The sequence below is a fragment of the Sorghum bicolor genome, chromosome 9 (assembly GCF_000003195.3).
Source record: "Sorghum bicolor cultivar BTx623 chromosome 9, Sorghum_bicolor_NCBIv3, whole genome shotgun sequence".
Classification (NCBI taxonomy): Eukaryota; Viridiplantae; Streptophyta; class Magnoliopsida; order Poales; family Poaceae; genus Sorghum; species Sorghum bicolor.
In genome coordinates this window covers 54822725-54944173 of record NC_012878.2, presented here as the reverse complement: position 1 = coordinate 54944173, position 121449 = coordinate 54822725, and the positions used below count along the sequence as shown (strand labels likewise).

Below are 121449 nucleotides of genomic sequence, written 5' to 3'. Positions count from 1 at the left end.
ACCTACATGCTACATGACATTAATAACAATGGTTGGTTCATGTCAACATATGTTGAGGAATTACAAAAAATGGAATTCTCAAAGAAGGGTCAATGCACATGAGATAAATAATTGTGTGAAGACAACATCACACTAAGCATGATTCATTTCAAATAATGGCATACCTATTTGGAAGCATAGATCACCATATAAGGCCATTTGGACCACAAGAGAAGACAAGTGTTGATAGAAGAAAGATGCTACAACTTTCTAGAAGACACGTGCATAAGATCTAGGACTATGGTTCGAGTTAACCTTGATATCTGAACCAAATTAAATCATTGATTTGGGTAAATAGATAGAAATAACACAATTGTAATTGTGCTTGGGGATGTTGTACATTTTACACCACATACTACACAAACTTACACAAAATACGATTAGTCCTATTCTTCATCATTCCAACAAAGATTTTTGCAAGTGTGTAATATGTTATGGAAATGAATAGAAAATAATTTGTAGTATTGTTGGGTGTGTAGATCCACAAACCATAGTAACTAGCCAAGTTCCATGTTCCTTTGCAGTAATTTAGATAACCAAAACAAATTTGTTCAGTGGTTGATTTTGGATGTGTTAAACTAATGAATTGTCTTTTCAAATCAATGGATGGACATGAGGATGGCAATAAAATAAATTATATGGGGATCATTACATATTTGGTGCAAGGATAGAGTTAGGAACAACCAATAAGAATGATGGACCTTGTGTGATGAGTTTCATAAAGTCACCATGAAACATTAATCGTTAGTGAATTAGAAGCTTCTTTTGAGCAGTTGCTTAAGAAGTATGATTTGATGGAGCATTATTCCTTAGTCAAGGCATATGATGAGATAAATGGGTGGTCCAATGATTAGAACCGAGCAAGTGTTGTGGTGATATGACAAGCACCAAATTGTTTGAAAGTGTAAACAACATGCTAAACAATATCTATATGCTCTATACACTAGATGAGAGGAAAAACTAGCTAAGTAGAGTGGCATCATCAGGATGCACTACTGAAAGATAAAAGGAATACGGTATCAAATCTTTCTTTGAATCTTGTAATATTTCCACTCCAACTATTGGTTTTTAGTTTATTTTTGTTTGTAAACAAACAAGATGGGTCCATGGTTTTGCAGTTATCTCAATTTCATCATGGAACGAGGGTTACTTTTACCTCACCAAACATGAAAATGTAGTTTGTTTCTTTTGATATGTGACCTAGAATGAAAATTAAGTTCACGATTAGTTGCAATGTATTTCCTAGTTGTAAACAAACAATATGTGATTATTTTTGTTCATGCTTACATCATACATAAACTTTCTACAGTCATTCTTTTTCTTTTGGTCAGTCATTAGTTCTAGTTGTATTTAAATTAGTAGGAAGCATTGCAAATCTATATTGCCATCGCACCTAGGATATTTCATATCTATATTTCTATTCCTGTAGCATAGTTCATTGTTATTGGTTACTTTTATTCCTTCCTGCTTAGAATTATTTGTGTGGCCTAGCAAAACTATATATTTGACCTAGAATGTTCTATTTCTTTGTCCCATTGCCCAAAGATTTGACTCTCAATGGAATTAAATTGTGTTCATTAATACAGTTGTTCTTTTTTACGATTATCATCTAGTTCACTAGCTTATACTAATGTCATCAATTTTTAGCCATGTCATCATTATTGAATATTTGGGATCCTTAATGATCTCAAATGAAAAAAGTAAACTAGAATGTGTTAGATCTCATCATCTCATTAATTGATACAAACTGGTATAAAGTGTGTCGCCATCCAAAATTGTTCAAAAGGTTTTAAAAAATAACTTTCAAAATTTGATGACTTAAAATTAATATTTTCATCTCTAAATAATCTCAAATAAAAGGGTAGTCAACTAGAAAGTTGTAGAACACATTGAGGCAACAAATTTGGTATAAGTGTCTCTCCATCTAAGTTTGTTTCAAAAAGGTAAAAAAATTCAAAATATGGGATGTTAAAAAAATTTGGCCCTCTAAACAATCTCAAACAAACAAAACTATCAAGTACAAATCTATAGATGATGTTGAGAGCTACAAATTTGTTATATATTGTCTACATCTGAGATCATTTGAAAAAAAATAAATTTCAAAATCTGAGATCTTAGAATGAATGTTTGGGCTGCTAAACTGTGCACCCATTTTTTCAAAGAAGACCAAGTAGTTGCCAGATATGTGTCTAAAGTGTCCATAATACACATATATCGACAAAAACAAGGAAAATAGAGAACAAAGTTTATTATATAACAATAATCATATTATAGTAAGGTTCAAGCCTTTAGCACAACATAATGAAAATGATTCTTAATCTTCTCTTCCAGCTTCCATCTTCCACAAGGATGATTAATTGGGAGACCTAGCACACAACTCGCACTTGTGAAACAACTCCTCATAAAACTTATAAGATCCACCATCTAGTACCAATGTGATATTTTGTTGAATTTAAACAAGTGTGAGCACAAGTGTACTCAACAAGTAGAAACACAAGTTTAAGCAACGCACAAAAGCTATACTTGATTAAACTGAGGCAAACATTCTAGTTAATCATATTCTATTTATGAAACCCAAGCAACTAGGGTTACCATATGAACATAAGTAACTAGCATCAACAGAAAAAGGATGAGGGTGGTAGATAGAGAGGATGGGTGTTTATGAGCTTCCTAGATGATGATTATGCATGTGATGCTCATGATAACTCAAATACAATGACGGATCATGGCAACCTATTTGCCATTTTTCTTAGGCAAACCTACCTGGTGTTTCCAGCGATAGCCAATGCTAACAAACATATAGTTTGAATTTGGCAACCTATTTGCCATTTGCTTATAAATGATTTATGTAGAAGAATGAAATTTTTATAAACACTCAATTAGGAATCAAATATGAGTACATAATGCATGCACACAAAAGATTGTTAGGTAACCATAAGTCCATAACATATTTTAAATTAATATTGTTTTAATAACTTAAATACAAAGGAATAAAATAGCATATTTGATAATAAGTGGTATAAAATATATTATTTTTAAGAAAAACTAAAAAAATGTCATATGACTTATTTAAGTGCTTTGTTCTACATGAGTAGGAATAAAGGCGGAGTATCCATCTAGATCCACATTTATTTCGATGCGGATTTGAATTTAAATAATGAAATGATGACAAGTGAAATGGAATATATCTATTTAATATCCCTATTAATAAATATGAGTGCAGATACAGATATCCATATTCACATTTTTAGCGGATACAAACTTGTATAATCCAGATATTTACATTTCCAACCCTAGAACCTATCACTAACTTACCACCCCTAAAACCTACTGTACCAATGACTTACCTAAGGTTTCCTCCAAAAGTCTCCCTAGCATATATTTTGTCTTTTTTGTTTTAGTTTCTCTATTGTGTATTTGTTCTCTAAACCTAAAAACGTGCCTCGCCACAAACTATTCTGCACCTTATGAAATGAATGGTTATTCGTGAATGAATGATTTTTTCTCTAACTCTAAATAGAAAGACTTGTCAAAAACTGCCTACCATTTTTCTTGGACCAACCATGTAAAATGGAAGATAAAATAAAATTACCAACTACCCCCTTTGTCTAGAAAAGAATACAATTCTAACACAACACTTAGCTAAAATAAATATCATTAGATTTGTCATGGAATATATTTATATATAAATATATGGTGTCATAAAAATATTTTTACTTATATATTTAGTCAAATTTTAGACATTTTAACAAAAATACACCTAGAATAATTGTATTCTTTTTGAGACAAAGGTTCTAACTTATTAGAAACAAAACTCAAAAGGTAAACCTACTATACTACAGGGACCATTTTAGAATGTGAAACAGGAAACGATGCAACCCAATCTTTAACCATCAATCCTATGAAATCTGACTTTGGCTTCTCAATGTCATTGTTACATTAAATATAAAAGATAGCCCGTGCAGCCGATCTTTGGTTTCTTGTCCGCCATTTTGATACACCCTTTTTGGATTCTTCTGCCGCGAGGCACATCTTTGCCGTTGGGCGACTTCAATTTCCTCGGCCACATCCTCCAGTTGTCTCGCTATTACTCCAGTGGAATCCATTTCCTCGGACGCCGAATCCGCCTCTCCCCAGTCCCCACCCCTCCAAAACCACTGGCGCCCTGCGCAGGCAGCAGCCCACTGCGCCGCGCCCCTCTCCGGCCTGCGGTCTCCGCTTATAAAACCGCCCACGCACGCTCCCCCTCCCCGGCTCCCCCTCTCCAACAACGTGGGCCGCGCGCGGCCGGGTTCGTATAGGGATAGCATAGCAAGCAAACTCGGCAAGAAGCAGCATGGTCCCGATGAGTGGAAGTGGATCCACCTCCGGCACCGGAGGCGGAGGGGCGGCGAAGACGCATCGGATGGTGACGAGCTGCAACGGCTGCCGCGCCCTGCGCAAGGGCTGCAGCGACGGCTGCACCATCCGCCCCTGCCTGCAGTGGATCAAGAGCCCCGAGGCGCAGGGCAACGCCACCCACTTCCTCGCCAAGTTCTACGGCAGGGCGGGGCTGCTCAACCTGATCGCCGCCGCGCCAGCCGGCGCCGACTGCCAGGCGGTCTTCCGCTCCCTGCTCTACGAGGCGTGCGGCCGCATCGTCAACCCGGTGTACGGCGCCGTCGGCCTGCTCTGGTCGGGCCAGTGGCCCAAGTGCGAAGACGCCGTCGAGGCCGCGTTCAAGGGGGAACTCGGCGTGCCGGTCCACGTCGTGCACGTCGACGCCCCGCCGCCGCCGCTCGGCGCCAGGCTAGGCCCGTCGTCGGCTTCCTACGACATCCGCCACTTCGCCAAGGACTCCGACGCCGCCGTCGCCGCCGACCTCCTCCGCTTCGCTCGCGCCGCCGGCCGCACGGGGTTCAAGCGCGGTAAGGGTTCGCCTTCCTACGGTTCCAAGGCGAAGCTCCTCAAGGGCAATGGCGAGGCCACCAAGAACGTGCGCGCGTCGCCCAGCGGTAGCCCTCCTTTGGGGCAACAACAAGAGGTGGCCAAGGAACTGGAACCGATGCCGATGGTCATGGAGATGGAGCTTGAGCACGACGGCCGCCGCGATGAGGAGTTCGTGGGCAAGGGCAAGGCCAAGGCCAAGGCCACCAAGAACGTGCGCGCGTCGCCCAGGCCCAGCCCTCCTTTGGGGCAAGGGCAACAACAAGAGGCGGAGGCGGAGGCGGAAGAACTGGAACCGGTGCCGATGGTCATGGATCTTCTTGAGCACGACGGCGGCCGCGATGAGGAGCTTCCCGGCAGCAACGACCACCACCTGAAGGGAAAGGGATCGAAGGAGAACACCGACGTGGAGGCGGCGGCCTTCCACGTGATCCAAGGCGAGGCCGAGCCGCCACTCGGCAACCAGGTGCTGGTAGCGGATCAGGAAGAAGAGGTGGTCGTGCCGGGGCTGGAGCTCGCGCTCGGTTTCGAGCCGGTGCCGGTCGTCAGGCAGCAGCCGTCCGGCGACCAGACCGGGTCCAGCGGCCTCGGGCTGTAGCTGCCGCCGGCCTGAGCTCGCCTGATCTCACTCAACTATAGTTATAATAAATAAATACATAAATAAATAAAAGAGAATAAACAGTTTGGGACCCCATCGCTCCCAGCGGTGTCATGAGAGACAAACAGCAGTCAACAGCAACATAGTTGAGTGATTTACAAATTTAGTATTTCCTAGGTTTCGCATCGTTTTTTTCCCCATGTTTTCTTCCTTGTAATAAAAGACCGGTGGACAGGACACTACAGTTGCGTCCTGTGTACCCAGGTGATGATGTACTGGCGGCTTGTTGGCCAGGATATATGAATATGATAAACATTTCCCTTCATAGCATAAGCGAATCGAATTCGTGCAAGTTAATTTTTTTTTTTTAGCAGATCGACTCCGTTTTCCATTACAAAGTCTAAGAGTTCTCGATTGGTGTTACAACGATCAAACAACTTCAATTTTGCGACAGACGGAGTCCAGCATCGAAAGTTAACAAAGACTCGAGAGTGGGTTTAATTTCTTACGACCCCAGTGACCAGGGGCGAAGCCAGGCATCAAAGCCATTGGGGCCAACTTTACTAATCCACACACAAAATCTACTTGCAAACAATGAATCTGTATAGAAATTACTAAAATTTATAGGGCTTGGATGACCCCGGTACGTAAGTGCGCATAGCTTCGCCCCTGCCCGTGCTAGTGATGGATTGCCATTTAGGATTCCAGGTGTGTCTGGCAGTCGGCCTAGTGTTCCCGTGGGGATTGCGGTTCAGAAGAGACGACAAGGAGCGCGTGAGGACTGACGACACGGCACCAATGTGTCATGAGAGTCTGGGTGAAGAAGAGATTCTTGTGGGCCTGTTGGCGGATGGCAATTTTGATGGGCCTGAGGAAGGCTTGGTGGTGGAATCGGAGGAGGCTGGAGGATGTGGTTTTTGATAAACAAATGACAAGAAAATAAGAAAAATGAAGCACGACTAACATGAAAGGCCTTGTTCAGTTCCCAAAATTTTTCAAAATTTTTCAAGATTTTTCATCACATCGAATCTTTGGACGCATACATGAAGCATTAAATATAGATGAAAACAAAATCTAATTGCATAGTTTGCATGTAATTTACGAGACAAATCTTTTAAGCCTAGTTAGTCCATGATTGGATAAAATTTGTCAAATACAAACAAAATGCTACAGTAGCCAAAACCAAAATTTTTCCTGAACTGAACAAGTCATAGTCATATGCTCCTTCCATAAAGTGTTTTGAATAAGTTTTGAATCAAATATTGAGAATATAAATCATGAATAACTTTTAGGTTGTTGATTTTGGAAATATAAAAACTATATGAATAGATTTGACAAACTCTCGAGTATTCCTATGCAACTATTTTGGAATACTATATGAATACAAATCTGTTCATATAGTTTTTATGCCACTATTTTGGAATACAAACTCTCGAGTACAAACTCTCGAGTATTCCTATGCAACTAATGAGTTTATAGGAAAAACATACTTTGTCTCTATTTCTTGCCTTGGCATAATTTGAAAATAAAATGGGGATAATTATTACAAGAAAACTAAACAAGAGATGTTAGAAACTCGAGTTTGAAGATGGCACTTTAGAACTTCAAGAGGTTATGATGCTTAACCAACAAAATTAGGATACCTTAACAAAAAAGAATTGCACAAATCGACTAGAATATATAGTTTTAAATTAACTATTGAATTGGTCCAAGTAGGAGATGATCGCAGTTCAAGAAGTAAATGGCATACAAATAATAACCTAGTTTTTCAACTTTTTGGCATTGATGACAATGTGCATATGTCAATAAACGATGCAACAATGGGCACATAAGGATGGAAGAAAAGGTTTAAGTTGAATATAACTATTTACATTAACATTCATCCTACTACACAACCATATATAACATTTCCTTAATTGAACCTTAAAGTGTGTCCACACTTTTGATATCCACATTCACGTCACATAATGTAAATCATTATAAGTGTGTAAAATACAACTAAATTCCTTATTCTTTAAGAAGGAGACAAAATGATGGTGCCCAACATGCAAAATGTAGACAACATGAGAATGGGTGCAATAATCGAGACTTGAGAGGACAATGAGAAAGTACTATGATTCAAATGTAGGCAATCTAATTTTAGGTTACTTTTTAACCACTCTTGATTTAGCATTCTATTTTAGAGGTAATTCAAAATTCTAAAAACTTACTTGTCCCTGGTGGGTTTTGGTATTGACAAAAGAAACATTAATAAGAACAATGATGGTTATCAAACAATGAGGTATGTTGTTTTTAGAGGTTGATAATTTTGTTTGGCTATTAATGTTACAAGATGAAACAAGCATAACATTAAATGGACTAGTTGCATCACTAAATTTGCAAAATGTATTTTTGGCATGCATGATTTTGAAAAATGAACTAAATGCAAGAACAAAGGTTCTAACCACGAGGCTAGAGTGCAATAATGATGATGGTTAGCTTATTTCAATACATGTCACACAACCAAGAATTATAAGAGCTATAGATGGTGATAAAGATAATGGACTTCTCATATGAAGATAGGTGGATGCTCGTGAGAATTGATCTAGTACTTATGTGAGAATAATATCACACTAAGCAAGATTCATGCATACCTTTCAATAGAAGGCCATTATGCACTACGTGAGACATATGATTGTAGAAGAAAGACACAATTTTTTTAAGAAGACACCTAAAGACGCAAGACTTCAGTTCAGGCTGGTCTTGATAGCATGGACCAAAAATAAATCCCTAATTTGGACAAGTGAAAAGAACTAACAAAATTGTAGTTGTTTTTGGCAATCTCATGACAATTGACACCACATATTACATGAACTTATATAAAATGCCATTTGGTCTCTTCGTCAATGATTTTTTGCAAGTGTGCTAATGCATGATGAAAAGGTTAAGAAATATGAGTGGTTGCTCAGAGGTTTCTTGATACTAATGGGTTGTGTTGCGACCGTAAATAGTAGTAACAAACTAGTTTCCATGGTCTTCTACAACATTTTAGATCACTGAAAAAGTTTTCTTCAAAGGTTGATTGTTGGATGTATAAAACTAATGATTTGTCTTTTCATATCACTTTGCATGGTTTTGGAGATAGAAATAAAAGAAGTGATGCATAGGCCACTATATCTTTTGTGCAAATGGCACATGTTTTATAATGCAAGGATAGAGTTGGGACCAATCTATATGGAGGATAGATCTTGTTAGATGAGTTCCACATGGTGACCAGCAAAATGTTAATCATTAATGGATTTGAAGCTACTTGGGGGAAGTTGCTTAATAAGTATTATTTGGTGGAGCATCATTTCTTGGTCAATGCATATGACGAGAGAAAAAATTGGGCCAAGCATTACGACACAGGAAAATCCTAAGGTGGCATAAGAAGCACCCAAAGGTTCAAAAGTGCAAACAACATGCTAAAATATGTTGTTCCAAGGAATTCATCAATGAACATATTTGTTGGAAATCTAAACTTCTGATGATATATGCTCGATATACTAAAGAAGAGACACAAAAGTAGAGTGGCGTCATCAAGATGTATTACTAGAAGGAAGCTTGGTTTCAGACAATACAAATTAATTTCTACTATGTCTACCTTTAAATCTAATAGTATTTCCATTCTAGATGTTTTGTTTCTTAGTTTATTTTATTTACAAACAGAACAAGATGGATCCATATTTCTGTATTTTCTTAATTTCCTCATGGAGTGAGGGTTGTTTGTTTACCTCACAAGCATCATAGTTTAGTATATTTCTTTTGATATTGACCTAGAATGACAATTTTATTTAAAGATGGGTAGAAATTTTCATTTCCTTAGCATTATTACTAGAATAAATTTTTAAATCCATGCTACTTAGTTTAGTATGTAGGCCACTTCTTATTCAATTATTGTTTAATTTGGAATAATGACATAGACTATTTTAACAATTTTTCACTTTAATTTTACTAAATTCTTAGTTCATTTTCTATTTCAACTTACATGGTAGTTTTAAAGCACATAAAATGAAGGGATCAACGATGACTATGATAACATTTATGTTCAACGCTTACATCCTAGACAATCTTTTTTCTAGTATTTCCATATATTTTTGTCGAGCATTTGTTTTCCTAGTTGCATTGAAATCAGTAGGAAAAGTTACAAATTTATAGTGGCCTCATACCTAAGTTATTTTATATCCATATTTTTTGTGCTTGTATCATGGTTTTCATTATTGTTGGTTTTGGAAGCATTACATCATATCAATAATCTTAAAGCATTTTTTGTAGTTTTGTCATTCCTAGTTAGTGTAGCTTCTAATTACTTTTCAATTAGCAAGAAGTATTTGCGTGCCTAGCAACTATATATTTGACCAAGATTGTTCTATTATTTGACCAATTGCCCAAAGATTTAGCTCTATTTTGGGGTAAAGTGTGCTTGTTAATGCAAGTTGTCTTTTTTTATCATTATCATCTAGTGACTAGCTCCTACAAATCCTACTAAATTCATATCATGTTGTGGATTAACATTCACATAAGGGTTATGTTTATATTATTAATATGATGAATTATGCACACTTCTTACTTAGCTACAATTTCTGGAGAGACCAACATTTGTTGCCGAATAAGTCTTAGTGTGGGGGCAAATGTCCTTAGATATGGTGACACAATTGCTAAGAAACATGCTTCCAAGCTTAAGGAACCTATAGGTGTTGAATTTCTTGCATTGTGTCTGGATGTATTGAAGCAAGGATAATGGAATTATCCAGGAACATCATCCAAAGAGTTGTTCATCAACACCCATTGTACCCAGTGTCTCATATCATGAAAACATCACAAACTTCCTTAATATGGTTCCTATGGGTTTCCTCGGATGAAGCTCATGATTGCATCTTTACTCATGACGATAATGATAATATTATCAAGGTGTTTGGGGTATTTTATTGGAAGAGATATACTATTTTGGGAATGATAGTTCATGGGGCAATATGAGATCCTTTCAAAATAATGGTTTTTCTTCGTACTATTAATACTTTAGTCATGCAACTATTGGGTTAAGCTGGATGAATGGTTTGTCTTCCTACTCTTAAAACTTTGTAGTTGAGTTAGTCAAAACCAGGTCAACCAAAATTCATGGAAGCACAAGTGATAAAAATACACAAAATGACTTTACCCCCCCTTTGTGATCCACATAGTATTCTAAAGATGTGAGTGAGGTCTAGGAACTTTTTTATCCGAAACAAGTGATATAAATACATAAAATGAAGATTATGTGTGGAACTACCAAATCTGGGTCACCTAGCTTCCTCAAGTTTGCACAACACAAAATGAAACTCCTCTTCAACTAGAACTTTACACTTGATATTATAGAGGGTTTACAAGACTTGCTTGGAGTAGGTTCACAAAGCACCTACACGCAATTTGACATGACCCAAGCAGATCAAGGCAAAACACAAAGCAATGCAAATAATTCACACGACAACATAAGGACACTCACAATAAATAATAAAAATCAGTTCAAGCCGATTTCGTCAGCGGAAGTGAGAACCGAGTGGCGACTGGCGAGAGCGACACGAAAACGACGGGTGACGGCTGGAGCCTGGAGCTCCGGTGCCCCCGCACCCGTAGCTTCTTTAACCGGTGACCGTCAGACAGCACACGGAAACAGGCGGGCGACGCACGCCAGTGTTGCCAATGGACTCGCGCTGCCCCCACCTACTCCTGCTCCTCCTGGCGGCGCTCCTCCCCCCGCCGTCGTCGGGGGCGGCGGCGGCGGCGGCGGGGGTCATCCGGCTGCCGACGGGAGGGAGAGCGGGGGCCGTGGCCTGCGCGCCGCCGGACCCCGCCCTGTACGACCGTCCCGTCATCGGCATCGTCTCGCACCCGGGGGACGGCGCGGGCGGCAGGATCAGCAACACCACCGCGACCTCCTACATCGGCGCCTCCTACGTCAAGTTCGTCGAGGCCGCCGGCGCGCGCGTCATCCCGCTCGTCTACAACGAGCCCGAGGAGCGCCTCCTCGAGGTGCGTGCTTCACACGCTCGCCTCCGCCGGTTTCTACCCTTTCCCCTCTTCTCCCCTGTCGCGTCCTGGATAGGCAACGCAACACGTCGTGAATCGAGTTAGTAGCTTCGGTGTGCACTCACTGTCCACTATAGTATTTTGCTACAGCGTACAGGTTTCATGCTTCCATTTGCATATACGATTTCGCGAATTGGGATATGGGCAGATGAAAACGGACCACTGGTCAATTCTGCCATATGCAGCTCTTGCCCACCATAGCGCTGGTCAATTCTCATTGTTCACTATAGTATTTTGCTAGAGCAGTCTTTGAGAGTTCAGTTACATTCCCAAATAAATTCTCGGGAAGGGAATTCGAAATGGGGGATAATCAGAATCTCTCTCTCTCTCTCTCTTCGTTGATGCCCCTGAGCTCTGAATGTATGGTGGTAGTGAAGTCCTGATTATTTAGGAAATTTCCCAAGTGTCAAAATTGCTTGATGAACATGTCCGGGAGACTTTCACTAATAGGGTCACCAATCACAAATCGAGATAGTTGTTGGAGTAAATTGTTTCAAGCCTAAGCAACCTACCCAGGAGTATTTCTATATTTGAGATCTGAATGGGGTCCCCAGGTCCCCAAGCTACTGATGATTCTTCATTCATTTTCAATCACGACTTCTCACAGCACTGGCTACTGGCTTACAAACAACTGCTTGTGGAGGCGCCCTGCGTTTAACATATTACCTTGTTGACTCTTCCCTGCAGAAACTGAGTTTGTTGAATGGAGTGCTGTTCACTGGTGGATCAGAGAAGCAAGGTGTATATTTTGAGACGATAAAAAAAGTGTTTCAGGTACAATGTTATTATGAACATTGTTCGAAATTGATATAATGATGTTGATGATTGCCAGCCTGAACAATATTGAACCAAATTATCATGATTTACTCTAACAGTTCCTCTTTTTTTTTTTCATTTTTAGTATGTTTTGGACAAGAATGACGCAGGTGAACCATTTCCTTTGTTTGCCCAATGTCTTGGCTTTGAGCTAATAAGCATGATTGTCAGCAAGGTAATTTTACTTCTTAGAAATTTACCATATGACCAACTTATTTACTAAAATATAAAAATAATATGATAGCTTATTAATTATTGTGAACTATGAAATCGATATGATGGAAGAGTAATGCTTAGTTTGAAGTTAAAATATCATTTACTTGCCTGTTGTTAGGTACTGGAGCAAAGTGCTACAGCCTTCTATTCCATGAAGCGACCATGATTTATTCCTGTTTGCTTTACCAAAATTGGGCACTAATTGTTCTCTTGCCATTGTGCTAGGACAATAATATCTTGGAGACGTTTGACGCCCAGAATCAAGCATCCACTCTTCAGTTTCCCAGCTATGCTTTGGAGGGCTCAGTGTTTCAAAGGTGGCTGCTTCATGCTAAGCAAGTCTTTATTTTTGCTAGTGCTTGATGGGGACATTTAGAATTTAGATAAGTTATCTTGTGTGACATGAGGCAAGTAAATGTTATAGAATGGTTCCCATGGAATAACATCTTTTTATTACTGTGTTACCAATTGTGCAATCGGCAAATGGGTTAAGCTGGCATATTTATGCATTCAGATAGCTTCATAAATGGCTACCAAAACATAATTTTATCTATAATTGGTCCCTAAAAGGCAGGGGACTACATGACCAAATACACTCCAACAGAGCGCAGTTAATTTAAAAGAATGACTGGACATAAATTTCTTATGAGATGATGTGGCTAGTACTATTAAAAGTTATTGTTTTACTTGTGGTTTCATGAATTCCACTTGTAACTACTGACTGGCAATTGCTCACAGGTTTGACCCTGCCCTCATAAAAAAAGTCAGCACCAGCTGTCTTGTCATGCAAAATCATAGAGTAAGTGCTACCATTGGTTCTGATTACTTCTTCGTCCTTTTTTTATTTATTTCAACACAACACCTACTTTAATGCACTGGGCTCAATCCTATTATGGCTGTTGGCTGGTGATTCTGATAACATCTTTATACAGAACAACCAAACTTAGTACAAGATTCAAGTCCCCTAACAAGTCTGATTTGTTATTTGTTTGAAGTATGGTATATCACCAAGGCGATATCGAGAGAATGATGCACTATCAAGTTTCTTCAAAATCTTGACTACATCACCTGATGAAAACGGCAAGGTATGTCACAATTGTGCTCCTACATACTAATCTATCCGGAAGGTGTTATGTGATTAGTATAAATGGAACAACTTCGATGAAATTTGCAAATTTCCAAAGTTGCTGATCTAGGTTAATGCCCATTAATTCTTCCATTGCACAAATTAACATTCTTTTGTCTGTCAAATCAGGTCTATGTCTCAACTGTACAAGCCTATAATTATCCAATCACTTCCACGCAATGGCATCCTGAGGTATTTTAGTTGTTGTTTTGGGAGTTCCATGCTAATATATTATTATTGGCTCTGCCTTTTTTTTTTCTTGTGCACTGCATTTTTTCTAAAATTAATATTCACAAAATATCAAATTGTGGCCACTCACCAGATACCAATGGCTTTATACAAATATAAAATTGTCCTCACTTAATGCAGAAAGCCATTTTTGAGTGGAGGAAACCAATGATTCCACACAGCGAAGATGCAGTACAGGTTACTCAACATTTTGCCAATCATTTTATCAGGTTTGTTGTTGTAGGATGTAACATCTATTATACATTTCAAGTTGGCAATACTTCATCTGGATATTTCAGGATGTACCCACCAGGCCACCACCTTTATCGTTCTTTTGTGGAAATGTACCAGAAATTGATCAAACACTACATACATTTTCTTTGGCTGTTAATCACTCTGTTGTTCTCTTATCTTTGAAACTTCCGTTTCTAAATAAATAAACCCAAGTTTTAGTAGTGTTCCTTCTCAGGAATTCTGGTCGTAGTGCTTTGATGTCTTGGTTTAAGCATATGCAAGAAAGGACCTTGCTTTAATGAAACTTGCAAGAGCGATGAAAGAAAAATCATCCTTACCTTACCCTTCGCTGTGTCGTGAAACAGCCAAGCACGCAAGTCTCCAAACAGGCCTCCTGCCGACAAAGTGCTGGATAACTTAATTTACAACTACAGCCCGACATTTAGTGGAAAAAAATCGTGAGTCTCTGTATCTTTATTCTTTACCTCCAAACCGATGTACAATCCATTCATCTAGACTAACGCATGTATTCTTGGTAGGAAATCATTTGAGGAGGTCTACATCTTTGCCTGAGACTGAAGTGGACGTCTGGGTGTCTTCAGGAATCAGCACTGCATTGCTATTTGTATCGAGGTCCATTGTATTGTGATTGTGTATTACGCGTGGTACCTGGAAGTGTACAGATTTCGTTGACTGCCTGTATTGCAGTAACCTTTCCGGGTAGCTCTGTAATTAATATGTATGTATATATAAGCAGGAATAATAATGTAATGAACTGTAAAATACTTGTATGGAGATTTTCTGAATCTAAAAGTGTCTTCGAATCAGGTGAAGGTTGAATGTTCTTGGATCAGATTCATGAAATCCATCGAAACTGAGTTGAATATTAGCAGCAGTAGCGGGGCATAGGATTGGTTCATGCTCGCTTGAGCTTATCATCCGAATCTGTCAATCATTCAGCAGTGTTTTTCTCTTACAACAAATCAGTGAACGGTACTTTCTGCTATGGCTTATCAGTTAAACGAACAAGATGGCCCCTGTGTTGGATCGTACCTATTGATGGTAATCTGATTGTTTGCACTACGGCAGCGTTCACTTTACCCGGGTTTGTATCCACCACGGTCTGGTCTTAATTCTTTAGGAATCGCACCCCATTACCTTGTATATCTCAGGATAGTTTTAGACGCCAACCATATGTCTCCGTTTGGCACAAGTCCTCTGCCTGCCTCAGGAGTTACTATTTGGAGTTGTTTTGTGCCAAACAGAATAAATGAAATGGCTTCACCTGAAAAGTTCCTTAAAACTTATTCTTAGAGAGGGTGAGTGGGAGATGGAGCTAAAAATAGTAGTTTCTCACTTCTGTATGGGATTCTACAATGAAAACATATTTTAATGAGCTTCACATATAGAGTTATTTTGTCAAACGGTTCAAAAATGACTTCGGCTCTACTAATAGAGCTACTCGTGGAACTGAAGTAAAAAAAAACTTCACTAGTAAAGAAGAGATGTGTCAAACAAAGAGATAATGCGGGCAAAGAATTACTCACCCGCAAGAATACCCAAAATACAAAACTTTTATCTGCACCCACATTCCCACAAAACCTATCAATTAAGATTTCATACCCTCACTAGGTTTCACCGTGCCATTTATGATAGACAGTATAGCACATCATTAACATCATGCCAATGATAAGCAACGGAATTGCCACAATAAATGACATAGAATAAATAGACAAATAATTATCTAAGCAATTTCAGTACTTCTCAACCTCTCGTGGTACATGTAGATCTAAAATTCTCAAGTCTCATGTACCGAACGGTTTATAACAAAACACATTGCATGACATTTAACAATTTGTAGGATCTAAGAAACAGAGTAAGGGGAGTAAATATACGATGACCATTAAAAACAAAGACATTAGGGCAGATTTAATTAGTATTTAATTAGTACACAGAAAAGCACTAATATCCTACTTCCTAGCTAGTGGGGTTTGCAACCTAGGGTCACAAACAAGCAATCTAAGTCTAATAAAGTAAACAGCACCAAATAAAGCTTGAAATGGACTTGAGCACAAGAGATGCCACAAATGGTGACACAAGACTTTTTCAATGCTATTGATGACTGCCGGTGACCCCTATAGACCACGTTTGAAGTGAGCTCAAAGTTTTATCGCTCCTCTGTCAAGCTTCCAACCCTGCAAGGTTCTCTTATTACCTTAAGCACTTGATCTTTGAGCTGGATAGAACCAAGAAGGTACTCAACATGTCGATCCAAGAGTGCTTTTCTAACATGTGTCTTCAGTTTGCTGCTACAGAACAGGGTGAGTAGTGGTTAGGTTGAGTAGCTTCAAGCTACGTACTGATGTGTTGGAGTAAATAAAGAAATGACTTAGATCTTATCTGGATGTTGTCGAATTTACCTCAATCTATATGTGTTGAGATATATTAGAGTAGAATTTAGTTCAAGTTATCCTTTAATCCACGGCAACCCATATGAATTAATGCGAATCTAACTTTATGGTCTAAAAAGATCTAGATCACATGCATACATGATGCATGTGCACGTGACTTTAGGTCTTAGCATTGTCCTTAGCATTGTCCTCATGTGTGCGTCTTAGCATTGTCCTCATGTGTGCACTCTCATGAGGGAGCTGACAGCCTGAGATTTGTTATTAGGCCTTGTTTAGTTCACCTAAAAAGCAAAAAGTTTTCAAGATTCCTCGTCACATCGAATCTTGCGGCACATGCATGAAACATTAAATATAGATGAAAGCAAAAACTAATTACACAGTTTAGCTGGAAATCACGAGACGAATATTTTGATCCTAGTTAGTCTATAATTAAATAATATTTGTCACAAACAAACGAAAGTGCTACAGTATCCAAGTCCGAAATAACTAAACAAGGCTTTACTCCGTATCATTCTTTTTGCGCGGTACATGCGTGTCCTCACGTGTATACTAGTGTAGGGCAACGCCGATCGCTATTGCTTCCCCTTCTCGGTTCTCGCGCGTCGATAAAGCATCCTGCTCCCCTGCGACTGCGAGGTGCGAGCAATGCACGGCACGGCACGGACCGGACCGGCGTTTCACGCGGCGGTACGGTGGCGCCGCCGCACGCGAGTCGAAGGTGTGACTTGCCAGCGCTAGAAGAAGCCGATCCAAGCAGGCAAAAGCAGCGCGCGCGGCGAGCGCTCATCACGGGTCACGCTAGCACAGCTGTGGCAGGTGTGCGCTTTCTTTTTCATTTTTTTTTAACACCAATCAGTAGCACTGACAGCTAACCATGTCCATGTGCTCCAATAAAATACGGATGGGATTACCTGAGCAGATAAAGAACACGAGTTACGCACACACATTAATTCCTACGTACTGATCACACACGTTCGGTTCCCTTGGAGAAAAAAAAACTGCAGCACCGGATCCAGCAAGTGAGCACATGGCTGTGGGGTGGTGGGATTTCAGGCCAGGGATCCACTCACGCGCGCGGAATGATGGCCGGCCGATAGTTAGACGGTGATATGATAGTCGTATACGGTTGATTGTGTTTGTCAAGGGCAGCGACGACGTTTTTTTTTTAAAAAAAGATTTGCTATACCTCATGCGCCTGAAATGGCGACGAATTTCCACCGTTCGATGAACATCCGATATATCTCAGACAGTCACTATTCTTCTTCCTCCTCGAACGGTTCACTTCTTCCAACGCTCAGGCTGTAGCACTCACCCCCACCACCAGGGGCGAAGCTATGTTGAAGGCTGTGGGTGTCCAGGCAGCTATCAAAATTTGAAAAATCACTATTAGAAACAAATTTTCATCATGGTTATAGATTAAATTTTCACGACTACAAGAGAAAGACATCCCCTCTAATTTGCTCTAGCTTCGCCCCTGATCACCACCCTCGCTGTGGCGTAGTAGAATCTCGTCAGAGCTACCGCGAGACCTTACTATACTCACGATACCTCCCCTCTTCCCTCCCCCTTCTTGCCACCACTTTTTTTCTCCAAATCCGGCAAATGGCCGCGACTCCCCTGGTCGGGCCTAGTCTGACCGTCTCCATTGCCGCTAGGGCCTTGAACCGCCTTGCCACCGTCCCTGTCACGTGGCCTGCGCTACCTCTCGGGGCTCCCTCCTTTTCTGAGGGGGAGAGAGAGAGAGGAGAACCTCGCTAGAATCCTAACTCGTAAATCCAAGAGGAGGAGGGCCTACCTCGCCGCCACCACGTGGGGAGAGAGGGAGACGCGTGCTTGTGCACGTAGGGAAGGAGCCGGAACCCGTTGCCGGTGGGAAGGGGCGAGCGTGTGGGGAGATAGGGAGATGCATGCGCACGCATCGCGGGTTGGAATGTAGGAAATGTGAAAAATAAAACATTAAATAATGTGCATGAAAAAGAAAATAGGAATGGGCAGATGATGCAAAATTGCATACTACTTCACATAAAATTTGGAAATGAATAAATTTTTATTAGGAGAAACAAACAAAAAATTAGAAAATCGGCATGTTTGTTGGGTCGAATGTTGTGTTTACGTGGATCCACGATCGCTCCTAATCTTGGGCTGATTTGTCTTTTTCATTTCTCTTTGTACAAAAAAAGTTTGTATCCCTAAATTTTGCATGACCTTTTACATCGTCTATATTTTGATTTTTCTTTTTCTTTCTTTCTTTTTTATTTATTTTTCTGAAGTGGGAGAAGCATCCGAGTGGGGTTGGAGCATAGATGTTGTTCACGCCGATGCCCCGGAGCCCCCGTCGCCTTTTTAACCGTCCGCCACCTCGCGTCCGTCACACTCACACACGTACACACGCACAACACAAGCGGGCGACGCACGGACACTGTTGCCAATGGACTCGCGCTGCCCCAACCTGCTGCTCCCCCTCCTCTTCCTTGCCGCCGCCCTCGCCCCACCGTCGTCGGAGGCAACAGCGGCACCGGCAGGGGTCATCAGGCTGCGGACGAGCGGGAAGCGGGGGCTGCAGCCTGCGCCGCGCCGCCGGCGCCGGCGGACCCCGCCGTGTACGACCGCCCTGTCATCGGCATCGTCTCGCACCCGGGTGACGGCGCGGGCGGCAGGATCAGCAACACCACCGCGACCTCCTACATCGCCGCCTCCTACGTCAAGTTCGTCGAGGCCGGCGGCGCGCGCGTCATCCCGATCATCTACAATGAGCCCGAGGAGCAGCTGCTCGAGGTGCGCGCTTCGCACATCGCCTCCTCCTCCTCTGGTTTCTAACTTTTCCTCTCTCTCTCCCCCCCAGTACGTCGATCGTGTTCTCGCAGAGAGCTACAGATAGTACTTCATGTTTTTGCATACTTGGGATACCTGCATATGGCTCTCCGGACCACTGCAGTAGTGCTTGTCAATTCTCATTAATTTTACTCATTTCCAGCCCAGTTAGGCCTTGTTTAGTTAAAAAAAAATACAAACTTTTTTAATTTCCAATCACATCGAATCTTACGACATATATATATATATAATATTAAATATAAATAAAAAATAACTAATTACATAGTTTACCTGTAATTTGTGAGATAAATCTTTTAACACTAATTAATTTATAATTAGACAATATTTATCAAATACAAACGAAAATTCTGCCGTGCCCATTTTGCAATATATTTTAGAACTAAACAAGACCTTAGTAAAAATACACTGTTTTTAACAAGCATATCAAAGCTCTTAGCCCACTGCAAAAATTACGAAAATTACAACTTCAAGGACGACTTCCGTGTTTTACTAATTGGACTGGAAATTTAACACAACTCGTATATAGAGTCGTTGGAATAAAAATCACTCTATTTTTTTCATATTTCAACAGTTTTTTTTATATTCTGTATGTACTTGAAGAGCCAGCTCCGCTCTGGATAAGAGAAACCAGAAATAAAGGATGATAATAATTGGACATCTAAAGAGCGAGTCTAAAGAAAAGATAGAGTGTTTTTTTTTTATTTAAATTTCTTTCCAAATGATGATTTAGAAAGTGAGTTTAAAACAAATTCTTGGAGTTGGAGATGTTGTAATTGAAGAAAAATTGCTAGAGACTTTTTTTTCGCACCAATCTCTATTCCTATTAATAAAAAAAATAGTGTCTTTTAAAGTTGCTCTTCGTATATTTTATTAGATCTGGATCGGATCGCCAGGACCAGATCCCAAGCGTTAGGTTATCCGGTCTTAAGAGCAACCACAATGTGTGCCATAATGTAGTCCATAGGATTAAAATATTTACTATCAGGTAACTGGAACACTGTGAGATCAGTTCATAGAGGAGTCCATAGCAAAAGGTACCCATAAGCTTATGGACTACCCATAAGGAATAAAAAATGTTACTTTTTCTCACTCCTCACTCTCTCTTTCTTGGCTTTGCACAGGATTGGAAAGAAAAATAATTTTTTATCTTATATAGGACCCACTTTATGGACTAGTTGTTGACTAAAATATTGTAGAGATAGCAATAGCTATTGTCTACTCACACAAAAGCTGCTCATATGGACTGCTTAGTCTATATACATTGTGGTTGCTCTAAAGGCGCTATAACTGAACAATTTTGCTGTCGTTTTCAACCACGTCTTGTCATTTCCCCATGGCACTCGCTGATTGAGTTACTTTTGTCAGAAAAAGTAATTTAAAATACAATTAAATCAAACTATACCAAATTTAAATAAGTATGCTCATATAATATTATCAACATTATGATCTTAAAAAGATGTATTATAAAAATAACTTTCTGTCTTAGTTTATAAAGTGAGATTTTACATAGCACAATCTCTCAAATTATACTTTAACTATTTATTTATTTTATTTCATATCATTTATAATTATAAACTTATAATTATTGGATAGTCCATATGATTACCATCTAACCGTATCGAGTTCATATAACAATAATTAAAGTTATTAGGTAAATTATTGGCCTAATATTGTAAAGTTTGACCTTGACATGCATAAATGCCTTATATAAACTAAACCGGTGGAAATATTCCCTGACGAATCTAACTATACTTATTTAGTATAGTAAATATTAATATCTATCTATACAAATTTTGTCAAACCTTAAATCGTTTGAATAAGTATTCTTTTACAATTCCATCTTTTCTGGGACTAAGGGATTAATCGATTAGTGTGGTTGCCTCTTCCATACGTTAAATTTTTTTCTAACACGTGTTACCTATTGTTTGCTCTTCCCTGCAGAAGTTGAGTTTGGTGAATGGCGTACTGTTCACTGGAGGATCAGCGAAGCAAGGCCTATATTTTGAGACAATTAAAAAAGTCTTTCAGGTACGGTGTGTGATTATGAACACCGTCGTATTCGCAACATCTGGGTCACAATTCGGTGCTATGTATTATTTTCTTCTAATGATGTTTTTAGTAGCATTAGAACATCTCACTCCAGTATGACAACCTCAGATTTATCTATGTTTTGAATGCTCCAGCTTGAATGATATTGAACAAAATAATCATGACTTACTCTAACCGTTCCTATTTTATTATTTTGTTCATTTTATAGTATGTTTTGGACAAGAATGACGCGGGCGAACAATTTCCTTTGTTTGCTCAATGTCTTGGCTTTGAGCTTGTAAGCATGATTGTCAGTAAGGTAACTTTAACTTTTCACAAAATTTACTATATTGCAAGTTTCATTACTAAAATATATTTCTTCTGCTCTAAATTGTAAGATATTTTAGCTTTGATCTAATTTAAATTTCTCTAGTTTTGACCAAGTTTATAGAAAGATGCATAAACATCTACAACATCAAAGAAGATGCACTACAAATATATCTTTATAGTGCATTGCAAATTCAGTCAAAATTAGACAAATTCAACTTGGTACAAAACTAAAACAACTTGCAATTTGAAATAAAGGGAGTAAAAGATAATTGGCCAACTTATTAACCATTGTAAAATCGATAAAATTGTACACAAGATGGAAGACTAGTTTTTAGTTTGAAGTAAGAATATCTTTCGCTTGCCTGTTGTTAGGTACTGGAGCAAAGTGCTGCAGCCTTTTATTCCATGAAAGCACCATGATTGATTCCTGTTTGCTTTGACAATGACAAGTAGGCACTAATTATCCTTTTGCTGTTGTGCTAGGACAATAATATCTTGGAGAAATTTGACGCCCTGAATCAAGCATCTACTCTTCAGTTTCCCAGTTATGATTTCGAGGGCTCAGTGTTTCAAAGGTGCCTGTTTCATGCTAACCAAGTCTTCTATTTGTTACTGCAATACTGCTTGACGGGAACATTTAGAATTTAGACAAGCTACCATATAGTGCGAGAGATGGGGCAGGTAAATGTTATATAGGTTGGTTCGTTCCACGGGGCAGCATCTTTTTATTACCGTGTTAACAAAACTGTAACTGTAGAATGTGCAAATGGGTTAAGCCAACGTATTTATGTATTCATATAGCTTCATAAATTACTCATACAAAACTTACTTTTATCTACAATGGATCACTACATGAATAAATGCACTACAATAGAGCTCGGTTAATTTGAAGAATAACAGAAATAAATTGCTTATGAGAAGATGTGGCAAGTACATATAGTGATTTCCACTTGTTCTAACTACTGACTGGCAATTTCTCACAGGTTTGACCCTGACCTCATCAAGAAAGTCAGCACCAGCTGTCTTGTCATGCAACAGCATAGAGTAAGTTTCATGGATTGGTGCTGCTTACCTTTGTTGTTTTTTTTTTAATTTCAGCACCGCACCTACTTTCTTATGGGCTGGGCTCAATGCCTCAAACCTTGCCGATACTTGTATGGCTGGTGGTTCTGATAGCATTACATGTCTGCTTGTTATTTGGGTGAAGTATGGTATATCACCAAGGCGACTGCAAGAGAAAGATGCACTGTCAAGTTTCTTCAAAATCTTGACTACATCACCTGATGAAAACGGCAAGGTATGTAACAATTGTGCGGTGCACTCACAATGCAGACTCAGTCTAAAGTTATTTATTACCTCGAACAATTTGGACTTAGAGTCTAAATAAGACTTGGAGTCTTATTTAGACTCTAAATCCACATTATCCGAGGTAATAAATAACTTTAGACTCTATGATAGAGTCTGCATTGTGAGTGCCCTAAGCAGAACAACTTTGATGAGTTTTTTCTAATGTTCCCCATGTAGCTTATCTGGATTAATGCTCGTCAATTCTTCCACTGCACAAATTAACATGCTTTTGTTTGTACGAAATCAGGTCTATGTCTCAACTGTACAAGCCCACAAGTACCCAATCACTTGCACACAATGGCACCCTGAGGTATTTTAGTTCTTATTGTATCTGCCTTTTTCTTCGGCACACTGCATTTTCTTGAATTAATAGTCACAGCATATCAAATTGTGGCCACTCACCAAATACTAATGGCTTTATATAACTATAAAAATGCCCTCGCTTAATGCAGAAAGCCATTTTTGAGTGGAGGAACCCAGTGATTCCACACAGCAAAGATGCAGTACAGGTTACCCAACATTTTGCCAATCATTTTATCAGGTTCGTTGTTGTAGGCTGTAACCTTTTATTTATACATTTGAAGTTGGCAATACTTCATCTGGTTATTTCTGGGTCTACCCACCATCTTTTATTCTTTTTTGTGTGTGTGGAAATATACCAGAAGTTGATCAAACACTACACACCTTTCGTTATGCTGCCTATCAGGCTTTCACTGTTGAATGCTGGTCTCTTACCTTTGAAACTTCTGTTTTTTAGATATAAATAAACTCAATTTTTAGTAGTGTTCCTTCTAAGGAATTCTAATCATAGTGATTACCTGTGTACAAAAGGGATTTTTTTAATTAAATCTGCATGCAAGAACGGTTAAAGAAAAATGGTGAGCATGCTTTATTAGCTCATCCTTGTCTCTGCGCGAAACAGCCAAGCACGCAAGTCTCCAAACAGACCTCCGGCCGACAAGGTGCTTGATTACCTGATTTACAACTACAGCCCGACCGGAAAAAAATTGTGAGTCTCTGCATCTCTACCTACTAGCGTATGTGCAATCCATTCATCAGTTAGACTAATGCTTGTATGTATTCTTGGTAGGAAATCGTTTGAGGAGGTCTACGTCTTCTCCTGAGGCTGACGAAGATGGACGCCTGAGTGCCAGCACTGCATAGTATTGTGATTGTGTATTCATCCTACCACCTGAAAGTGTACGGATTCCTTGCATTTCCTGTATTGCAGTACGTATGTTGGAAAAATAAGTGGGAAGAATAATGTACTGAACTGAAACTACCTTGTGCGGAGACTACTCTGAATTCCAGGGGAAGGTTGAATGAATGCTCCAGGACCTGATTCATGAAATCGATCGAAACTGAAAGTTGAATGTACGGGGATAAGCTCTCTATGGCCATTCCCAAATGCATGTGTTGCTACTTGCTATAGTTCGGCTGAGGCACTTCATGACCAAAACTGGGTTCGCCACTTTGCTGCACCATTGACGATGCAGGTCCTGCTGGAGTTCGACTGTCTCTGTGATCGTCTTTAGAACGTACACCTCTTGGACTCCCCGGACAACTAACGACGGATGGGACTTACTCGACCCGTCACCGGTTTATGGATGAGTGCTATTGGCGTAGTTGGTCTGGCTCTGAACCTACGTGTCTATGACTTCGTTTCCCAGGAAATCCGTGCAGCGGAAGATCCTGAATTTGAGACTTTCTATACCAAAAATATTCTTTTAAATGAGGGTATTCGTGCGTGGATGGTAGCTCAGGATCAGCCTCATGAAAATCTTATATTCCCTGAGGAGGTTCTACCACGTGGAAACGCTCTTTAATGGAACTTTCGTTTTAGCTGGTCGTGACCAAGAAACCACCGGCTTTGCTTGGTGGGCTGGGAATGGCAGACTTATCAATTTCATCTGCCTACGGGGCAATGTTCCTAGGGTCCTCTGTTCCGCTCGGGGCCAAGAACATCTGGAAAACATCAGCTCCACCGAAGGTTCGCTTCTTCTTCTGGCTAGTGATGCAGGGACGATGTTGGACAGCAGAGCGGAGGTTCCAGCATGGCCTTTAGGATTTGGCGTCCTGTCTTTTTTGCGACCAAGAGATTGAATCCATGGATCATACCCTGATTGGCTGCTGTTTCAGTCGTGAGGTCTGGAGCCATTGGCTAAGGAAGCTGCATCTGGAGGGTATTATTATCGTCCAACAGGAACCAACCATGCAGTGGTGGTTGAGCTACAGAAAGCTCGTTCCTAAGATTTTACGGCACGGTTTCGATTCCTTCTTCTTCTTAATAGGATGGCTGCTTTGGAAGGAACGAAACGTGCGGACCTTCAGCGGTATAGCGTCATCATCGGTTGTGTTGCAGAACTTGGTACAACATGAAATTGACGAGTGGTGCTTGGCGGGACACAAGCAACTCAGCTTCTTGTTGGCGCTAGCCTCTAGATGATGTTGCAGGGTCTCTACTTGTCGTCGCAAAGTGTTTCTATGTAAGCACAACCTTTGGTTTTTCAGTTTTTCAGTTTTCAGTTTCAGTAGCCTTGAGTTTGTAACTTTGTTCCTTTCTTCTTAATGAAAAACGTGCTTCAAACACGATCTCAAAAAAAACTCTGCCTACCTCACACGTGCTGGCATGTAGCGCACTCTGTCCTCTTCTGGCTCTGCCAAAAGTATAGATGGCCATGCAGCCTGTGGTCTGTTGGCTCGGCCTGGTGGCCAACGGGCCTGGGCTGGCACGACCCAAGGGAGCAGGCCGCACCTAGGCACGCGACACAGCCCATGCACGGCCCACTCCAATGGCCGGCACGAAGATGGCCCGGCCTGCTAACATTCTCATATTCTCATGGCCTGCTCCACGGCTTAGTCCAACCCCAAATACCCCACTAAAATCCTGATCCCTCTCTTCCCTAGCTCCCTCATAGCCTCATCGCGCAACGCCACAACCCCTTCCCCATGCCGCGCAGCGCCCCCATTCTCACGCCGCTGCACTCGCCACTCCCTTTCTCCCTCTCAGTTACTCCCTCTGCCTCTCACCCCTCACTCCCTCAAACACAATGGCGGCGCGACCCCTCCTAGCGCGAGGCCGGCGAGCGCACGGAGCACCTCCAAGGCGAGGCCAGCGAGCACGCGACGGAGCATCTCTAGGGCGAGCACGCGGCGGCTGCCGCCACCTCCTGCTCCTCCACTCACGCAGCGCCGCCGGCTCCACGCCTCCTCGCGGCCTCGCGTGTCACGACAGCACCTCAAGCCGCCCCGCACGCATGGTGCTTTCGAGCTGGCCCGGCAGCCCAGCAGGTCGTGCCTAGGCTATAGGTCAGACACGAAGCCCACCTCGGCAATGCCCGTGAGACACGGCGGCTCGTGATGGCCTGACCCCATCGGGCCGTGCCAGCCCGTTGGACATCTATAACCAAAAGACGACAGCTACCGCTTCACACTTCCTCACTACTTCATGCTAATGATTTGAATTGCACATATCTCGATGTAGTGTTGATGGTGAGGATAACAAATGTTGAACATGCATGCAAAAACTGCGTTCCGGCGTCTTGCGGTCTCGGGCGTCTGGCCCCTGACGCACAGGCAAGTCGGCACCGGGCGCACGAAGCAGCACGGCGGCCGTCGCGCGCACCGTTGCATTGTAGCAGCTGCACGGTGACGGTGATAACAAACGGACAGCGGAATTCCTCCAGTTTCCTCCCATGAACGTGCTACGCACCTAGAGTATTTTATCAAGAAGAGGAAGCGAGTACATATAGTATTTTATCAGGCGCGTGAAGAAGAGCCAATTTAAATCTCAAAGTGATGTTTTTTTAGTGTCATGGCCTCATGGGTACAGCGTGATGAGTGGAACTAAAAAAACATGCGCCAAAAGCACGGCGGATCGGATGAGATGGTGACGAGAGACGGACTGACGGAGTGTGATCGAAGTGAACACTCAAGACCCTGATCGAGGCTTATAAACGGCAATCTCTCTACACTCTCTCACCAGACAAGAGCCGAGCTGGCTGCTGGCAACGCCTCCCAGGTCCCGATGGAGTTGACCCCCCAGCTGCTCGCTTTCCTCCTCCTCGTCCTCCTTGCCGCCGCTGCCGTGCGCTCTTCGCCGACACCGGAGGCCACGGCGGGGCACGCCCAGCAGGCCTGCGCCGCTGCTGCCGTGCGCTCTTCGCCGACGCCGGAGGCCATCCAGCTGCCGAGCACGGCGGGGCACGCCCAGGCCTGCGCCGCCGCTGCCGCGCGCTCTTCGCCGACGCCGGAGGCCATCCAGCTGCCGAGAGCGGCATCAGGGCACGCACAGGCCTGCGCCGTGGCGCCGGCGGACCCCGCCGTGAACGACCGGCCGGTCATTGGCATCGTGACGCACCCGGGCGACGGCACTTACGAGAGGCGCACCCACGGCCCCGGCTCCTACATCGCCGCCTCCTATGTCAGGTTCGTCCAGTCCGCCGGCGCCCGCGTCATCCCGCTCCTCTACGACGAGCCCGAGGAGCGCCTCCTCGAGGTGCGTGCGTGCTTCGGAACCTGCCTGCCCATGTCTCTCATGGAACTGGCCAGGTGGTGGTGCTTTCGCGAGTGCTGCAACTGTTTTTTACTTTTTTTCATTCCTTTTTGCCCCCTTTCCTGCAGAAACTGGGTTTGGTGAACGGTGTGCTGTTTACTGGTGGATCACAGAAGAATGGTTCGTATTTTGAGACTATAAAAAGAGTTTTCCAGGTACATTATGAACATCACTTTTACTTATCTTACAGCTTTTAGTGTTCGTGTGATCACCGGAATGTAAGCCATATATGCTGTAAACTGACTTTGCTTCCTTCACAATGATCTTAGCTTCTAGTGTAATCCGTAGTTAATTGCATACGACACCACGTTTCACCTTCACAACTTCGAATTAGCTATTTTAAGCCTCCATAAGATTCTTCATGACTTCCTTCCTCAGTATGTTTTGGACAGGAATGATGCAGGAGATCCATTTCCTTTGCATGCCGAATGTCTAGGCTTTGAGCTTATAAGCATGATTGTCAGCAAGGTGATTTTACTACTTTAGTTTTTTAAACCAGAAAACAAATCTCTCAAAGTCGAATCTAATTGCTGAAATATCATAATTATTATTCCTTGTCAGTTATTCTGTTTACAAAGTCGGTTGCCTTATACTCCTCAGTGAACGAGAACAGTGTGTAATTGCATTCTTCTATTCCTTGAAGAGGCCAAGTTCTTGTTCAGTTTGGACAAACTGAACACTAAATATTCTTTTACCATGGTGCTTACTAGGACAACAACATTTTGGAGTCTTTCCACGCCTTGAATCAGACATCTACTCTGCAGTTCCCCAATTATTCCTTTCTCAAAGGGTCGGTGTTTCAAAGGTAGCTGCTGCAAAGCATTTTTTTTCAATTTGCTAGTGATTGTTGCGAATGTTTAGGAAGTTATTTTTTGTCGACTGATAGTACAAGATGTTGCAAGTGATTTTTTTTTCTTAACAGAAAAGGTGCAGTTTAACTAAACGTGTAGAATTGTGTGTGCTTATTGCAGTCATGATTTGTTCCTGGTATAGTATAATTGTGTGTGTTTATTGCCATGTTGGCAAAACTCAACGTGTAGAATATGCATCTGGTGTATATTTGCATTTAGCTAGTTGCAGGGATGAATAATACGACATAACTATACCTTGAATAGATCCCGGGATGCATGATGACACAATCGAACACACGCAAACAGAGTAGACCAGAGTGGATGAAATGCCATCACTCTTATATCCAAAGATTCACTATCCATGATCCTTATGTTCTACGTGTTCTTTTCATGAATTCCTAATATTTGTAGCCTAACTACTGAGATGATTGAAATTCACAGGTTCAACCCTGAACTCATCAAGAAACTGAGCACCGACTGCCTTGTCATGCAAAATCATGGAGTATGGCAAACCTTTGTTCTGCTTACCTTTTTTTTCTACACAACACCATACCAACTTTCATGCACTAATACTAGTTCTATTACGTGGATAGAAATTCTGAAAGGATACACAGAACAATGGATCATTGTTACAAATACAAGTTCCTTAACATAGTTTTTTTTTCCTTTTATGGTTGAAGTATGGTATATCACCAAAGAGATTGCAAGAAAATGTTGCATTATCAAGTTTCTTCAAGATTCTTACCACGTCACCTGATGAAAATGGCAAGGTACAAAAAGTCATGTTTATACTCTCAAGCACCGTAACACATCTCTCTTAGTCTTAATTGTCATTTTTCACATAATCCATGTAGGAGGTGTTCAGTGGTGTATGTAGTACAGTTTTGATGAACTTGAAAACTCTTTCTTGAGTGATTGATCTGGGTAAATGCCCATGAAATCTTCCACTGCACAATTTGATATTCTTGTTTGTCGAGACAGGTCTATGTCTCAACTGTACAAGCACAGAATTATCCAATCATCTGCACGCAGTGGCATCCTGAGGTATGCAAATTCTCGTGTAACTTTTATAGGGAGTTCCACAATCGGGTGGATGATGCATCAGACTGCCTCAGAAAAATGGTTTAAAATGATGGATTTATAGCTTATACATTTGCCCTTGCTTAATGTAGAAAGCCATTTTTGAGTGGGGGGAGCCAATGAATCCACACAGTGAAGATGCAGTACAAGTGACTCAACATTTTGCCAATTATTTTGTCAGGTCTGTGGTTCTCACCTTTTAGCCACTGCATTATCTGGCAATTTGTAGATCTGCTGATCATTTTATCTCTCTGATGGAAATCACACCACAAATTAGTACTGTAGCAAAGAACACATCCATTTTTCTGCTAATCACCCTATTATGGCTAACTCAACTCACTTTTCCCTTTCGCTCTGACTTAATCAGCCAAGCTCGCAAGTCCCTGAACAGGGCTCCCGCGGACAAGGTGCTGAACAACCTAATTGACAACTACAGCCCCAGATTTGGAACCTCGTGAGCATCTATTTTTCTGTACATTGCAACTGCTACCATTTGTATCCTCCTCCATATATTAGCTAAATTTGTGCATGGACTCTTTGTAGGAAATCTTTTGACGAGGTGTATAACTTCTCTTGAGATGGTATCAGATTCCTCAGCATCGCATTGCTATTGTTGTTGTATTGTTAGTGTATTGATCCTACATGGAACTGTGAAGATTTTCCTTTCTGTTATTTGTACATTTGGCTCTGCAGAGGCCTCTCTAATTATTACTAATAATTGGTACAAACTTGAATAAGTGTCGCCTTCAATTTCGAACCAACAGGCAAGAGGCAACTGTGTTGTCTGACAGAGTGTTAAGAGTTCTCATATCACAGTATCACACACCAGTTAGTGTCTGAAACTCATTCCTTCAACTGCTTCAGCTAAGTCGAATGGTCATATGCAGACTAATAAAGCTAGTATCTTTGTTCAAACGACTTTCTTGTTTTTCAGGAAACGTGTGGCATTATACAGAAAACAAAACATACATGTATAGAAAACACAAAAACGTACCCTGCACGTTCCTTGATTTTTAACAACCTGAAAGATTTCACACTTGCAATGGCAAACTTTTTTAGTGGTGATCTTCGTGTAGAGCTTCGCTGAATCTCTGCTGTAAACCTTGTGGTGAGCAGGCTATTTAGAGGTGCTGCTACGCTAATGTTCGAGCAGGGTTTTGTGCCATGTTGGGGTTTGTCTTCTTGCGATCTTCCCGAAGGCACCTCGTCAAGAAGGCATAAATAAGTCTGCACCCTTATTTTCCTTTCATTCGTTAATAAGCCTAGAAACACAAAACTTACTTAGAAAAATGGGACCAATGTTAGACGTCTTACGCATAATATATGAATATGAATATGAATAAATATGCCATTAGACAGCACATATAAAGCGAGTGCCGATGCCAACAAGCCCCTTGCCCGCCCTGGTGATTGATTACCAGTTTTAGCTTCAAAGGGATACTTTAGCTAGAGAGAAGGAAAGCCATTCTTAACAGGTCAACATATATACTCCCACAATATAGGATTTATGTTGTTTATGACAGCGACATAATCTCCAAAACACAATTTTGATTTCTTATTTTTATAAAAATATTCAGAAAAAAATGATATATGTATATTTTTATGAAAGTATTTTTCAAGACAAATCTATTCATATAATTTTCACATTTGCAAACTCAACAATTTAAAAGTTATTAATGATTTATATTTCCAATATTTGACCTAAATCTTGTACAAAACGATATCTAAATCCTACACTAAAATGTTAACAGAAGAGCGATAAAATTACGTACAGATCCCAACATGGTTCATCAAACATCAAATACTAAAATGTTGTCGAATGATCATCGACGTTGTCAAAACTCAAAAGGTCATGGACCACAACAGCCAGTTCAGCACTGGAGCATTATTGCAAAAACAAGATAAAACAGTGCACCGAATCGTACTGTTTGGCCAAAAAAATCCTATGACAAAGCTACAGAAAATAGTTTTAAATATCACTGACAGTAGCAACCGTAACACAAGGAATAAGATCCGTACTGATCATGTTTCCTGACAACAACAAAAAAGAAATAGCCAGGTAAATAAGGATGACATATATATTAGGCCATCAAATGATGAGATCAAGCAACATCCTTCACATTACCACACTTACAATTCAAAACGAACAAATCACATGTTTTTCCTGACTAGACAATCTAGCTGTTAACAAAGTCAGCAAACACTGAACAACATGTGGCCACGACGTGTGTCCTTCTGCAGGCTCTAACCAATGCATTTCACTAAATCTTCAAAAAAAATAAGTGCATTTCACTAGCCTGGCTCCCTTACATTTCATCAACCACGTGTCTATTACATTTCATATTCCAATGAAGATGTTAATGCAGAAAGAAGTGGAGCGATGAAATTCAAAAGAACGTAAGGAATCAGCTATGGACAGATCAATTTCCTTGGCACCAACTGATCATGATGCCTGAACCAAGTGCTGAATGAGGTCACTGAAGCTGCTCATGTGATATCTGCAGAATTAGGATTTTTGCTGGTAGGTTTTCATCACCAGCTCACCTGGAGAAACAGACTATCATCTATAATGAATCAATTAGCTTGCTGATGTGTCGTGCAGAGCATCTTTGGCCCTGCTGTCAATTTTCATTTGATGCTCCACAACTTCAGATCCATCAACAAGAAAAACTTTGCAAGTCAATCATCATAGCATGTATCTTCTAGAAGTTCAAGCCTAAGATCCTTCATCCCTTCTATTACCAAGCTGTGGTGGTTCATCGCTGATATCTATGGCAGAGACAGATGTAGCCAAGTCATCCTCCTCCAACTCTATTACAGGGTCAGGTTCCGAAGCATCTGCTAGCAAGCTCAGCATATTGACTACTTCAAATGTATCATCAAGGTAGAACCTGGCTTTGCTCGGTTTCTGCCCCACTGTACATGCAAATAGCGGTGTCTTTGGAGCAACATTGTTTCTCTTCATGACATCAGCGATATTTTCAAACATGTCCTCATCTGACCTGTCATCACCGATGCATAATACAAAATCCGCTTGCCGCCCTTTCTCCTTCATCAATGTGAGTATCTTCTCAGCTACAAGCCCTTTGCTAACTCCCTGCGGCAAAGGAAGATAATTAGAAATTAATAGCTGTGCATCAATTCATAAATCAGAATGAAAAACCAGGTGAAGGTAGAATCATTAGGAAGAACATGTATGCTTGTTTTTCTGTTGAAGGTGCAAAATCTGGTAATTCATCAGTAAAATAACAAGGACCCTTGTGGAAGGACTGGAAGCGATAAATATCAAACCTGAGGTTTCACTTCGACAATGAACTGACCACTCTTAACTGCGACTGGTTCATTTGCTAGTACACTTTCCAGGTGATCCAGCATCTCCTTCGCCTGGGAAGACCCAAAGCCTGGGTCAGCATCCTGATGATGCCATACCAAAGCAGTTTCTTTGGTCTCAATATAGGATCCATCAGTTGATTCTGTATAAAGATTCATCACTGGCTCTGCCATTTGCATCCATCCAAAGTCTGAGGTATGGCTGCTTGATTGCCACCCTTCATCTCTCGTCCACCTACAGTGAAACATACATTTCATCATCCACTTAATTTTAAACAATTAAGGAAAACAACCTAATGGAAATGCAGAATCTTAATATTCCAAGGTTAACATGAATAAAAGAACATAATATTTTCAGTTCTGACTCATTTAGACCCATTACTATTGCTGTGGGAAGGCAGCAAATAGTCAATCTAGTTAGCTGCTGAGCAATACACAAAACGTTCATGCTTGAAATTTCTTAAGAGAAAGACTAACACACTAAAAAATATATTATCTTAACAAGCGATAAGTTAGAAAAACATTAAAATCTAGTACTACTGCATCAAGTACATTCTAGCACCAAACAAGAAATAGAACAATGCACATGTAAAAATTGTACCTTAAGAAGTAACCGTGTTCTGCTGCGATTCCTAGCTTTGGGCACAATGCAAACAGTGATCCCAAGCTATCCCTACTTCTCCCACTGACAATGAAAACAGTGTTATTGTTATCCAAACATAGGGTATTGATGATTCTCAATATTTCTGAACTTGGTTTCTTATCGATTGAAGTCTGTGGTACCAATGTACCATCATAATCAAGTAATATGACCCTACTCTTTGCTCTCTCGTAAGACATGATGATTGTATCCAAATTAAGCTTTGTGAAATGTGGGTCTAGCGCCACCACCCTAAATCCAAACCCTAGTCCTATACCCCAGCAAGGCTTCCTGAAGTGATCCTTGCAGGCCCTCTCCAGATCCTGGACAAAGCTCTTCGACCAATATGCAACATCATGGGTGCTGACATAGCGGTAATGTTTTCCATGCCTCAGCTGCTTTTCTTGTTCCGACATTGAGATGGCCTCATTCAATGCCTCAGCAGTTGTTTCAACATTCCATGGGTTAACACGAATTGCACCACTCAATGAAGGCGAGCACCCAATGAACTCCGACACAACCAGCATGCTCTTCTTTGGTCCACTCACCTCTGGAGCAGACTCTGAGCCGGGTATCCCCTGCCGGCAGACAATGTACTCGTAAGGCGTCAAGTTCATTCCATCCCTCACAGCCGTCACTACCACACACTCGGCTATTGTGTAATATGCAAGCCTCTCCGCACTTGACACATTGCGGTCAATGAAGACGACAGGGCTATACCCAGTCTGGCCAAACTCCCTATTAATCCTGTCACAGCTCTCCCGGATCTCAGCCTGGATGGCCTCCATCTCCTTACCCTTCCCACGAGGAGGGTTGGCTATCTGCACCAACACAGCTCTCCCCTGCCACTTGGGATGCATCCTCAGCATATTCTCAAATGCAAGAAGCTTCAAATTGATCCCTTTAAAGATATCTGTATCATCTACCCCCAGCAACACAGCTTTCCCCTGGAATCGCTGCCGCAGCTCAGCAACCTTGTCCTCCTTCTCAGGTAATCGCAGCACCGATTGCAGTTGGCCCATATGGATTCCCATGGGCATGATCTTGATCCCAACAGTGCGGCCAAAGTACTCCAATCCAATGTATCCGCGCTTTGACTGGTACTCTAGACCAAGCATCCTACTGCAGCAAGAGAGGAAGTGCCTGGCATAATCAAAGGTGTGGAAGCCGATGAGATCACAATTGAGCAACGTCCGTAGAACCTCCTCCCGGACAGGGAGGGTGCGGTAGATCTCCGATGAGGGAAACGGGCTGTGGAGGAAGAAGCCGATCCGGAGGCGATTGAAGCGTCGGCGGAGGAAGGTGGGCAGCGCCATGAGATGGTAATCGTGGACCCAGACGTAGTCATCCTCAGGGTTGATGACCTCAACCACCTTCTCGTAGAAGTGCTTGTTCGCGAGCACATAGGCCTCCCAGGCGCTGCGGTCAAACCGGCCACCGTCCCCGGATGCGGCCGCCTCCGCCGTCGGTGGCAGCGGGGAGGCAAAGGGCAGCATGTAGTGGAACAGTGGCCAGAGGTAGCGCTTGCAGAAGTGATGGTAGAACCGCTCGTTGAGTTCGGGCGCCAGGAACACGGGGGCGCACCGGAAGCCGTCGATGAGCGACTGCGAGACCTCCTCCTGCTCCCCGGGCGGCACGTCGGCGCGGAGCGAGCCGACGAAGAAGACCTCCATCTCGTCGGGGACGCCGTCGCGGAGCCGGAGGAGGAGCGAGTCCTCGTCCCAGGAGAAGACCCAGCCGCGGCCACCGTCGGGGCGGCGGCGCGCGACGACGGGGAGCTGGTTGGCCACGACGATGAGGCGCTCCCCGACGGCGGACGAGGGCACGTCGGAGGCGACGCTGCTGGTGGCCGCCTGCTCGTCGTCGTCGTCGTCGAGGTCGGACAGCGTCCCGGGCACCGTCATGACCCGGGGCATCCGCTTCGCCCCGAACGACCCGAGCCGCCGCCTCCCGCCGCCCGACGGGCCAAGCGCCGCGAAGTTTCCTGCGGCGAGGTCGAGGAGGTTGGTGTACGACCTGGACATCATGGCTGAAGCTGCCGCTGCCGCAGCCGCGCTCGAGTCGAAACCCTACCCCGCTCCCGCTCGCTCGGCCCGCGAAATGGGAGGTTTAAAGCAGCAAGCAGCCAAACCCTAGGCCCGTGGTGGAGTGCGCGGCGGCTTGATCTGATCTGGCTCGGCGTTTCGATTTCGGAACCGGGGGGTGTTGGGGAGTTTGGGAGGGGGGAGGGAGAGCGGCGAGGAAGGAAGACGACCACGGTATATTCCACGGGCTGCTCGGAACCAGCTCACGGCGCTGCGCCGTGGACGGGGAGTAACCGACACGTGGGACCACGCTCCCGTCGTACGCTGCCGGTCCAGTGGGCCGCGTTTGGGGAGGTGCTGCCGCATCGGGAAAAGAGGATAAGGTAGTGCGTGCCCCCACCGGCGCCAGCTGGCGCCGCGCTGCCACCTGACGCCGCGGGACCTACCGGGAGGCAAGGGGGGACGGCCCGCCCGATCGGCCAGCGGGCCCCGCCGGCTTGTGTGGATTTTTAGAAATCCTCCTCGTTCTCCTTGCCCGGCGGGTTTACGAGCCGCCGCCGCCGTCGTCGTCTTTCTCCGTGATGCAAGGCACCACCACGCACCACTGCACCAGCAGCAACCAGCAAAGAGAGGCCGGGGGCCGGTGGCGCACCGGGCAGGCGTGAAGCACGTGTCGCGTAGCGGTGGGGGCCATGCGGCCGTGAGAGCGACGACACACGTGACCAATCGCGGCACTGCAACTACTGTGCATAATCATTTTGATTAGACATTGCTGGCAAGAAATCGTTTTCGAGCACACTGAAAAATCATTGGCGCTATTTGTTATGCCTGAAATTTGGCTGATGAACCGGCAGGTGTTTATTTGTTATGAGTGAAAACACTGTAACGTGGCTGATACTTCGTCCTGATAAGTGAAAGCGAATGGTAATTTCATTCACCGCGTACAGTTTGAAAATAAAAGGGAAAAATGCATCCACTGCCATTAGCCGTGATAGATAGGGCAAGCTGGCAGTGAGTAATCGCCATCGGGGGGTTTGGACTTGGAGCCCCGCGCCACTGACCGGTACAGCTGTGGCCACGTGGACCGTCCCCCTGCCTGTCTCCACGGACGCGTCGGCCAACGCCATGGCAGCCTCTCGTGCTGGCCAGGATCTGACTCAGCATCATCCCCTCCCATTTCTATCCACAAGAACACAAGCAAAAACACCTCCAAACAAACAAACAAACGAAAACACTCCTGCAGCTGCACAGCAACACAAACGGCAGAAAAGCAGAAAGCCAACAGCCACTCTAGTGTAGTGTAGGAGTAGGTTGTCATTTGAGGCTTTGTTTATTTCGCGAAAAAATTTGGTTTTTTTTGTGTATTGTAGTATTTTCGTTTATATTTAATAATTACTATTTAATTATGAACTAATTAGATTTAAAAAACTTGTCTCGTAAATTACAGATAAATTATCTAATTAGTTATTTTTTTATCTAGAGTTAGTGATCAATACATGCGTCCAAAATTTAATATGTGATGGAAAATATTGAAAATTTTTGGAACTAAACAAGGCATGGGATGATGAGCAAGCAAAGCGAGGTTAACAGGAGACAATTAGAGCAACTCCAACAGCTTTGCTATTCTTATTATAAAGGCTTTTTAGAACTTGTATAGCAGAAAAATAGACTCCAACAGATGTGCTATTTGGTTTTGTAAAATAGAAAGTTTGCTATTCTTTGATTTTCGTTGGCCATATATAGCCAACCACTGACACTAGCTATCTGATAGCAAGACTGTTGTGGACCTCTTCTTTTTTTAAGAAGTTTTCTATTTTACAAAATGGCTAAATATTAGAATTTGGCTACTAATTTTAGCCAAGCTCTTGGAGATGCTCTTAAGAGTGAGGTGCACGGGCCACCGACCAACCCTCATGGGGAGGCGCATGGCATATCCCGATTTTATTCGGATATATAATGAATAAATATATAATTTTCCATCAGTGTCCTGCCCTATCCTATCCAATAGCGCCACTTGACTGCGAATAGGGGCGACCGGGCGAGCGATGGCCATGGCCAACGGGTCAAGGTTTTCTGGTGGCTGGAATCTCCCCATTGATGTGCCATGGTTCCATGAGGTAGAGACGTAGAGTAGTCGACATGTGGGGCCCACTGCCAATTGGCAGCGGTTGTGTTATCCATGTGATTAGCTCCACTCATCAAGTGTTCTAGTGTCAAAGTGTTTGTTAGAAGCAACTGCTAATACTCAAGTGCAACTTTAGTAGGTTTATTATATAATTAAGATACTAGGATCAGAACTTTTTTTCTTTTGCTCTGCTGAATCCCTGGCCCTAGAGTCCCAAAGGTCTTGAAAGTTTTTTTTTTCTCTAAACATGCTTACCAAATGCTTCCTCTTGCTCCCTAGTTATTGTAATTTATACAAGGTTCTGGCCAAACTTATAGAACATTATTATTTCTTGGATGCATTGGCGGACTCACGGGGGGCTGGGGTGGTTGCGGCCCCCTCTTGGGCTCAAAATTTTTTTAACAGATTTTTTTTAGCAAAAGACTCTATGTATTCTATATTTTTCTATGTTTATTTTATGAATCTTTGTTTTTGAGCACTTTGAATCAAATTGAATTATCAATCTTAGCAATATCTATTAGTGTACTGGATTAAACGAGAAAATTTTTTTTAGCTATGTTATTTAGCCCTTCTCTTAGTCCGTTTCTGGTCCGCCACTGCCTGGATGGATGACAAAAGCTTGCACTCAACCTTTCCCCGGATGAATAGAAAATATTCGTACATGTGTGTGTATATGATCCAACTTGAAAAATGATTAACTCATCGAGAAACAAAAATTATATTGTTGTTTGAATGGAGGAAGTATATATTTATTGTTTTTGCATCAGAATTATGGAACTAGACAGAGGAGCTTGTTCATGTATGCAAGACAAAGATGTTTCAACATAACTTGCACTGTTCAGACCCCCCATTTGAAAATCATTACGCAGAACATGAGATATTTTATATGCGTGTTTTGGGCCAACTTGGTCGGGGAGCTTTGTCGTTGGACCCGACGCCGCTGTCCAAATCGGCTAAAAAGCACTGGATGGGTGCGTGCGAGAGCGAGTGCGTTTGGCTTTAGCTGGGCACTTGGGGTGCTGGTCGGGCGAGAGATAAAGAGTTGACAGTCACTCACAGTGCAGTGTGGATAAGAATGGCCAAATCTTTAAGGGTTCCATGCACTCTCAGAGTCTCACTCTCATTGTTGTCAAAAAAAAAAAAAGAGTCTCACTCTCACCACACTGAAGCAGATCTGGAAGGGACCACGGGATAATAATACGTACTAGTATCGCCCCTTTGTCGTTTGTCCCCTCTTGGCCTTTGCTCGTCTTCTTTGTAGGCTTTGATGATGCATGCCATGATACCGGCCGGGCAGCAGATTGGTTCCCATCCCTTTCAGATTTGAACAGTGAGCTGCATGATTCCTTCCAGGTTCAGACAGATTTTCCTATCAGATCGATGGCGAGCCGAAACGACATGTTCGTGTCTCCACGACATTGTCCTACTACATGGTGATTTCATGAAACGACCTTCGCTCTGTTCCTGGAACCTGTCAACGTCTACGAGGTAGGGTGTCTCGACCTGGTTAATCGTCTCTGAAATCTGCCTGCATCTCAAATTGCAGTAGAAGCAGACAGTACAGCACGACCGCAAGCACTGATGTTTGAGTTTCAGTTAGGAAAAAGTTCGCCAGGCTAGCTAGCTCGCGGTGAGATGTGTGTCAGATGATGAATGAAACAAGACAACCTTTGTGCGTCTCTACCAACCGCCTACTGTTACCGTCTTAGAATTCTGTCTGTCGGCCTAAAATATCATCCGGTGTGTGGGGAAAAGGATTACTAGTCGGCATGGTTTCCCCTCACTTTCAACTACCAGATGCGTATCACCTTCAGATCTCCAAATGATTCAGACATCGCCTGCCAACTGCCGTTTCTTCGTCAGAACTATAGATACAGGCTGCCTCTACCAGGGCAACAGCTTTAGGATTCAGACAACGAGGCCCTCTTTCCGACTTGCCGATCGATGGCGAAAATGGTCCGTGAAGTGAAGGAATGATTCAGAGGTCGCGCCGTTTCCTCTTTAGAACGAGACACATCTATGATCCACCAACACAGCTTAGAATTCAGACTAGGCTCTTCTTCTCGCACTCGCTGGTGGCGAAACAGCTCATGATGAAGGGAAAGGGCCTTCCCTTTGGGAACTCAACAACAAGCAGGCATCACAAGTTCAGAGCAAGGCACCCAAGTGACCAATTCTCAGCGCGGCATCGTGGACGGCATCGGGCCGGGCAGGACAGGACACGCTCCATCTCAGGAAGAGTGCCGCTCAGATTGTTAATTCAGAGCAGCATGGAGGGCAAGGCCAATGCCAGGTCCCTAGTGTCCTACTACTACGAGGCAAAAGCATCAAGCATGACAGTGAATTCACCTGTCGTACAGCCCAGACACCTTGCACAGGCACGCTTACCTGGAGCAGTGGCAAAAGTAAGGAAGAAAAAGACCTAACCTCGGTTCAAATCTGAAGCTGTTACTTTGCCAAGAAAAAAAAAACAGTCAACAATGCTTTACACAGCGCTAGTAATTGCTAATAGTACTGTACATCCCAATGCAAAAGTGATTACTGCAGAATTTTACAACTACAGTTTAGTTTCTTGGTAGCCGTCAGTCTCTGGCAACCGGTGATCCCGGCGTGCATTGGACGAAAGCCATTAGGTGGCGGGGACTTTGTTCAAACGACTGGAGGAGGAAGAGGAGGAGGCAGCGGTACTGACTGCTGAAGACAGGCAAGCACAAGCACAATTGGCACAAAAGCAAGCAAGCAAGCCATGCCATGGTACCAGGCTACGAGCACTCTACAGCCCCAGTCGCCGATCGAGTCGCCGGAGTCGGAGCCGGGTCCCGAGCTTTCAGCCATCAAACCACTTTATCCCCCCTGCTTTGTCTCCTTCCTTTGCCTCTCCTCTGTCCATGACTGCCCCTGCAGCACGGCCATGCTGACTATACGACAGGGGTGAACGCAGAGAGGACGGCAGAAAGTACAAGGACGCACGCAAAGGTGTGGTGGACTGTGGACTAAGACAGTAGTAGCCCTCAAAACAGGGTCCCTACTTTTCATTTGGGTGCTTTCCCTACTTTTAGGTGCCTAAAATTTTTGCTTCCACTCCAACAATACCACCTAAATGAAGGCTCCCAAATCCAAACTGGCATATAATGACATGTGGGACCCTACTCGTCATTGGGTCAAACATTTCACTACCGCATGACCAAAGGGGAGGCTCGACGCTCGCGATAACCATGGCTGGGGCTGCTCCCGCTCATCGAGGAGAGGCCACTTTCACCGGAAGGGATGGCGGCGAGGCCCAACGGTGGAGGTTGGAGGTGGAGGGAGGGAGCGCGATAGTAAAAATTAGCGCTGGAGGGAGATGGGTGAAGTTGCGTTTGTTCGGTGTGAGGAGGTAATTGCCACACCACAGAAATAGGGTCTGCAGGAAGATTTGGGTGCCCACGCCAAATTGGGGGCTCTAGTAGGGACCCTGCTGGAGTGCTGTTTTTTGTTTGGGCACATTTAGCTATAGGGGCTCAAGTAGGGCCCTGCTGTGCATCATCAGTGTGTGTCTGCCTGAATGTGGGGGCCGCCGGCGCCGGCTGACTCCGAGAAGGCGAGAACCCTGAAGCCGGCAGGCGCCAGGGCCTTTCGAAAACCCATGTATGCTTTGCCGTGCAGTGCAGGAACTTCAGATCACGCCTGTCTTCTCTCTTCGACGCTGCGTTCCATTCTCCGATGCTGCCTTGCCTTCTGATGTAGCCGTAGCATGCGCTGAGAGCGTTTGAAAGCTCGAACGAGCCCAAGTCCCAATACCGGCACGCCGGCACTGCACCTAACCGCCAAAATTCACGAGCTTTAAATCGCACACGCCTCCCTCCCCACTCCCCACTCCCTGTCCCCTGCAACAAGCTTCTTGCGCCAGCCATGAGATGGGGCATTCGGAAGCAGAATGCAGCGCCGTCTGCGCGGTGCGAGGAAGATGATGGAGGGGAGAGAGGGAGCAAGGGCAAGGGCAAGGGCAAGGGCAGGGGAACGTTCTCATTCTCCCCGCTCTCGTGGCTCGCCAAGCTCGCGGCCAAGGAGAAGCCCGGTGCGGGTGCGGGTGCGGCCACAAAGCGCGCGCCTGCGTCCACGCCCAACAACACCGCCGCGGCGGCTCCCGCGTTCCCGTCGTCGTGCCTCCCCAACGCCAAGCGCACCAGCCCGAGCCCTGCGGCGGCAACGGTCACGCCAGGCTGGTCTAGCTTCAGCCCGCCGCGTCGCTCCACGGATAATAAGGACGTCCTGCCGCGGCGGCTGTCGGTCGGCAACGACAATGCCGACTCCGTCGCCGTGCGGCGGCAGTCGTACCGGCACGGCGGCCGCCGCCACTGCTCCGTCGGCGGGGACCGTGAGCTCCCGCCGCTGGGCCGGCTGATCCCCTTCTCTCTCGCCGGCTCCCCCGCGCGCCCGCGAGCCGCCACGGCACCGTCGGACACGGACGCCGCCGGAGCGAGGCGGCACCGGCGGCGCCGCCGGAGCAGCCGGCGCCTCAGCGTGAGCGGCGGCAGCCGGCGGCCGTCCTTCTCCGGGAGAATGCCGCCCCCTCGGGTGCGCGTACGGTCGCCCCGGCGCGCCGCCGCCGCCGTGGCGGCGCCGGCGGAGCTGGAGGGTCTCGCGGTGGTGCGGCGGACGCGGGACCCGCAGCGCGCGTTCCGCGAGTCCATGGTGGAGATGATCGCGAGCGCGACCGGCGGGCCCGCAGCCGTGCCTCCAAGGCCGGAGGAGCTGGAGCGGCTGCTGGCGTGCTACCTGTCCCTGAACGCGGACGAGCACCACGACTGCATCGTCAAGGTGTTCCGCCAGGTCTGGTTCGAGTACATCAGCCTGCTGCCCCGCCCGGAATCCGGCGGGAGACCGAGACGACGGCCCCCGACGGCACGGCGCTGCTGATCACCGCCCGGACACGACGACACTGTCATCGCAACACAACGCGTCCCTTCACTGACTCCCACACCGGCCTGTCGGCATCGGAGTCAGAGTCCCACGCAGAGCTGGTTCGAACGTCCCTCGATTGCCATAATGCCATGCCATGGTTGTTGTGTAGTGTAGCCGGCTGTATTGTATGCGTGCGTGCGTGCGCCAAGTTGCGCCGGCGGCACGTGCGGCGCGCCATGAGCCTGAGGTGCTTTCTTGTCCGCGTGCGGCGGCGGCAGTGCATTGAGGCGTGGCGCCGACGGCGGTACAGTCCAAGCGCGATCTCAAATCGTCTGGTGTGTATGCTGCGTGGCAGTGGGAGTGGCAGCTGTAGATTCCAAATTCCCCAGTTTCTAGGCCTTGTTTAGTTCACCCCGAAAACCAAAAAGTTTTCAAGATTCTCCGTCACATCGAATCTTTCAACACATGCATGAAACATTAAATATAGACGAAAATAAAAACTAATTGCACAGTTTACCTGTAAATGGCGAGACGAATCTTTTGATCCTAGTTAGTCTATAATTGGATAATATTTACTACAAACAAACGAAATTGCTACAGTACCGAAATCCAAAAACTTTTCGAAACTAAACAAGGCTCTAGAATTCAAATATCTGAATCACAGACACAGTGCCGCGCTGTGTTTGTTTTGTTTTGTTTTGTTTTGTTGTTTGCTGTTTTGTTGTGCACGGGGAGCTGGTGGCTCGGGGGTTAGCACAGTCACGGATTTGCTTGGGGCGGCAACATCATCAGTTCGGTGAGATCAATCCAATCGACAACAAGTCAAGAAACGACAAGACGCCCCCAGCTCTGCGTGCCGTGTGCGTGAGAAAAAGAGAGAGAGAGAGAGAGAGAGAGAAGGCTTTGCTGTCTGTCTATGGGCCTTCATACAAGTCGTGGGCTCGAATTCGTTGATGGGCCAGCAGCGTCCAGCCATCAGCAAGGGAGCTGCATCACCAGCAGATGGCCCAACGCCATCAGCACGCGCGGCTGTCAGAAACGTTCGGGTGGGGAGTCCCTCTCCCGTCTACCACCACCAGAATCGTCGTCGCCCGTCGGTGCGCGGTGGCCGATGGACGAGCCAAAGGCGGGTGCAACGCCCAGATCACGAGGATAAGTTGATACCAAACGAACAAAATCCCGCTAGCATTTCCTGGTTGTGTTATCCACCTCACGAAAACCTCGTCCCGCTAGCCGATTCTTTTTTGGTTTTAATTAATTAGCTATATATATATATAATAAAATCATGTATTTCTTTTTTAAAATTAAATTGCTAGTTACTTAGACGGTGCACAGCAATTTATCTTTTCCGTGTATAGAGTACAGTCGGAGTCCGGCTAGACAGTTTGCCACATCCAAACCCTGTCGATACGGATCCAACCCTAGCATGTTGAAATGCGCTCATTGACAATAGGCACACGATCTTCAAAACTCGAGCTAGGCAGCCACAGCCTATCGCTGCTGTATCGATTTATAATACACCGATAGTACGATCGCTGAGAACACTTTTATTACAAAAACTATTTAAAAAATTCATCACAAAATATCTAATTTATTTGGTACTTTTACAAGCTTGGTGAACATAATAAAAGTATCAAGTATGATTTTTTTTGGTTACATTCATTTTAGAACTCGTACATAAACCAAAATTTGAGTCCTTAGTGCTATAGACCATTTTTTTTTACCAAATTTCTCTATACCATACTTGATTAGTTTTCTTTATCTCATGTTCACTTGTCTGAAAAGTCATGGCTGAAAATACTGTTCACTGATTTATTGTGAGAGAAAAAACACTTCTGGTAAAAAAAAAATATTTTATAAGACAAACAAAACAAAATCGTTGTACGCCTTTTCTCCCTTTAATGTAATTTCTTCGAGCTAGCAAACCAATTCACTGCCATCTTCCTATCCTATCACCTGTAGCTCAAGTTACTACATTCGTCATTGTTGGCCGCCCCTACACTAGTTGAGCTCATCTGTAGTGTTGCATAATGCCTTCTACTCCATGGCTAATAGAGTCCTCACGTACTCACCACTATACTTCCATTCTCACGTTCCCTACCGCTACCAAGTCGTCCATCCATACTGCTCTTTAAGCTCAAGGATGTGTGTGTGTGTGTGAGAGAGAGAGAGAGAGAGAGCCTTTGGAGATTGTTAGATTCCCAATCTAAATTTGATGTTCCCAAATCTAACCCTAGTTCTGTGTCTAACCTAAACATGTTCAAGCATCGAGTTGGTTCTGGGCCACACAACCGAGCTTGACTTGAAAATGGCATCGAGTTCATTTTCTTGGTTCATGCCACCCAATGGTCAGTTTAGGCTATTTCTTGGGGGTTTGGGTCAGATTTTGGATTCAAATGTCTAATCTAATTATTGTGGAAGGTCAGAAATCATGGCAACCTATTCGATGTACTAGTCAAGTCAGGTTTTTTATTGGGTCAAATTAGAGTAGCTCTAGAACTTGTTGAAAGGTTAGAACAGCTAGATTCATACATAAATTTTAAATGAAAGAAATAGAAAAAAAATATAAAAAATAACTAATTTAAATATGTGAACATAAATATAATTACTGGTTGTTTCTCCTTTCATAGCGATATATACTAATAGTATACAATCGTAAAAGAGAGAGTCATTCCCTTTTATTTCGAACCGGAGAAGTTGTGCAGCCTTATTAGGGCCTTGTTTAGTTTCAAAAATTTTGTAAAATTTTTCAGATTTCCCGTCACATCGAATCTTTAGACGTATGCATAGAGTATTAAATATAGATAAAAAAAAACTAATTGCACAGTTTGGTCGAAATTGACGAGACGAATCTTTTGAGCCTAGTTAGTCTATAATTGGACAATATTTGTCAAATACAAACGAAAGTGTTACTATTTCTATTTTGCAAAAAAATTTGGAAGTAAACAAGGCCTAGGTGCACAAGCAAAAGATCCATCTTCATAGCTTTCCTGTTTCTATATTTAAATCTGTGTAATCTCTGTTTGTAACAAAAGCTGCAATCAATTGGCACGCTGTCTAGCTGCCTACGGTGCAGGTGCTGAAGACTGATCGTACACTAAACTTTGTATCTCATTTGATCTCTGGTGATATGCCTAGAACCAATGTTTAATGGAAATCTTCTTTTCCGTGATAAAAAAAAAACTAGTTAAGAACCGAAAGTAAACACTCCAACCACTCTCCCGTCTTCAACCCTCTGGCAAATACTACTAGTACTGCTCCACTACTTGATTGCCGCCTCACTGGCACCCCGCTCCCAATTCCAGTGACACTGCACCACCCGGCTCCAGCGAGATCCAGACCCAAAACCCCAGCCAACCTCTGCCTGGGGAGGGGAAGAGAAGGGAAGGGAAGCAATGGCTGCCAACGGAGGCGGGTACCGGGCGGAGGACGACTACGACTACCTCTTCAAGGTGGTGCTCATCGGCGACTCCGGCGTCGGCAAGTCCAACCTCCTCTCCCGCTTCACCAAGAACGAGTTCAGCCTCGAGTCCAAGTCCACCATCGGCGTCGAGTTCGCCACCCGCAGTCTCCAGGTCGACGGCAAGGTCATCAAGGCCCAGATTTGGGACACCGCCGGCCAGGAGAGGTACCCTCCCTTTGATCTGCTCTGAACGTCTTCGCTTGGCGTCCGCGACGCATTGGAGTAGATTTGTTCTCTACTTTCTCGTGCGCCCCGCCAGTGGTGAGCAAAAAAATGTGATCTTGGGAGCCTCCTTTGCTTGATCTTGGGAGGCTCCCTTACTGTTTGGTTGCGGTTGCTTGTTTAGGGAGCTAAATTTCGTAACGCTATTTTGGCAAATGCCACGATTGGTGATCTGGTGCAATTTCCATCTATGCTGATGTTTACCGCGAGTAAAATCGCTGAGGAATCCCCAGCGTTGGCAAGATTTTGTGAAAGACGGGATCTTAGGGGTGGTCAATCACTTGTGTGGTTCAGATGTCTATTAGCTGTTTCTACTAGGTAGATAGGGTGGGCACATTTTGATCTTTGGTGGTTGAGATGTCGTTTCCTGTCATACACCTTGTTGGCAACTGGCCAACTGCACAGCAGCACGGGTAAATTTCTTTGTCCTTTGGTGTCTATCCATTCTATTTGTGGATCTGCTTCCTTCCCAGACCAAATAGGGGCTATATAGGTTGTCATATTTTGGAACTATGTTATCAAGAGATCTCACTGCAAACTTGATGCCAACTGCTCACTGTTGAAGAATCGGAAAGTTTAGACAACTAGATGAGTTTGATGCTACTAACGGAAATCAGCAATGCTAAACTTTTAGTTTTGTCCAACATTTACTTTGGCCAAGTCTGTAGAAAAATGTACCAACATCTAGGATACCAAATAAACGCACTATTAAGACATTTCATGGTGATTCTAGTGATTTTTTTATGCTCTAAATGTTGGTGCATTTTTCTACAAACTTGGTCAAAGTTAGATATGTTTGTTTTAGGATAAAACTACTTACGTTTTGATTTTTTAAGGTGGGAGAAGTTGAGGGTTAATGCTCCAGAATTGTATATTTGTCAGAATTATCTTGCCTCAACATCAGATTTTCAGACAGGGGATGCTGATAAACAAACTTTTTGCTTTGTGATATTTCATTTCTATAGAATAAGCAAACATGCAGTTACACAGTTCGTTATAAGCCAACCAGCTTCATGTATTTAGTTTGATGGTGATGGCTTTGGAAGGTACAAAGCTGTATCCCTTCTCCACATCATAATGTTAGTTGTACGGAATATAAATTAGAAGTAGCATAAGTGGCTATTTCGTTTTTACTTGTTTCATTAGTTTAGCATCTCATAAGCTGTTTGAGATGATTAAATATAGTATGTTACTCAGCTAGTTCAATCAGGAATTGTTTCTTCTTTTTTGTGTCAAAACTTTGTTTGGAGTTTGTCAAATCAGCTGACAACAGCCATGTAAGAGGTTGGTTAGCAATACTAAATTCAGGGTGTGTGTTTTCCAGAACCGGTAATGGAGCTATGGGAACACTATTTGAAACTACAATTGACTGTATTGCTGAATTAAGTGAAAGTGAATCTAGAACGGTCACTACTTATAACTAGTAGCTGCAAAACTCTGGAACTGTCCACATCTGTTTTTAGGTGGATTTGCAATTCAGGCTGGTTTACCTCTCTCCTGAGAGATTGACTTGTCTGATCTCATTTGCAGATCCATCACAAGAAGATAGAAAGGAATGATAAGTATCCACTCACGTTATCTTCTCTCATTGTTTTCTGCTGTTTTTTCAGGTACCGCGCTATTACAAGTGCCTATTACCGAGGAGCTGTAGGGGCATTACTTGTCTACGATGTCACCCGCCGTGCTACATTCGACAACGTGGGCCGTTGGCTAAGGGAGCTCAGAGACCACACTGATCAGAGCATCGTTGTGATGCTGATTGGCAACAAGTCCGATCTCCGCCACTTGGTGGCCGTCTCAACCGATGACGCGAAGGAGTATGCTGAGGCCGAGTCCATGTACTTCATGGAAACGTCTGCCCTCGACGCCACCAATGTGGACAACGCGTTCTCAGAGGTGCTGACCCAGATATACCAGATCGTGAGCAAGAAGACAGTGGAAGCCCTGGAGGAAGGCGCGGCTGGCCCAGGCAAAGGGGAGAAGATAAACGTGAAGGATGACGTGTCTGCGATGAAGAGAGTTGGGTGCTGCTCAAACTGAGGCGAGTAGCCGAATACAAACGGTTTGTTCATTTTTTTTCATGTAGGTATGGCACGGTCGGCTTTTGCGTGAAAACAAATCTGTTCGATTGTCTTTCTGGTGGTGGTACTGAGGGTTAGAGGTTCAGTCAAACCGTTGAGAGATGAGTCTATCAGTTTAAATTACTCCTATTTATTATTTATCAGCTCTGAATTTGTCTTCTGTCAAATTCATTCATTTGGTGTTCTTTTTTTTTTAAGAATTACACAGTACATTGCCTACTATACTGCGATATTTTTATTAACTGAAGAATTTGCCAACCAATCCTTTTGTCCGACAGAGGAATTTGTGTCTGCTTACTAACAGAAGAAGAACATGAATCCTCTCCATAAACTACATTGATGAAGTGAAGTTACAATACAGCTTATAGCTCAGCTCGTCTACAGCTTCATCTCTGGCTATAATACACCGACGATGCAGCAGCAGTGCGTGCCCATTCATCCGGACCAGACGGAGTCAGCGGCCTGGATCAGCTGCGCGCAGACGAGGAACAGCGATGCCGGCACGCCGAGCAGCAGCACCGCCAGCAAGCCGGCGCCGAGCCCCGGGCGCGTGTTCACGAGGAGCACCTCGAGAAGGGCGACCGCGCTGCGCACGCCGGCCACGTAGCTCCCGTGGTGCCGCCGCTCCAGCTCCGTCCACTCAGTCGGCAGCGGGATGCCGGCATCAACGTCAGCGTCAAAAATGCCATCGTCCTCCGCCCGCGCCTCGCGGATACGCCGCCGCAGCGTCGCCATGTCCTCGTCCACCAGCCGGCCGCCCTCAGAGGAGGACGAGCCGTTGTCGGCGCGCCGCCCGACGCCGAGGAGCACGGCCCTGTTCCCGCCGCCGGCGCGATGTGGCAGCCGAATGGGAGGTGGCACCAAGAAACTGCTCTTGGAGATCAAGCGAGTAGGGGCTAAGCCACCAGTAGCTCGGCTCGCTGCTGCCGGTGCAATCGCCATTACCTGCCGCCGCCGCCGCCGCCTACACTTCGCAGCTGCTACCCGCGACGTGCGAGAGTGTGTGCCAAATGCGCGCTGCCACCGTGCCACGTCCCCCGCCGTCGTCGTGCGCGGCGCGTGATATATATATACATATATATATGGCGATGATGCCCGGGGCCGGGGACAGCCGGACAGGAGGAAAAAGGGTGGTGTAACGTAGCGGGATTTGCGCGCGTGATTGGGCGAAGGGAAAACGTGGGGAGAATGGTTAGCTAGGCAGCACGGCAAAGGATCTGTCGACAGCCGAGCCGTGTGCGGGCCGCGTCCTTCACGTTCGTTTAGCCGGTTAGGCCTTGTTTACTTCACCCAAAAAACACAAAACTTTTCAAAATTCCCTATCACATCGAATCTTACTTTATATGTATAAAACATTTAAATATATATGAAAATAAAAACTACTTATACGGTTTGTTTATAAATCGCGAGACAAATCTTTTAAGACTAGTTACTCCATGATTGAACAATATATTTATCAAATAAAAACAAAAATACTACATTATCGTTTTTTTTAAAAAAAAATGGAACAAGGCCTTAGCCCGTCGGGCGTGTTCTCATGCGTGCTCTGCCCGCCCGGGCGGGCGGGACGTGCACAGGCCTGCGCCATTTTTTTCGATTTTATAAACGAAAAATCTTCACTTTTCCTCGCTTTCAACGTGCCTTTTTATCGGCGCTGCGCAAACGAACAGGCAAATGAGAACGAGTCGACATCGGCGAGGTGAAGTATTTCGACTTTTTGAGAACGTCTTGGGTTTTGGATTTTGATTGCCTATTTGCTACAAATGGCTTTCGAAGGATGGCTACTGAATTTGCAGACGCGTCTTGCATATAGTGATAGCTGGGTGCCACTTTCCAGAAGGGGAGGCATTAAGGGCATCTCCAGCAGTGCTACAGACTACCTAAATGTTTATTTGAGTAGCCACCCATTTTAATACTACATAGATTTTGCTTTCAACTCCAGCAGTACTACCTAAAACTAGCTACCCATTTTTGTCTTAGCAGAGGATGACTTCTAGGTCCCACAAACAGAGCATTAATGGGAGAGAGAGGCGTGTAGGTGGGAGAGAAGATTTGGGTAGTGTCTTTGACCCAACAGGAATGGGTATTGAGAGGGGGATTTAGGTAGCCAACAAATCTGTTGGGTGGAATAGGTAGTCTGCTGGAGTAGATTTTTAGCCCTCCACTACTCAGATTGGAGATAGGTAGTCCATTTAGGTAGCCTGCTGGAGATGCTCTAACAACAGAAAAGCTACACCTCATGACCGTTCACTCGATTTCTCTATCCTTGTCTTCGTCTCACTCTCTTCTTCTCCATCTTTAACAGGTTTAAGGTCTTGTTTAGTTCGCAAAAATTTTTGAATTTCGCTACTGTAGCACTTTCATTTTTATTTGACAATTATTGTTTAATCATAGACTAACTAGACTCAAAAGATTAATCTCGCAAATTACAAGTAAATTGTGCATTTAGTTATTTTTTATCTATATTTAATGCTTCATGCATATGCCGCAAGATTCGATGTGACGGGAAATCTTGAAAACTTTTGAAAACTAAACAAGGCCTTAGGAAAAACTTTTAGGAATAGGAAGACATGCAAACCATCCATCTTTGACGGTGGTGATGCCATCGGAGCGGGCAATTAAGGAGACAGTCGGTCAAATTGGGACAGGAGCCACCATGGCCTTGAAGGCAATGGGGGAGGGAAAGAAAAAAGTCGCCAGACATGGTAGCTAGCATCACGTCAGGAGGATGAAGATGCGAATAAAAAAAAACCAAAGTCAGGACTCTGTAGACATACTAAGACCCTGTTTAGATTGAGGATGAAAATTTTTTGGACGTCACATCGAATGTGTCGGAAGAATGTCAGGAAGGATTTTTAGAAACTAATAAAAAAACAAATTATATAGCTCGTCAGGAAATTGCAAGACAAATCTATTAAGTATAATTAATCTATCATTAGCACATGTGAGTTACTGTAGCACTTAAAGCTAATCATGGAGTAACTAGGCTTAAAAAATTCGTCTCGTGATTTTCAACCAAGCTGTGTAATTAGTTTATTTTTTTGTTCTATGCATGTGTCCAAAGATTCGATGGGATGGATGAAAAATTTTTGGATGAGTAACTAAACAGAGCCTAAAAAGGCATGACTGAAAATACTATTCACTAATTTATTATAAAAAAGCACTATTAAACTAATAAATTTAGCAGAGACAGACTTAGAGCGACAGACTTAGGTGAGGGGGAGACAGATTCTTTAACAATGAATAACATCTACTATTTCTAGCGAGAACGTGTGTAGTAACTCGCATTGAAGCAGAAAGCGAGGAAACGGCGATTGCCCAAACAAATTCATACTCGTCCCACACAAAACCATAAAGGATGAACTTTAGTTTACACTTCCTCTTATTTTGCCCAATTGTATTCACAAGATATGACGCTACTGATGAAACTGCACAAAGTCCACGGATTGACAGCATGGGACAGGCGCCCTTGGGTACATAGCAGGAGACTGGAAAGGTAACAAATGGAATACGGATCCGTAGATAACCATGGAGGCCCAGCAATGTCAAAGGTACTGTTTGGTTACTGCATAGCCGGTGATGATCACAACGCCCTCGTGATGCCTCATGCCTTAACAGCAACCAGATGATCTCTGGGCCCGGTTGCCACCCACCACGTCCACGGTATCTGGCACATACCTTCAAGAACAAATCGATAAGATCAAAAAAGGAGGCACGGAAAGAAATATACAAGTCAAAGAAACAAACGAATGGTGCTAGTCCTGAAACTATGCAAACATATCCCCCATGAAAAGGACCAGCACATGGTTGATGATTTAACATACTGTAGATAATACTGAAAAAGAGACCAACAGAAGTTATCTGTTTTCAAAATGTTACTACTCTAGTCTTATTGCAGCAAATGATGCTAGTCCTGGTACGATGCAAATACATCCGCAAAAAAGAGGATCAGCGAAAAAATGACTAACTTTGTTGATGACTAACTGGAGCAAAATACCAACAGAAGGACCCATTGGTATTTCAAACGTAATTACTCAGTGCTCCATTTTCTAGTACTTGGAATGATTAATGTCACATAAAACCAGTACTGTCAAATGTCATTCAAACATGCAGAGAAAAGAGAATCACAGTGTGCTTACAATTCTTCCTCTGGTTCATTCTTCAGAGCGTTCTTTACGATACACTGGAAGGCATCTTCCACGTTCGTTCCATCCTTAGCAGATGTCTCAAAGTAGGGGATGTTCCCTTTAGAAGCACACCATGCCTTTGCCTTTTTCTCCGATACCTAAAATGAAAGCAGTTTACGTTTCTAATCAGTACAATCTAGTTCAAGAGAAGAATTTATTCAGAGAGCAAATCGTGTAGTGGTATTTACCACTCGGCTGTTGCCACCATCTACATCAACTTTGTTACCCAACAGAACAAAAGGGAAATTATCAGGATCTGATGGGCTAGCCTGCAAAGGGAAACATCCAAAGTTAGACAAAAAAAAAGAGGATTGTTATGAGATTGAACTAATAATAAACCATCGGAAATATTTCACCTGAATTAGAAACTCTTCACGCCAGTTGTTCAGGTTATCAAATGATTTCATAGAATTAACATCATAGACCAGAACACAACAATCTGCTCCCCGGTAGAACGCAACGCCAAGACTCTGAAACCTTTCCTGACCAGCAGTGTCCCATATCTGCAAAGACATATTAAACATCATAAACCAGCGGATACAGGATGATTACAAAATCCATCTCTTCGCATGATATTAATCTGAATCTACATAGATTCCTTATGTACCCAATAGATTCGATGAAGATGGTGCTTATTAAGAAGCAGACAAAACATAAGAAATTACTTTAAATAGTTAGACAGTTATGATATGTAGATGGTTTGAAATGATTTGAACAGTCATTTGTTAATTATTTAGCAAAGAACTGAGATTATGGGAAAGTATAAAGAAGGGTTATTAATATAGCTGCCAAATGCCCCTACGCTAATCTGAACAACATCGTGCCAACATAAGCAGCGAAATCTGATTCACCAGTAAAAAAGAATGAAAAATAATGCAGACACCTAGAAGTTCTAAAGAGCATCTTCTTTTACTAGTAGTGTATTTCTCATGGGAATATTCAGGAGGCACATTTTCTAGCAGGAATACTTCACTACATTGATGCCAATACAGTAAATAAACGAATACATAAAATTGATGAAACTGACTTTTTGTCAACAGGAGCTAGTACTAGAGCTAGATATTTCAAGTGCAAGCAAACTGCCTAAACAAAACAGCATATTGTTTAGAATGAATCAGCCGCAACGTGCACGATGTTATGATGGCATAACAACTAAACAAGCAAGCATTCAAGTGTTGAACGGCAAACATCCTCTCCTATGCTTTTTATAAACATCAGAGCTGATCAGTTCGCAGACTGATTAATAAAGTACTAATCGGGGCTGAAGTTGACCTAAAGAAACCGAACTACTCGCACAGCATGGCCAGCGGAACCAAACCAATCTTACTTGCAGCGTGAAGAGCCTGTCCTCGAACTGCACCTCCTTGGTGAGGAAATCCGCGCCAATCGTAGCCTTGTACTGGTTACTGAACTTCTTGTTCACATATCTGAATTACACATCACAGCTCAAAGAAAACACAGCCCAAAACCAACCAACAAACCAACAAGAATAATAATAAAAAAAAATCAACGAAACGAAATCAAGTCAGCTTGTCAAGAATCGATCCGAATCGCAGGATACTGGTTCATCAAGGACGTCTTCCCAACCCTAGATCACAGGAAAACAGAGGTCAGCGAGAGACAAAAGGCAAAGAGCCCTCGCAGAGGGGAAGGGAGGGAGGGAGATCCGAAGCGCTCACCCGCTGTCGCCGAGGATGATGACCTTGAGCAGGGTGCGGCGGCGCGAGGCCATCGGGATCTAGGGCCCACCCGGGGCGGTGGCGATCTCCTCTCGCGTGCGGGGGGGACTGGAAGGGGGGCGAAGGGACAGAGGCCGGCCCGAGAGGTAGACCTGGCCAGAGAGTCGGGGAGGGGGAGTTGGGGTTGGGGTTGGGGAGCCGTCGCGATGCCGATGCGTTGCGTTTTGTGGTGGGCGCTGGAACGAACGACACAAGAGGAAAGGAAGGAAGGGAGACCCGGGGAACGGGACGGCATGTGTGGGCCACACCGTGGGCCACAGCGAGAGCAAGCGCATCATTTTTATTTACGATTGTTTATTTTTTATAAATATATATATATTTTGAACTTACTCCCTCCGATCCAAAAAGAGTGTCGTTTTAGGTTTTTGTGCCACAAGTTTGACTTGATTTGTAGAAAATATATGCAATATTTATATCTCTAAATAAATTTGTTAAAAAATTAGACTTAAAGATCTTTGTGATACTAATTATGTACTATAAATACTAATATTTTTTATTATATATTTAGTTAAAGTTATTTCTCGAGAAGCGAAAACGATATTTATTTTGAGACGGATGGAGTATATCAGTTTGATTGTACCTTTAAGTTTTTTTTGGGCTGTTGTCAGCCTGCAACAACAACGAAACAACAAAGCAGCCCAAAAGTGTATACAAATACAATGCTGCCTCCTCCGGTCCACAATTGTAGTCTCCAAAATATAGTTTTGATTATAGCTTATTATTGTTGTTTTATTAAAGTAGGCTTTATGACTAATAATCTATAATTCTATATATGATGTCTAGACTAAATCTTTAGAATTAAATTCATAGTCAAAATTCCAAGATTTCACCTTGGTCAAAATAACAGGAAATATAAAAATGTAGGAAGATTATAAAATTATAGATACTAGTTAGTCAACATGTATTCTTGCATATGGCTAATAATTTTACGAGATAAATCTTAGAAATTCATAAAAGGTTTAGTAGACATAGCTAATCAAAATTAGATATCTTTGTTCTCTCCAATTTGTACATATGGATTACCCGTAGAAATATTTTCTTACCATTTTCCGTCCATATTTAGATCTTGTTTAGTTCACCTCAAAAACCAAAAACTTTTTAATATTTTCCATCACATCAAAATCTTGCGGCACATTCATGGAGCATTAAATATAGTCGAAAACAAAAATTAATTATATAGTTTGTTTGTAAATCGTGAGATGAATCTTTTAAGCCTAGTTAGTCCATGATTGGATAATAATTGCCAAATAAAAACAAAAGTGCTACAGTATCAAAACCAAAAAATTTTGGGAACTAAACCAGGCCTTATAGTAATGAGATACTTTATATGTTTCTTTTATTCATATATCCATACGTTTTTGTTTTGTGTCGCACATTTAGTTGTAACCTTAACTTAAGTTATGTGTTTAATGTGGAAGTAGGTATCATCATCGGTTACAAGTTCTAAAATACATTTATACTAAAAGCAAACCCCCTTTGCGTACAATGCTGCAGGACTGGCGAATGAAATTTAGTGAATGGTGTGATATGCTAATATACATAAATAAATACATGTTAGTAGATCATATTATTCGTTGTCATGGATAGCTTGCATGAATACATATATGCCATAATTATATGTGCTATGAATAGATATGTGCCATAATCACATGCACTTGTGGACTGCGATATAGTCATATAGATGATGGCTTGAATGTGGAGATAGAATTCTAGTGCGGTCTGGGATCATAAGATATATAGATGTACAAAACATTATCCATTTGTTACTTTAATCAGAATTTTCTATGTTTACATTAACAAACACCGTGTACAAGCATATTTTTGAAGTGATTTGGGATAATTTTTATAGTGATACATGTAGTTTTTGAGATGCTGATTTATGTGTTATTTTTACTAATTTTAGAAATGTATGAATTAGATGCAAATCAAGATGTTTCTCTATTTCATTTTTGATACTATCAAAGTTGGGTAACTTAGAGGTTACTTTAGATTATTTCTTATCATGACATAGTTAGTTTAGATGGCGATAAGAGGTTATTTTTTATAACAACACATGTGAGTATTTTAGATATAGATTTAGGGTACTCTAGTTGAGAGTATCAGTGACGTAGAGGATAGTAGAGTTTAGATATAAACTTTTTTATGTTATTTTAGACTCTGTAGAAACATAGTTATTATATAATTTTATCGATATGGTGTCGATAAGGATAAAAATTTACTGAAGGTTTTGCAAAAATTTATGTTGCTCATCATTTACTCGAACACGTATTATGAGGATCATGTGGAGATTAGTGTATCTGGCCCATCAATCTTGTGACTTCAGGTCATCATTTGATTGTGTTGGGGATCTGGATAGAGATAGATAATTTGACCGGTCGGCCGGTGCGGTGTAGCAATGATAGCAATCGAAAGCTTAAACTAAGTGGACGCCAGTGGATGCTAACTATCCACCTGTCATTCAGCAATCTCTGGCGCAGCACAACGAAGCAAAAAGGCACATGGGACTACAAGAAAGTTCCATACAGCTAATCTCTATCACGAGACGAATCAAGCCGCTACATCTCACTCTACAATATCCTGTGTTCTCCAAAACTGACTGACTGGGAAAGTTTGCACTTTGATCAAAAAATTTGCTACCAATTTTATCTAGCAAACCCTTGGACCAAAATGATATGAGCAAAGCTAGAAAAGTTCTACTCCTACCACTAACCTGAATTCCTGATTGCTTGTATTGTGTACCCCAAAATAACGATATGCCCAAGAAAAAACTTTTATAAGACATAAAAAAAACGCTGCGTCACTCGGTTTGTCCCGACCGCGTGCGGCGGGCAATCCCCTCGGCGGCGCCGATCTCGCCGGACCTCTGTCCATCCCTGCCGGCCGCCGCGACTGAGGCAGTGGACACGGTGGTCTGCGTCCGGCTCGTGGCGCCGTGCGCGCTGGCCGCCGCCTCGCTCGTGGCGGTGGCGTCGTCGTCGCTGGAGCTGGACGACGACGGGTGCAGCCCGTACTCGCTCGTCGCCTCGCTGACGTAGCTTTTCTCGGTGAGGAAACCCCCGCCGGTGGAGGAGGTCCCCGGCACGAACGCCATCCGCCTCATCCGCCGCAGCTGCTCGGCCGCGCCGCCGTCCACGACCTCGCTCTGCCCCGGCGCCACGCCGGCGTTCAGGGCCTCCACCGACATCTGCCCCTCCAGGAACCGCACGATCTGCGCAGTCCACGAGACGAAAACAACACGTACACTGCTGTTAGCTTCTTGAAAAAAGAAAGGAAGAAAGAAAAATTAAAAAAATGCAGCGAATGGAATCATTCGCAGCTTGGGCGCGATCGGTCGGTCACCTGGCTCATCCGCGGGCGGGACCGGGCTGTGGTCCGCACGGCGGCGGCGGCGCAGGCGATGAGCCGGCGCATGTTGACGGCGTCGTAGTTGGTGCCCAGGCTCGGGTCGGTCAGCTCGTCAAGGTCGTCATCTTCCAGAGCTCTTGTCAGCCTAGGCCTTGACTGCACCAAAAACATTCACCGGAAGAATAATGGCAGAATTAGTCACCTCGCTCTGCATGAACATTCAGTCAAAATTCAGAACAATGAGTCAAAATTCAGAGTAAACCCACCCAAGAAACCAGAGTCTCGTCATTGTCTGGCTCGGGCGACAGGACAGGCGTCATCCCTGTTATCAGTTCCAGAAGCACTACTCCGAAGGAGTAGACGTCGGACCGGTCCGTTACTTTGCCGGTGGTGGCGTACTCCGGCGCCAAGTATCTGAAAAACGTGCTTATCACTGACAATCAGTCCTGCTGACAATGCTTTCTAGTTCCTACTAGATACAGTCATAAACTTCTTAATCACTTTTTAATTAGTAACTCTATATAAATGTTGTGGAGCAACCGGTTTACCCGAAGGTTCCCATGACGCGCGTGGAGACGTGAGTGTCATCTGCCGGCTGGATCTTGGCCAACCCAAAGTCTGAAACCTGCACAACAAATGCTCGTTTTTCAGACAAATGCATGCATGAGCATGACATCCAAGATTCACACACCGGCCAAGAACAAATCAGTGTGATATATGCTGAAATCACTTGCCTTGGGCTCGAAATTGTAATCCAGAAGTATATTTGCCGCCTTGATGTCACGGTGGATAATCTTAGGATCACCTGAAACCAACACCGGGTATTATCGTCCCATCAACACAACCAAACTAGTCTAAAAAAATTCAGACAAGCAGAGTGCTGGTCCTTACAGTCCTCGTGCAAGTAGGCCAATCCCTTGGCCGACCCAAGCGCGATCCTCCACCTCTGCTGCCAATCCAGAGGCGGCCGACCAATCCCTAGAACAATGCATACAATAAATCAGCGAATAATATTTTTAGCTATGATTTTTTAGACAAATAGGCGGCGACAGCGAGAGCGTAGCATGGACATGGACATGGACACGTACCGTGCAGGTGGAGCTCGAGCGTCTTGTTGGGCACGTACTCGTAGACGAGCAGGCGCTGGTCGCCGTGGATGCAGTATCCGACGAGGGAGACGAGATGGCGGTGGTGGACACGGCTGATGATCTCCACCTCGGCGCGGAACTCGCGGTCGCCCTGCCCGCTCCCGGGCCGCAGCCGCTTGATGGCCACCTCGCCGCCCCCCTCCAGTGTGCCGCGGTACACGTGCCCGAACCCGCCCTGCCCGAGCAGGTTCGCGTCCGAGAACCCGCCTGTCGCCGCGACCAGCTCCGCGTACGACACCGTGCCGCCCGTGACCGGCGGCGGAGGAGGAGGCGGCGGTGGGCGCAGGGGACCCGAGAGCGCGCCGCTGCCGCCGCCGCTGGTCTGCCACGACTGGTGCGCGAGCATCTGCTGCGAGTACGACTGCGGCGTGGATTGTAATGGCGCTGACGACGGCGGCTTCGATTGCTGCTGCGACGACGTCACCGGCAGCCGGGGCCCGTAGACATTGCCTGAAAGTTGAGAAAATCGTTGAGACCGTTGACGATTGCAGTGTGTCACGAAACACCAATACGTGGAATTTTGACCTCTTTTGGTCACTAGTCGTCACTGGGGTCATGATTTGTGACGACGACTTAAACACTTTAACAGTCTAGTCGAACCAGAAGCAGGAAAAATGCAACAAGAAAAGCAGTATATGCAAGTATCAAACACGTAAAGCGATCAATGACGCAGAGAACTCTAGATTGTATACACACTTGTATAGCCATTGCCGTTTCCGTCGCCGAATTCATCGACGAGCCACTTTTACGCGGCAAGCTGCCACGAGTCAAAAGCCACACTATGCAAAGCAGAGCACACGGTTTATCCACAAAACCGGCCAGCCGGACGTTCAGCTTCAACAAGACAACAACCAACTCCCCGGTCCATGGTGTACGTGTCGCCATCGTCATCAACACCGGCAAAGGTTGCTGCTGTGACGACGCCGGCGGCGCACGAGTGGCGAGTGCGCGCCGTGATGCGTCGTCCGAGCCGCGGGCCCCGCGTGCGGGCACGCGCGCGATTTCTTACGTTGCTTGACGCGCGAGCGCACTCACGCGTGTAGATGTCCACAAACTTAAACTTTGCTAGTAGCTACTACTGCGGTGGTGCGCTTGCACCGGCCAAGCCATGTATGGCGGTATGGGAGTGTTGGCATACGTACCGCCGGACGGAGCGCTGCGGCGGCGTTGGCGGCGCTTCTTGGAGCAGCAGTAGATGAGGCCGGCGATGAGGCCGAGCACGACCACCGTTGCGACGGCCACGGAGACGCCGATGACAGTTCCATTTGAAGCGGATGGCGGTGACGGCGGTGCCGGAGGTGTGAATGACGGCGAGGAGGAAGGGCCATCGCTTGGGGGCGACGGGATTACGCCAGGAGGAGGTGGGGACGACGAAATTACGCCAGGACGGGCGTGAGGAGATGGCGGAACAGGAGACGGCGAGAGCGGCGGCCGTCTGGGCGCCGCTGGAGGATCTGGTCGGAGTGGAGATGATGGCGTCGCTGGTGGTGGCTCCGGCGCCCTTCGTCGCGGGGACGGTGGTATGTTTGGGGCCGGGACACCTGGAGGAGATGGAGTCACTGGAGAAGGTGGTGACGGCCTTGGCGGCTCCGGTGATGCTGGGGGAGGTGGCGAAGGCAATGGTGGCACTGGTATTGATGGAGATGGCGTCAATGGAGAAGGCGGAGACGGCACTGGTGGCACTGGCGTCACGGGAGCAGGCGGGGATGGAACTGGCGGTGGCACTGGCGTCACGGGAGAAGGCGGCGACGGCAATGGTGGTGGCCCTGGCGTCAGGGGAGAAGGCGGGGACGGCAATGGTGGTGCTGGTGTTGACGGAGATGGACGAGTGGGTGCGGGTGGTACTGGCGGTGCGGGTGGTACTGGCGCCACGGTAGGAGGAGGGGACGGCGTTGCTGGTGCTGGCACCGCAGGGGATGGCGGCAGTGGCGTTAGTGGCGCAGGCGTCACTGGAGGCGACGGCGTGGGCGTTGGTGCAGGCGCCGGTGGCGATGGCGCCGGTTGCATTGGAGGCGCCGGAGTGGGCGTTGATGGTGAAGGCGGCATGATCGGAGGGGACGGCGTTGCCGTTGGTGGTGTCGCAGGGATCACTGGCGACGACGGAGGAGGGATCACTGGCGGCGACGGCGTTGGTGTTGATGGCGCAGGCAACGGTGGTGGCATCACCGGTGGAGATGGTGGCGGTGCTGACGGCGTGGGCGGCGCCACCGGTGCAGGCGGAGAAGGTATTGGTGGCTGCGGTATAGGAGGAGACGCCGGTGGTGCAGCTGGTGTCGCCGGTGGCTGCGGTATAGGAGGAGACGCCGCTGGTGGTGGTGCAACTGGTGTCTCCGGTGGCTGCGATACAGGAGGAGACGCCGCCGGTGGTGGTGCAGCTGGTGTCGCCGGTGGCTGCGGCGTAGGAGGAGGAGACGCCGCCGGCGGGGGAGCAGCAGGCGCCACTGGTGATTGCGGGGGAGGAGCCGGCGGAGCAGATGGTGTGGGTTGCGGGGGTGGAGTAGATGGCGCCGGCGGGTCAGCTGGTGGTGCCGGTGGATCAGGGGAAGACGGCGGCGGATCAGTTGGTGCCGCTGGCGCCAGCGGTGGGGGTGAAAGTGCCGGCGGAGCAGATGGAGTTGGAGTCGTCGGTGGCGGCTGCAGTAGTGGAGGCGAGGGAAGCGGCGGGGCGGGAGGCGAAGAAGCCGGAGGATCAGGCGGCGGAAGAAACACCGGTGCCGGTGGGATAGGAGCAGGAGGAGTCTCTGGAGGAGAAACAGCCGGCGGAGCAAGCGGGGTCAGCGGCGTTGGCGGCAGCGGAACAACTGGCGCTTGCAGCGGTGGTGGATCGGCCGGCACCGTGGGTGATGGAAGCGACGGGGCGGCTGCAGCGGACGTGGCTATCGACGACGGCTCTGGAGCGCTTGGTGGAGAAGGAGGCGACCCGGCTGTGGCTGCTGGTGGAGCAGTAGCAGATGGTGGAGGCGAGGAAGTATTTGACGGCGGGGCCGACATGGCGGCGCCTGCGCGACCACTGCGCCCCGTCACGCGTCGCCGTGGGAGGGGCGGGCGTGTAGCGAGGAGATCCCGTAGATTCCGTTGGCTTTTAAGCTTGGCGCCACTGTGGACCGACCTCCGGAAATCTTAACAACCTTTTAGTGTTTTGTTTGGATTGGATTGTGTGGTGAACTGGTGAAGTGAAAACAAATCCCAACAAATTTTTGCAAAGGCATTTTTGACGAACAAAGGAAAATTCGCAACAAACCGCCGCGGCACGGCCATGCGTGCTCGTCCACGCCTCCACGGGCCGACGAGAAGAACTAGTAATCTGGACCGTGTGACGGACGTCGAAACCTGAGAGAAAAATCCGTAGCCCGTGCGTGCGGTGCGATGCGGCTCTCCCAGGGCCAGGACTGGTCCAACTGCAGCCCGACTACTGGACCGATCTGGCTCGCGCGATGTGCCGGAGTCCGAGCCCGCTGACAGCCCAAACGTTGATGGCAGCCCGTTCCAGATTATGTTTTTTTGGTTGTTTATTACATCAGGCACTCACAATGCAAAACTTTATCACAGAGTCCAAGATAATTAATTACATATTATTTATGATATTTTGCTGATGTGTCAGCATATTTATTGACGAAAGAGATAAAAAAAACTCCAAGTCTTATTTAGGTCTTGTTTAGTTTCAACTAAAAACCAAAAACTTTTCAAGATTCTCCGTCACATCGAATCTTGCAACACATGTATGAAATATTAAATATAGACAAAAATAAAAATTAATTGTACAATTTATCTGTAAATTGCGAGATGAATCTTTTAAGCCTAGTTACTTCATGATTAGATAAAGTTTGTCAAATTAAAACGAAAGTGCTACAGTGCACCAAAAAAATTCGTGTAGGAACTAAACAAGGCCTTAGACTCTAGGTCCACATTGTTCGAAATAATAAATAACTTTAGACTCTATGATAGAGTCTATATTGTGAATGCCACGTAGGAGTAGTGTCATCTTGACCAGTTCTTGATAGCTCCGGCGATGAGCTTCCAAAAGAGAAAAGACAATTATAAGTTTCTCTCCACGCAGACTATTAGTAAAGTTTTTTTCTTCAGAAAAGAGCTTTATGAGATAAGTTGTTTTGAAAAAGTTGTTTCGCAAAACTGCTTTATCAATAGCTTTATGCATGGATGAAAGAAAGAAATGAGAGAGAGAGTTAAGATAAGCTATTTTTTCAGTTTTATTCTAACTTATATCTTTGTGGAAGGAGAGAAAAAATTGCTTCATTCATAAAGCTATTTTGGAAAAGAGTGTTTGACAATAAAAAAAACAGCTCATGTGCCAAAAAGACTCTAAATTCCGCTTGGCATGGCTAAGAGTGGTAAGGCCAGTCTCAATGCATAGTTTCATGGCATAATTACGAAGACTATAAACTAGGTAACCAAGCCACATGAGTGTCATGGGGATGAAATTCCTCTCTCATCTAATGAAATTCCTTCATTTAATGACCCTGCCAAGTCAGCAATTTTCCTTATGTGGCACCCTATTTAATGTGCATGACACTCTCATAAAACACACATTGAGACTAGCCTAAGTGCTTGGAGCTGAAGCTAATGAAACAAAAAAATGATTTTATTAGATAAAAACGATTCCTTTGCTAAAATGTAAAGAGGAGCCGGAAGTGGCCGGAGTTTCACCAAACGGGATCTTAATGTCTAACTACACGATGCTGAAACTTTAGTTGTGCGACAAATTTGGCAAATTTTGATCAATTTGTTTCACACTTAGACAAGAGTTACATGAAACTAACTCGTCAACTCAGCTCGTGTTATGATAGGCTGGTTGGGTTCCAATTATATACAGCTCGTTTGGCTGATAAGCTATAACAGTTGGCTGATTTATTGTGAGAGAAAAATACTATTGAATGGTTGGTAGATTCGGCTGATAAGCCCAAACGAACAAGGCACACTGATAAGCTCTCATAAAACTCAAACAAACAGGACCTTAATTTACATTTCTATACTAAATTTTATTATGTGGCCTGTCATTTAAGTTTATTTTAGCAAGTTTTTGGTCGATCCAATTGATACAAAACATATAGAACTAATATCACTATGTACAACATTATTATTGTATATAATATATGAAACTTCTTTCTCTGTAATTCATCTCCGTTTTCTTTGAAGCTGAAGTCCGGTGTGGATGTGTAGGAGCATATTGGAGTGGGTGTGCAACTTTGAATATTGTAGCTGGTGTAGTGGTGTGTCTACGTACTTGAGAGTTGAGACATTACATGTACGGTCCACATTTTAGGTGCAAGTGTACAGCGGGGTTGGCACTATCTTCAGCTAGCTTGCATAGCAATGATCCTTTTCATAGGAAGCACCGTCACATAATTGGGGTGGTCCTCTCTCACTAACTATGCATTTAAGCTCTAGTGATCATTGCTGCTAATGATGGGCGATCAACAACTTTCCAGAAAGGATACAGGATAAAGCTAGTAGATATTCTACACCTCCGTTTCTTTTTTATAATAAATAAAATAAGGTTTATCAGCCGGAGTAGCAACAATGAACACATAAACAGCTTGCTAATGTACTAGCATATTCAGTGTCGTGTCTACTGCCACTCTTACTACTCGGGTCTCCTCAAACCCCACCCCACTCAAAAGAAGACTTTACACTGTATATTGTCAAAACATGTACCCCCTCTGTTTAAAATACAAGGTATTTGTAAGTTGTGGCACCTTGCTGCAACCCACTAAAAAAAATCAAACCTTTTAAAGTACAACACACTTAAAAATATTGTCTTGTTTACATGCAAAACTATTTTCGAAAATGTTTTTAAAGCTTGCATTAAAATTCATCATATGCATTTTTTTAGAGTTTGTATGTTTTCCTAAATTTATTTGTGGCACCAAAACAAATCAAATCCTTCAAGACACTCTCCCCGAGGACCAACAACCATTTTTCGCATACTTTCTTGTTTTGGCTTATTTGCTATTTGGAGTTTGGTGGGTAGACCCCTTTCTTTTGAAACTACTTCCCTTTTGTCTTAGTAAACCTCTCTTCAAAATCTTGTTTTATCCATATCGTGAAATCCCTCCCCAAATCCTATTTCCTTCTTATTTCGAAACTTGTTTCTTATTTGGAATGTCTACTTCAAAATCACGATTTGCTCTTACTTTCAAAATCTTCCTTTCATTTGAAAGACCTTTTTTAAAGCCTATTTTTTTTATTCTTCGTATAACTTTCTTCTCGAATTCATCTTTGTAACTAGCCGGTTACCACCTATTACTCTGAGCATTCTCTTCTGAAACCTAAGTCCACCTAAACAGCCCAAAATCCTACCTAGCTAAACTCCTATTGTGTTAGGACTTATTGAGTACTCAACCCTATAGTATATTATGTTTTTAGAAAGGAAGTTGTAGCACCTTATACGGATACATGAGTTTGATGTCGTAAAGCCTATACAAGGGGGAAGACACAAGCGTTCATACAAGGATATAAAGATATAAAATGCACAATAGACTTGTCCTTATTCCAAAAATTTGTGTCCCTGTTCGCTTGAGCTTATCCGCCAAATGTGCTAGTCATTCAATAATTTTTTTCTCTCATAACAAATCAGCGAACCATACATTCAGCCATGACTTTTCAGACAAGTGTCCCCCATATGTTTGTTTTTAAGTCTCACTTTCTTTTTCGGTCCTCATATCTCTGTAAACTTCTCTCCTCTCGAGTCATCTCCTCTCTCTAGCTTCTCTCCCTAACTTCTCGTCCCAGTCGCTGACTGCTCTGCCTCTTTCAGTCCTCCTGAGCCGACGGCTATGCCCCTCCTCTCTACGTCGACAACCCCTCTCCCATGCTAGGAGCACGCCCGCTCCTACTCGATCGTACCGACGCCCGCTCCCCTATGTTGACAACTTGCATGTAGCAATGGTGCAAATGAGAGAAAACATTATGTGTTCGTACTATGCGAGCGCCAAGGAGACACTCACATGGTGAGCTATAAAAGTAGAATTAGATCTCATTTAGTAGAGCTCTAACCGGCTGTAGCTCCGTTTCTTACTACTGAGAAGCTATTTTTATGTCTTCTCTCAAAATTGAACTAGGAGCTGATAAATTCACTATTTCTAGGTTTGCCGGCACCAACTCTTTCGCGTATTATAATAATAAGAAGTAAGAGTGTAGTTATTAGTCATCCTAAACAGGATCTTGAGACAATTCGACTGCTTATAGAGAGAGACCATTTGCAATGTTGAGCATGCTCTTATGACAAAACTAGATGTCTAGATGGATTCATATTGTGATCAGAGAAAATACTATAATTTATTAGAGTAGCATTGGATCCTAAGTTTGGAACTCACAGTGATTAGCTGGTATAGTACGGTGGTATTGCATATGCACGGCCGCTGGTACTGTCTCGCAGCTCGATATAAAGTGAGTGAACGTGAACCACCTCGACCTCTCCATCCCACACTGGCACACACCTTCCTCAGCAGCCGCCTCTCTCTCGGTCTTTCTCCCCCCATCCTGTCAAGCGTGCCATGGCCCTGGACATGGACAGCGAGCCGTCCACGCCGACGACCCAGTCCTCCTACTTCTCGGGCTGCATGTCCTCCCCAGCGTGGCTGCCGCCGGGCGTGCGCCGGAGCCCCGCGCGCTTCCAGCTGCTCGCCCGCGGGGACGACGCCGCGGGCCGCGGCGGCGGCCGGCGCGCGTGGAGAGGGCTGCTCCGGCGGCTAGTGCGGGAGAGCAAGAGCATCGTCTGCAGCAACGCCTGCAGGGCGCCCGTCGCGGCCACCTTCAAGTACGACGCCGACAGCTACGCCAAGAACTTCGACGACGGCCGCTGGCACCACCGGCCCTGCAGCGCCACAGCCGCCGCTGGTTGCCCCTCGCCGTCGCCGCTGTCGAGCCGCGCCGTTGATCATCAGCCCACCGGACCGGAGAGAGCTAGCTAGCTTCTAGTTGTATTAGTAGATTCTTGCTTATCTTTTCCCGCACTTGTTGTCTGGTTAGTTGAGTTGTAGCTGTTCATCTTGAAACGGTGGTTGCAACGCCGGTGTCGAGGATGACGGATGGCTTCATCAGTCATCACCATGCCGTTGCTTCTTGGATGTACAGAGGATTGGAGATGTCTCAAACAGAGTTCGTTCTTGGAAGAACTCCTCCTTGTGAATCGTGCGTCCCACCCCCGCTCTCGATTTCACTTGTGTTCATGAATTCTTGTGAATCGTGATGAACTGATGATCCGATTTTTTTATTAAAATTAATCAGCCCACTGTCCTAGAAAGGAGCAGTGGAGCACTCATCACTGATTAGACAAGAATTAATTTGGTTGGGACTTGGGAAGGGAATGAGGTTATGGGAGTGGGGGTAGGAATTGTTTAACAGGAAAGTGAGCAAAAAAGCAACGCGGCGCAGATCAACCACCTGAGGAAAAATCAAGCAGTAACCAATAAATACAATATAGCCATGATATGGATGCATCATGAGTGAGATGATCGAAAAAGCAAAGCCTCACTGTCAGAGTGATGTCTCTAGTCAGCATCAAGCTCGATAACTAAACCGTGTGGAATTAATCCATGGATTTGCTTTGCATCTGATATGTCAGTAGCGTTAGTGCCATCATATCTGATTTCTTCAGGGCAAGCAATAGATATCCCTTGCTTTGCTTTGCTTTGCTTGCAAAGCGAATTAAAATTTAAAACAGCCGGTCCCGGCGTAGACGAGGGCGGCCTTTTGGATCTCTGGCGCCCTGTTCGGTCATATCCGTCTTGACCTGGCATTTCCGGCACGGCATTGCTTGTGGCAAGAGCAAGAGCCATTGGTTGGTTGGTCGGTTCGTCCTGAATTCTGGTTGTGATGCCGTGCCATCTGAAACCGAACTACATGCGGCTGCAGTACTGATGACACTAGCTTACCAACAGCATTACTAGCGTATAGTAAATGTGGAACAGCATACATCAAGGCCTAAATCCGTAGCAGCAGTAGTATCACTGTAGCACCCCATTCAGTTTACGTATTTTTGGGGGTGTCTCTAGTAGGTGTTCAGTGTAAATGTCTGGTCGTGAGCAGCAGTACTGAAGAATGTCAGGCCGACAGGCCGTGGCAACGCCAGCCAGGCCAGATGATTGGGACCGATCGAGCTTTGCTGGAGCTTGGTGCAGCGTTGATTTCGCTTTGAATGGATGTGTCCCAAGCAATGAAACAGTACCAACGACTCTATGCTTATTAGGATGTCCTCAATGAGAACGACCAAATCACCGGCTCCGTTGAAATTAAAAAAAAAAGAAAAAAAACCTGTCAGCCGCATGGTACGGAGGGAGTTGGGGTCGGACAACAGCAACGGTAGATTTTCCAGGAACCAAGTGAGCTAGGCGAGGAGAGAAGCGCTAGCGATTTTTTTTTTTTTTGGACGTTCTCTCTCATAAAGGTTAGGAAGCTAGGAAGTTGTTGTTCGGATGCCCTTAGGCTAAGGTCCTCATACCAGCACGACCTCGATCAACCGTGGCTTCGCGTGTCACTGTACTGTACCTGCTCGAGTTAATTGTAGTCAATTTAGTGATAGAATTGTTACACTAGACAACAATGACTCCGTGGCCCAATGGATAAGGCGCTGGTCTACGGAACCAGAGATTCTGGGTTCGATCCCCAGCGGAGTCGATTTTATTTTGTTTGTTTTCACCAGGCCAAGCTGATTTTTCTTTTCAATATTTTAACCGGAGTCAATTCATTTTGTTAACCCTGCAAACTGATTTATTTTTCACCATGCCAAATTTCTTTTCTATTTTCAGCGGACTCGACTCTTTTGTTTTTTTACCTATATTTAGATTTTTACAATGTCAAATAGATTTTTTTTATCTATATATCCAGTATTTTACCATGCCAAAACTTATTTTTTTACCATGGCAAGTAGTTTTTTTTTTATTTTTTTCACCGGATTCAACTCATTTGTTTTTTCACCTATATCTAGATTTTTACAATGACAGACAGAATTATCTTTTTTCTTTTACTTATATCCATTTTTTCACCATGCCAAACTGATTTAATTTTTTTATTTTTTCACCGGACTTCTTCTTCACAAATTTCTAGTTTTTTCCCCTAAACTGTTCTGTTTTTCACCTTGTTAAACTAGTTTTTTAATTTTATAAAAAACTAATATTTAGAAAAGAGAATGTCTATTTTTTTTCAATAATTAGTACTTTTAGTCACACAAGAGACCGTGACATGACTCGTAGATCATGTCACATGTTCACGTGACCAACTAGACATGCTAAAATGATTGTAGATACTTTTAAGCAAGCCACAAAGCATAAGCCACCATGGCACGTACGAGTCTAAGTCTCATAGATGGCTAGGGATGTTACATCAAATCTTATGGTGTAACAAGCATGCAGATGGAGAGCGAGCGAGAGGAGGTGTTGCAGTAGATGGAGAAGCTACACCATAGTGGGTGGCGCACGTGTGCAAGAGAGGTGTTTGCGGTAGATGGAAGCGACATGTAGGAGAGACGGTGAGGAGTGTTGGTGCCGAGGCAGATGGAGGAGGTGGCAGCGCAGAAGGAAGTAGGTAGGGTCCGAATCGGGCCGTGGGGATCTCCAACGGCGAGGAATAACATGGTGGCGCCTGTGAGGAAGGCCGGCAGTGGTCTTCCTGCGGGCGACTCATGACGGGCGAGGTCATGCGTGGGCGTGAAACATGCAAACATGAATTTATGGTCAGTTGTTGGTTCAATAGAAAGGGTTAGTGAGAGTAAATTTAAGTGAGAAGGGAAAATAAGAGACCAACAAATTTAGGAGCCCTAATAGATAGCATGTTGGAGCTGTTTTTTTCCTTCCACTACCAAAAAAAAACAAAGTATGGACCTTGATTGGTAGTGTTGTTGAGGATGCTCATGTTGTACGTCTATATTTCTTTCATGTTTTTTTTTCGTCGATCCAAAATAGAGGACTTGTATTTATGTTCTAAAATTTTTCATTTTTTTTGGTTAAATGCTAGAAAATAAGCATAATCCATTTTACTTGTATCTATCATCATCTCTTATAGTTTTGAAATTAAAATTCTTCTTGTAACACTATATTTGAGGCTACAGCCTAAAAAATGGACTCCAAAGATCCAGGGAAAAAACCCCCTAAATTCATGGTTCCCAAATTTTTTGATCCCTAGTCCCATCAGAGTCGCTTTCCTTTTTCTTTTCCCCTATATTATATCCGGTTTTTAGCCATGTCAAATTGACAGTGCCCGAGTCATGTCTAACTCACGGTGCCTGATCCCTGAACTCATCAGAGGTACTTTTAGTTTTTTTTTTGTCCTGGATTCTATTGACAAATCAAGAAATCGGATATTTAACACTTTTGGTTAAGCTCATCAAACAATATATGCATCCCTGACCATGGCAAGGCAACTAAGAGAAACATGAGACAAAATTAATTAGAGAAACTGCGAGCGCATTTTCCATGAAATTTGACAGCTACTCAGCTAGGGAGTATCCCTCGGAGTATGGCAACAAATGAACAACGAAAATGAAATCCTTGATTATATTGCTGAAAATGAAATCCTTGATTATATTGCACTGATGATTCACACCGCAGCAGGATACAAAGGACCTAGGATTGGATAAGAAAAACAACATACCATCAAAGTAACGTTCGATGAAGTTGCTATTGCTCTAGCTACTACACCGTGCACGAAGCTGACATTGGTCATTGCTCGTCGGTGAGCACCACCACCATTGAAAAGCCATCTCATATACTACTCAAATGGTAATTAAGTACAGTTAACGGGAACCCAACCGATATCAGAAGCATGGGAATTACTACTAGCATTCAGCTACACATCTCCCACAAAACTACCGTGTTCATTACTTTGGCAGGTCACTTGCGCGCTTCCGCCTTCCTCTCTTCTTTGGCTGCCAACAGGAACGAGTGTCAGCACTAATGTGGAAGAGCATAAGCAGATGACTTCATGTAAGGTCATTAATAATCATGAAGCAAAAGTTGTTCCAATTTATTTTGATTTAAATTGAATAAAACACGTATAGTAACCATGTATAGTAACACAGACAAGTCGTGGGCTCAATGGAAAAGCATGTCAGTGTAAAATTTGAACGGCAGCTGCAACTGCCAATGCAATCTACCAACAAGATTAAATGTTAACAGGTGAAGGTAGCAAGCAACATACCAGCCTTTTCCTCTTCTCGCTTCTTTGCAGCTTCTGCTCTTTGTTGACGAATTAAAGTAAGGCGCTCTACATTTGCAAAACAATAGGTAAAAATCATCAGTGTTTGCCTTGTGATAAGCGAACATTTTTTAAAATGTAAGGTAGCTCATATCTACATATTATAAGCTAGAAACTGTATAAAATCAAAAAAAAAAAACGAAAGGCACATGTGATGCATATAGAACTATCCCTACTGGGGGTACAGAAAGGATCATTAGGACTTCAGAGTGCAGCAAATAGTATAACATGGCAGTTGGCAGTAAATGCATCAATGATCATCTGCAACAAAATTATGTGGTGCATTTATGCGAATAACAGAAATACGACCGAAGTCACCTAACGTCGGATATCTAATCCAAGTAGCAGTGTATCACCTAAATCTTTCCTAGCCTGTTCTGTTTTTCCTTGCTCTTGACGCTTCATATAACGCTCATGAGATTGCTGTTTTTCAAGCTCCTCTCTGCAGTAAGAATACTTGTAAGAACAATGAGGTCATAAAAAATGAGGGACTTAAAGAACAGATGATCTTTTCTACCATGTATCTTTAGGAATACTGTATATTACAGGTTAGAGAGAATGATATGATGAGAGCAACTCCTGAAAGAATCTAAAAACATTGCGATTGTCTGATAATGTGGTGTACATGGTCCACCTTTGGTGTCAGTGCTATTGGCAAATAATTTATCACTTTCTAGTTCAATCATCATTAATTATTACTTTGTTTATAAAATGATCAGCAAACAGTTTCGACAACAATATCTTTCATGAAATGAACACTAGAAATATGATATTTACAAAATTATATATGAAAACAAAGCAAACATAGCATGCAGTAGAAGATGCACAATCGATTGACAGAAAGACAAGCGTATAAGCCCACCTTTCACGCCTGGAGATGTCAGTTGTCTTACCAATCTGTGATGTTGCAAAACTAGTCAGCTTATAGAAGTATTATGACACGAAAATGATGAAATGTTAGCAACAGAAAAATGTTATGAAAGAACTATCCTAACTGGCAAAATGTTTAACTTTTTATTTAAGGCCACTACTAGCAGGTTCAGTAAGTACATGGAGTGAAACGATTTTAGCATGTTTTGCTGTATAAATCCATGTGTGTAACCCTTATTCCAACTCACCATATTTGTACAGCATCATACATTTGCTTAATATATATAGTTCATGAGTAAATTTTCTTAGCAACAAACTTATGCATACATGTCTAACAACATCATCGTCCATGGGAAAACATTATATTATATTTGACTGCATAGGGAACAAGCACTAAGTATCCCACTTACATCAATGTCCTTGACCTTTATATTCTTCGATTTCACCAGGTTTGGATTCTCAATCTCGATCAGGCCTTCTGTACCTTTGTGTTTCTGAGGACGACAACAAAAGTAGTTTATCATATGATCAAACAACAATGAAGACTATGGAACTTGTATATTTCAAAATGATATAATATAATATCCTACTGGTTTCACAAAATCTTCAGATTCTTCTTCTTCTGGTTCCCCCCTTCTATTGTAGACATCCTTTTCGTCATGCTATATTTTGATTACAGAAACAAGTCAGCCACCAAAATAAGCATCAGATATCATATACATATGCGTTTTGATTAAATAAAAGGCAGACTAAGATCATTTCTTTTACTCAGTTATATGGACAGAATTAAACTACAGTAACAGAGCAGACCTTGGAACACAAGTTTCTTGTGCAAATTAAGCAAGCCATTTGTTAAATTACAAGTAGACTTTATTTTCAAGTTCAGATTCGGAGAGCAAAGAGAAGCAACACTTGTTAACTGAACATCAACAGAAAATAAATTGTGTTGAAAGAAAAGGGTGGAAACCTTGTTAAAGGTCCTTGGACGGTCTGCTGAAGTACCAGCCGCTGCATTCAATTCCACATGAATCATATGAGAGATTGTAAAAAAAATAAAAGGCTCGCTAGGCTGAAATGTCAAATTAAGCATAACAAACTGTTTAATATCTGTTCCACCAAGTTACTTTGTTTATTAATGAGGAGGAGCTAAGATTGGTGTGCTCAACAACAAACTGTTCAACAGTCCCACCTCAATATCAGAATCAATGAAGTGTTAAACATCTACTGGTTGAACCACACAGAAATATCTTCCAGAAGGAAGATGTACTTATCAGAAAACATTCCATGTAGACAGATTATGTAAAAATGGTTAATCAAGAGGAAATTCAGCCAAGAGTTGTTCATTAGTCATATAGTTAGCCACAGCCCCTGAGCATCTATCTACATCCACTCTGCACAATGGATCTGAATGGAACAGTGAACAACCAACAAATCGAGCAGTAAAACCTCGATCATGGTTGTCCTCAATTTCAAGTACACTGCTACCACAACCAATCAACTACTCCCCACAAAGTAAAAAAAGGTCATCCTATGATCGACGTAGTACAAGCATTCAAAACGCCGCAAGGGAACGCCAAGGCCTGATCAAGTAGAACAGAGTGCAAGGGAGAAAACAACTCCCGCCCCCAATCGCCCTCCCTACATAAACACAACATTCTGACGCTATAAGCAGCTTGTACCGCGACCAAACAAGCCAACAAGGGCCAACCAACTGACCAAGGCCGCTCTCCACTCCAACCCCGCCGCGCCGATGGCGACAATCGAGCCAGAAAAGGGGCTAGTAAACCCTACCCTAAGCCGTCCGTCGAAAGCGCCGCCGAACTAAATTGCAAACCGAAGGGGGGGAAGGCGAAGGTCGCATTGCGTAGCTTAGCGTACGTACCGATCTCCTCGGGGCTGGAGAAGGTGCGCTGCCCCGTGGGCTTGTGCTTGAACTTGCCTTTCGCCATGGACGCGGACTGCCGGCGGGCGCGCGACGGTGCCAAGCCCTTCCTTCGGCAGCTGCCTTGGGTTGTTCGTCGGTGTGTGGCCTAGAGCCTATTGGGTTCTCGCCGCGGGGGTTTTTGGTTCGCTTTTATTGCCTCTGCCTGGCGACTGGCGATGGCGAGGAGTTGGGAACCGAAACGACTCGGAAGCCACCACCTGGCCGACCGCCTTGGCCGCTACGGATCCCGCATTCACTCTGGCTTAGTCGAATCCGAGTTCGCGTTGTACTTGCGCGACACGTCTCTTTGACTGCTGAGAATTTAATTTGGGCCTTGTTTACTTCCTCAAAAATTTTGCAAAATTTTTCAAATTTTCCGTCACATCGAATCTTTAGACGTATGTATGGAGTATTAAATATAGATAAAAATAAAAACTAATTACACAGTTTGGTCGGAATTGACGAGACGAATCTTTTGAATCTAGTTAGTCCATAATTGAACAATATTTATCAAATACAAACGAAAGTGATACTATTCCTATTTTGCAAAATTTTTTGGAACTAAACAAGGCCTTGATATTTAAAAATAATTTAATTTTTTTCGTATGATTAGAAAAAAAGAATTTAATTTGACTTCCTTACACTGGTCTTTTAATGAATACGTACTTGGATCTACGAATTGATCAAGTTTATCGACATTCGACGGAGTTCATGGAGACATGTGCACCTGTTATTTTTCAAGTGATCAAGTTGCGGATTTCTCACAATTCATTAGGAACTTAATAACTCAGTGATTGGTTAGTGAAGAGTTTATCTTTTGGTGGAAGTTTTCTCCATCGGCGGGGGATTTAGAGCACGTTTGGCGCCTTACAAATCTCACATTGCCTTGCGTGGTTAGAGCATTCACAATGCACACTCTATCATAGCGTCTAAAGTTATTTATTATCTCGAACATTATAGACTTAGAGTCTAAATAAGACTTGGAGTGTTATTTTTTCTATCTTTTTCTTCAATAAATATATTGTCACATCGGCAAAATACCATAAATAATATATTAATATGTAATTAATTGTCTTGGATTCTGTCATAGAGTTTTGCATTGTGAGTGCCCGAAGAAAGCAATGATTTTAATTTTCTTCTTTGTTGTCTTGATTTCCGCACAAAGCAGTTTTTCTTTAATGAAGTGAGCTAGCCAAATTGGCTCTCCTCAATGGGTAAGGTTAGGCTCGCCTGGCTGAGCAAGGTCAATAATGTTAGTTCCACATTCAAACATACATTTACTTTCCAATTCTAAGGTTGTGTTTAGTTCCTCATAAATTTTGCAAATTTCTTCTGATTTTCCGTCACATCAAATTTTGTGACACATGCATAAAACATTAAATATACATAAAAAATTAACTAATTGCATGGTTTGCTTGTAATTTGCGAGGCGAATCTTTTGAGCCTAGTTAGTTTATGATTAGACAATATTTGTTAAATACAAATGAAAGTGCTACAGTGTTCATTTTGCAAAAAAAAGTTGAAACTAAACAAGGCCTAAGTGTATTTTCTATTTGTGATTATTGTATCCCTAGAGAAGGTTAATTGTATTTTTCTATTATTTGTGTATTCCTAGAAGGAATTGTCCCATTTATGGCGTATTGTATCCCTAATTTGATTTATCATGATGGATGCGCTATTTTGGGCCTATATGAATGAGTTTCAGATTCTTAAAATTTTGTCTCTAGTTTTTAAAATCTGGATTTTAAGGAAAAACTGGTGGTGTTTGGATCCCCCATTTTTTATGAATCTAGCTTCATTTATTGCTCACAGGGTAACAAGAAACTGGCAAAAGCTTGGTATCAATAGCTTCTTGTTTTTAAGACTAGCAAAATTGACACAAGAAACTAGACAAAAACTTGGATCACATCCAGTTTTCAAAAACCAGGTTCTTATAAAAAGTGGAGGGATCCAAACAGCCCTTAGTCATAAACTTGATAACGATTCTTTAAAGGTGAGGTGATCAGGTGAGTGGGACTATTCTTCAGAAAATGGAGTAGACAGATGCGAGTCAAAGCAAGAGTTTATTTGCTTCGAGTTACAATTTCCTGCTCTGGGTGCTGCTTTGACTGGGGACTTGGGAATGGTGTAGTGTAGACTAATAGACCCAATCCAGCTTCACAGATTTCTCACATATAAATAGACACATAAAAAAGAAACTGTGAAGAGTATAGCCATCTCAATTCAAAACAAAAAACGGCTCAAGAAACTTAGGACTCAAAAACCTAAGTACCTAACATACCCGAGCAGCAACTGGTACAGCACTCTATTTTACATTCAGATTGGCAGCTTGGACACCGGGCTATATTTTCCGAAGTTAATGCAACTATACTCTATATTTTAAAATCCAAATACACCAGCCAGCCAGGCCCCCTTGCAGAAACCAATCAATTAGAATTTGGAAATGTGAAGGCCCATAACTTGGTTGATGATGTTAGAGTTTTTGCTTGACAAGTGCCATACTATGTATGAGCGGCTACATTGTGCTGCATCTTCAAGTCCCGTCACTTGGGTTCCAAAAGAAGCTGCTTCCTTCGGCTTTGTATCCATGTGGAAGATGAGGTCCATAAACAACATTTTCAGAATGTGGAAGATGAGGTCCATAGACAACATTTTCAGACTGTGGAAGGTGAGGTCCATGGACGACGTTTTCAGAATGTGGAAGGTGAGGTCCATAAACAACGTTCCCATTCAGAAATGTCATTTGGTTCACCTGCGGCGTTGTTTGATAAGCATTTGGAGCATTAACTTGACTGGGGCTGTTAACATGTGCATGGATATTTGCATTGATATCATTCTGGTTAGCCTTTGGCTTGCTCCTAGCAGTCCGTTTGTTTTCCACAGGACTGTCTGCAGTCAGCCTGCCCATTTGCTGCTGGATTTCATTCAGTGGACTACTAGACAGTTTTGACTTGGCACTTTTTTTGGAGTCAGAGGACTTGTACTCAAGGCGGTACAAGGCGAGGGCATCAGAAGCATTGATCTCATACTCGAAAAGATGCCACTCATGGCTGCTTGATGGTTGTGGGTCCATGTAATAGGACCTCTTCAGACCTGCGAAATCTTTCATTACCTGCTTCCTTGATTCATGCCACCCACGACCACTGTAATCTGGCAATGACCTTTGCTTCCGGTTGCCACTCTCAAATGCTCTTCTTGGAGTGTCAAAGAACAGCCATTCTCTAAGAGATTCACCCTCCAGAAGAGAAAGATCAAAAAGTTCTGCAACAACAGCACAAAACAAAAGTTAGCAAAATAATTTGATACTATCAACATTAACCAGAAATGCTAGCACTAATATAACAATACTTACCAGGAGCATTCCATGGTGATTTAGAAGTAGCAGCGCCTCCACACACAGGAATACCAACATTCTTTCCTTGGACTTTTGCAATGAGAGCAGCGAACAGTGGCCCATCTTTCAAATCAATACCTTTTGGACGCATCACAGGTCTTGTCCCAAGAAGACCATCATCATTCAAAGCCAAACCAGCATGATAAGGGTTGCAGTAATCTCCAGAGTCCTCTGTCCCTCCAACTGGCCTACCACAGTCCCAAAGTGCACATTTTGGCCCCAAATACTGAGAGGGTGACGGCCATATTGTTGTAAGCAAGTCTGACATGTGAACAAAGACATCTCCAGCATTTTGCTCAGAGTTATTTGCATCAGCATATGAATGGGTAGGTGGCAGATCTAATGGCAAATCAAACTGTTGATGTTCCAACTGGCCAATCCCATGCAGGTTATTGAACTGATCTTCATTAGAACCAGAAATATTTATTTTGTAATCATCATCACAAAGAAAATCATCAATACTAAGTTCCTGGTCTATATAGTACATCTGCAAGCAAAGTAAGACAGGCTCATTAAAGCTATCAATAGAGATGGTAAAAGAAACATGATACACTACATGCACCCAAAAAAAATGGAATATGAAACGGCTTGTTGTCGGCTAACCCAACCCTTGCTGGTTATTGTCCTCTGTTTTGCGTCTAGGTTCGTATTCATGTTTCAATCCTACAAGTAACATAAAGTGCACATATGCTCCTTTGTCACAAGGTACAGTTTAGAGCCCATAACAATTGAATTGAATAAAAAATCGAAACTCTTGAGACATGAGGCCTTTGTGATTTTTCAAGAGTCTATCATTATTTTTGATTTACAACTAGCCTAACCACACAAAGATATACTGTTATGACTTGTACTCTTCAGAAGCTTAACAAATAGAAATAGTACTAGCACATTATTTCACATGCATCAACATAGTTGTCTATGCTAGCATGCTCAACTGTTTAGAGCCCATAACAATGGAATTGAACCAAAAACTTGAAACTCTTGAGGCCTTTGCGATTTTTCAAGAGTCTATCATTATTTTTGATTTACAACTAGCCTAAGCACACAAAGATATACTGTTATGACTTGTACTCTTCAGAAGCTTAACAAATAGTACTAGCACATTATTTCACATGCATCAACATAGTTGTCTATGCTAGCATGCTCAAGTACAGCACTCCAGTATCCGATACTGCGAGTTGAAACAAGTCATCACTCGTGAATGAAGTTAGTTTATGCTGCTGATCTATACTGTGGTCTACAATCTGCAACTAAACAACATAACAAGATGAAAGAAAATTAGTAGAGTTCTTATGCAAAATTGTATTTGGCAACATGATACTGTATCCAGTTGACATTTTTTTATCTTGATGATATCATCAACATAGTAATTAAAAAAGACCATCCTACACATATAGAAATCCACAATCACTCGAGAGTTACACACCATCCAACAAAATTAACATGCTTGGATTCTTAGAATGACTATAGCAGCACAATGTTAGTAATTCGTGGACAAAAATTTAAGTCTAACAGACAAGCTCCTCCACATCATCAATCTCGAAAAAAAAAAGAGAGAGTACAGTTTCCAGATGATAAATTTTAAATGTAAACACTACCTGATCATTGAACATTGCATTAGCAACAGCAGCCACTTCTCCACAGCCTGCCTCCACTCCCTGACCTAGAGAGTGCTGTGCAGGAGCAGTGCCCCCATCCATAGCTTCACACTGCTGATCAGTATTGGCCATCCTGCTGTCCTGCCCGTGGTCGTGGCTCTGATGAGGAGGCGGCGCCTGCTGCGCCGATTGGGGCACCAGGAGCTTACTGGTGGCGTCGTCCTCCTCCTCGGGCACCACCAGCTGCAGCAGTCGCAGCGTATCCGACGGTGGATCCGAAGCCTCCCGGTTGTTCCCCTGCGAGTTCTGCGCCGCACCACAACTACCCGTTAGCACCAATCTACCGCACACGAAAGGGGAACGGCGGTGGGACGGCCGGAGGGCTAGGGTTCGGGGGACTTGCCTGGAGAGAGGAAGCCGGGGATGGGACGCTGAGCTCGGCACGCCACTCACGGAGCATCTGGTGGACCTGCTCCTCGAGGACGGCGGCGTCGGCGGAGCGGCTCTCCTTGCGAGCGGACTGGAGGCCGCAGAACATCTCCTGTAGGTCGTCCACGCGGACCTTGGCTCGGTCGCGGAACTGCCGGTGCCGCGTCGACGAGCGGGAACTCTTGCTCCCCGACGCGGGGTGGGCGTCACCGCCGCCACCGGCGGCCGGATCTCCCGCCATCGCGCTGATCAAGGCGGCTCTGGTGGCGGGGGGCTGCGGTGCTGGGGACGGACGATTGACTCGATTCGCCCTTTGAGAGTTGGTTTGCGAAAAAAGAGGACGTTTTCTACTTTTCCCCTTCCTTTTCTTTCTCTTTGTGTAAATGTTATTAACAGATCATTTTATTATAACTACCTATGCTTACCTAAGTTTCTTTGAGGAAATTGCGGGGAAGAAACACCACCCTTTCACTTTGCTTATTATATTAATTTCTCTTCTGATTTGCCCCCAAATGCAAAATGATACGCTAGTTAAAGCTGAGAAATACCAATATCATTTTGGTAAGAATTTTGATAATTTTTACACATGTGATGAAAATTTCGGCAAGACAAAACAAGAGGGTCTTCCATCTATACCTAATATTTAAAGATGAAAATTTCAGTCTACCGGTCGTTTTATCCGTCTATCCGTCATGTACATATATACCGGTCGGTCGTTCTGTCAGCCACAAGAAGCCCGAGAGTCTATCAACAAAAAAAAGCCTGGTGCCGATCTTCTTCTGTTTTGTCTCGGCTTTGGACCCTTGGCTCTCCTTCCTGTCGACCAGATGGACCGAACTGTCCTGGTGCTCGGCTACATCCTACCTATATGGGCTGAGCCATTAATTGGACATTAGGCCGGCTGATCACGAACGAGGCCTCGTTGGCGGCTGCGTTCTCCATTGTTCATTACATATAGGTATGTATCATCTCATAATTCTCTGATTCTTCTAAAATAACTCCAAATTCTCTGATCATACATCTTTACATAATATTTAATCATAAAAATTTCAGTTTGTTCATTTTTTCTATCCGCCCATAAATAACAAATTAGGAAAAAAAACTACACAACACTTGACAAACCAAACCTTGTTGGCCTTGCAACTGCGCCATGCGTTTTTCTATAATGTATATTTTATTTATTTCTCTAGAGGCAACTCTTCCTTAGCAACCTCCTCCAGTAATAGTTCATTCACGGTGTTTACAACCTACGCAGCGCCATCGCCGGCGACATTAGGTACGGCGACCGTCGAAGCGCGAGAGCAAGAACTCCAAGCCTTTGCTCATTTCTGACGTGCTGCTGCCCTCGACTTGGTCCCTGTTTGTCCTTAACATCGCCTGGCCCGAGGAGGCGGGGAGAATCTAGCCAGGTCGAAGCAGCCCTCGACTTTGTCCCTGTTTGTCCTTAACATCGCCTGGCCCGAGGAGGCGGGGAGAATCTAGCCAGGTCGAGCTCCGGGAGCTCGTCGATGGAGGATGCGGTTGGTCCTTGCCCCCTCACGGCTCTGCCATGTGCTCTCTGCCACCACCTCCATATACGCGAAGAACGACGTGAATCGAGAATAAGAACAAAAGCTTTTCTCTTTTTAATCTACCTAGATATAAATACTAGAAAATCAAGAACATAAATTAAAACCTTTCTTTTCTTTTTTAATCCTCAACAAAAATTGTAAGGGTTTGCGTAGGGCCAACGGCGGGTGCGTCATGTTGGAGTGGTAGACAGGAGCCCTATGGTTAGAGTAGAACGTCGTGGGAGGTTGGTGAGACAGTGATTCTGTGTGAGGTGCCGACTGTGGGTGCTAGAAGACCAATGGAGAGGACGACAACTGAGGGGTGCATGAGGCAGTGGACGTAAGCGAGAGCAGGATTAAAGGTAGTGCCGGTAAGTAGGAAGAAAGATCATGCAATTTTTAACCATACGACCCTTCTCCCGTGGCAACGCACGGGCATATTTCCTAGTAAAGGATAATAGGTGAATTCTCCGGATTTTTTTAAAAATAAATCATTATATTACTATATGGTATTCAGTCTATTACGTATGTATACATATAAATTTAGCTTGTATGTATTTTATTGTATTGGATCTAGTAAAAAATTGCTAAGCTGATAGAAAAAACTAATATTTGATTACATTATAGAGGAATTAATTGGTGATAAAACAAATAATATATGTACATGACTTGTACGTTAATAGATTAAAGATTTAAAGTATTTCATATGATATAGATGACGTGATCATTTTTTGTAATTAATATGGGATGATATGGACTTAGTGGAGAATGATATGAACACCTTGCATGAAGAGATAGAATATTTAGTGGGTCACTTAGTGAGGAATGATATAGATACCTTAGAGCATCCCCAACCGTTTTGCAAATAAGCTTTGCATTCATGTATTTGCAAAAAAGTCTTAAAAACACTTATCCAACGGTTTGGCATTTAGACTTTGCAATTTTGTTAACTTGGCAAAAAGAGAGGAAGGATTGGCATATATGCCAAACCTGTTCACACTTGGCATTGGGAAATTAGCACGAAGTGATTAATGCCAAACCATTGGAGATTGCCTCTTTTCACATTTGCCATATTTTTTTGAAACTTGGCAAACTCTCTCATTTGCCAAACCAATTATGCAAAACGGTTGGGGATGCTCTTACATGAAGAGGAAATTTATTTGATGGAGTTTAGCTTTATGAAAGTTATAGATTGCATGGCGACACCATACACTCCAGTCGCGTCCAACCATAAGGTACACCTTTTGTTGCGTGGATCCTTATCCCATGGACGTTTTCACTTGGCTCATTTGTTGGTCGTGGTGGCAGCAGTGGACACACGTATGTTCATGACTTCATGAGGATGATGATGTGCTTCTATATAGACAATTTGTCAACTAACTTGACTTGCTTTGGTGGTCCGGTCGTGGATGAATTTGCGGCTACTTCTTGAAACATTGTATTTATCTCTAGTTAGAAGCTTCCATACCAATCCGGAGTCCCTTTGGCATTGACTTATGGAATCTCTTATTCATCGTCCTATTCTTCATATGGACCCTGCAGTTACTTGGTTGTGTCTCACAACATTGTTATCATGCGGTGAACTAATGGTGAATCTAGGAAAATATGATAGGAGGGGCTTCTTCTATATCTCCCATCTCTAGTCCTTCCTATATTAAACTTCAATGGATACTAATCTGTAAAAGGGACTAAGAGGGGGCTCCATGCTTCGATTAGTGGTAGCGGAGATTTGATCCCAGTCCGCCCTGGTGCTAGATCCTCCCATGGTGTGGCCCATCTAAGAAATGTTAAAGCACCATTTGGTAGCGCTTCTGAGGCAGCTCCAAGAGTCTTTTTAGAGGTCACTACCAACCGAACAAGACATTCAATCGTTACTCCTTGCCGTTTCTTCCCAATTTCGCTCTATAGAGCCAAATGAGATCGAGAAAGCTAAAAAAATTAGCTTCATATGGCTTCTCGACCTTGCACTTGGATCTTCTCCAAAATGGCCTTGCGAGCAAGGCGTTGGGGTGTTGGACGCGAGCGCGAAGCTGCAGAAGTACTAGAACACCACATGCGTGGCTGCCGAGGTTGCGAGTCATCAGAGCATTGGGCAAGGAGCTGAGGCGTGCAACCGTTGCAGCGTAGGGGCGCGCCCGCTAAGGCTTCAAGTTGCTGAGGCACAAGGGCTTCGCACCGGGTTTCAATGTGGCGAGGCTGAACAACACGGCAAGACCAAAAACACAGTAGCCTCGTGAGTGGTAAGAGATAATAAATTGAAGAGATGGAAAAGAAAGGGAGAAAAGAAAGGGTGATAATAATAAAAAAGGATATTATAGATATTTTTTATCTACTATGAGAATCAGATGTTTTTATCAACACTGCTATACCAGTAAAGGAGAGTTATACCAAAAGGACCCTTAATATGCAGAATTCGTGCACATTAATTCGATGATGTCTATTTGGAGGCACCGGTTTCTCGAGTCTGTCTGGATAGAAATTCCTATGTCTAACCTTAGCTACTCGTACGTCGTACCAGGTAGTGATAATATTGTTGTCGAGTATTTGTCGATGAAGGCATTGTGTGTAGTTTAATAAATTATTACTCACCAGGGTAAATATAATATAATATTAACACCTGAGAAAACCAGGAGAAAATCTTTTTCTTTTTAGTTTTTTTTTGTGAATATTACTTTTAGAGTAAAGTCTATAAACGGCCCTCAAACTTGTTTGATTATATTATCCCGGTCCTTAAACTCGCAAATCGATCGTTTAGGTTCTCAAAATTGTTCATTGGTGTCATCTCCGTCCATAAATTTGCAAATCAACCATTTAGGTACTTAAACTTGTTCAATTATGTTATTTCGGTCCCTGAACATGCAAACCACCTATTTAGATCTCCAAACTTATCTAGTTGTGTCATTGGTCCCTAAATGTTGTAAATGTTGTAAACTTGTAAATTCAATATATATTTATAGAACCGCCCAAAAATTATAAATCTAATTTTGCTAGACTCCTCTTAACATGTACTCTAAATTAGACGTTTCAACACTCCTGCATAGATAACATATAAAAACTTATGTGCCTATTTGGTTAAAAATAAAAAGTACATGGTGATTTCTTTTGCTCTAATTTAAAAGCACATGTTACCAGGAGTCTACAAAAATAGATTTACAATTTTTGAATAATTCTATAAATACATATTAAATTTACAAGTTTGCAATATTTAGGGACTAGATGACACAAATGTACAGGTTTAGGATCTAAACGGGTGATTTGTAAGTTTAGGGACCGGGATGATACAGCCGAACAAGTTTAAGGATCTAAACGAGCGTTTTGCAAGTTTAGGAAGTAGGATGATACAGATAAATAAGTTTGATGACCTAAATGGTTGATTTATGAGTATAGAGACCAGGATGACAAAATCGAATAAGTTTGAGAACCGTTGGTGGACTGTACTCTTACTTTAAATATTTTGAGTATACCATTTATAAATATTTGGATTCGGCAAAGAATGGCCATCTTTTTTTTCCAATAATGAAAAAGAATGGTTATCTTTTGTTTACATACTCACACATGCGCCTTTTTAGATGGAAAAGTATAGATGGGTTCGTGGTCCAAGTCCAACTCCGCGAGACTTGTGGGCTGCGACTGCGATCCCTCACAATATTGGGCTCAGGTCTCCGGACCCAATCGGCCAATCTTCCTTTTACCTAAACAGAAACTGAACCACTCAGGGACATCCACTGGGTTCCGCCCCTATACTGGGCCTCGTCAGTTTGTGTGGCTGTGATCGCTCCATCCCATGGCATTCTTGCACAGAAAACGCGCCCGGCGCCGTGGCTGCGCGGCCCAAGCAAAGAGGATCACCAGGACAAGATTGTCAAAGTATGCAATGCGCGCATGCTGCGTTGTCGGTCGATTTGAAAGCTGTTGTGTTGCACGTTCCAGTGATTCTGGACCTCAAACCGATCCATCAACGCACACGCACCGCAGATTCTTCTCCCGATCTCGTTTATCTGGTGTGTGATTGTGGAAGTATAATAAGAGGTCGTGGCGAGGTCGGCGTACTACTTTTTGGGGTTAGGGACCGTGGCGAGGTCGCGAGTGGCGAGCAATCATGTGGTGGCGCTGCGGCTCAGCAGCAGTCAGCATGAGGGACGCGGAGGTGCTGTGGGCTGTGGCTACCGGAGTCGCAGTACTCGACGCGGGCAGTGCGTGGTTGTTGCGTCATCGTGTGCACGGCGGCCGCGCGGTGTCCAGGCGATGGACAGGCAATGATGCTTTTTTTAAAATAAATAAATAAATATAAACTACTGTCCGCTATATATTTTAAAAAAAGACGGACAAGCACTGTGCATCTATACCAATATCTTTTCCTCCTAATATTTAAAGATGAAAATTTCAGTTTGCCGATGGTTTTATCCGTCCACCTATATATTGCTGCAGTCCGTATAGAATTCTTTATACAATTGCTAATATCTGGTAAATCTGCCAACATGTCCGTATAGAATTCTTTACAATCCAGTCAATCTGTTCTGTATGCGTCCGCCACTATTTTGTATAGGAATATGAAATTGTCCAAATCCAAATAGAACTACATATATTTATACAAACAGCCCTAGAGAGAAAAAGAAAAAAAATAGAACAATTTTCTCCAAATAAACGACCAGTGGTATCCAGTCCGTTCTGTATGCGTCTGCATGAAATTGTTCAAATCCAAATAGATCCGCATATCTTTCCTCTATTCCCTAATACTAAAGAGGCAAAATTTCAGCCAAAATAAGCACTTAAGCGTGAAAGAGAATCCCCCCACGAAATTAGCTAGGTGCTTTGCTCCCGCTATGATTCAAACTCTCACCTCGTCTTTGATTTTTTTAAGCATTACATAGTTTTTGGACTCCTCAAGTTAGAACATTGTGGCGTTTTTTGTGTTCTAAATGATCAAGCGAAAGCCTTTTCTACTTGTGCTTGTCATAACTGACATGGTCGTCCACCACCTCTCAAGTGTATCACTAGGTGCCTGGACATTCGGATGTAAACTAGAATTTGTTGTTCAGGTGGCAGTTTCGCTCCATATTTGCTTCGTGAACCCGCCTGATTCTACATGTAGTCTACATAGTGAACATGTCCCTAGATTTGGCCATTTCCGGGCTTCTAATCTTTCAGCGGCGCAGATTTGGTTCTGAATGGCAAGGCACTTGAGAATTTACATTTAGGTGGAGCCCACGAAGTTATTGCGGGTTGTGCTTACAAACTAGGCACGGTAAGCCGAAGAAGCGGAGCACTCTCCATTTTCCTCATTCCATTTAAGGGCATTTGACATGCCCGTTCTTAGTAAGACATGCCTAGTCTCTCGCATAGACATATGTGCTCAGCAAAATGTTGGGTAGAGAAACTTGGATGCCAAAGATCGATGTGTCTATCCAATTGTTAGCAAATAGGGTTTGATGTAGCGTTCTGTTTTTTCTCTCTTGGAGATGGAGAAGAGATGTGGTGCTATGTCACAAGGTCGTTGGCAAAAGGACGTCCTATTGTGAGCGTTGTTTAAACTAAAAAAAGGGCTTGTCTGTCACATTATAGGGGTTTTTCGTGTTTATTCCAAGATCTCTCAATATTTGTTGACCGACCTCACCACAACCGTTGCATCCTAAGGGCCTTTGCAAATTTTCTAAGATGAAGGATGCCTAAGCCTCCGGAGGATTTGGGTCCAACTAATTGAGGCCAGTTTACCTTGCAGCATGTACTTTTCTCCAGTTAGTGCCTTAGTTCCTATCTAATGAAATTAGTATCCCCTCCTCGACACTCACACTGAAACGGACATACGGGGCGTCAGGGACTCTCAGGGCCACGGCCCACGGGGCAGACGTCCGCAGTTGCACTCTGCAGCAGGGCGTCTCCAGAGTCCAGACTCCAGATCCAGAAGAAGAAGAAGAAGAAGCAGCTCATCAGGGCACGGTTGGGCCGGTCCGGTTCTGCTGTTGCTGTCTCGTGGTGCACGCTTCTGTGATCACGCTGAAATCGACCGGCCAGGCGGACCAACAGGTGGTCACCTCGGCCACTCTCCGTCTCCGAGCGCAGCGCAGAGTGCAGGACGCATACGCCCGTTCGTCCGCAGTTCCTTTTCTCGCGGTGCACGCCTCTGCGTTCACCGGCACCCTGAAACCAACCAGAACACTCCCTTTACAGTGGAAAGGGACAAGTCTGCTATATAACTTCTCTGTTTCCAACCGTAAAGATCGGACGCACAAGACTTGGAGTTTATTTGCTCGAATTTTTTACTTTCAAAATCTTGCTTTTTATAGACGGGCATAAAAAAAGCTAGTTCTCTCTTGAAAAGCCGGAGAATTATCGTTGTGGTCTTGTGGATTATGTTTTGAGTGATTAATAGACTGCATAATACATGTAATATCTCTCGATCTCACGAAAGTCCATAAATAAAAAAAAGCACCTTTGTCTCCTAATAATATACACGCAATTTGAGAACTAATAGAATATCTATAACCTATACCATATGCATATCATGTTGACCGGCACATTTAACATTTTAGCTTGTAGCATATGAGTATCATGTTGAACTATGATATGAAGATGATACTTTTTTCTCAGCATGATTGTGTGAGTTATTAACTTACTGCCTCCGTCACAAAATAAATGTTGTTTTAGGTTTCCGTGTCATAAATTTAATTAGATTTATAAAAAATACATGCAACATTTATATCTCTAAATAAATTTATTAAAAAACTAGATTAAAATATCTATATGATGATACTACTTATGTACCATAAGTATTAATATTTTTAGTATATATTTAGTCAAAGTTATATCTCAGAAAGCGAGAACGATAGCTATTTTTGGACGGAGGAAGTATACTTTAATTCATGTGTAAGGTGTGTTGTGTTATTTGTTTGAGCATGAAGATATGAACTATGAACTTATGATGTATTGTGGCTTGTGAGCTATTCCCTACGTTCACAAAAGAATGCAACAGGTTATGTGCCGGTAAAAGTTGTTTACGTTTAACTAAATTTCTAGTGAATATTATTTACATTTATGGCTCTAAAATAATTTATTATAAAACACATTTTGTAATTAATCTAATGATATTTATTTGATATCATAAACATTGATAATTTGATAGTTTTTATTATAATTGATCAAACTTAAGATATGAAACCATGATACTATGTTAGAATTACATTCTTTCCTAAACAGAGGGAGTACTGTACTCTATATTGTCTTAGTAACTCTATGTACAATAGGTGAGATTGATAGATTTATGTGCTGTCTAATAACTTGTTAAACAATCATTTATTTATTTTTTCTTGAATATACATCATAAGTAGTACCTGATACCTTACAGAGACACGGAGTACTCGTTGGACCCAGGATTGGGAAAAAACCCGTACCCGCGGGCATGTCTATGTTTGGGTAAAAGTTAAAGTCGTGACCATGTACTCCCTCTATCTTTAAAAGAGTCATTCTCACTTTCCTAAAAAATAACAACTTTAAACTTTAATTAAATATATTTAACAAAATATTAATATTTATGGTACATAATTAGTACTATTAGGTAGATCATTAAATATATATTTATAATAAATATATCTAAAGATATAAATATTATACGTATTTTCTATAACTAAATCTAATTAAAGTTGAAAAAGTTGGACTAGTACGATTCATATAGCAACTCTATTTTTTGGATGGAGAGAGTAAATGCTTTACTCAGTATTTCCTTTGTCTTTGAAAATTTCAGTTCCTATAGTTGTCTTAAGTCATATTTTCTAAATTTGACCAACTTTATATAAAAGAGCGTTAATATCTATAACATAAATAAATATTTATAGAAAAAAAGATCAATATCTAGAATATAAAATAAGTATATTGTGAAAATATTTTTTATGATAAATCTAATGATACTAATTTGATACTATAAATCTTGGCGTGTTTCTGAAAATTTGATCAAAATTAAAAAAAAAATTGATTTAAAATAGCTCTAGAAATTAAAACTTTCGGAGACACGACGGAGGGAGTACTACTTTACTCGGCTCGCTGTCATCCCTGCTTCAACTCTGCATTCATGCAACATGCATGCTTGAATATTGTAGCGTCACATTAACTCGGGCCATCACACATGCATGCACCCCGGTTTAGCGCAATGTAAAATGCCGCTTTAGCTTCGTCAACCGGCTTAAATGCTTGACAGAAAAACACGTCGGTAGTCAAAGTTGTGCCTAACAAACTGGGGTTCACATCATCACATGAAAAACACGTTCATGCCTTTAGAAGCGGCTTGGAGGGATTAGGATAGTCCCAATACTAAAAATTACATATAGTTTCTATGCCTATTAATTTATATAGACATTATATATAGAAATCATGGTCTTAAGAAATAGTTTCTACGAAATAATTTGTTATCCAATCAAATACATTCTCTCTCTATTCTCTACCAATCACAATCCTTTATGTCTTGGATCTCGTGTAGATTAAGTTTCTAACTTAGACCCAGTTTCTATGATTTTCTCTTTCTCTTCAATAACTACATTACCACATCAGCAAAATGTTTAGGTGACAATACAATTATTATTCATAGAAATTATGGTGGTTTCTTTATTCGAAGTGCATGAAATTATTAGCAGTTTCTATAGCATAGGACATCGTATCAAAAAACCGTCCTTTCCAGTGCAAGACTTTCTACAGTACATGACATAAGTAGTGATAGAAACCATATTCGCTCTCCTAATGGGCTACGAGTGGTTTCTTGTCCATTGATAACCATGAAGACCAAGTTTCTTAGTTAGGCCTGGTTTGTTGGATTTTTCCTCTCTCTTCATTAAATTGCTTGTCACATCAATAAATTGCTTATGTGACAATGCAATTAATATCTATAGAAACTACTATAGTTTCTGTATTTACGGGTGCCCTTAGATACAACTTCAGTTATATCTTGGCCAGTTTTAGTGGGGTTTTATGAGAGTTTTATATATATTAAATATGCTGACGTGTCACTATATTGATGAAGAGAGAGATGATAAGAGTTTTATGGGAGTAAAGATAGTTTTGTGGGGATGAAACTCTTCTGTACTGTTTCCAAAAATACAAGTGTTTTGAAAGCTAGGCCACTGGCCTTAGAAACGGCCTGGAGGGATTAGATACAACTTCAATTATATCTTAGGCCAATTTTAATGGGGCTTCATGAGAGTTTCATGCACATTAAATATGCTGACATGACACTATATTGATGAAGAGAGAGATGATGAGAGTTTTATGAGAGTAGAGATATAGTTTTGTGGGGATGAAACTCTTTTGCACTGCCTCCAAAATACAAGTGTTTTGAAAAATGGATCATGAAACCTCTATTAAGACCGGCCTTAGGGCACCTCCAATACCGCTAGCTCTAAACTAGTTTTATATGTACGGTGGAGGAGAGCGAGGCTAAAAATAATCTTGAGCTAGCGTGAAGAGAAGGGCTATTTTTTTTGCTCCCCAATACATGAGAGATACAATATAGAGAACACTTTACATGCGAGCCATACAATATGAGATTTCATCTAAACACCTCACTCATACTGTTGAAGGTGTGTCCTTGTTAGAGTGGTCTTTTATATATTTGTTAGTAGTGAGACCTAGTTCAATGCTCTTTTCTTGTCTTGGTTTGTGTTGTGTTTTGGCTGCCAAGTGTTGAACAATTAACTCAAGGCAATGTCTCATCTAATTCTAAAATGATGACAAATAAACATGGGATACAAAGTAAGACAACAGAAAAACTCTAAAATAGGATGGAGAGTTTTGTAGAGTAATACTCCCTCCATCCTAAATTATAAGTCATTCTAAGAATCTTGGAAAGTCAAACTATCCTAAGTTTGACCAAATTTATATGATAAAATAATTATTATTATGATACCAACTAAATATCATTAGATTATTCCTTAATTATTTTTTTATAGTATACTTACTTTATGTTACAAATTTTAGTATTTCTCTTTATAATTTTGGTCAAACTTGAAAATCCAAGATTCTTAGAATGATTTATAATTTAGAATGAAGGGAGTAATTGGTATGAAGTGACGAAGTCGACCACAACCAAATATAAATATAAAGGGTTAAATGCACGGTAGGCTCTTCAACTTGTGTGGGGGTGCCACTTAGGTCCACACTCTCTCAAATTGCATTTTTGGCACCTGAGCCACTTAGGTCTACTAAAATGCATTTCCGACACCCTAATGTTGTTTAAGTGTGCCACTTAGGCAAGCGAAGTTACATAATTTTTGATAAGCTATGGGACCAGATTAATTTATGTATGCTCGAACTAGTTGATGTTGATGATGATGGACCCATACTAGGCACTAGTTCATGGGCTGGTTTCCTTGTATAGTAGTACTAGCTAGTTTACCTTTTTCAAGTTGTAGCTAGTTTAGCTTATAATAATCCGTACATTACAATCCAATAGAATTCCGAAGTACTATAAACGGGAGCCTATAAATGGAGACGTTTTGCCTCATGACGAGAGCCAAACAGAAGCCCTGTGCGCCATGGCGCTTAGCAAGAAGCAACACACAAGCACTGATCAGCAGGCCGTGCTGGATGCTCAGCTCCTGCTCTGGCACCACACCATCGGCTATGTCAAGTCCATGGCACTCAAGGCCGCCCTAGACCTCCGCATCCCCGACGCCGTCCACCAGCATGGCGGCTCAGCCACCCTCCCACAGATAGTCACCAAGGTCACCCTCCACCCATCCAAGATACCATGCCTGCGACGCCTCATGCGTGTGCTCACTCTCACCGGCGTCTTCAGCGTCGTCCACGACGGCGCCGGCGACGAGCCTGTTTACGGGCTCACGCCGGCGTCTCGTCTTCTGGTCAGCTCGGGGCGCCTGAACGTGACTCCATTCCTGACCTTGATGCTCGGTACTGTCTTTGTGTCTTCCTTCTTCGACCTCGGCGAGTGGTTCGGGCACGAGTTGCCGGACCCGTCCCCCTTCAAGTTAGCGCATGGACGGCATATATGGGACCTTGCCGACCACGACGCAAGCTTCGGCAAGCTCTTCGACGACGGGATGGTCGCGGACAGCAGTTTCATCATGGACGTCGTGGTCAAGGAGTGCAGCGACGTCTTTCAGGGGATTAGCTCCCTTGTCGACGTCGCCGGCGGGCTCGGCGGCGCTACCCAGACCATCGCGAAGGCGTTCCCGCATGTGGAGTGCAGCGTGCTGGATCTCCCACACGTTGTCGCCAATGCTCCCACTGACACCAATGTGAAATACATTGCCGGTGACATGTTTGAGAGCATTCCGTCAGCAAACGCGGTCTTCCTCAAGGTATGTACGCCCATATAATCGTGCTCTCGTTGATCAGTATCGTGATGATGTTGTGATTGGTCACTTAGATTTGTTTGGTTCTAGTGGATTCTGCATGACTGGGGTGATGCCGAATGTGTCAAGATATTGAAGAACTGCAAGAAAGCCATAGCATCTCAAGGAGGAAAGGTGGTAATATTGGATATGGTGGTTGGAGCAGGGTCGTCCGACGAGAAGCATGTGGAGACGCAAATCTTGTTTGATCTCTTTATGATGTTTATCAATGGTGCCGAGCGAGATGAGCTAGAGTGGAAGAAGATTATTTTTGAAGCTGGATTTAGCTCTTACAAGATCATACCTGTTCTAGGTGTTCGATCGATTATCGAGGTCTATCCATAGAAATCTACTATGTAAGCGTGTGAAGAAGTGTTTTGCCGTGTGTCTTAAAGTTCTTAGAATACAGTCCTCAACAACGTGTAATAAAATGATTTGATCACCGCCGGAAGGAAGGTGTGCGATGGTGTATTTGTCTAAACATACTAGTATAAACTACTACACAAATAATTTTGCAAGACGGTATATTTTCATTAATGGAGACGATCACAAAATTTAACCGTCTTAGTTAATGTCTACGATTAATGGAGGTGGACATTTTTTATTTACCGAGGCAGACACTTTTGCCCACCCCAAAAAATAGATTTATAGAGGCGGTCAGCTAAAGACAACCGTCTCTAAAAATAATCTATTTTTGGAGGTGGTTGTCTTAACATACCCGCCTCCATAAATTATTTTTTGGAGGCAGTCACACTATAAGGTCTCACCTCCAAAAATAGTGGCCCATGCAACCCATATCTTGGCCCAATAACTCGCTCCTCGTATATATACAACCAGTTTGGGTTTTGACTTCACTCATCAGTCTCTCTACCTCTTCCCCTCTCAGATGCGGTAGCCTGCCTCTCAGTCTCCCTCGGCAGATGCGTCATCCCTCCCTCCACACACTCTCTCCTGGCGGCGCATCTGAGGAAGCAAGCGAGAGCCGCTCACCTAGGTGAGGGTCGTGCACCTCTGCCCAGGCCATGGTAGTCGTGCTCCCCCAACAGAGGGTCCAATGGCAGGAGCCGATCACCCAGGCGAGGTCCACATGCGCCAAAGGTGGAGCTCGCGTGCTCCCGGGGGCCGCGGCCAAATGGCACTTGGCAATGGCGGATCCGGGGCGGGGGCCTGCGTGAGATCCGGCAATGATAGTGGCAGCAAGATCCAGCAGCGATTGTGGCAGCGGTGGATCCAGCGCATGGTGCTGGTGGCGTGGTTCTCCTCTAGCGCGGGCGGCGTGGATCTCCTTCTCCGCCATTGCTCGGTCTTCTCCTTCGGCGCCACGCGCAGGGCCCGATCTTCTCCGATGGCGGCCCGAATCCTGTGAGCAGAGCGGCGGCAGCCACATGTGGATGGGTTTGGCGGGCCTGTGGATGGGAACGGTTGGCCTATCCACGTGATTTTCTTTCTTTTTTTGTTTTTTTTCATATCGATTAACCGTGACCTTCATGGTTTGTGCATTAACCATGATCTTTCATTGGAGACGGTTACATATGCCCGTCTCCAATAATCAAAAGTGATTGTCTTCATTAAATTTTGTGTACTAGTGAGACATTTTTTAGGAGATACCGGTATACGGTTGTACAGGCGCCCCGAGCTGACCAGAAGACGAGACGCCGGCGTGAGCCCGTAAACAGGCTCGTCGCCGGCGCCGTCGTGGACGACGCTGAAGACGCCGGTCAGAGTGAGCACGCGCATGAGGCGGCGCAGGCATGGTATCTTGGACGGGTGGAGCGTGGCCTTGGTGGCTATCTGTGGGAGGGTGGCTGAGCCGCCATGCTGGTGGATGGCGTCGGGGATGCGGAGGTCTAGCGCGGCCTTGAGCGCCATGGATTTGATGTAGCCGAAGGTGTGGTGCCAGAGCTGGAGCTGAGCATCAAGCATAGTCTGCTGGTCAGTGCTCGCGTCTTGCGCCTTGACGGGCGCCATGGCGCAGAGCTAGAGCTAGTAGTGTTGATCTGCTCCAATTGTTATAGCATCTTGGGTGCAAAACGCGTCCATATAGAGTTATAGACTCGTCGTGTTTATGGTGATTGAGCGCTCTGATAATCTTTGAGATGTTGACACTATATATGATTTGCCTACTTGTTGGATTCTACTCCAGTCATCACATGGAAATGCTCCGGCGTGCACGAATTTCACGCGAGCACCCAACTCCAGATCAGCGATAGTACACTCCTTTGTTCGAATGATTGCCATCACAACTCACAAGGTGGCCGAATCGTATCTTGTCATCTCGCCGTGACATGTCATGTTAATGGAGAACTAATAATCGTGAAACAGAGACCTTTGCGCATTATGTAAGGGACACATGTTGAACATGTGGGCGCACCATATACGATGGAAAATGCATTAGCTAGGGACATCACACGTCCAGTGGAGTGAAAGCGACAGCTGGCCGAATGAGCACAGAGCAAGGATAACAGGAGAGGAATCTTTACACGTATTGGGTGTTTGGCTGGGGTTCTCCCGTTTTCGTACTGGACTTTGGCTGATATATCATACATATGGGTAAGGAATAATATTTTACCATATCATAACATTGTTTTTCTTGTAATATAATAGGAGTTGTTTGGCTCCCTGGAACTGAATCTCATTCCAATAATCATATTCTAGCAATTTGAATTTTTTTTAAGAACGCGCTACACACGTATTTCATTAGAGGAGACAAAAGTTTTTTTACAATCCAATCAGACAAACACCGGCCAATTGCCAGCATTCGTCGAGCAGAAAGGGCGAGCCAAAAAAAAAGTCACGACCTCTTAGCGGCGTCCTACTAAGGTTGATTACAAAGCGATACAATTAGCGTCCGACCCTTGCAATTAGATCGACTCTCACTAGTATTGATTCTTCATCACCGTTGGGTCGGCAGACCCCATCGTCAACTTATTAGTGATAATCAGCAATAGAGGTTATTATGATCGAGTGTTTGCAACTAGCGGTGATAAGTTCATTTCACCGCCGGCTTGAGTAAGCACATTACGGTGACAAATTGATATCACAGTTGGACACATATCCACCCGCCGGTGAAAATCACTTTAAGAAAAGAAAATAGCCGTCAACACCAGAGATGCCGCACTAGCACCATGGGCTCACTGCCAAGCGAGGGCCGCCTCCACACTGAGATGCATCGGTCATCCTGTGCTCTGTCCACTCGCGCTCCCTGCGCCAAGGCGTCGCCAAATGGATGTGCCCATGCTGGGGCGCCGCCTGCGCCGAATGGGTTGTCGCCGCCTGGTAGGAGAGAGAGAACATGGTGCTTTTGTTGAAAGGGAGAAAGGAAGGAAGGGAAAGGTTACCAAGGTGAGGAACGAAGATGGATGAGTGGAGGTCACCGGCATCGAGGATGACACGAGAACTTTTTCTTATGGTAACAGGCGGCGGTGCTCCTTCTACTGGGCTTTTATTAAACACAAAAAAACGGTTCTTACAGAGTATGATCATGAAACAAAAAAAAGGAATCAATGCAGAATTACACATAAGCTTCTAGCCATTGAGCAAACCTCGGTTTTAAGCTACTTTTTGCTCTAAGGATAACTTGAACAAATTCTCGTCTGAAAGTAGACTTGCAGGAAGCATTTGAGGGCTGAACATACTTGAAGATTGCATCATTTCTTTTTGTCCAGATAGACCATGACATGGTTACTATAATCTCCATGAAGAAGAGGACCTACAGCTATTGTCGGAAAGAATGCAGAGTACCAAACGGATCTGAAGGATTCTGAATCACCAACCCAAGAGTGGCCCAACAATCTTTTGAGAAAGGACAATCTAGAATTCATTCGCTCGTCTGAGTAAGTGCATAGTAGAGTACCAATGTCTTTTTTTCTCGAACGTGCGTTGCACGGAATTCATTAAGCTAGAAGAGAGTTTTAAGGGAACAAAATACAAAAGAGCATTGGTAATCAAGAGGTTACCAATGCCAACCTAACGACACAGCAAAATACCACACCGAGGCTCAGAGAAAAACAAAAGAAAGCACTACTGTCTGTCAGGTGGAACGCAAAGCTGCAAGAAGCACCGCTAAGCTACGGTAACCAGCAACAGACCACTCTTTAGCTTCTTCAAAGATCTTGCTAGCTAGCACTGTTGGCGAAGTAGGCGCTCCACCAAACGTTCCGACCTGCTTGGCGATAAACTTCCTACTGCGTAGCCACCAGCCTAGCACCCCTTCCTCCGCCACCACGATGGAGTCCACCCACTGTAAATGGAGAAGCAGCATCTGCCAGACCCCAGACCTCCCTGCTATAAACACAGATAATGTAGTCAAAACCGGCGTTCTGCCGTCCAGCAGCGGTCGTGTAGTACTAGCCATAGCCAGAAGAAGTGACGCACTTTAGGCGGTGCAGCCGTCTTCCAAATCTCATGGGCGCCAAGTGGTCTGGAGGAGCACAAAAACATTGCCCCATAAGTTGAAGCCGAGAGCCAGTAGTTGCCATCTCCTGAGAACCGCTAGGGAATGATGTCCGGCATTCCTAGATTTAGTTGTAGCAGTCTCAACATCCTCTAGATGCGGAAGAATTCTGCGATTACCTGTACTGTGAGAGCTCCATTCACTACTGGAATCACACGTTTTGCCTAGTGTCTAAGGCACTCGGCAAACGGCAAAAAACACTCGGGAAACCGTTTCGCGAGTGCCACACTCGGCAAAGCGGAGACGAAAAAAAAGATAACGGCAAACTGCTTTGCCGAGTGTCTTTTTTCGTGCACTTGGCAAAGCCTTTGCCGAGTGCCCGTTTGACACTCGGCAAACAAAAGTAGCCATCACGCCAAACCTGACGGAAGATCACGGTTTGCCGAGTGTCTACAGCCAAATACTCGGCAAAGACATTTTAAAAAAAAATAGTTTGCCGAGTGTCTTTCTTGGGACACTTGGGTTTTGTTTAGTTCCCAAAAAATTTTGCAAAATTTTTTAGATTTCCCGTCACATCAAATCTTTAGACGCATCATGGAGTATTAAATATAGACGAAAATAAAAACTAATTGCACAGTTTAGTCGAAATTGACGAGACGAATCTTTTGAGCCTAGTTAGTTCATGATTAGACAATATTTGTCAAATATAAACGAAAGTGCTACTATTCCTATTTTGCAAAAAATTTTGGAACTAAACAAGGCCTAGGCAAAGTACCAAGTTTTCCTAGTGTCTTGGATAGGACACTCGGCAAAGCTATCATGTTTACCTAGTGTCCTGTACACTTGGCAAAGCCACCATCAGGTTTGCCTAGTGTCCTGGCCTGGACAATCAGCAAACCATTTTTTCTAGGTGTCCAGTGCAGTCCATTGCCGAGTGTTATGGCCAAAAAAGTTTCACTATATAAAAAAGTTTTAAAGTGAAACTCCAACTGAACACTAAATTTAACATCGAATCTTACCGGATCCTACTCAACTATATGAAACTTTTTTTTGAGATGTTTCGATTTGTAAGCAATGTACATGACAACTTTCGTGAAATCTTTTCAATTTTTTATCACAACCTCCACATATGATATCATGACATTTTGAGAAATCTCGTGATTTTTAGAGTTTGTTTGGTTTCTATAGAATTTAAAAACGACTAGGCCACAACATTGTTCTCATGCTTCATGAGCAAGATGTTTGAAATTTGATGTAACTTCCTATATTTGAACTTTACTCGATTTGAAAAAACATGAATATCATTTTTCCATTCATTTTTTAAAATTACTTGAACCACCTACAGTTTAAATTTGAGTTATCCCCAAAAATTCAATTAAATGAGCTAAATTAACTAAATATAGCAAATAGATTGAGAATGATATAAAACTTTCACATAAAGTTAAGGTTACCTAATGATGTTAGGAGAAAAGGTTTGGAGGCTAGACACAAACAAAAAAAACAAAAAATATTTGCCGAGTATCCAAGCAAAACACTAGGCAAAATGGTAACTTTGCCTAGTACCAGGATAAAACACTGCCTAGTGTCAGTAAGAAACACTAGGAAAAATATAACTTTACCGAGTGTCTAACGAGACACTCGGCAAACCCTAACGGCGGTTGGGCCGTGCATGCTGGAACGGAACATTTGCCGAGTGTCTAGTTTTGCCTAGTGCTGAACACTAGGCAAAGAGCTAGTTTGCCGAGTGTCATAATTTGCCTAGTGTCTGGCACTAGGCAAACCGTCGAATTATCGTGTGTTTGTTTTTGCCGAGGGGTGACACTCGGCAAACTACTCCGTGACTCCATTCCTGACCTTGATGCTCGGTACTGTCTTTGTGTCTTCCTTCTTCGACCTCGGCGAGTGGTTCGGGCACGAGTTGCCGGACCCGTCCCCCTTCAAGTTAGCGCATGGACGGCATATATGGGACCTTGCCGACCACGACGCAAGCTTCGGCAAGCTCTTCGACGACGGGATGGTCGCGGACAGCAGTTTCATCATGGACGTCGTGATCAAGGAGTGCAGCGACGTCTTTCAGGGGATTAGCTCCCTTGTCGATGTCGCCGGCGGGCTCGGCGGTGCTACCCAGACCATCGCGAAGGCGTTCCCGCATGTGGAGTGCAGCGTGTTAGATCTCCCACACGTTGTCACCAATGCTCCCACTGACACCAATGTGAAGTACATTGCTGGTGACATGTTTGAGAGCATTCCGTCAGCAAACGCTGTTTTCCTCAAGGTACGCTCATATAGACTATATATACTACTATGGCCTTGTTTAGTTCACTCCGAAAACCAAAAACTTTTCAAGATTCTCCGTCACATCAAATCTTGCGGCATATGCATGGAGCATTAAATATAGACAAAAACAAAAACTAACTGTACAATTTATCTGTAAATCACGAGATGAATCTTTTGAACCTAGTTAGTCCATGATTAGATAATATTTATCAAATAAAAACGAAAATGTTACAGTACCGAAATTCAAAATATTTTCGAAACTAAACAAAGCCATGTATATTCTGATTCGTCATTTAGCTTCCTTTATTTGGTTCCAGTGGATTCTGCATGACTGGGGTGATGACGAATGTGTTAAGATATTGAAGAACTGCAAGAAAGCCATAGCATCTCAAGGAGGAAAGGTGGTAATATTGGATATGGTGGTTGGAGCAGGGTCGTCTGACGAGAAATATGTGGAGATGCAAATCTTGTTTGATCTCTTTATGATGTTTATCAATGGTGCCGAGCGAGATGAGCTAGAGTGGAAGAAGATTATTTTTGAAGCTGGATTTAGCTCTTACAAGATCATACCTGTTCTAGGTGTTCGATCGATTATCGAGATCTACCCATAGAAATCTACTATGTAACTGAAGTGTATTGTATGCATGAATAATCTGCGTGTGAAGAAGTGTTTTGCCACTTAGAATGATGCAGTCCTCAACAACGTGTAATAAAATGATTTGATCACCGCTGGAAGGAAGGTGTGCGATGGTGTATTTATATAAACATACTAGTATACACTACTACACAAATGATTTTATAAGACGGTGTATTCTCATTAATCGAGAAGGTCATAAAAACCAACTGCCTTAGTTAATATCTATAATTAATGGAGGTGGACATTTTTTTATTTACCGAGGCAGACACTTTTGCCCACCTTGGAAAATAGATTTACGGAGGCGGTCGATTAAAAACAACCGTCTCTAAAAATAATCTATTTTTAGAGGCGGTTGTATTTAACATACTCGCCTCCATAAATTATTTTTTGGAGGCGGACACACTATAAGGCCTCACCTCTAAAAATAGTGGCCCAGACAACTCATATCTCGGTCCAATAACTCGCTCCTCGTATATATATGGCCGGTTAGGGTTTTAACTTCACTCATCAAGTCTCTCTACCTCTTCCCCCTCTCAGATGCGGTAGCCTGCCTCCCTCGGCAGATGCGCCGTCCCTCCCTCCACGCTCTCTTGGCGGCACATTTGAGGAAGCAAGCGAGGGCTGCTCACCCAGGCGAGGGCCACGTGCGCCGAAGGTGGAGGTCGCGTGCTCTCGAGGGTCGTGGCCATGGCACCTGGCAATGGCGGATCGGGGGCAGGGGCCTGCAAGAGGTCCGGTAACGATGGTGGCAGCGAGATCTAGCAACGATGGTGGCAGCGGTGGATCCAGCGCAGGGTGCTGGCGGCGTGGTTCTCCTCTAGCGCGGGCGGCGTGGATCTCCTCCTTCTCCGGCGCCACGCGCGGAGCCCGATCTTCTCCGACGGCAGCCTGAATCCTGTGAGCATAGTGGGGACAGCCACCTGTGGATGGACTCGGTGGGCCTAACCACGTGATTTTCTTTCTTTTTTGTTTTTTCATATCGATTAACCGTGACTTTTATGGTCTATGCATTAACCGTGATATTTTATTAGAGGCGGTTACATATGCCCGTCTCCAATAACCAAAAGTGACCACCTCCATTAAATTTTGTATACTATTGAGACCTTTTTGTTTAGGAGATACCGGTATACGGTTGTATATGGCTGCAGTTTTTTTTTTACTCTTCACGTTTCATATACAGCAGTTAAAGCAAATAGATGCAAGGGCACATCAAGTTGACAAGCATTCTATACAGCAGTATCAATCTTTGTTGAATCATCAACGTGGCTTAACCAGCCATTCAAAGTTGGAAACACTTGGGGCCTGATTGAATGGTCGCGGAATCAGGTCGAATTGGAAACCATTTCATGGGCTGGCCTGTTTGTTTATCACGTGAACTGGAAAGCAAGATTCTAGGGTCTTGGCCTTTCGTGCATTCGATAAACGGAAGCCTGGCCTGCAATAAATTCACGGGCTGAAACCAGAAAGCTACCTCTTCCGTCCCACGACTCGCCCGGACGGCTCCTCCATACCCAAGCACTGCCTCGGCAGACATGCTCTACTCTCTCGCCTCTCCTCTACACCATGGCGACTAGGGTTCGCACGTGCCCGCTCCTCCAGAGCGAGGTGTGCTCCCTGGGCACGCATGGGTGCGACACATCAATGGGGCTCTCACAGTATAGGTAATCGCGGAATTCTTCCGCATCTAGAGGATGTTGAGACTGCTACAACTAAATCTAGGAACGCCGGACATCATTCGCTCAGGAGATGGCAACTACTAGCTCTGCGGCTTCAGCTTATGGGGCAATGTTTTTGTGCTCCTCCAGACCACTTGGCGCCTGTGAGATTTGGAAGACGGCTGCACCGCCCAAAATGCGTCACTTCTTCTGGCTAGTACTACACGACCGCTGCTGGAGCTGGACAGCAGAACCACGATTTCAACATCATCTTCAGGCCTCCTGTACGGCTGTACCTGCATTATATGCGATCAGTTACCAGAAACTATTAACCACATCATCATTGGATGTGTTTATAGCATGGAGGTCTAGCAGATCCTGCTTCTGCGTTTACAGTGGGCGGACTCCATCGTGGTGGCGGAGGAAGGGGTGCTAGGCTGGTGGCTACGCAGCAGGAAGTTGATTGCCAAGCAGGTCCAGAATGTAAGAGGGATGAATTGGTAGAGAATCACCGCACTTTCCATTACAGAGTACAGGGGGTTAATATACATGAATCCACTACTAGCCGATCAGATCCTACATTCTAGGCATGGAGGGATAAGAATTGAGCTAGTCTACAGCTGTTACAATAGGGAAGATAACCCTGACCATTCAGTCCTAACTGTATCCTAAGTTCCTAACTGTATCGCTAACACCCCCTCAGTCTTGGCATTGGATTGTCGAATGCAGAGGCTGGCTCGGAACTCTTGGAACAGCGCTGTCGGCAGCCCTTTGGTCATGATGTCTGCAATTTGACGCTGAGTGGGTATGTGCAGCACTCTGAACTGACCAAGAGCAACCCTTTCTCTGACAAAATGGATGTCAATTTCAACATGCTTCGTTCTTAGATGATGCACTGGATTCTCAGAGAGATAGACTGCTGAGATGTTATCACAGTATATCACCGTCGCCTTTGTGATGGGGACATGAAGTTCTTGAAGCAGGTTGCGAATCCAACAGCACTCAGCAGCAGCATTGGCAACACCGCGGTACTCCGCTTCAGCGCTGGATCGCGAAACCGTTGCCTGTCGCTTGGATGACCACGAGACAAGGGAGTCGCCGAGGAAGACACAATATCCTGACATTGATCGCCTTGTGTCTTGGCATTCTGCCCGGTCTGCATCGGAGTAGGCCTTCAACTCAGTGTCAGATGACGCCGAGATTTGCAGGTCATCGGTGATAGTGCCGCGAAGGTATCGAAGGATGCGCTTGACGAGGTTCCAGTGAGATGCCCGCGGTTGCTGCATGTACAAGCAGGCCTGATTGACAGCGTAGGCAATGTCTGACCGCGTCAACGTGAGGTACTGCAGGGCGCCAGTGATGTTGCGGTAGAACGTGGCGTCCATCGCTGAGTCGTCGTCGTGGGCCGACAGCTTCTGCTTGACATCAACAGGTGTAGCAGCAGGTTTGCAGTTGCTCATGCCGGCTCGTTCCAGGACGTCCTCCGTGTACTGGGACTGGGTGAGGAAGAGCCCGCGATCATCACGGCGCACCTGGACGCCGAGGAAGAACCGAAGGGCACCAAGGTCCTTGATGGCGAACTCCTTGCAGAGTTTGCGGACAATGTGTTGTAGCATTAATGTAGAAGACGCCGACGTAGACGAGGAGATACGCCATCTCCTGACCGGTGTTGAAGATGAACAGCGAGGAGTCGGATCCAGTGGCTTTGAAGCCGAGGGATCGTAGATGACTGCCTAGGCGTTGAAACTAGGCACGCGGCGCCTGCTTGAGGACGTAGAGCGACTTCACGAGCTGGCAAACGTGATTGGGCCGATCCGGATCGACGAACCCAGCCGGTTGATGACAGTAGACGCGTTCCGCTAGGTCGCCATGGAGAAAGGCGTTTTTGACATCCAACTGATGAACGAGCCAGTGGCACGACGCGGCAAGGTGAAGGACGGTGCGGATCGACGCCGACTTGACGACCGGGGAGAACGTTTGATGGAAGTCCACCCCCGGTCGCTGGGAGAAGTCGCGTAGGACCCACCGTGCTTTGCGCCGTTCGAGAGATCCGTCGGGGTGCAACTTGTTCTTGAACAATCACTTGTCGGAGATGATGTTGGCATGTTGCGGTCGCGGAACGAGCGTCCACGTGCCGTTCGCGTGTAGAGCATCATATTCGGCCTGCATGGCCGCACGCCAGTCGAAGTCGGAGTTAGTTCAAAGAAGGCACGCCACTGCCTGAAGTTGCCTTCATCAGCGGAGAGGACTACGGGGACGTGGTTGTGGATGTTGAGCAGCACGAGGGTGGATGCTGGGGGAGGATCAGGGTCGGCAAAGAGATTGGAGCCGGCGGATCCATGATGGGCTGGCCATTGAGAAGGGCAGCGGAGGGTGGGAAGGGGCAGCGGAAGGTGGAGTTGCTGATCGGAACGGTCAGGCTGATACCATGTAAGAGGGATGAATTGGGAGAGAATCACCACACTTTCCATTACAGAGTACGGCTTCGTTTGGATAGGGCGGGTTAGGCGTGGATTGGGGGCCAAACCCGGCCACTGGTGGATCCTATCCACGCTGGGAGGACAACCCACGTGAGTGCAAAATTCGCATTTGGGAAGACGTGGACGGGAGCGAATCCAACTCTACCCCCCTCAAACCGCGTGGGTGTCGCGCATCTCCACTTATGGCCGGGAACGTCTCCGCGTGAGTCTCGCGTCGCTCCTCTCGGCGCCGACGCCGACGCCGACGCTCCGCTCCGCAACCGAGACCGGCAGCGGCCAGTGGATCAGGTGCGCCTCCACCAGCCCACGTCCTCCATCTCTTCCTTCCAATCCCTTTCCCTTTTCCTCATCTCTTTTCTTCCTAGGGTTGGAGTCAGATCGAGACGGTGGCAAGATTCTGGGGTCTCCAAGATCGTGTGGTGACTGACACGGAGTGCATCCACGAGTTCGTGCCCTACGAGGGTGACACAGTGTCCAGAAACTTCGCCGTCGTCGACCACGACATCTTCTCGAGCTCCGACCTCCCAGGCATCGACCTCACGGTACGCACCAGATCCCTTGCCCCAGCCATACTCCAATATAGCATGGTTAAATTTGATGGGTGGATTAGTGTTCGGTTGGATTTGTGGGTTGTTTTGATGGGGATCTGGCCATCAGGTGGATTGAATTGGGGATCAGTGCTGCAGGTGCCTTGCGAGTAGTCTGGTTTGGATGATAATGTGCTGTTTTGCTGCAGGTTAGGACCCTACGGTTGTTTGGATTTTTGGTTTTGTGGGAAGGAGTATTTTTTGGGGTGAAATTTGACGTCAATTTCATTTCTTCCCAATTAAAAATAGTGAAAGTGTTAGTTTCATTCAGGAAGTTCAGTCCGGGTTCAGAAGCTTCAGAGTTTCAGAAGCTTCAGAGTTTCAGAAGCTAGTGTTATTTTTATCTAATAAAACTGAACCAGTCTGTACACCAGAATCGCACTTTGTTAGCTGTGCGGCAAGTCACGTAGTTGCAGTTTTCTCCTTCTGGGGAATTGGGTTTTTTTTTGTGCGGCAAGTCACGTAGTTGCAGTTATTTTTAGCTAATAAAACAGAACCATGTCTGTTGTGGTGATTAGCTGCTCAATACCTGGTTTTCTCCTTCTGGGGAATTGGGTTAGCATTATATTAATCAAAAGCAACGTTGTGGTAACGTGGAGTACTGACTTCCCCCCACATGATACTCTGGTCCTTTTAAACGAGGAACAAGCGAAAAAAGAGATCCAGATGCTTTTTCCTCCTGTGCAGCAACAGATAGAGATACAATAATCCAGTACCGTTCCAAATAAGATAAATATGTGCGCTACAATGACCAGTGCAAAAATCAGTACCAAGATCAGAGGGAAACATCGCACATTTCACATATAAGTAACCTCAATTTGGACATTTGTTTGGACATTTGTTTTGAGCTAGTAGTTTCACTGTGCTATACTTATTCTTTGCTTGGATATGCATCTGTGCCTGAGTAGAAAGGAGGGCTGCCCTCTTGCCCCATATTTGGCAGTTTGGGCCTTTTCTGTTGAACTTTTAGATGTGTACTTCTGTGTAGTCCTTTCACATGTTTAGTAGTGAAGAATTCATTTTTGAGTGGAAACCATTTATTTCAGATGTGTGATAACTTGTTTCTATACATGTGTTTTGGTAGATTATCGGTAGCTTCTCCTTTCTCCTTTTTTGTGATGCCTTCTTTCAGAATCATAGATTTAGTTTCCTTCTTGTGTGATGCCTTCTAATGAACTACATGGTTTCATCATTGTATTAGTTATGGATGCTCTAGCTAAGAAAAGAAGGGATGATGATGATGATGAGATTATGCTTTCCTTCTACCTGCTTTATATCTATTGGGTAGTACAAGGGAGCCCCGACAAAAAATACCTAGGCATACATCAAGGTTGTCCGGAAAGGAGCGTCTTGAAGAAGTACTCAATGGACATGTGAAAGATTGTTGTGTTGCCTTTCGTATGGAGCCTAACATCTTCAGAGCCATTGCAACCTATCTTAGAGATGAGCATTTGTTACGGGACACTAGGGGTATTAGAGTCGAGGAGCAGTTTGCGTTCTTCATGTATATGCTGTCTCACAATGCAAGCTATGAGGATATGCAGTATCAATTCAAACATAGTGGAGAAACCATCCATCGGCACATTAAGTCAATCTTCAACATAATCCAAAATCTTACTTGTAAGTTTGTGAAACCTATAGTGGCAACCGAAACTCATTGGAAAATCAGCACAGACCCTAGGTTCTTCCCTTACTTTAAGGTGAATCAATTATGACTCTCTACTTATCCATATACACCTCTTTTCCTTACTTATATATATAGCTAACATACACACTTCACTCATTGGAAAATAAGCAAATGTTCCTGCTGTCCCTAATGGAGGAAATAAGGTTCAGAAAAGGCAGAAGGAAGCTGCTATCTCTCATGGAGGAAAGAAGGTTCAGAAAAGGCAGAAGGAAGCTGAAGTAGCTCACATGATGGAGAAGTATCTGGAAGTAAAAACTAAGCAAGTTGAAGGTGAGGTTGCAGAGAAATCAAGGGCAGGATCAGGAGCGGATGAGTACTCCATCAAGCAATGCATTAGTGTCATCAGCACCATGGTAGAACTCACCGGCGAAGAAAAGGCTGAAGCTTTTGATGTTTTCAAAGATGCTCAGAACCGGGAAATCTTCATGAATGCAGATTCACCAACACGTCTGATTTGGATAAGGAAGAAATGGTTAGTTTTTTAGTTGTCTTTGAGTTTGCTGACATCTTTTAATTACTTTCAAGAACTCACTAGAAAACTTTTGCTTTGAACCAGTATGCAGACATGAGGGAAACAATACTGAGTTTTGAGTGAGAGGTTAGTCTTTGTTTTTATCCAGTAAGAGCTTAGACAGTTATTGCACAAAATTTATATTTTGTGATGCCATCTGTCTAAGCATTCAGCAGATGGTTTCCCAAAGTTTATATTTTGTACTAATAATTATAGGTTTCTAGGTGTTGTGCCAATTCGACCAAGATCACTTGAAATGTTAGGCTTGAATCTATAAAATGCATCAGTACTTGAAATGTTCTGGCTCAGATTACATATTTTTGTACTAATCTATTTTGGAGCACACATTTAGCATTACTGCTGGTACATCATGACTAGCTATTGCACAAAATTTGCTGGAATTATTTAAGGATCTGTTTGCATGTACTAGTCTACTGTTACTTGAATTTTCTGTCTTTTTTGTATCAAGTACTAACTCTTGGCTGATATCTCTTCTCTGTTTGCTCTCATGGCTTAGGCTCTTAGCAACTAATCTATTTTTGGACCCTTCTTTAATATAGAACATTAGTGCATATTTGATTTTTTTGATGATGATAAAATGGCTTAGTAGTTGACATTGACATATATCCATTGGCAGTTCCTGACACATATGTTCACTGTGACTTTACAGGTCTGAGGAGGTCGAGTTATGAAAGACACCCTGCAACATTTACCCATGAAAAAAATAGTTGAATGTTCAGTCTTGTAGTTTTTAGATTTAAATTTCTAGAATATTTGATAATGATATTGGAGAGAGATAACAATATCCATATAGTCTAGCACGTTAAAACTATTATTTTATATCCAGATAAAAGAACATGTGCGCTGCCTGTATCCGACATGGACCGGCATGATAAGTTGTTCTATATCTAGATGTTTCTTGCTGGATTGGATTAAATGGAGCTTATCCAACACATTTCAGATTAGTAATTTGTTTTTTTCTGAATTTTTTGATGATTTTTTTTGTTGTTTTGAGATTTTTTTGTTCATCTTTCAGTTTTTCTAATATTTTTTGTGATTTTAGAGATGAATTTTAGAATTATAGTTAGCGCTCTTAGTTTTCATGTCTTCAAATCTGTTTGCTTCAGCTTGTTATTGCTCTAAAAAGACAGCAGGCCTAGTTTTTTCTAGCCAACAGATGAAAACCCTGTCAATCCACTGTCTTCATCCAAATAGTCAATTAACCATTGGGGGTTCAAACCTCCGCATACACTGGATCGGGTGGCCCCCTTGGATCAATCCCACCCACGCGGGGGTGAGGTCTACCTTGGGTCGGCTCCACCAGTTGCCAAACGAAGCCTACAGGGGGTTAATATACATGCCACTACCAGCCGATCCTACATTCTAGGCATGGAGGGATAAGAATTGAGCTAGTCTACAGCTGTTACAATAGGGAAGATAACCCTGACCATTCAGTCCTAACTGTATCCTAACTGTATCGCTAACACAGAAAGCCTTGGACTCTCTCTTCTTCCCGGCAGGATGAACTCTATGGAAAGAAAGGAATGCCAGGATGTTCGGTGGTGCGCCTACTTCGCCAACAGTGCTAGTTGGCAAGATCTTTGAAGAAGCTGAAGAGTGGTCTGTTGCTGGTTACCGTAGCTTAGCGGTGCTTCTTGCAGCTTTGCTTTCCACCTGACAGAGTGGTGCCTCCTTTTGTTTTTCTCTGAGCCTCGGTGTGGGCTTTTGCTGTGTCGTTGGGTTGGCATTGGTAACCTCTAGATTACCAATGCTCTTTTGTATTTTGTTCCCTTAAAACTCTCTTCTAGCTTAATGAATTCTGTGCAACGCACGTTCGAAAAAAAGACATTGGTACTCTACTATGCACTTACTCAGGCGAGCGAATGAATTCTAGATTGTCCTTCTCAAAAGATTGTTGGGCCACTCTTGGTTTGGTGATTCAGAATCCTTCAGATCCGTTTGGTATTCTGCATTCTTTCGAACAATAGCTGCAGGTCCTCTTCTTCATGGAGATTATAGTACCATGTCATGGTCTATCTGGATAGAAAGAAATGATGCAATCTTCAAGTATGTTCAGCCCTCAATTGCTTCCTACAAGTCTACTTTCAGACGAGAATTTGTTCAAGTTATCCTTAGAGCAAAAAGTAGCTTAAAACCGAGGTTTGCTCAATGGCTAGAAGCTTATGTGTAATTCTGCATTGATTCCTTTTTTTGTTTCATGATCATACTCTGTAAGAACCGTTTTTTTTTTGGTGTTTAATAAAAGCCCAGCACCGCCGCCTGTTACCATAAAAAAAAGTTCTCGTGTCATCCTCGATGCCGGTGACCTCCACTCATCCATCGTCGTTCCTCAGCTTGGTAACCTTTCTTCCCTTCCTTTCTTTCTCCCTTTCAACAAAAGCACCTTGCTCTCTCTCCTACCGGGCGGCGACAACCATTCGGCGCAGGCGGTGCCCCAGCATGGGCACATCCATTTGGTGACGCCTTGGCGCAGGGAGCGGAAGTGGACAGAGCATAGGATGCCCGATGCACCCCATGGCCTCTGGATCTCGACGCAACGGATCTTGATGGTGGCCGTGAGAGCCCCCGGCAGTGCGGCTGCACCAAATCTTGGTGCAGCTATGTTGGTCACCACCGACTTCGCCGCGACAGCATTTCAGTGTGGAGGCGGCCCTAGCTTGGCAGTGAGCCCATGTTGCTGGTGTTGACGGCTATTTTCTTTTCTTAAAGTGATTTTCACAGGCGGGTGGATATGTGGCCAGCTGTGATATCAATTTGTCACCGTAATGTGCTTACTCAAGCCGGCGGTGAAATAAACTTATCACCACTAGTGACTAGTTGCAAACACTCGATCATAACCTCTATTATTGCTGATTATCACCAATAAGTTGACGATGGGGTCTGCCGACCCAACGGTGATGAAGAATCAATTACTAGTGAGTCGATCTAATTATTGCAAGCGTCGGACGCTAATTGTATGGCTTTGTAATCAACAGGACGCCGCCAAGAGGTTGTGACTTTTTTTTGGCTCGCCCTTTAATTTCTGCTCGACGAATGCTGGCAATTGGCCGGTGTTTGTCTGATTGGACGATTGTAAAAAAAAAAAAACTTTTGTCTCCTCTTATAATGAAATACGTGTGTAGCGTGTTCTTAAAAAAATTTCAAATTGCTAGAATATGATTATTGGAATGAGATTCAGTTCCAGGGAGCCAAACGTACAACTCCTATTATATTACAAGAAAAACAATGTTATGATATGGTAAAATATTATTCCTTACCCTTCATATGTATGTGATATATCAGCCAAAGTCCAGTACGAATACGGCACAGAACCCCAGCCAAACACCCAATACGTGTAAGAGCAACAGCCAGCTGCTGGCTGTAAGATTTCTTTACGGCCTTCTTGCAGCCTACTCATATAATGGTTAGCTTATCACTATTAATACATGACCCACTTGTCTGTGTCACAGATTTTTTTGGTTTTTGTGTCTGAGCCGGCTGTAAGCTTACAACCCGTTTTTACTCTCTCTCCTCTTCTCTCTCCTCCATCTCAGCATTTAGCTGGCTTACAACCTACTATAAGAACAAGGCTAATGGTTTAGCCCACTGCCGGCTGAGAGAGGCTACCATATCATTTACAGCTGATCATACAGTCAACCTGTATAGCAAGCTGGCTGAACGGTGTACTATAATAAAAAGTATAAGTATTTAATATCAATGTGTAGAAGGCCATGTACATGCCATCATCGTCGGCTTCTCGCCGATAGCGAACTGGGAGACGGCTGTGAGAAATAATTTTTTTCTTGGACCATGAGCTGTAGGCGGGCGAGATGGGAAACTTTCGCTGCATAATCTCTCTCTGATGTGGCTCTTTTTCGTGTCGACGTGGACTCCTCCCAGCCGATTAAAAAACGTTATTATACTTGCTCTAATACTTGCTCTAAAAGATTCCTCTCCTGTTATCTTGCTCTGTGCTCATTCGGCCAGCTGTCGCTTTCACTCTACTGGACGTGTGATGTCCCTAGCTAATGCATTTTCCATCGTATATGGTGCGCCCACATGTTCAACATGTGTCCCTTATATATAATGCGCAAAGGTCTCTGTTTCACGATTATTAGTTCTCCATTAACATGACATGTCACGGCGAGATGACAAGATAAGATTCGGCCACCTTGTGAGTTGTGATGGCAATCATTCGAACAAAGGAGTGTACTATCGCTGATCTGGAGTTGGGTGCTCGCGTGAAATTCGTGCACGCCGGAGCATTTCCATGTGATGACTGGAGTAGAATCCAACAAGTAGGCAAATCATATATAGTGTCAACATCTCAAAGATTATCAGAGCGCTCAATCACCATAAACACGACGAGTCTATAACTCTATATGGACGCGTTTTGCACCCAAGATGCTATAACAATTGGAGCAGATCAACACTACTAGCTCTAGCTCTGCGCCATGGCGCCCGTCAAGGCGCAAGACGCGAGCACTGACCAGCAGACTATGCTTGATGCTCAGCTCCAGCTCTGGCACCACACCTTCGGCTACATCAAATCCATGGCGCTCAAGGCCGCGCTAGACCTCCGCATCCCCGACGCCATCCACCAGCATGGCGGCTCAGCCACCCTCCCACAGATAGCCACCAAGGCCACGCTCCACCCGTCCAAGATACCATGCCTGCGCCGCCTCATGCGCGTGCTCACTCTGACCGGCGTCTTCCAGCACTCGACGACGACCGACGACGACGGCGGCGAGCTTGTCTACGAGCTCACGCCGGCGTCTCGTCTCCTGGTCGGCTCGGTGACGACGAACGTGAGTCCGTTTCTGAACATGGTGCTCGGCACCGTCTTCGTGTCTTCCTTCCTCGACCTCGGCGAGTGGTTCCAGCACGAGCTGCCGGACCCGTCCCCGTTCAAGTTGACGCACGGACGGCACGTGTGGGACCTGGCCATCCACGACGCGAGCTTCGCCAAGCTCTGTGACAATGGGATGGTCGCGGACAGCGGGTTCATCATGGACGTCATGGTCAAGGAGTGCGGCGACGTTTTCCAAGGGATTAGTGGATCCTTGGTCGACGTCGCCGGCGGGCTCGGCGGCGCTACCCAGGCCATCGCAAAGGCGTTCCCGCACATCGAATGTAGTGTGCTCGATCTCCCAAACGTTGTCGCCGTTGCTCCGACTGACACCGACGTGAAGTACATCGCCGGCGACATGTTTGAGAGCGTTCCATCGGCAAATGTTGTCTTCCTCAAGGTATGGGGTCAGATTTAAAACCAAAAAAGGTTCATGGTTTTGTGAATTGTGATTGGCTACTTAGATTTATTTGGTTTCAGTGGGTTCTGCATGATTGGGGTGACGCTGAATGTGTCAAGATATTGAAGAACTGCAAGAAGGCTATACCATCTGAAGGAGGGAAGGTGATAATAATGGATATCGTGGTTGGAGCAGGGTCATCCGACCAGAAGAATGTAGAGACGCAAGTCTTGTTTGATCTCTTTATCATGACTATCAATGGAGCCGAACGAGATGAGAAAGAGTGGAAGAAGATCATTTTTGAAGCCGGATTTAGGTCTTACAAGATAATGCCTGTTCTGGGTGTCCGATCGATCATCGAGGTCTACCCATAGAATTGAAGTTTACGCATAGGACAATGGACAAGTGCTGTTGTGGGCGGCCGTGTTGCAGGTTGCAGCGCACAGGTTGACAGCAAAGAAAGGTTGTTCAAACTTGAAAGCGTCCAGCCACACAGTTATTTGCATCACGTGCTGATGCATTATAGTCGTTGATGTTAAACCATGTGAGTGCTAGTGGTACTACTTTGTGTTTGCATGTAATAATTTTGCCAACATACTGATGTCTATTTTCTGTGAAAAAATCTAGAGCCAAAATTCTTCTGTCACTATTTTAAAAATGAAACTAGTACGGTGTGCGTGATTAAACTACTTGGAAGCCTGGAAATTTTAGTGTTTCTCCACGTACTGGGTTCGTTGGTCGAATCTTCTACAACTAAAAAGAACGAAAGTAAGATCACTTTTTAGTGTGACAAAAATCTTTGCTCCGTCGGTCCGCCCCCCCCCCCCTTGCGAAACCATAGGCGTTGGTTTTCCCCCCTCCGTCGTCTGTGCGAGTTTCGTAACTGTTGACACTTGTTAACTTATAAAATTTATTAGCATTTATTTCTCCATCAGAAATAAATATCCACTAGAATAGGGTTATCACTGACAACTTTCACGAGTTTTGTATATTCTGTGTTTTCCAGGAATTATTATAGAAAGTGCTGAACAGAGGGATTTAAGTGTTAATCGGTCACGAAACTTAGCCGCGACGAAAGGATGACACCGGAGAATTCAGGAACATTCAAGAAGACACCCGACGCGAGGGGGGAGCCAGCCGCCAACAGGTGGGGTCGGCCGGCCCCACCCTAGCGCCGGCTGGCCCCCTAGGGTTAGGGTTTGCTCCCCCCTTCTGGAAGCTTCCTCCACCGCCTCTGCGGAGCCATCTCGACCGCTTGTTAAGTCGGTTTGATCCAACGACGCGCGTTCACCCCACCAGACTATAAATAGAAGGCAAGACCCCCCTAGAGGAGGCCAGATCAAGAGATGAAGAGTCAAAGCATTAGATAGAGATCCACTAGATCTAGGCTAGCAATCAAGATAGAGATTAGAGAGAGATAGAGTAGAGGAGTAGAGATTCGGAGGAGTCCCGGCCTGTCAGAGCTTCCTCAGGAGCTGTATCGAGATTCGGCTCCCTCGCCCGGAACCGCGTTCTGAGGTACTTTTGTATTTACCCTTCTGATTCAAGTAAGCAACTTGTTTGTATTCGTTCTTTGGTTTGCAACTCATATAGTACTACGATTTGGGTAGCTCCTAGGTCGGAGTAGTGATTCGTAGTGTAGACATGGTGTCTGGGCTATGGTTGCTTGTGAATGTCCCCTAATCAGCCAGACAGTGGTAGTTCGCGTAGATGATGACTTTATAGCTACGTTAATTCCTCTGTAGTCCACTTCCCGTTGATAGGATTGGTAGGCTTATAGGTGCCTGATAGGGAATTACTCTGATTCTTCCCCTATTTGGGTTACTTGCCTGATAAGACGATACTATACAAAGTTTACTGGTTATTGGAACCAGAGTACATTAGTATTTCCTCATCGTCAATAGTTTCTAGATTGTTTGTGCCCCCTTAGATTAAGAAATTATAGGCTAAGTCATATATCACCTATTGTCCCTTTGGGTTCGATATTAAAACCGGGTTGATCTTGGTGAAGTGCTAATCAGTATATATCTGTGCGCTTGTGGATAATCTGATTATAATCATTATTAGTGTGCAGTTAATTTATACCAACAGTAACAAGGAAGGAAACCTCACTTCCCGCATTGCTCACTTCCAAATCTATCCCCCTCCAATCACGCTTCCCTCCTATGATCCCCCTCCCTCACGCGCTCGCACGTCCGCCGCCAAATCGCTGTCCGTGATACCCATGGCACACGCGCCTTGTTGCTGCTGGACGCGACGACGAGGCAGAGGAGGAGAGGGAGGCGATGACGATGACTCCCCTCCAACCTTTTTTTTACCTAGCATCGATGGCCGTCCCCTCCACAACCCACTGCGGCGGGGCGTCTCCGCCACCTGTCGTGTCATCCCGCTGGCAGATCTGGCGACCAACTGCCCTCCACCTCAGTGACTGGCCTTCCCCATCTCCTAGCCAGCGGATCCCACAGATCGAGTAGGATATGGCGCTCGCGAGGTGCATATAGAGGAGGACACCGTCGATCTGGATCTAGGACGAGGTGGGGGCGGTGATGTAGGGTACTTTGTTGCCAGTTGGTGAGTGATGCGAAGGGTGCCGTTGCCGACGCCATCGTGCCACATCCCTCGCTAGCACGCCGCCGCCACAATCTCCACGTCACTCCTCCGCCCTTGCCGCCACCGTTGTGCATCTTGCACTGCCGCCCATGATGGCGGTCGTCATCCTCCACCTCCCTCAAACCACCTTCCACTACACTAGATGGACGTGTTGTTGCTGCTCTACCAGGCTGCGCGGATGAAGCTAACGGGTGGGTGGGTGGTGCCGACACTGACTTAGAGGGAGGTGGAGGACGCGCCGGGCTTCAGGTGTGGCCAGTCGCTCACCGTTGTCGCTTCAGGAATACCAACATCCTCTAACTCTAATCCATCAGGTACCGAATTGAGCAGCACGCGCACCTCATCACCGCGAATCCCCTTCCTGCTGCCCCCTTGAATCCAAGGCCAATAAACAGATCGAGAGCACTAGCATAAATAATCTCCGTTTAAAAATTACTGCAAGTTGTTTTCCTTTGGCACACAAATCTGTTAGTAGGCGCCAGCACTACGTAGAAGCCATCAGATGGATTGCTCTTGATAAAAAATTATCTGAAATAATCTAGAATTTTTACCAAATTGTTTTAGTACTTGCAGATCTTTGCCAAATTGAAATGCCATGTGAACGGAACGATGAGTTGCGGGCATCTCCGATTTCACATACAAAGCTTGGCTATTTTTGTGTTATGCATGAGCCAATAACATGTTGAATAATAACTTTATAATAACTAATAATTATTTCTAATTTGTTCTGGAATGGCTTCAATGCCTCAAATGTTGGACGTATTGGTTTTTTAATTTCTTATATGAAAGCAATGATCTATAATAAATTGATCTTTAATTGGTAGAAGAATTGCTTTAGTACATTTCATTATGTGCCACAAACCATGTTAACATGCTGGTTTTTAAGATCAATTAGGCTAACAAGTTTCCAGAAATATAAACACATTTACAAAATCTCTTGCAATATTATTTATTAATTGGTCTATTAATGTGTTTATCAATTGATCTATTAATTGGCCGCCCTCGGATGACTACCCTCAAACATACATCATTTATTAGTGTTATTGTTACCTGTCTAGGTTGACAACAAAAGATCAACATGCAGGTTAAGTAAGGCTTCTTCCACTATAATGTACTGGATATTTTTTTTGAACTTGCCCAAATTTATTCAATTCATAATAATGGCTAATAGTAGTAATAATATATTTTGGCGGATAATAAAAATAGTTGGGATAGTCTTGTTCTTGCAGGTAAACTTCTGTTGCCCCCGAAACTAAGATTGATTTATGTCTATTCTTTAGCTAACTCTTAGTTGGCACTAATTTTTATTGGCAGAATAATGGTGAGTCTTCCAAACGCATAGAACTGAGAAATGTCGGCACCAAATGTGGACCTCGAGTTAGTTGCCAATACGATCAAGATTAGCTGAATTCTTTCTGCTGTCACAGTTATGTACCTTTTCTGCTTCCATAGTTGCTTAACTTCCATTCATTCACAAAGAAAATGAACATTTTGTAGAGTTTATGATGGAGTGGAATTTAACATATTGCAAAAGTTTAGACTGAAGCCACGCTAATTGTTTTCTCCACTAACAAAAGGGTGTGAATAGCACTGTGAGTTAGAAGACTTAGATAAATTATTGATCCTTAATCATGTGTCTGATGCAGATTTTGGCCTATTTGAGGCACCTAGGCACATAAAAGAATTTGTTAAATGTATTTATTCTCAAAATACAGTGTGTCGATCATGAATTAATTTAAGGCTTATAGCCAGGTGACTAATAAGTGGGCTTTCACCTATGGACAGTTTGCAAGTCTTAAATTGTATTGAGAACAAACCTTGTATCCTGTCAACTTCTGTGGAAGCCGATGTAATTTGTATCTCATGGAAAAGGTATATCCAGCAGAGATTATTAATATTCAAATTAATATTAATATTAATATTAGTATTAATATTAATATTATGAGTACTATCACTTCTGCTGATTTGAAGAACATGGACATTGTCAGACTTGCCAGTCATCATAGGTTCTGGGTGTGGTTGCGGCAGTTTCTCGGTTTATGATCCTAGATGAATTCAGGTATTTCCTGTATACATCAAAATTTCATGTGCTTCTGTGTATTGGATGTAGCTAGCTTATGACATTTTTCATCAATTTGTGCTTCGACCATGGTGCCTCCATGAAGCAATTGGATGCACCATGACATATTCACTCTCTGGCGGCGCAAGCTATGCGACAATATTTCTTTCTTGCTGCAGGAGCTACATCTCTGATCTGGTCATAACCCACACTTTTCGTAAGAGTGCGAAAGCAAGAAGCCATTTTTTTGTTAGTATAATTATCCGACCCTAACATTTGTATCTTGTAAATATTTGATCAACCATTTGACTTTTTTTTTGTCTCCTAAATATTCCACCCGAGCTTACAATTCTGGTGTTTGGTGTATATAAAGCCCCTGTTTTGTTTGGTGTATATTATTGTACATTCGAAAATTAGTAGAAAGTTAATGGAACGATTATTAATGTGTAGCATTTCAATTCAGTGATCATTTTGTATAGCACTTCAATTCAGTGAGCATCTGCAGTGACCTCTTTGTCTTTGCATTGTTTGATGTCATCAATGGCAAAAGATGATGAGCTTTCCTTTTCATTTGATTTAGGAATGACAAATGATTGTTAGATTGCGTGGTAGGCAAATTGAATGCCAAATTATTCAATATACTTGCCTTGATGCTTGTGACTCACATAAAAAAAATCACTTGTTGGGTGTCATGTAATAGGTCCTCTGTGTGGTGGGCATGCCTCTCGACCTGTGTCCATCCTCGGCTCTCAACCTATGTCCATACTAGCCATTGCTTTGGGTGTCATAGGTTGTTCTTTTGGCCGACGACGTGCAGATGTTAGCGTCATCGCAGGTGGGACAACAATGGCATAGGCAAAGCGATCGCCATGAGCGTGGCCTGCCGAGGATCAGATAGTTATTCCTTATGGTTATTCCTGTCACAACGCACCGACATGATCGTAGCTTGCAATTTGATGCCTTATCATTCCTTCAGTGGTGTGGTTGCTCGTGTAGCCCTTGCAAGGGCAGTCGAAGAATGGATAGCGGGTTAATAAGGAAATGATGGTGTCACCCTTGCAAGAGATAATTACTATTATAGGGCTCCAAACATGTGGCTTCGCTATTATAGGATTTCTAACATTGACATTGTTAAAATAGGACTCGAAACATTGACACTTTGTTATATATGACATTTTGTGCTTTTAATCATACTAGGTAGCGTACCCGTGCGTTGCTACGGGATAACAAATATTTTTTATTTAAATAAAATACATGGTTCGTATAATAAGATAATAAAATTGTAATCTCCTACTTATTGGCATATCTGTTTGACATATCTATTTGTTGGCATATTATAATCTATTTGTTTGACATTCTAATTTGCATTGCAGATATAGCTTCTAATGTGTGTATGCAATAGTTGCTCAGATGAAACATATGCAGTCGGCTGCCTTATGTCGTGAGCCTTGGTAGTGCCTTACTTTAAAAAAACAAAAAATACAGAATGTCTGTCAAATGCACACATACTTATACACTCGTATAGAGGGATGAGAATACACTCGTACTGAGGGATGCGAAGCTAGATACAGTCATGGCTGTTACAACTGCTTAAGAATTGTAGATATGGGCACGACTGTTAATATACTCTTCCCATCATGTTATAAATTTTACAATTGTTAGGAGATTTTTAGCACAAAATGATAGCTATTCCATTCCAACTCATGACCATGAGTATGCTGTCTAGTAAACCAATAATAATAAAATATAATTTATTTATTTACAATAAAACACTCGAGGTAATTATGCCATCACATAAGTATGTATAGAGCATCTCTCTGTAGAGTTTGATAAGCCAATTGAAAGTCCCTAAGAACAATAACAAATATGGAGATACTGAGATATTATTTGTGTAGAAAAATTTGAATTAAAAAATGCAATTATGAATCAATAAGTAATATTACCTCGTCTATGGCGTTAGGACCTCTTTGTATACAATATTTTTCCTGAGAACGGCATGTGCGTTGCTAACAGTTTATACTGAAAATACATAGATCACACAATAAAATTTTAATATTGTAAAATTTAAGTATCAACATTAAAATACATAGAGGTGCGGAGCGGGGGCGCAGGGAGGAGTGTCGGGGGTCGCGGTGGTTCAACGGCCTGGTGCGGAGGCGACTTGGTGACAACGAATTGGAGACGGTGGCTTGGAGGTCGAACTGATCGTGGGGCGCACGGTCGCGGTGGTTCAACGGCCTGGTGCAGGGGCGGCTTGGCGACGACGGCTTGGAGGTCGAACTGATCGCGAGGGCGCACGTCGCGGTGCCGTTCGAGCTGCAGCTTGGAGGTCGAGCTGATTCCCACGAGGACAAACTGATCGCGAGGACGAACTGATCGAGGGGTTGACGTCACGGTGTCGTGCAAGCGAACTGATCCAGCGGCTTAGAGGTCGAACTGATCGTGAGGGCGCACATCGCGGTGCCATGCGAGCGGCAGCTTGGAGGTCGAACTGATTCCTGTGAGCACGAACTGATCGAGGGGTTGACGTCGCGGTGTGATGCGAGCGGCGGCGTGAAGGTTGAAATGATCCCCATGCACATTGCGGTGCCGGATTCTTTTTGTGCAGTGTCCGTACGAGATTTTTTTGTTTCCTTCTAAAACCGAAATCGCGGTCGCGGGCGATTGAAGGATTTTTGTTTCCTTTTGAACGATGCCGGATTCCTTTTGTGCACTGCAGCGTGCGTATGAGATTTTTTGTTTCCTTTTGAACTGACCGGGATCGCACGTCGGGTTGCTGGGTCGCACGTCGGGTTGCTGGTTTTCCTTTTTCATCCGTACACGTTATTTTGGTTTCCTTTTGCATCCGTACACGTTATTTTGATTTCCTTTTGGAGCTGCGCGAGATCGCAAGAGGAGATAAGGCTTGAGGTTACACCAAACCAAAGTTGCAGGAGATTTCTCATCTCAAATACTTATATTTTGACATACCTTGACCCTTTTACCCTTAAGCCATATGTTTAGTGTCATGAATATGCATTGAGACTAGCCTAAACACCATTTTATTATATAAAGTACTTTAATGTGCCAGAAACTTACGACTAAAATTTAAGTGGTTGTACTATATATATTTATAACCGGAGAAACTCTGTTTATTTTTTATTCAAAAGAACCTATTTCCTTTTAAAAAGCTGTCAGCATGGTACCTAGAGTTTTCGTGGTGATTGAATTTGTCCATGGACATATACAAATTAATAGTTAAAGTCATCAAAATCATGCCTAACCCATGCCGAAGGAGTCGAAATTTGAACCATGCTCAGTACTAATACTATTTCATTTCTTTCTGTTTCTCAATAGTACATGTGTTACACGTTTTAGTGGGTTCTGCATGACTGGGGCCACGAGGAGCGTGTGACGATACTGAAAAATTGCAGGAAAGCTATTCCTCTAAGAAAAGGAGGAGGGAAGGTGATAATCTTAGATATTCTGGTTGGGGCACGACCATCACCAGTCCTAGGTGTCCGATCCATCATCGAGGTTTACCTCTGATTCCCTAAACAAACGTCTGACGATTATAATTCACAAGTGGTTCAGTTGCCATGCATGGTACTCGTGTGTATCTTTATCCCAAAATAAATGTGTGGTACTCTATATTTTTATTTTCCTGCTTTCTGAAAACATGGTACATGCATGCCGTGAGATTCTCCAGCCGGCCAGAGCTGTCCGTGCTCAAGGCACATGTTGTACATGTTTTTCTTCGTTTGATTGATTGGACTCATCGTGTTTTATGTACCTTCCATTGTCCACTGGCACTTCTGCTCTGCAATCGGCAACCCGAATCCAATGGAACAGAGCATCATTTTTTTCGTGATCTAGGAATATAGCCTATTTTTTTATTAAGATGAGTAAATTACAAGAAACAGCTATGAGAGAATTCTCATAGCATAGATGATAACTCACCAAGAAAATGGTGAGTGGTTTGGAATATACATAAGAACAAGAAAAAAGAAGGAAGAAAGACCTACAGCAGAACCTGCAAAAAAGGAATCAACGTATAGAACAGAGCATGATCATGGTCACTCACCAGCATAGTACCAGAATAGAACATGTTGCTTTCTCATTTCGGGAACCCTGTTCCAATTTTCCAAATACTACTAGATAACCTCGGATTTTTTCCGAAGGAACAATATAATACAAATAGTACTCTCTTCGTACCATATAGGTTTTAAAAGTTGATCCCAATGTTCCAAGAACTTGCATTGGCTGCTAAAACCTACCATGAACGTGGTGAGTTTGGTACCACGTAACTCGGCTTATTAGTTGTGATGATCTTCACCTGGATCTTTAATCCAAAATAAAGTTCGGCAGTTGTAGGCTTATCCGTGGTGGCCACGTAAGTCTGATGGCTTTTCCCCTTTTTGGTGGCCATATCTATGTGTGTAGCATTTTCTTAAATGTCTGTCGGCTTAATAACACTGGATGAGAAATTCCGGGTCATGATAGTGACTTCTTTTGTGGCAATGATCCAGTACATGATACGGTGAGATCTTCCTGTGAAAAGCCAGAAAATGCGCCGGTGACATCAGAGCAGATCAATCCGCAACGTGTGGGAGGATAGGATCACAGGAGTACTTGTAACTATCTATGGTCCATTTGGTAAAGCTTCATCTAATTCTGATTACTAATGAAAGTTGATTTCTTAAAGAAGTAATTATATAATTGAAAGTGATTTTCTTTCATTCTTTAGTATAAACTCTTACTGTTAAAATCATGATGAAGATTCACTTCATACAATCAGAAGAATTTATTTTAGCTCTTAGCCCCCTCCTAGTTCATTTTAGAAAAACACTTCACAGAATTAATAGAGAATTACCTCTGCCTGGAAAAATATTTGGCGGAGCTCTTGCTGCACTCGACCTTGTTTAGTTTATTGAAAAACCAAAAACTTTTCAACTGTCACATAGAATCTTACGGCACATGCATGAAATATTAAATATAGATGAAAACAAAAACTAATTGCACAAATTTGACTGTAAATTGCGAGACGAATCTTTTAAGCCTAGTTACTTTATGATCGGACAATGTTTGTCAAATAAAAATAAAAAAGCGCTACAGTGTCAAAATTAAA

The 121449-nt window shown here is 43.8% G+C and overlaps 15 protein-coding genes, 1 long non-coding RNA gene, 1 other non-coding gene and 1 pseudogene across 18 annotated transcripts; 11 read left to right on the top strand and 7 right to left on the bottom strand.

Moving 5' to 3' along the window:
* LOC8067520 lies at nucleotides 4299-5881 on the top strand. Its single transcript, XM_002441342.2, has one exon. The coding sequence runs from the start codon at nucleotides 4376-4378 to the stop codon at nucleotides 5561-5563; it is 1188 nt and encodes a 395-aa protein (XP_002441387.1). The 5' UTR covers nucleotides 4299-4375; the 3' UTR covers nucleotides 5564-5881.
* On the top strand, nucleotides 11105-15120 carry LOC8067519 (gamma-glutamyl hydrolase 2). Its single transcript, XM_002441341.2, has 10 exons — nucleotides 11105-11590; nucleotides 12335-12421; nucleotides 12549-12638; nucleotides 12905-12996; nucleotides 13418-13478; nucleotides 13675-13764; nucleotides 13935-13997; nucleotides 14175-14263; nucleotides 14633-14725; nucleotides 14807-15120. The coding sequence occupies exons 1-10, from the start codon at nucleotides 11261-11263 to the stop codon at nucleotides 14838-14840; spliced, it is 1029 nt and encodes a 342-aa protein (XP_002441386.1). The 5' UTR covers nucleotides 11105-11260; the 3' UTR covers nucleotides 14841-15120.
* Nucleotides 19053-25080, top strand: LOC8067518 (annotated as a pseudogene).
* LOC8082979 (gamma-glutamyl hydrolase 2) lies at nucleotides 27202-30458 on the top strand. Its single transcript, XM_021447919.1, has 10 exons — nucleotides 27202-27713; nucleotides 27839-27925; nucleotides 28149-28238; nucleotides 28481-28575; nucleotides 29063-29123; nucleotides 29302-29391; nucleotides 29603-29665; nucleotides 29794-29882; nucleotides 30069-30155; nucleotides 30245-30458. The coding sequence occupies exons 1-10, from the start codon at nucleotides 27243-27245 to the stop codon at nucleotides 30276-30278; spliced, it is 1167 nt and encodes a 388-aa protein (XP_021303594.1). The 5' UTR covers nucleotides 27202-27242; the 3' UTR covers nucleotides 30279-30458.
* On the bottom strand, nucleotides 31754-35925 carry LOC8067517 (probable alpha,alpha-trehalose-phosphate synthase [UDP-forming] 7). Its single transcript, XM_002440036.2, has 3 exons — nucleotides 33633-35925; nucleotides 32993-33266; nucleotides 31754-32798 (listed from the first exon to the last, which is right to left on the bottom strand). The coding sequence occupies exons 1-3, from the start codon at nucleotides 35696-35698 to the stop codon at nucleotides 32418-32420; spliced, it is 2721 nt and encodes a 906-aa protein (XP_002440081.1). The 5' UTR covers nucleotides 35699-35925; the 3' UTR covers nucleotides 31754-32417.
* On the top strand, nucleotides 41712-42719 carry LOC8067516 (transcription repressor OFP1). The gene has a single exon (XM_002441338.1). The coding sequence runs from the start codon at nucleotides 41712-41714 to the stop codon at nucleotides 42717-42719; it is 1008 nt and encodes a 335-aa protein (XP_002441383.1).
* LOC8082978 (ras-related protein RIC2) lies at nucleotides 45851-48645 on the top strand. Its single transcript, XM_002441337.2, has 2 exons — nucleotides 45851-46332; nucleotides 48000-48645. Exons 1-2 carry the CDS (start codon nucleotides 46100-46102, stop codon nucleotides 48427-48429), a joined length of 663 nt encoding a protein of 220 aa, XP_002441382.1. The 5' UTR covers nucleotides 45851-46099; the 3' UTR covers nucleotides 48430-48645.
* Nucleotides 48736-49604, bottom strand: LOC8082977. Its single transcript, XM_002440035.2, has one exon. The coding sequence runs from the start codon at nucleotides 49410-49412 to the stop codon at nucleotides 48906-48908; it is 507 nt and encodes a 168-aa protein (XP_002440080.1). The 5' UTR covers nucleotides 49413-49604; the 3' UTR covers nucleotides 48736-48905.
* On the bottom strand, nucleotides 51775-54583 carry LOC8082976 (ras-related protein Rab7). Its single transcript, XM_002440034.2, has 7 exons — nucleotides 54337-54583; nucleotides 54219-54245; nucleotides 53985-54084; nucleotides 53014-53160; nucleotides 52846-52926; nucleotides 52610-52755; nucleotides 51775-52148 (listed from the first exon to the last, which is right to left on the bottom strand). The coding sequence occupies exons 1-7, from the start codon at nucleotides 54387-54389 to the stop codon at nucleotides 52082-52084; spliced, it is 621 nt and encodes a 206-aa protein (XP_002440079.1). The 5' UTR covers nucleotides 54390-54583; the 3' UTR covers nucleotides 51775-52081.
* On the bottom strand, nucleotides 56808-61979 carry LOC8067515 (proline-rich receptor-like protein kinase PERK2). Its single transcript, XM_021447168.1, has 8 exons — nucleotides 60032-61979; nucleotides 58830-59339; nucleotides 58633-58719; nucleotides 58476-58546; nucleotides 58290-58366; nucleotides 58008-58155; nucleotides 57736-57897; nucleotides 56808-57604 (listed from the first exon to the last, which is right to left on the bottom strand). The coding sequence occupies exons 1-8, from the start codon at nucleotides 61878-61880 to the stop codon at nucleotides 57194-57196; spliced, it is 3315 nt and encodes a 1104-aa protein (XP_021302843.1). The 5' UTR covers nucleotides 61881-61979; the 3' UTR covers nucleotides 56808-57193.
* TRNAR-ACG lies at nucleotides 68453-68525 on the top strand. The gene has a single exon. It is a non-coding gene; the product is annotated as a tRNA-Arg (tRNA).
* Nucleotides 70378-74019, bottom strand: LOC8082974 (28 kDa heat- and acid-stable phosphoprotein). The gene is made up of 8 exons (XM_002440032.2): nucleotides 73852-74019; nucleotides 72937-72977; nucleotides 72560-72631; nucleotides 72380-72463; nucleotides 71962-71996; nucleotides 71456-71541; nucleotides 71043-71108; nucleotides 70378-70770 (listed from the first exon to the last, which is right to left on the bottom strand). The coding sequence occupies exons 1-8, from the start codon at nucleotides 73916-73918 to the stop codon at nucleotides 70736-70738; spliced, it is 486 nt and encodes a 161-aa protein (XP_002440077.1). The 5' UTR covers nucleotides 73919-74019; the 3' UTR covers nucleotides 70378-70735.
* LOC8067514 (transcription factor VOZ1) lies at nucleotides 75901-79645 on the bottom strand. Its single transcript, XM_002440031.2, has 4 exons — nucleotides 79289-79645; nucleotides 78886-79191; nucleotides 77246-77774; nucleotides 75901-77154 (listed from the first exon to the last, which is right to left on the bottom strand). The coding sequence occupies exons 1-4, from the start codon at nucleotides 79553-79555 to the stop codon at nucleotides 76427-76429; spliced, it is 1830 nt and encodes a 609-aa protein (XP_002440076.1). The 5' UTR covers nucleotides 79556-79645; the 3' UTR covers nucleotides 75901-76426.
* Nucleotides 91347-99632, top strand: LOC8082973 (O-methyltransferase ZRP4). The gene is made up of 3 exons (XM_002441335.2): nucleotides 91347-92164; nucleotides 92249-92530; nucleotides 99467-99632. Exons 1-3 carry the CDS (start codon nucleotides 91379-91381, stop codon nucleotides 99476-99478), a joined length of 1080 nt encoding a protein of 359 aa, XP_002441380.2. The 5' UTR covers nucleotides 91347-91378; the 3' UTR covers nucleotides 99479-99632.
* On the bottom strand, nucleotides 100263-102775 carry LOC110430483 (uncharacterized mitochondrial protein AtMg00810-like). The gene is made up of 4 exons (XM_021448194.1): nucleotides 101855-102775; nucleotides 101384-101455; nucleotides 100627-100665; nucleotides 100263-100424 (listed from the first exon to the last, which is right to left on the bottom strand). Exons 1-4 carry the CDS (start codon nucleotides 102773-102775, stop codon nucleotides 100263-100265), a joined length of 1194 nt encoding a protein of 397 aa, XP_021303869.1.
* LOC110430482 lies at nucleotides 103029-105366 on the top strand. The gene is made up of 4 exons (XM_021448193.1): nucleotides 103029-103174; nucleotides 103399-103573; nucleotides 103667-103927; nucleotides 104005-105366. Exons 1-4 carry the CDS (start codon nucleotides 103029-103031, stop codon nucleotides 104338-104340), a joined length of 918 nt encoding a protein of 305 aa, XP_021303868.1. The 3' UTR covers nucleotides 104341-105366.
* On the top strand, nucleotides 106028-107393 carry LOC8067510. Its single transcript, XR_002447999.1, has 3 exons — nucleotides 106028-106385; nucleotides 106470-106511; nucleotides 107095-107393. It is a non-coding gene; the product is annotated as an uncharacterized LOC8067510 (long non-coding RNA).
* LOC8067509 (O-methyltransferase ZRP4) lies at nucleotides 110718-113236 on the top strand. Of its 2 annotated transcripts, XR_002448013.1 has the most exons (3): nucleotides 110836-111673; nucleotides 111754-112217; nucleotides 112680-113236. XR_002448013.1 is itself a non-coding variant. In XM_002441331.2 (2 exons), the coding sequence occupies exons 1-2, from the start codon at nucleotides 110879-110881 to the stop codon at nucleotides 112045-112047; spliced, it is 1089 nt and encodes a 362-aa protein (XP_002441376.1). In that variant the 5' UTR covers nucleotides 110718-110878; the 3' UTR covers nucleotides 112048-112327. The 2 variants fall into 2 exon arrangements, 1 of the variants encoding a protein (XP_002441376.1); XM_002441331.2 differs by lacking the exon at nucleotides 112680-113236 and having other exon boundaries at nucleotides 110718-111673; nucleotides 111754-112327.

Coding starts and splice junctions, on each gene's coding strand:
- LOC8067520 (XM_002441342.2), top strand. CDS start 4,376: ATGGTCCCGATGAGTGGAAGTGGATCCACCTCCGGCACCGGAGGCGGA.
- LOC8067519 (XM_002441341.2), top strand. CDS start 11,261: ATGGACTCGCGCTGCCCCCACCTACTCCTGCTCCTCCTGGCGGCGCTC. Junction 12,639..12,904: donor TAAGCATGATTGTCAGCAAG/GTAATTTTACTT, acceptor CCATTGTGCTAG/GACAATAATATCTTGGAGAC. Junction 12,997..13,417: donor GAGGGCTCAGTGTTTCAAAG/GTGGCTGCTTCA, acceptor AATTGCTCACAG/GTTTGACCCTGCCCTCATAA.
- LOC8082979 (XM_021447919.1), top strand. CDS start 27,243: ATGGAGTTGACCCCCCAGCTGCTCGCTTTCCTCCTCCTCGTCCTCCTT. Junction 27,926..28,148: donor CTATAAAAAGAGTTTTCCAG/GTACATTATGAA, acceptor TTCCTTCCTCAG/TATGTTTTGGACAGGAATGA. Junction 29,392..29,602: donor CACCTGATGAAAATGGCAAG/GTACAAAAAGTC, acceptor TTGTCGAGACAG/GTCTATGTCTCAACTGTACA.
- LOC8067517 (XM_002440036.2), bottom strand. CDS start 35,698: ATGATGTCCAGGTCGTACACCAACCTCCTCGACCTCGCCGCAGGAAAC. Junction 33,267..33,632: donor GAACACGGTTACTTCTTAAG/GTACAATTTTTA, acceptor GTTTCACTGTAG/GTGGACGAGAGATGAAGGGT. Junction 32,799..32,992: donor TTGTCGAAGTGAAACCTCAG/GTTTGATATTTA, acceptor CCTTTGCCGCAG/GGAGTTAGCAAAGGGCTTGT.
- LOC8067516 (XM_002441338.1), top strand. CDS start 41,712: ATGAGATGGGGCATTCGGAAGCAGAATGCAGCGCCGTCTGCGCGGTGC.
- LOC8082978 (XM_002441337.2), top strand. CDS start 46,100: ATGGCTGCCAACGGAGGCGGGTACCGGGCGGAGGACGACTACGACTAC. Junction 46,333..47,999: donor GACACCGCCGGCCAGGAGAG/GTACCCTCCCTT, acceptor CTGTTTTTTCAG/GTACCGCGCTATTACAAGTG.
- LOC8082977 (XM_002440035.2), bottom strand. CDS start 49,412: ATGGCGATTGCACCGGCAGCAGCGAGCCGAGCTACTGGTGGCTTAGCC.
- LOC8082976 (XM_002440034.2), bottom strand. CDS start 54,389: ATGGCCTCGCGCCGCCGCACCCTGCTCAAGGTCATCATCCTCGGCGAC. Junction 54,246..54,336: donor ATCATCCTCGGCGACAGCGG/GTGAGCGCTTCG, acceptor CCTGTGATCTAG/GGTTGGGAAGACGTCCTTGA. Junction 52,149..52,609: donor AATGAACCAGAGGAAGAATT/GTAAGCACACTG, acceptor TTGTTCTTGAAG/GTATGTGCCAGATACCGTGG.
- LOC8067515 (XM_021447168.1), bottom strand. CDS start 61,880: ATGTCGGCCCCGCCGTCAAATACTTCCTCGCCTCCACCATCTGCTACT. Junction 57,898..58,007: donor ACGAGACTCTGGTTTCTTGG/GTGGGTTTACTC, acceptor TTTTTGGTGCAG/TCAAGGCCTAGGCTGACAAG. Junction 57,605..57,735: donor CCCGCCCGCGGATGAGCCAG/GTGACCGACCGA, acceptor TGGACTGCGCAG/ATCGTGCGGTTCCTGGAGGG.
- LOC8082974 (XM_002440032.2), bottom strand. CDS start 73,918: ATGGCGAAAGGCAAGTTCAAGCACAAGCCCACGGGGCAGCGCACCTTC. Junction 72,978..73,851: donor CTCCAGCCCCGAGGAGATCG/GTACGTACGCTA, acceptor AATTGAATGCAG/CGGCTGGTACTTCAGCAGAC. Junction 71,997..72,379: donor TAAAGGTCAAGGACATTGAT/GTAAGTGGGATA, acceptor GCAACATCACAG/ATTGGTAAGACAACTGACAT.
- LOC8067514 (XM_002440031.2), bottom strand. CDS start 79,555: ATGGCGGGAGATCCGGCCGCCGGTGGCGGCGGTGACGCCCACCCCGCG. Junction 79,192..79,288: donor CCCCGGCTTCCTCTCTCCAG/GCAAGTCCCCCG, acceptor GGTGCGGCGCAG/AACTCGCAGGGGAACAACCG. Junction 77,775..78,885: donor ATGCAATGTTCAATGATCAG/GTAGTGTTTACA, acceptor CTTTGCTTGCAG/ATGTACTATATAGACCAGGA.
- LOC8082973 (XM_002441335.2), top strand. CDS start 91,379: ATGGCGCTTAGCAAGAAGCAACACACAAGCACTGATCAGCAGGCCGTG. Junction 92,165..92,248: donor CAAACGCGGTCTTCCTCAAG/GTATGTACGCCC, acceptor GTTTGGTTCTAG/TGGATTCTGCATGACTGGGG.
- LOC110430483 (XM_021448194.1), bottom strand. CDS start 102,775: ATGCTACAACACATTGTCCGCAAACTCTGCAAGGAGTTCGCCATCAAG. Junction 101,456..101,854: donor CCAATGCCAAGACTGAGGGG/GTGTTAGCGATA, acceptor CATATAATGCAG/GTACAGCCGTACAGGAGGCC. Junction 100,425..100,626: donor CCATATACAACCGTATACCG/GTATCTCCTAAA, acceptor GTCCATCCACAG/GTGGCTGTCCCCACTATGCT.
- LOC110430482 (XM_021448193.1), top strand. CDS start 103,029: ATGGAGAAAGGCGTTTTTGACATCCAACTGATGAACGAGCCAGTGGCA. Junction 103,574..103,666: donor TGGAGTTGCTGATCGGAACG/GTCAGGCTGATA, acceptor AGGGCGGGTTAG/GCGTGGATTGGGGGCCAAAC. Junction 103,928..104,004: donor GGCAGCGGCCAGTGGATCAG/GTGCGCCTCCAC, acceptor TTTTCTTCCTAG/GGTTGGAGTCAGATCGAGAC.
- LOC8067509 (XM_002441331.2), top strand. CDS start 110,879: ATGGCGCCCGTCAAGGCGCAAGACGCGAGCACTGACCAGCAGACTATG. Junction 111,674..111,753: donor CAAATGTTGTCTTCCTCAAG/GTATGGGGTCAG, acceptor ATTTGGTTTCAG/TGGGTTCTGCATGATTGGGG.